The sequence below is a fragment of the Anastrepha obliqua genome, chromosome 1 (genome assembly GCF_027943255.1).
Source record: "Anastrepha obliqua isolate idAnaObli1 chromosome 1, idAnaObli1_1.0, whole genome shotgun sequence".
Taxonomy (NCBI): domain Eukaryota; kingdom Metazoa; phylum Arthropoda; class Insecta; order Diptera; family Tephritidae; genus Anastrepha; species Anastrepha obliqua.
This window is the reverse complement of record NC_072892.1, coordinates 156,523,878-156,668,056: the sequence shown is the minus strand read 5'-3', so window position 1 is coordinate 156,668,056 and position 144,179 is coordinate 156,523,878. Positions and strand designations below refer to the sequence as shown.

At 35.6% G+C, this 144,179-nt stretch overlaps 1 protein-coding gene across 1 annotated transcript; it reads left to right on the top strand.

The window, feature by feature from the left end:
- Nucleotides 1–25,406: 25,406 nt before the first annotated feature.
- Nucleotides 25,407–133,512, top strand: LOC129239731 (protein kibra). Its single transcript, XM_054875504.1, has 10 exons — nt 25,407–25,740; nt 26,884–28,248; nt 125,804–126,105; nt 126,197–127,919; nt 127,983–128,163; nt 128,245–128,680; nt 128,743–129,078; nt 129,153–129,273; nt 129,350–129,559; nt 132,262–133,512. Exons 2-10 carry the CDS (start codon nt 27,776–27,778, stop codon nt 132,719–132,721), a joined length of 4,242 nt encoding a protein of 1,413 aa, XP_054731479.1. The 5' UTR covers nt 25,407–25,740; nt 26,884–27,775; the 3' UTR covers nt 132,722–133,512.
- The last annotated feature ends 10,667 nt before the right edge of the window (nt 133,513–144,179 follow it).

The following is a 144,179-nucleotide window of genomic DNA, read 5'->3' as shown; positions in this document are numbered from 1 at the left end:
ACTTCGTGAATGGTTGGAACTCCTCGTCAACAAACTGATTTCGTCTTATCAGTGTGGTTTCAGGCCTGGCTAATCTACCATCGACCAGATATTCGCAATACGCCAAATCCTGGAGAAGACCAAAGAGGAGCAGATCGACACCCACCACCATTTCGCCGATTACTAAGCTGAAGGCTGCGCTCGACAGTACGATAAGGGATCACCTGTATGTCGCCATGTCTGAATTAGGCATTCCTGCAAAACTCATCTGGCTTTTGTTTATCATATGACTTTTTCAATTTGATGATGGAGAAAATTATTTGCACCGCCAACATCGACATCTCCGGTTTTCTATAAAAGTGCCATGCAGCTCGCTTACGCTGATGATATCGACATCGTTGACATTAGTCAGTGGGTAGGTAGGGGAAATGTTTGAAGGGCCGGTCTGGCACTCCTCAAGTAGCACTAAAGCGCCGTTTTGATACCATTGCGAGACCTCCAAAAGGCAGATATCTACAGCCAGCCAGAGCTGTTGTTGTAGCAGAGAAGATTGATGGGGCTTAGGTTGGCGAACTGCCCTAGGCTGTCGAAGAAGAAGCGCCCAGTGACCTTAGTCGTCTAGCTGCCAAACACGCACATTTACAGAAAAAATGCTCTACAGTCTTCTTCTCTGAAAGGTCCCCACAGCTTCCGCAATGGAGGTTAAATGGTAACCCTAGCTTTTCAGCGTGTATGCCGATCGTCCAGTGACCGCTAAGAGTTTGGAAATTGAATGGTAAGGAGTCTAAAGGACTTTCCGAGTCCTTTGTATATCGTATTGCGGCCAAAGTGTTTTCGAAATAGCACATAAAGAAATGGAGCTCCATCTTTTCCGCGCTTTCCTGAGAAATAATTTGTGCAGTTCGCCTTTAACAACTGTCAGCGGGATGCCGATGACCGGGTAGGAGGTCTCCGAGGCCAATTCAGTCCCAATTCAGCCAATTCATCAGCAATTTCATTTCTCTCTATGTTCCTATATCCTGGAACCCAGATCAGAGAAATGTTACCTGCACATCCAAGAGATTTAATCTCCTCTTTACAGGAGTCTACTAATTTCCTTCTGCACCATGGCGTCGTCAGAGCTTTAATCGCGGCCTTACTTTCGGAGAAAATGTTAATATCTCCCTCGCTCCCGCCTGCAGTATCGCAAAGACTTCTGCTTGAAAAAACACTAGCAGTGCTCGGCAGTTTAAAGGAGATAGGATAAATACGGTAAGACTTATAGGCCTAAAGTCCTGGGCCGAGTCGTGACCCCTCCTCCCTGCCTTGGGTATGAAAAGAACCATCGTTTTCTTCCAGTTCGCGGAAACGTGATTAAGAGGGATACATGCCAAGTAGATATAATATCTTGCACCGAGTTACTTGTTTTCTGAAGCATCACAAGCAATATATCGTCAGAACCAGGAGATTTAAAAGGAGAAAAACTATTTATTGCCCAAGTGATTCTGTCAACTGCCAGGACAGATTCCAGGGAAGCATCGAGTAATCCTACCTATCGACTCGTGTCGACAATGCCACGTGGGGTAATAGAATATTCCGGAAAGTTATTATTCACCAGGATAGTCAAAGATTCTTCTGCCGATTCAGCGAACTCCCTGTCCTCCCTTTTTACAAGAGTTCTGCAGGAGTGGTCTCTCGAAAGAATCTTGCTTAGTATTGCAGAATCCTTCACGGATTCAATGGACTCGGTGTACTCCTTCCAGGATTTGGGCTTCGCATATTTAATGGCTTTTTTGTATTCATTCAAAATTACATGGTAATTTTTAAAGTTTTTAGTTTGGTAGCATTCGTTGAAAACCCTCCTAACCTTCTTTTTCAAGTCGGTCAGCGTCTTGCTCCACCAGGGAGGAAAGTCTTTCTTGCTAAAAGATACTGGACAAGCCACTTTGAAGACCGTCAGTGGGTCGTCAGTGCAACTTTCTCTGGTCTTGAAAAAGAATCCCGTCAAGTGGGTCTTGCGGTAAATGAAAGCAAAACAAAGTACCTTGCGTCAACAATCAAAACTTCTACGAGTATTGGACGACAGGTTGCGATTTACAATTACGAGTTTGGCATAGTCATGGACTTTGTCTACCTGTGAACTAGCATTAATACCAACAACAACATCAGCCAAGAGATCCAGCCAAGAGGAACTCTTGCCTGGGTAGGCAATTGAAAAGCAGAGTCCTCTCTCAACGCACGAAAAAAACGGTCTATCAGTCACTCATCCTCGCGGTCTTACTGTAAGGCGCTGAGTCATGTACATTGACCAACATCGTTATTACGAGATTTAGAGAAAAAAATGCTTCGCCAAATCTATTGTCCGAATTGCGTGAATGGGGAATATCGAAATGAAACCACGAGCTGTACGCCAACATCGACGTAGTGAAGCGCATTCAAATTCAGCGGCTGCGCTGGCTAGGTCACGTTGAGCGAATGGACACTAACGCTCTAGCAGAGAAGAAGCTCTTTTCGAAAAGTACTGGTGGAATACACGAGTCCACGACGACCTGAGCGCACTTGGTGTTTCTAACTGGCATCAACGCGCGCAATGCAGAGGCGATTGGCGCGATATTCTGCTAGCACCCAAGACCGACCATCGGTTGTAGTTGCAAGTTAATTAAAAAAAATATACCTAAAAAAAGTAATCAATATGCCCAAACAACTATTCCACAACAATCTGGCCACACAATTTCCACTGCGCATCTGCAATAGTTGCCAGTGTTGTTTTCGCCATTCGCCACCTGCGATGGCCAGTCTTATTCCCATTTTACAGTTACGTTTAGTTATTTGAAAGTGTTAGAACAAATCACCTTTGTTTTAAAAAGTGTTCATACACATTAAAGTGCGGAATTTCACATGCAAATAATTTAAAAAAATATATCGATTCAATTATTGCCAACTGTTGATACCAAAAAAAAATACTAAAACTTCTTTGTGAAAGTTGAGAATCGATTTCGGGTCAACTACGGTTAAATGTAGTGAAAAAGTGAAACCGTATAACTGTTGATTTGGGTGGCAATGGCAAAAAGCGGCGTAAGGAATGCTGAATAGTTAAATTATGATCTAAATTCACTTAGCTTCGATGATTTTTGTACAAAATGAAATTGAAAAAGTTAAATGCACAAATTTCACCTGATTTATGTGCTGCTATTTAGGGATTTCGAGAGAATAAAAAATATACCCGTAAAATAGTCAGATCTAACATTTGTACGATTTTTCAGTTCTTCAAAAATGCAAATTTGTTTCTTCAGAAGATTTTATTTGCTTGATAAATGAAGAAGCTCTTATTCAAAAAGGCATTATTGGCATTAAAGGCAAATTGATTTTTTTTTTATAAGCTTAAAAAATTCTTTGAACCTTTTAAAATACAGAACAAAAAGTTTTATACGTTACCGAAGTCTATTTCATAAATATTTTAAGCTTTTAACCAAGCGTTAGTGACTGCTACCTAACGACTTCTCCAAATTTCCAAACTTTAAACGCGTTTTCTCAAAACACGTTTTCTGAAATTGGCACGCAGCATAACTCAAACAATTTTAAATATTTTTAATCAGGTTTTTCACTACGTCTGTATAATAACCTTCTTAAGAGAAGAGCGTAGGGGATTTTCGATAGATTAATTTAAACGATTGTTATAATTATTTAAGTGCCGTTTTTTTAGTCCAAAATAGAGTTTTTTCCTTAAATCCCCTACGTGTTTCTCTAGCTATTCTTATCTAGATTAAGAAAAAAAATGTTTCTTTGTTCCAGATTAAAATTTGCACCCTCTGTGCTGCGTGCCGCGGAGCTCCTTCAAGAGAAACCACATTACAAAAATGTCTCCAATGCCGCCATTTTGTAAAATTTTTCGATCAAACTTTGTAGTTTTGTATTTTAGTATATAAGTAATAACTTCCCAAATCAGAGTGATTGTTTCCCCTTTTCTTCTATACAAAAAAATTCTTTAAAAATCGTGTTTATTTTACGCGTGTACAGTGGTGTTACTCCTTAAGAGCAAAATTCTAAAAGTTCAGATAAATAAATAAATAAGGCGTTCGCAATTAATGAAATTGCAAATCGTTCCGTCAAATAATGGTTTCTCCTTTAAATAACATTTCGGGCTTAAAAAATTATTCGCTGTTGGCTAATATTCTTTAAATTTTAAATAATCGTAATTGTCAACACTATTTGAAAAAATTGTAAACTGTTCGTATGTACCAACTTCGATTTATTTTAGTTTTTCTCATTAATTGGCTTTTTTTTTTATTTCGTAACTTAAAATGTAGGTTTATAATACGTTCACATATGCATTCTTCTTCTTAATTGGCGCGATAACCGCTTACGCGATTTTGGCCTATCACATATGCATTAATCACCTATAAATCCACCAAATTACTCTACCCGTTCACATGTGGCAGATTACCTGCAAAATTGACAATCAGCTGTCAATTCTGCTTTGGGAGGTTTTTCTTCATAGAAATTATTTTGGTGGAATATTTCGGTGCTTTTGGTTTGTTTAATTATTTTTAACGATATGAAGAAAATACAAGGGGCCTTCCCCTAATTCCTAATTTGATTGCGCAATTGGCTGCTAATAATAAACAGTTGGAGGAAATCCAATGATTCTCAAATTTTCAAGTAGTCGTTGATAAAGAAAATTCTTCAAAGCCCTTTTCTCAGCAAGAATACGAAACTATAATAATTTTTGGTGCAAATGTTCCAGTCGTTGTGCCGGAAGACTCAGCGTTTCGCTTTACAGAGTTTCTAATGAAGCCTTACCCTTACAACTCAACAACCGGATACAGCGAAAATATTTTTAATTACCAACTTTCCAAGTCTAGAAGAGTAGTAGAGAATGATTTCGGTCACTTAAAAGCAAGGTTTAGAAGAATTGGTAAGGGCATTGATAATGCTTTTTAATTACGGATTTTAGGGTAAGCCCGAAAAAGTATATCATCTACTTATATGTGAACATATTATTACACAGCTTGATGGGCATACAGGGTATATGGATAGATAGTCGTTTTAGTTATTACAGCTAAACTCTAGGTTCCTTGTCTAAAAATGAGTCTTCGTGGACTTAAGACCCATTGTGATACCTGCATTTAATTTCCATCCTCTAACTAAGTAACCTAAGCCACTTAGATCTTTTGAAGAAGGTAACGTCCCTCCAGTGAGACATTTTGCAAATTTCCCCGGTCTTCATAAAAATAATCGCCAAGCTTCGCAAAGATTCTTTGAAGTGCAGCACATTCTACTAGCTCGGGTGCCAATAGTGCATTGACCCGTTATAACACCTGTGAGGACACTGGTAGTTTATCTGTTGAATCCAAGCAGACATTTTGTCCTTTTAAGATTCAGTTTAGAGACCCTGCATTTAGTTTGCAGAGATCAACTTCTATTGGTTACCCCGATCACGATCAAGTCAACAGTAGCGTACAGTTCAGTTAGAGCAATGCTTATGTAGTCTACAACTCGCTGAAGGTCAAGCTCAGAGCCTTCTTCCTTGCACACTCGTCCACTCCTTCATTTCCCGCCACTCCAGGGAGGCCGGGGACCCAACAAAGTGTAGTGTTGTATTGTTGGATAAGCGATAGCGGCCACCTGCCTTCTTTAATACATTTGAATTGAAGCGCGCTGAGGCCAGTGCCTTGATCGCTGCTTGACTATCAACAAAAATGGTGAGGTTTGCCGGAGGTCTGTCCATTGGTCTTATGGTTTTTGCTGTTTTTTCTGTAGCTTAGATCTCAGGTTGGAAGGATAATTGCTCCGAGTAAACTCCTGATCGAGTGCCATTATTCATTTTTAAGCCGACAGTATAAATATGGTGACCACTATCATCTGATTTGACTTTGGTTTGCCAATCCTTTCTGTCGGGTATTCGTATTTTATAGTCTTTGCTTTGATCTGTCTTGGGAACCAGATAGTCTGTTTTCAATACGTCTTGCAAGTGTTCCACAGATAAAAGAACTGATGCATGACCGTGCGAGTTTTCTTTTAGAGTGCCTGTTTCTTTAATCCTCGAAGCAGATTTGACATAGCAGTCAATGGGTGGAATATGTAGGATCACTTCCAGCGTCGCCTGGGGTGTTAATCGGAGCGCACCTGATATTCCTACACAAGCTAATCGTTGCACTTTTATAAGATTCTTTAGGTTGGATTGCGTCTGCCAAACAGTAAATAAAAGGATATTTGAATATATTTCAAAGAATTTTCTTTTTATTGAAAAGATTAAATCTTGCTCTTCAAGCATGGGACATAATTTGATTAAAATGACCTCGGTAGCTGGACTTTTATATATAATCGTCCGATTTTAACCCTTAAATATTTTTACGATATTGACTTGTGTGTTGACGAGTTACTATATTTCCACATTGGCTATAAATATGAAACTATGCATGCTAAAAATATTTTAGTTTCAAGTTCAGTTGCATAAAACCTGGGGTATAGACTAGATAGAATGGTTTTTCGTAGAATTAAATACTTTAGGCTTTACACGTAAATACAAATAAAAGTGCGTCTTTGAGACAGTTTTGGGTTGGTAAGGGTTTATTAAACTTCATACAAAAGTGCTTTTCAAGCCGCTGACTACAAATCTGAAATTAGTTTTCCGAAAAATCGCCAATATGGCCATTTTTTAAAATAATTATCCGATTTCAACCAAACTTCGTATAGGCTATTTTTTGAAGTCCCTAATTGCAAATCTGAACTTAGATTTTTAAAATTCAAAATGGCGGATCAATACGACAGACGATTTTTATTAATTTTTTAGGATCACCATTTACGATTTTTTACGTTTTTCAAGTGGATGCTTTCTCTCAAACCCTCTTCACCTACAGATGCTGACAGTGTTTCAGCTTTTCCTCTTAAGATTATTTTTAACAAATCTTTATCTACGGAAACTTTCTTAAATGGATGGAGATTTACAAATCGTAAATATAGGCCGACTTCCACGGTTTTGTAACTGGCCACTCTACAGCTACTGATCTTGCTGTTTTTAGCGAATTCTGTATGTCATCGTTTTCCGAGAGGCTCCAAATTGATTGCATTTACACTGAATTTCGTATTTGACAAAGTGTCGCACGGGATTCTAGTAAGTGGGCTTGCTTGGGCTTTCACTTCACCTTTCTGCAATGGCTTAAGTCATACAAGCTACATCCCTAGCTGATTTCTAGTGAAAGCTTGGTGACATTCGTTTCAGTGGAAGTGAAGTTATTGCGTCTAAAGTGTCAGTACGTGTGTCATCGGTAGAAAAATGAGTTTCGAACAAAGAGTTAATATCAAATTTTGTTTTAAAATCGGTAAAACGTTTACCGAAACATTTGAATTGATGAAAAAACGGCTGAAAATGACGATGATTGTCTATTTTGTGCCAGAGTTCATGAGATGGACATAATGACATAAATGACAATGAACATACGGGCCGCCCAAACTCCATCGAAATTGTTCGTAAATTTATCAAAAATGAACCGAAATCATCGTTGAAATTCATGGAATCGATGTATCGAATATCTCCAAAATATCGACTTATTGCATTTTAACTGATCATTTGGCTTACGCTTATCTCATCGATCCACTCTTGTGACTGAGTTTATGACTAAAAATTGCATTTTATCCACCAATCACTCACCGCATTCGCCTCATATGGCGCTCTGTGACTTCTACCTATTCGGAAAATTGCATTTGACCATGAAAGGAAAACGTTTTGCGTCCGTAGAGGCGATCCAAAAGGCTTGTACCGACATCCTAAAGGACTTTCCGGTCAATGACCTGAAACACTCTTTCGAAAAGCTTTTAGATCACCTAAAGCAGTGTATCGAGGCCGGCCAGAGGGGACTATTTTAAATAAATAAACTCGAAGTTATCAGAATAAAGCTCCTGTCGTTTCTAATTTAGCTCAGTTTTGTTACAGGACCGATGAAGACTGACGAGTTCACTGATAATGACCTAGAGTATGTCTCTCTAATAATTAGTTTAGTCGTGGATAACCAGTAACAGCGGAGGACACTCTGCTATGAATTTCTGCGCAAACTTTCGGAAAAAGCAACAATCGACAACCGACTTGATCATCTAAAAGCAAAATGCAATGATGCGGCAGCGAGCGCCTTGTCTCAGCAGTGTAGGTCTAGAGCTGGCAGCCCAGAACACGTAGGCAGTGCTGATAAGTGTGCTCAAGAAAAGGATGACTATAAAAATCTCAGTTGGTGGGCACGAGATAATGACAAAGGAGACAACAAAATACCTAAGAGTCGTGATCGACATGAGCGGCTGTAACAGGTTCTCTCCCAAATATGCTACCCAATATAAACGATCCGCAAGGGGAAAGGAGGCGATTATCAGCAACAGTTGTGGACAGCAACAGAAAAAGCCATCGAGAGAGAGCGATCTAAAGAGCGATGCATCTCGAAGAAGAAAGTGCGGAACACGTGACTTTTCATAGTGATGGCTTCGCACGATAACGAACCTTCATAACCACTTATGAAAACATCGCATGAAACTATCGCTGGTGTAAAATTTTAGTACGTCCATAAGAGAGGGACCTGGACGCAGATACCTGGTTGTGTTAATAGACATAAACGCGGTTCCACCTTGATGAAATACTTATAGCGGTCCCAGGGTAGAAATCAACCGAGGGTGAGGTTCCACCCACCAGCAGAATCGCTTGACAATTGTGGCCTAGCCTTAATGCTAAACGCACAGAAGCCAAAATATTCATAACTTTAGCACACTGATGTCCGTTAACTGCTTGATAGGTAAGCACGTCCAGAGATACATATCTAAATGAAGAAGAGACGATTTCGCGCTTTCTGTTCCACTGTCCTGCATTATCCACATGGATATTTACTATTTTAGGTACAAAATTTTTTAATGAGTTAGAAAATCTCAGCTCGGTGGAAATCAGGGAGTTTTTAAATTGTCTGAACGCTTCACATTGGCATTAGGAGAAATAAGGACAAGTTCCTCACGCGATATCACCTTGGACTATGCACCATGTGGGGAACTATGGGCTACACTTGAGTGTATCCCATAGAGGACAACCGCTAAAACTAATCTAACCTTATTTGGACCCAGCAGATGACGCTGAAATCGGTATATTTATATAAACCGTATTAATAATTCGAATTATCGGCAACTTTGTTTGTTGACTAATCCATCCAGTGTGAATCAGGTGAAAAATTTAATGGACCGAATTAACATCTGCGATTCTTTGCTAAAACGAAATGAAATCAAACCATGAAGCGAATAGTAACAGAAGACGAAAAGTGGATCAAATACGACAATAATGTGCGATCATGGTGCAAGGGTGGAGGAGTTCAACAAATGGTCGCAAAGCCAGGATTGACGCCTCGAAAGGTTATGCTGTGTGTTTGGTGGGATTGGAAAGGAATCATCCACTACGAGCTGCTCCAGCCTGCTCGAATGATTGATTCTACACTTTACTGTCAACAACTGATGAGATTCAAGCAAGCAATCGAAAAAAAACGGCCAGAACTGATCAGCAGAAAGAGCGTCGTCTTCGATCAGGACAACGCTAGGCCACACACATCTTTGATGACTCGGCAAAAACTGTGAGAGCTTGGCTGAGAAGTTTTGATGCATCCACCATATAGCCCTGACTTTGCACCATCGGACTACCATTTGTTTCGGTCAATGCAGAACTCCCATAATGGAGTAAAGTTGGCTTCAAGAGAAGCCTGTGAAAATTACTTGTCGCAGTTTTTCGCCGAAAAAACACAAAAGTTTTACACTGATGGAATAATGTCTCTAGAAGAAAAATGGCAAAAGATGGTCGACCAAAATGGTACATATTTGGTTGAATAAAGTTCATTATAAATATAAAAAAATGAGATGAAGTTTGATTAGAAATACGAAAAGATTTTCTCGACTACCCAATATTAACGCATTGCTCTATCGTGTAAAATTTTACTTCTGTCTACGTGTCAAATGTCAAAGATGACATAGAAAAGGTACCGTCTAGGAACTATTCACAATTGACATCTAGGGGCTATTTTTGAAATACCCTTTATAATGTGAGAAAAGAAGGGTTAATAATAAATCAGAGCACTGCTGAAGGCGGTTCGTGATATTAACTACACTTGGACGTAACAACTGCATAAAATGACTTTAGGCACTGCCTAATCAGGAAATTATATCTACCGCATAGTTCACTCTGGATTTGCAAGACTCGACTACCCTTTTTTTTAATCCCTTTTTTTAACGAGGAGGAAACATCAAAACCCTGCCTGTACCCCGTCAGTGTAGGTCTTTAACCCAAACTGAACCTCCTACCGTCAATGTACCGATCACCTGCCGGTACAACAGTTAAGTAAATCATCGGGAAGGCGGTTGAACACTAGGATCTACATCAGTTACTCTTCACATGCAGTCCGTCAAAGTTGCATTTACTTTAATCCTCCCCTAGTTTTGTTTATTCCAGAAGGAAACCACCCCAGTTGGGCCTGTCCATCCCCTCCCACCATATTTGTAACACTTCGATTTTAGAGTTCGTTTCTTTATCAAGAATCGTCTGTTTAGCTCACGCTTAATTCGTGTATGTGTGCGCGCTTTAATGCATGTTGGATATAGCTGATTGCCGACGAAATTGTATCCTACGAATACCTTGAAGACATCATGATGTCGACTATATTTCCTGGTACTAACGAATCTTGTGATAGTGCAGCTAACCATGACCTCTGAAGCATTGTGGATTGGATTAACGTATAAGGTGAACCCTTTGTGCGTTCACCATTGCAGCTTTGTCCGAGTTAGTTTTGTATGCGCTTATCATCCTCAGTGCGCAAAGTCTGTACAATGCTTCGTATGGTCTTCTGCAGGTTTTTACCTCTAAGAATTTTACCCATACTGATGCTGCATATAGCAAAGTCCATGTGATGACGCTGGTTACTAGCCTGCGTTTGCTGCTTCGCGGTCCTCCTAAGTTCGAGAGCATTCGAGAAAGTGCACTGAGCGTTCTTGATGGTTTGCGGTCGTCAATTAGGACACACAGATATTTCAGCTGACGAAACGAATTAAATTTATGTGTGCCTATGCTGAAGGAGAACCGACTAATCGCTTCGGTTTTCTCCGCTGCAATGGATAAACCAACACTATCCAGCCAGTTTGTTACTGCTGCAATAGCAGTATTTGCCTTGAACTCAATATCGCTCACCAGTTTGGCTACAATTACCAGAGCTATATCATCCGCAAAGCCAATGATGTGTGCATCTGTGGCGAATGGCAGGCGGAACACTTCATCATACAAGATATCCCATAGCGTGGGGCCTAGCACTGAACCCTGCGGCACATCTGCTGTAACCTGATACTAGATAGTTTCTGATCATTTATAAATATAGGCTGGGATAGCTAGCTTTTTTAGTGCGGTAAGAACTTGTCTCCAGTCTGCTGAGTTGAAGACATTTTTCACATCTAAGGTCACTACTGGAGAGTTATGTTTATCGTTGCCTCTCCAAAGTTTGCCTGCGATCGCATCTGTAATTTTAACTACGCTTTGTATTGCCGCTGTAGTAGGCCTTCGTTTACGGAAACCATACTGCTGGGGCGATAGTCCCGCCTCGCATTTTGTGTACGGTTGTATTCTGTTGTTGATAAGGCGTTCCAAAAGTTTGCCCTACGTGTCGAGGAGGCAAAGAGGACGGTCGGATCCTGGTATACCCGGTGGCTTCTCTGGCTTCCGGAGCCGCACAAATCATTGTCTCTTCCAGATATTTGGGAACATACTTTGCTCAAAGCACAACTTCATTACCCTAGCAAATAACTCCTGTCGCTGCAGACACATACAGGGTTTAATTGAAAAGTAATGAGCCTTATTTTGTATAAGCAGTTTTATTAAACCTTTTGGCTTATACAACTAATATTCTTCAAAATAGGACCCTTGAGCGTCAATACACCGCTGGTAGCGGTCTTTTTACTGTAGGAAACAATTTTTAAACTTATCCGCCGGAATCGCGTTCAATTCGGCTGTCACAGTTTTTTGGAACGCCTCGATGGAGTCGAAACGCCTCCCCTTCAGCTTTCTTTTCAGGCGCGGGAACAAGAAGAAGTCCGGAGGGGATACGTCTGGGCTGTAGGGAGGGTGGGGAAGCACCGGAACCCCCATCTTCCCCCCGGGTTCACATCTTCGCCTGTTTGCGTCGTCGAAGGCCTTACAGATTGCTGTTCGTCTTCGACGTCCTCCCGGCCTTCCTTGAACGACTTGTGCCACCGTTTTAAATGGGCACTGGGCAGAGATTGGTCCCCGTAAACCTTCTTGAGTAGCCCAATGGTTTCGGTACTCGTTTTGTTTAGCTTTACGCAAAATTTGATTGAGTAACGTTGCTCCAACGATCGCTGCATTTTCGCCACTGCAAAATCCTAACACAATTTTAAAACAACTTTCACGCACGGAGCGATGTTGACTCCACCGCTGTTGCCAGCGAACTGGGACCGGTTTCTAGTGGAACGGGAAGGTCCAACGATCATTTTCCCCCACCAGCCGATTCGGTTGATCGCTTGGCAGACGCTCCGCGCGGGAAGGCTCATTACTTTTCAATCAAACCCTGTATGTATAGATCTGTCTCTCCACCTGTTTTTCACAACAAAGTTCATTGCCTCTTGAGCAGCATACACCATCGCTTGAAACACAGATGTACAAGAGCAAAGTGTAGTTTTGTCCCGCTGGATTCGGCGTAGACATCAGAGCTGGAACGGTGCTCGGTTCTGGAGCCATTTTCAGAGTTTGGCCACCGATGAGCCTCTGGCAGCACCAGACTGTATCTCTTTTCAAGTACAACTCCTGATGACATGGAGTCTAGCGGCACGGAGAGAGTCGTTGGGTAGAAAATACTTATGAGTTTCGATTGTATTGGCTGTGAGATCGAAAATATTTGTGAGTTAGTTGGCTATGAGACCTCTCTTATATGCCTCTTATGATTGTAATATGCCTCTGAGCGACTGCTACAATTTTAATAGCCTTGTGTACTAGTGTACTTGGTTTCAAAAATGGTTGCACGGACTTTGGCGGAGCTCTCCCCAACCCTGGTCGCTCTAAAATAAATGTAATGCATTTGCCGGGAATTCATGGAAGGAAACCTTGAAATGTCATACCAATAAAATCCATTTATGCTTTTGCTCGATTGCGCAGTCAAAATAATTTGTATTTCCGAAAAATCAAAAGCCATCAAGAAGCTCGGTGGGTGAGTTCATTACTGCTTAGCAGAAGCAACAAAAGTTTTCCAACGAATTCCTACGAATATAGAGGTTACCGAATGAACCCGTTGGGGTGATTACTTAGAACAGCGGCCGTGGCTATAAAAAAGTATGAACTACTTGAACGATTGACTGTATTATATACACACATACATACATACACACATAAATACATCCATACATACAGACAGACATACACCCAAACATCCATGTCTATGATTGCATACTTTGGGGTTATTAGCCTCCCTCTCTATAAAATCATACTTGCATACGATATATGTGTGTGTGTGTGTAGGTACATACATATGTTTGTATACTTGTGCGAACCCACATACATTCCTTTGATTGTATTTGTGTTTCATGGGCCTAACTGCAAGTTCGTCTTCGAATGAACCGCATTAAATACGATGACTGAGTTGACTGCGTTGACTTCTTCCGGCGCAAATTTGACACAGAGTAGGCAAATATCTGAGCAAGAACGTACGTGTGTGTGTGTGTGTGTGCATATGCATGCAAGCATAGGCGAACGCACGAGTGCATGTGCACGCTCCTACATACCAACATGCTTACAAACATGGATACAAACATGCATATAAGCAGAGGTATGTACATACATACAAACAAACATTCATACATAGCAAATGTGCAGTTGACTTTTTCTCGAGTTTCAATTGCAACATTTCTTATGTAGAATTGCATACAAAAACGCTGCATTGTTCGTGCATATTTGCCAAATGCTGTCCGGTCAGCCAACCAGTCAGACATACGACGAGTACGAACGAGTCCCCTAGTTAGTTGGCTGTGAGACGATGGCGCGACGTGCGCTTACGACAGCTCGCTCGCTCGTTCGCCAAAAAGGCCGCATATTACGTATAAATTTCGAATCAATACTATGAGCGAGCAGCAGCAACAACAGCAACAGCGAAAATATGAAGTAGTCAGCAAGGAAACAACAAAAACGAGAAAAAATAGAAAAGAGCAACAGCAACAGCAACCATCGACGATGATGAAAAATGAAAAAAAAAGCAAAGCAATTCAACTCAGGAATGCGGGGCCACATAAATGTCAGATAAAATGTTGATTGTTTTGTTTACAAAGATACTTTACGCTTCTGTTTACTGCTAAGTGCCTGACAGAGCTACGGCATCTACGCTTGCGGGTACACACTCGCATATACATACATATATGTATGCATGCATGTGTATGTATGTAAGCGCTCGCTCACTCGCAGCTCCACTGCAGCAATTGAGTACGAGTTAAATAAGAATATTGCCTGATTAAGTCGACCAGCAAGAGGTGTATTAAATAAATGAGCGCGCACACACACAGCTGCCGATACATACACATGTATGTATGTATGTATGTATGTACAGCCATACAAGTACGCCCAACAAAAACAGCAAGATAACTATGTACGAGAAATAAGTAGAAAAAAAAACCAGAGTAAAAATATTTTCTACAGCTACAAATACTGCCAACCTCACCATACACACACACACGCACGCATACACACAAACATCCATCACTGCGGGTTGCAAAGCCTGTGCACTTATTTTTGTTGTTGGAGATTGGAATGTGGCCGCACACACAAGCACACGCACACTTACAGCAGGCAACAACAACAACACCTACCACAAGAAGTTGAACAAAAATATTACAGCTATACACAGCGGCATGGAACAGCAACGCAAACGACAGTAGCGACAGCAACAGTCATCGTCACTCACAGTGGGTCGCTCATTTGGCGCACACCTGCGCCCTACGTCCGTACCACTTCTCAATCGTCTCATAATCATAATACCAGCAGCAGCAAGTGAGCGCAGTGACTGCGATCCGTAACGATTCGCCTCTCACAGCACCAATACCACAGAGTCCGCATCGTTTTGTGACGAACATTCACACAAACATACACATTTGATGTAGATGTGCTCATAGATCCTCTCATAGCAAATATACCCTCTAGGAAATACGGCTGGTCAAGTGCTATTAAACTGCTAGCGTTGTCGGTGCTGGTTCTGCTTTCAGAAGCAGAAATGAAGTTCCATATATCATCCTGTATAGCTAAAGTTCATAAGGTAACCAACATTTAATAAATACTTGGCGCGGATTTATTTAAAATATTTATAGAAAATGCATGAGAGTTGCCTTCTACATTTTGCGCGCTATAATTAAAACATATTAAATAATAATGAAAATGGCTTTATTATTTGTCAAATTATTCTCCTTGGAAGCCAATAAACTTCTGCATTCGCTTGAATCAATTGGCAAATTGCCACTCAGAAGTGGATATCTCCAAAATGTGCCGCTTAAAGGCTTCAACAGCTTCTTCAAGCGTTGAAAAACGTTAACCTCCCATTTTATTTTTGATGTTCTGAAACAAAACGAAATTATTAGGTGCCAAATAAAAAAATGTTCCTCATAAAAAATATCTGCAGTTGAAGTAGGCTTAAAGCTGTGGGTCCCTATATTTGTGAAACAAGTCTTAATGGAGAAAGAGCTCAGCCAAATACCTAACAGAAGTGTACGCGCCAATTATTTATTTTTTATTTTAGGTGCCGAATATAGCTGCAGTAAGGCAGTTGACCCTTTAGCATTTGCCGACGTTCCCATGACAGTCGGTTCTACGCTACCGAGCGACTCGGATTTACATACTTACCATCCAGCTAAGGGCTGTCACTCTGGCAGTATTCCCTGTACATGTATAGGGAATCTTTATGCTCCAGCAACAACTCTTTAATTCGATCTTTTTATTGCTTAAAAATTCTCTTGAGTGAGCCAAAACGAGAGAGCTCACATAGTCTTGGTGAATGATGATTCACCTTTGGCGGTTGGTTTTTCTTAGTTCTTCGAAAACTTCTGGCCAAAAAGTTAGTTATGCACCCTTAAAATTGTTTATTTCAAGTTTTTCTAATGGCGCAATAGCAGCATGACCAGATTTCCTGAAAAAACAGGCCACCATTTGCTTTGAGGTGCTGCTTCTGCGAATAATTTTTGTTGGATTGAGCTCGATTTGGAACACCCATATTGTCCATTGCTCTTTTACTTCCGGTTCATATGAATATATCCAAGATTCGAAACTTGGTATGATATCATTGATGTACTTTCAACCACCGAGATGGATTTCTTCAACATTTCTTTACTCTAATCGGCACAAGACCGTTTTGGGCAATTGGCGAATTATGCGATAGAAGAAGAGGTCGGCTGAGAAAAAGATGAAGTGATAATATGGAAAAATATATTATGGAGTGATATAGAAGTATACGCCGCCTTAGCCGAATGGATTGGTGCGTGACTACCATTCGCAATTCACAGAGAGAACGTCGGTTCGAATCTCGGTGAAACACCAAAATTAAGAAAAACATTTTTCTAATAGCGTTCGCCCCTCTGTATTTCTGCCATGAAAAAGCTCCTTATAAAAATATCTGCCGTTCGGAGTCGGCTTAAAACTGTAAGTCCCTCCATTATGTGGTTCCACAAATAGGAGGAGGAGCTCGGCCAAACACCCAAAAAGGGTGTACGCGCCAATTATACATATATAGAAGAATACAAGCTGTGGGCATATCTGATGTTGAAAGAAAAGCTGAAGACCGAATGACGTGGAGACGAATTGTAACGGAAGCAATGGTCGACCACGAACTGTGATGCTATGAAAACGATGATGATATTAAATTATGCGGTATCCAACGAGAACAAATCTTCGCGATGACCAAATGTGCATCAAAAATTAAATTTATGCTGGAATAGCTGGTCCTTTTTAGGCCCAAGAATTGTTTCTGACACAAAAACGGTTTTTGAACAGCCTTTACGCAACTCATCCTGCAAGGATCGACGGCACGTTGGAACTTGTTGTACCAGTGCTTCATAGTGACTAAGTGTAGTGCTTTAACGCCAGAAGTCGAAGTAAGTTGATCAATGCACTCCTGTCTCGATAGTCTACGTCGAAAATCGTAATAAATCATCGCATGAAGATGTTCACGAGTTAATTCTATCTTTTGGACGAGATGAATTTTTCCACTCTCTGAAAAAATGTACAAATAAAGCTCTTAAGTAAAAACGTTGTTTATAAGTTTATGCTAAAAAATACCAAACTTTTCGATAAAAATAGTGAATTGCAGATCATCATACGTAGTGTTGCAAAGGGTCGAAGTAGAAAAGGCAACTCTCGTACAAAATAAATCTAAAGCAGAATATTTTAATGTTGTATAAATGTATTACTTTCACTATTGAAAAATACGATTTCAAATCGTACAAATTACTTTCATTAAAAATATTGAATATCCTACGATTTGCAAAATAAGTATTCTATATAGATATTCTGAATATTAACCTCATTGTAGTATGATGGAACCAGTTTCGCCAAAAACATTTCTTTTCAGGCACTTACGATATATTCAGAGTATGACATAAATCAGAGCATAAATTAAATTTTTCGGAATATTTTCAATCCTGCACTATCTAGAGGTACCAATTACAACTTACAGGTTAACCCGCAACTGGAAAACAATCAAATTTCATTCAAATTAAAATTTGCTTTCCGAATGTTTTCATTGAAATTGAAATTAAAGAAAGTCATTACGTATACGAGTATATCGCTTTGTGCCCAGATTTTCTGAAATGGCATAACCTACAACAATGAGTTTTTTTTACATAGGTACGTAACTATAAGGGCAAGCGGGTTAGCCAAAATAGTGATAGCTTCAAAGAAGACTGAAAATTTAGTATTTTCAAAACAACAAATTTTATTTTGTTATAATACTCGTAAGAATATAATTTACTAATATATTTTTGTAACGATATTGAAGGGGCTATATACAGTTAGAATAAAAAAAAATCGATTTTTTTTTTTCTTAATGTACATAGTGATTAATCGAAGATTTTTTTTCACCGACTAATATTGTTTTTTATAAACAATTTAATGCCGAATTTTTGGTCAAAAATCGATTTTTTGTTTTGAGAAATCGCCATTGGCCAAAAAATTTTATTTAGCTTATTCCCTCGATTATTTACTAGATTTTATATTACTTTTATGAAATATGTTTGGTTTTTTTAATTTTAGAGTGTCCAGTTCAGGGATATAGTGGTCACCGCAAAACGTCTTTTTTGAGAGGAGCTGCCGGAGATCACCTGTAGCTCATTTCCAAATAAATATTTTTACTAATACTAAGTTTTAAAATACAGCTAAAAGATAACATGATATGCTTAAAAAATTTTATAGCAATAAATTGAAAAGTTTTCTTAGAAAAATCCTGGAAAATTCGCTTTTTTCGGCCTCCTAACTGTATATAAACCCTTAAGGTATTTAAGACGACAGGATCACAGCCAACGGTTTAAATGCGCAATTAAAACTTTAAATTCGTTCATCTCGAAACTACTTATTGCTAAAAGGCGAATACAAATACAGCTTTTTATATGAATCATCACAACTTTTAATATACCATAAATAATATGTTATTCAAACCACCACGTACTATGGCCGGCAAAGCTAAAAATTTTATATTTTTTCGTTAAAAATAGAAAATATTTTGTTTACGTGTTCAAAGTTCGACCATTACTGCATATAAAAATGTTTTTTTCAAATAAGTGCAAGAGCCAGAGTCTTATAATTTAAAAAAAAAAAAATTTATGCAACATTTTTGTACGCTCCTTAAGTACTATAATATTCTTATAAAGCTTAAAATTTTTTGTTAATTTCCCCTTCAAAAAAAATCTCAAAACATTCCTCAACTTGCTCTTCAACTGTCTATGTAATTACTTTTCAAGATATTCCTACAGGGCCTCCGTGCATAGTCCCACATAGATACACCGGTCAGGCCAATAAATTGTATCTCATAGATACGTTAATTCTTGCAAACGACAACAACTATTAAATGCTTGCATGACAGCAGGCGCTCTCTGCCTCTCTCTCTCTCTCTCTCTACCCTTCGCTCTTTCCGGCTCAGCTCCGGTGCGACCGCAGCGCCACCAAGTGGTGCCTATGCACACTAAGATCGGAATGCAGAAATGAGTAAATAAATTGATTGTATTATCGTCATTCAACGACTGAAATGGGCTAATTGTATTTCTGTAATCGCTAGCCCCTGTTGTTTTAAACGCGTCAGTACTCGCATTGACGAAAGCCAAGGGATACATTTCAATTGGCGTCAAATGTATCCGATTGCTTTCTGTTTAAATCATCGACAATCCGTTGTGCAAATTTTGCAAGTCCAGCGGTAATGGGACTCAAATATGCATACAAACATACAAAACTATGTAATTTGTTTGTCTGTTGAATAAGGTTAAAAATGTTGGTGCACACTCTTTTGCACTCATTTATTGTTTTTGCTACAATTTGAGAGAGCGGTGTTGTGAGTGTGAGTGCAGAAAAAATCGCTTGAAGATGTTGCCATATGAAAGAAATATTTTTGATTGGTTTAGGAAGCAGGATTTAGTATTTAAATTTTTTGAGGTTGGTAAAAAAGTGTTACTTTGGATGAAAGAGGCACATCTCATGCGGGATCCTTCATAACATAACTAATGGCGCTTCCATAAAGATTATTTGACAAATTCAAAATAGCTTTTAAAAGTTTCTGAAACTCTGTTCTAACCTTTAGCCGTGCGGTAAAACTTATATATTCGCTACCAGAATATCACCTTTGCCATATAACCACCGAAATCCTAATTGAGAAAATGATAAGCAATGAAGAAATGTGGAAAAATATTTGCAGATTCGTGGAAAGCATTCTTCGAAAGAAAAATCAAAACCAGAATGCAGGTGTACAGGAGGTATCTATATATATACATAATTGGCGCGTACACCCTTTTTGGGTGTTTGGCCGAGCTTCTCCTCATATTTGTGGTGTGCGCCTTGATGAGGAGCTATTAGAAAAATGTTTTTATTAATTTTTGTTTCACCGAGATTCGAACCAACGTTCTATCTGTGAATTCCGAATGGTAGTCGTGTGCCAACGCATTTAGCTACGGCTGCCGAATATAGATGGTATAGATAAATATGGAATGCAACTCTGAAGAATGAAATGTGAAAGCGGTTCCAAGGACAGTTCGAACCGAGGGGAAGTTTTTTAGTCCACTGCGACGGCGTCTTTGAATATGCATAAATTACTTTAAACCCCTCATCCGCAAAAAACAAAAATGCTACCATTGTAAAGGATCCTAATTTAATTTACTGGAGCCCATAAAGCTCCCCTAAATTGAATTTTACGTTCATCCATTTAGATGAGCAGTAGGCAAAGTTGAGGCAAAGTTTATGAGTTATCCAAGAAAGTTCAGAATCCATCCAATAATTGATCGTCCTGTGAGATTTTTGATCAATATATATTTTCCCGTAGTTTCTAGGTGGCACTCAAGGGCCTCAATAAACAAATTATAATTGGTAATAATGGTTTATTTTGCGCTTAGAACTTAGTTTGGCTCCATTTTACTTTCTTCGCTCCTGGTTCAACTTATCGTCGCCACTTGAAGACTGACCTCCCGCGACTCCGACTTCCTTAAGGTTTTCAGACTAGCGCCACTCTTCTGATGTTAGTCTACGCAACGTAAGCTCTATCCATTTCCACTTACGACACTGGATTTTTATGGTCCTTCGTGCCTGCTTAGTCGCATCCCACAGATCAACATTGCTTATAACTGCGCACCAGAATATTCGCATAATCTTACGAAGACAACGGTTACGGAAAGATTGCAACGTTTGTAGTGTGCAGGCTGTTATATTCCATTTTTCGCACTCGTATAAGACTGCTGACTTCTCGTTATCATTGAATATCCTTCGCTTTGTGCGCCTCGAAATATGAGTCGCTCGATATACCTTGTCTAGCATACCAAACGCAGCCGGTCCTCTAGATATTTCGGTGCACTTGTCCGCTGCCGACCCGCCAGTCTTTAAAATAATGTTCCCGAGGTAACAAAATTTGTCCATTACTTCTAATTGAGTCCGAGCAATCTGGAGAGCCTGCTTCGTGTTTAAAAGTGTCGATCGTTTTTTTTCAAGATCTATAAAGTAGATGCAGAGCGACGTACGCCCCTCAACCGATTGCTCCCCTGGCCCCTCAAAGTTTTTATATAGGCGACGCATGAGCAACACGGGTGGAAGCTAGATTCTCGCAACACCTGTTTCAGCGAATTGGACAACCGTTTGTGAAAGATGTGTGCTTTGATTTTATTTGCCAAGATTAGTAACGTAATTCCTCTAAACATTTTGCTCGCGGTTAGGTTACTCTTCTTCGGGGAAGACCTTTTAGAACTCTTAATGACCCCCTTTTTCGAACCCAGTTGATATTCTTTCTGAGTTCCAAATGTTTTTTAGTAAGGGTTGAAGAATCCGAGCGCTTAATTTCAGGTCAGTTTTGAATAGTTCCAGGTTGATGTTGCCGGGCCCGAGAGCTTTGTTGTGTTTTAGTGAGATCAATTGCTAATGAAAAATTAAATGTTATTTTAGAAAAGAAAAAACCCACGCACACACTGTATGTAGGTTACCTGTTCGAATCTATTCATAGAAATACTCTCATACCACCAGTCACCAATTTTCACATCTTCCTCTGAAACCCATGAATGATAGAATACAAGACTATGCAAATTGAGGTGGAATTTTTAAAAGTAATTTGTTATAATGTTCTATTGAAGAAGCTTTGAGAGAAAATCATGTGCATTCTCTCCTCCTAGATACAGAATCCCACGCTGGAAAGCATACAGAGGTGGCAACACACGCGAACCGTTAACCTGCTCTCAGTGACTTTGACAGAACCAGCTGATTGGCTGGCGCAATAATAAAACAAATACTTATATTCATTTTATTGTTGTGTTATTTTTCATTCATCGGCCGCCGTAGCCGAATGGTTTGGTGAGTGATTACCATTCGGAAGTGCCCGAGTATGAAGCACCGAATGATAAAAAAAGTTCTTTCTAACACCAGTCGCCTATTGGCAGACAATAGCAAACCTCCAGTGTATTTTTCCATAAAAAGGTTCATTATGAAAAAAAAAAACTATCATTCGGAGACGGCGAACAAGTGTAGGTCCTTCCATTTATGGAAAATATCATCATCTATTTGCGCCCTGAAGAGATCAAAAAAATTTCAGGAAACCCATACAAACACTTTTTTTTCTAGAAGTTGATTTCTTAATTTCAAACGTTTAAGGCATTTTTTATACCGATAAAAAAAGTGCGCAATTTCAAGCAAAATTTATTTCATTTCTAGTAAAATCAAAATAAAGAGATGCCCTCCACAAAACTGACAAGTCCGGAAAGGAGAGCCGAGGAGAAGATGTTCGTGTGTGAGTTTAGTATGACCGGGTCTCAGACGTATGAAAGTTGTGATCTGGTGTTTGGAAAGGGATGTTGGGAATAAGGATTTTTTACCATTAGGATTTATAAGGGTATATGGATGATTAAATGGACACCATCCAACCTTTTTTAAGTGGGAAGAATGGAGGTTGTTAGTTTTAAGGATGTCATTCGAGGAGGAAAAGTTCGAAAGTGATGGAGGATTTGGAATATGTATTTATGGCTGTTGCATCAGCTTTTACATTTCCATTGATGCCTATGTGGCTAGGTATCCGTATAATCTTTATTTTGTTAGGATTTATTCCTGATACGACAAACGATCGGATTATCATTAAAGATATTTTTTATCGCTAGACAGACTGACAAGCTGTCTGTACACATAAGAATTTTCCCTTATTATTTGTTGCATACTCTGACGCTTGAAGGATAGCCAATGCCTTGGCAGAATAAATTAATCTATTCGGAGTCAGCCAACCATTGGATAGTAAGCTTCCGTCATTCTCTACCGCAGCAAAAATAGTATGTACTATGTTCAGTACGTGAACCATCTGTGAAAATCGTTACCCAACCCTTTAAGGACTACGAATGAATCATTTCCATAAAACGTGGAATAAAAACTACCGCATTTGTGTTAAGTTTACTGAAAGCATGAAGGTCGACATTTATTGATGCGGGAAGGAGTTTCCAGGGACACTGACTACTAATTTTCGAGCAAGATGCCGGTGAAGATATACCTACTTTGTTGCAGTTGTAGATATATGCAACGACGGATGACCGACCAAATTTTAAAAGAGCGATTATGCCGAGAAGTGGTCTGAAAAGAAATTTATTTGTAGTGCTTGAAAATTTGGTTATAAGTTTAAGAGTAGTTAATTGACATCTTTCAGTGTTAGATGGCAGATCAGCTTCAGTGAAAACACACTTAATAGGAGACGTTGTAAAGGCGTTAAGGCTACGCCTGACCGCTGAATGATAAGGGGCATTGAGTAGGTTTAGATGCTGCTTGGCCATAAATGGGTAGACAAAAACCTCAAATACTTGAGAAAGTCGGAATTTCATACAGCAAATTTGTTTTTTAGGGAATATTTTAAGGCTCAAAGCATTTTAAAACAATAAACAATTTTTTTTTTTGGAAAGTTCCACAGCTGTTTTACACCTTAAAGCGTTAAAAAAGAAAATGAAAACCCCAATGGTATTTTTAAGTAAAATCATCAATGTCTGAGTTTCACACAAGAGAGTTTTTTTTTCATTTTCTATTCTATTTTCTTTTTCGTAAAAATGTTTTTCTTAAATTACATAAATAAAAAATTCATCTTAAATATTACAAAAAAATTAGAAAAACTGTACATAGGTTACTATTTCTAAGAAAAATCATAAATGCTTGCGCGAATCAGAAGTTCATAAAATGACGTAGTTTTTTACGAAATTCCGTTCATGAATTCATTTCTATTTTAAGGTTCAAAGCATTTTTAAACCAGTCAAAAAAAAATAAATAATTGTTTTTTTTTTAAATAAATAAAATAATAGAATTTTTTTCTTTATTTATTAATAGAATTTTTTTATTTATTTAGTTTTTATTTTATTTATTTCTTTTTTTACCACAGCTATTTTACTCCTTAAAGGTTTATTAAAATGAAAAACCAAAAATTATTTTCAAGTAAAATCATTACTGTCAGAGTTTCATACAAAAAGTTTTTTTTTCCAAAGTATGTTTTTAGTAAAAAACCAAAAATCAAACCAAAAATTATTTTCAAGTAAAATCATTTCAGTCAGAGTTTCATACAAAAAGTTTTTTTTCCAAAATATGTTTTTAGTATTTTTTTTTTTATTTTAAATGTTAAAAAAAAAATTAAAAAAAAAACTTATTAATTTATTATTTCTCAAGAAAATCAAATGCTGGCGCCAAATCGGAATTTCATACAACAAATTTTTTATTCAGCGATTGCCTTCTATTTTAAGGTGTAAAGCATTTTTAAAGCAATCAAACAATTTTTTTTTAATTTTTATTATTTTTGAATTTCGTTTTATTTTTTATTTAGTAATATTTGTTTTTTTTTTTTTGAAAGCTCGCTGTTTCGCTTTGGCAGCTGTTTTATAGCTTAATAGAGATGAAAATCCGAAAATTATTTCAAGTGAAATCTTCAATACCGCCGGAGTTACATTTTTAACACTACTGGGTTGAAGAAACTTCGAATTTCTTGCCTAAATTGTTGACATACTCATAATAGAAATAGAAATAACTACTACGAGTACGCGTTATTCTCTTTTTACACGATGTGGTAGATACGTTGTGTAAAAAAAAAAATTTTGTAACAAAAAATGCATGTAAAAAGAGAATTAGGTAAACACAATATTAAAAAAATAGTTTTAGTGCTCATTTAAGAATTTATTTCGTGCTTACTCATTTTAATTCATTAAATATATTAAAATAAATAAATTACTAAACGGCGAGACGATAATCTACCGAGTCTCAGAGACTTTTCCTTTTCCTTATTTGAAAAACCAAAACAATCGCAGAAAAATTATCTTTCGTTTACCCTTTGTTGCCATTTCCATATTTCGGTAATACAAAATCTTTACTGAATTACCTAATTATTTTCTTTGTTATTTTCTCCATATTTCGGTAATCACAAATTTTTATTGAATTACTTAATTATTTTCTTTGTTCTTTTCTCCACATTTTGGTAATGAAAAATCTTTACTGAATTGCCTAATTATTTTCGTTGTATACCTCCTTCAGTTCAATGCCCAATTTCTGCACATTTTGGTTTATATATTTAGCTGGCAACGCCATCGACCGCTCTTCATCCAAATCTCAACTACTACGTGAGAAGTCAACTCACTAATACACTCGAAGCCTATCTAGCTCCAGCAAAACGCCACGGAATCCGTTGCCTCCAAAGCAAATGGGCACGATCAATGCGATCATACCGTGTTCGTAGCTCACAACATTAACGACTTGTTGTTCGAATGGTAGCTCGTTGCGGAAAGTGCTCGCGGGCTAAGCAAAATATACCCATAATAAGATTCATTTACAATGAACACCAACAAAACGCAGGGAGATATGTGAAAAGAAAGTGAATAAAAAATTTCAAATAGAGTTTGGTATAGAAATCGAACCAGCTAGTGAACGAAAAGAAAAATCAAGCAAAAATAAATAGGAAATAAAAAAAAAACATTTATACACAACGAAAGATGTACACAAATTGAAGCTAAACTGAGTACTAAGTAAAAGAAATAATCTAACTGAATTAGTGCATTGCAAACGAAACAAATTGGGTAATCAAAGTAAAAATAAAATTTTCAGAAATCATACAAAAAAGTTCATACAAATCACAGAAAGCAAATAATATTTAATTGTTCAAGAAAAATACCAGAGCAAAAGTAATTTTCCCTCGAAACAAATATACAGCGCGTGAAAACGAACTAAACAGCACACAAATGAATATGCATACAAACATACATACAAACACATATTTAAAATGAAAAAATAATAAATAATTTATTTTTTATGGAATGGAATGCAGCAAAAGAGATAGCGCTAGCGGGCCGACGTTTGGGGGCCATGCGCGTAAATGAGATGCCGACAAGTTGGAGCGCACGAATTCAATTTTGAAACGATTCAACGAGCGAACGTCAAACGACCAGCAAGCAATAGCAGCCAACGTACGCTCGCGCGCGCAGTGGGGGAGATAGAAGTGTGGTGTTGTTGATGGTTTGTTTGTTTGTGAGAGAGACTCAATGTGAGTGTGCAAGTGCGCGGTAAAGTGTTGAGAAGTCGTCGATGCGATCAGCATAGAGCGCGACTGACTACATACATGCACACATACATGCATACATACATGCTACTCTACTCTCAGTGCCTGACTAACTGACTGCATGTGTGCTGTTGAGCGAGGCAAAATAACGCGCAGAGACTATCAACGTCACAGTCGTCGCCGTCGTCGTCGTCGCCCACTTTTTGCCAACTCTATTGGCACCAAACAGCAGGCAGTAGCCATCGCGGCTAAACTACATACCAGTCAGTCAATTTGCTAGCCAGCCAGCCAGTCAGCCAGTTAGCTAGCAAGCTAGCGCTAACGCCCGCAAACGATCGAATTGATTGTATTATAGTCGCGCGAACGCGCGTTTACTCTTATTAGTGGCATTTGGAACGAGCGCGTCGGGTCCAAGACAAGGAATTTTTGAATTTTTGTGCGCGACTCACGTACTGAAACAAATTGGGTATCTAGTTTGCAGAGTATGCGCACTCACATGCATACACATACATACCCGTGTGTATATATATATGGCTAGATATATATGTAGCGCTGTGTTTTTTAATGGATAAATGGATTTGCACGTGTGTTGAGTGAACGATTTATATATATATTTGTATAATTATAATTTTTTTTTTTACATTACATACATACAACCCAAAAGCGGTAATTTACTGGTGAATTTGATGCACAAAAATCCACTTATAAAAAATTTGAAATAATTTGAAATCAACTCTGTTGAATATTAAGCAGCGTTGTGGTAGTGGCAAAGTGAAAATCGTTGCTTGTGAAAATAACAAAAAAATATATATATATACAAAGCGAGCAATTAATAAAAATGCGTGTATGCAACTAAAACAAAACCAAATAAAAAAAAAAGAGCAAAATATGAAAATTAATTAAAAGTTAAAAAGTGTTAAAGCGGTCGAATTGTCTAAATCGCATGCTGCTGCCGCCCCACAGCAACACCCAACTAAGCTAATTGGCGCGCTGATTACAGCCTGCAAATCCGCATAGCAGTAGCGCATCAATAACGCCCAGCAGCGCAAGTGCTGCAATCGCGTCGTTTCGTGCCGCGCCTCACATATAAAATTTTTCGTACATTTAACCAATTCAAGCGCCGCCCCAACGCGTACGCGCCTCGTCACATCTTAGTGTTGCATAGTTGAGTGCTAGTGAGTGCCGCCAAGTTTATGCGCCTGGCAAAAGATGAAAAGATAACAAAGCCAGCAACAGCAAGTGCAACAAATTACAAAAAAAAAAAAAAAATTAAAAAAGAAAAACAACAACAGCGTACGTATTTAGCGCGTCGAATATGTTGTGGCCTGCGCCATCAGCGTTACCGTTATCGTCAACATAAACGCTGTTGTCGTAGTCTTTACTTGGCGTAAAACGTTTGCATTTGACAATATTTTTTGCTAGCAATAACAACGATAGCAACAACATTCAGCAGCAACCGTACACTTTCAACGGCAACAACTTTAGCGCGCAATTATTGCCTTTATGGACGTCAGTTTTTGCATTTTCGCGCTGGTTTTACTTTTCGTAAGCCATTTATGATTTTTATCGCAACATTTACATGTAAGTTGTTGTTGCTGTCTCACATACTTTTCCACGTTCACATCGCAAGTGTATACGCCTTTAGTGCTAAGCACGCCAGCGCCGTCGCCATCGCCATCGCCGTCACTATAGCGACCACAACAGCCGCTTTAATCGCTTTTGCAGGCGTCGCCGTCGCCGTCGCCGTCGCCGCCGTTTTCCCTGGCAATCATAAAAATTTTCTCGTCGACAACGTGCAGGAATTTCAATTTGAAATTATGCCAAAACTACAACATCAGCCACACCACCAGCCACAACACCAACACCAACAACAACAGCAGCAGCAGCAGCAACACCATCACCACACATCCACACATCATGGCGAATATCCATTGCCAAATGGCTGGGATATCGCCACCGATTTCGATGGAAAAACCTACTACATCGATCATAATACGAAGAAGACAACGTGGCTGGATCCGCGCGATCGGTATGTAGCCAAATTGACACCAAAACTAAATATGCACACATCCATACATTCACGTGTATGCATGTATGAGTGTGTGCAAATACATACATATTCACATGTGTATGGTTGCATAAAATCACACATTCATACTCGTGTGTCGGGATTTATTTACCTTCTTCGTACATCAGAAAATATTTATTTAGCACAGATTTTCAATTTTATAAGATTTTCGTTTACAGTTAGGTATTTGGGTCTTTTATGGTTTCTCAAAAGAAGCACTAAATATTTTTTTTTGGCATATTTATGTTGCAGAGATTTGTATAGTTTGCGTTCGTATGTCCAGTCTGTGTTTATGATTTGCTTATGGATTTTCGCTCTACAGAATCTGCCATGAAATGAATAGGTTCCGATGATGGGTTCTGGTAGAGGGAGTATGGTTGGTTGGTTGGTTTAAGTGGTGATTCTTCCAGAATCCAACTAGCGCGAACGGACCATTTTGTTGCCACATCCTCGTTACCAACTTGTTTGCCAGTTATTTACAGCATGACACAAACCGAAAGCCAGTTATGAGTGCCGTTAGTCTCCAGGCGTCCCGTCGCTTCATGTTTACCAATGTCGACGTACGCTTGAGGTTGTAGGCGGGCCATAACGTTCTGCTTATATTGCATTTCGTATGATCTCTCCATGTACAATCTGCGATTCGGAGGTATTCTAGGGAAATTGCACATTTGACTGCACCTAATAGTGAGTATACCGATTCTCCAAGAGCGTTATTCATGACAGATCTCCTTCTTGCCAGTTCATCTGCTTTTTCATTACCTTCAGTGCTCCAATGTCCCAGGACCCAGATTAAGGCAACTTTATGGTTTTCACTCAAGGTGGTAAGGCTAGTCCTGCTGCGTTGCACTAGCTTAGAGGTTGTTGTCGCCGAATCTAGTGCCTGTATTGCAGCATGGTTATCCCAAAGAATAGCGGGAGTATACTTTTATTAATTTTTTTTGGGGTGTCCAAAGTTTCCTTCCAATTCGGGAGCCTCATGGAGATATTGCAAAAACAGCCTTAGACTGGTGTCCACAAGGAAATTGCAGGCGCGGAGTCCATCCAACACATGGAGACGATTAGTCGATACAGAAGCGCTTCAAGCAGGCCACTCATGGCGGCCAATCATGCTTCTTGCATTGAATAAACCTAACATTAAATTTCTTGTTGAGACCCTATGTTCCTGCTAGGGATCACAGGAAAAGATATACGAGTCTATAAAGTTTCCGCCTTTTGCACATCTTTGAGATAAATCGGCATTTTAGCTATGTGGTGCATGCAACAGTTCTATGTCAATAATAAAGAGCAACATTTTAGTGGAACATTTGAACCCTCCAACTCGTGATTGGATCGACCTTTTGTGTGTCTATTATGGGAAAGGGCCAAAATACTCGTAACAGAGTTGAAATGTACCTCATAAATATTTGCTATAAAATTTATTTATTTTTAACCTTCTAATACACAGGACACGCCTTTTGCCGAGATCAAAACAATTTTCTCTAAAAATTACAAAAATAAAAAAATATAAAAATGAATTAAAAAACCAGAAATAAAACGAAACCGAAAATATTTAAGGATTACTTTCGTTAGTGGACATGAGGGATATCAATCTCCAATATCTCTGAGATACCTGAATATGTTTGCAAGTTTTTCTTTATAATATTAGTTTGAGAAAAAAGAAATCCATTATTTTTGGGTAAAATTTAAAAATTTATTTAAAATGTTTCGGATTGCCCGGTTGGGCTCAAATGTGCACCGTTTTGTTGTATAACTTGTTGCCATTTTGAAGGTAGCTACGTAATACCTCTGGCATGCCTCAATGTTTTGGTACTTATTGGCGAATAACTCTAATAATCGATTTTCAAAATCTTCTCTTGATACAAATTTCTTATCACTGAGGAAGTTTTGCAATGAGAGAAAAAGGTGGCAATCGCTTGATGCCATGTGCGGTGGTGGCATTAAAACTTCCCCACCAATCTCCCGCAGTTTTTGGCGAGTCACCACAGTCGTGTGGGGCCTTGCGTTGTCCTGATGGAACGTAACACCTCTTCTGTTGGCCATTTCTGGTCATTCGCTAGCTTCAAACGGTCCAGCTGTTGATAGTAGAGATCTGAAATTAGTGTTTGGCCATACGGAAGCAACTCATAATAAATGATTCCTTTCAATTCCCACAAAATACACAGTAGATCCTTTGTAGCTGTTAGTCCTGGTTTGGCCACCGTTTTAGCTGCTTCAACTCGCTTAGACCACGAATTTGAATAGTAAAAAAAATGTAAATATTGGTAAAACATCAATATATATACATATATATATATGTAAGATACCGTTATCATTTTCCATTTTGACTTACATATGGCTGTTAGGGCTTAAGGTAGAAAATTAAAAAAAATTGCAATAAACAAAAAAAGTTATACGCTTACAGAGAAAAAATGCGAGAAACAGTCATCGGTCATAATTTCATAGTCAGAGACAGAGTGAAGATTTTTTTAATCACAGTTTAGGCAAACTATTTTGAGGCAACATTTTAAGTTATGTGCATGTATACATACATACATACATATACATATGTTCATATCCATCTATATATTCTTAAAATTTGAAAAAATATGTTTGCTCATACCTCATAAATTTACTTACATACAAACAGGCATCTCAAATTTCTGCAAAAAATATGCGAAATCTCTGCTAGAAAAATGTATGGGGGGAAAAAATTTGAACTAAAAAATTCGGAAGCAGTTTTATCGCACGCACACACACACACACATCAGCATAAGCAATTAACATTATTTATGTTAGAGTTGCACGTTGAAGAAGAAAAAACGAAATCAATTATGTTTGTGCGTACATTTTCAAAAGCTCACGCATAGCATAAACATTCGCAATTGTTTATAATTAACACACACAAACGCACGTATTGCACTCGCGCTTATTGCAAGTAGCCAAGTGAGTGGGGAAGCAGCCGCGCATAGTTGTTGCTAAATGCGAGCGTTCGGGAGTTCGTTTGTATGTGCGTTTACGTACTACCAGCACTTCACGTTCCCCAAATGCAAAATGCGAACATTAAATTGAGAAAATACTGAAAATTCGAAAATGAAAAAGTGGGTATAAAAAATTTGAAAAAATCTGCTTCGCACCGATCGCTCCTAGGAACGCTTGAATCGTGTGCCACTACACGCGCCTAGCGTTGCCCCTGCTACCGTTGTTACTGCTACATATACTTGGCACATTCGCACACACCTATGCACATACATATGGATGTGTGTACATGCGGATATACATACAAACACAGCAACAAACAAGTGAATGCCTACATTTGCAAGCTGTGTTTTTCAATTTGAGTTTTCTCGGTTTTGTTTCTTTGCAATTTGTTTTTTTTTTAATTTTATTTTGTTACTGTTGCTGTTTATAGTAGTGTGTGTGTGTGTGTGTAGATATTGCCGCCGCGTGAATTCATTGCCTGCAACAACTGCTCGCGCAACTACTTGTATGTGTTGCTGTTGCTGTTGCTTGTTGTTGTAGGTGTTTTTGTTGTAAATGTGTCCACACACACGATTCCACATTTGAGTTCAACTATACTTGGACTCTTAATCATCACATTGGAATGTTTTGTTTAATGTTTTTTTATTTTTTTGCTTAATTATTTTGTTTTTTCTTCTTCGTTTCATTTTCATTTATTTCAATTTTTCCGAAGCGTTGGCCGTTGTGTGCACATAAAAGCTTGTAATAAACGCGCGTGTATACAATTTGAAGGTATACAAATATGCTCGCGTACGTACAAACTAACATATGCCATTTTATATGGCGCATACATAAATACACACACACACATACTCATATATACACACACATACATATATTGTACATGTACAAAAAAAAAACAAAAATGTATGCAAGTGAGTATGAAATTTATAACGCCATATGAGTTTGTGCATTCCATAACCAACACTCACTCAATTGCAACACACGCACATACACACACACACTCACACTCTCATACACATGCCGCCCCACTGTAGCACGCTGCTTGCCCGCGCTTCTGATCGCCTAACAGCCTCGACGCCTCAACGCCTCAACGCCTAACCGCCTAACCGCTTAGCTGGCTTGTTTGTTGTTGGCTGTCAAAGAGCCTGTGAGTTTTCCTCCGCAAACGAGTTGATTTTGCTGGCTGTCTTGCCTTGTCTCTTGTGCAGCGCTCTCTTATCGTGTGCATGTGTATGTGTGTGTATGCTGTTTTGTTCATGGCAGTACTAGTAAATAGATTGGAATGTGCACTCATGCATTGGAAAATTTTAGTTTTTGGAATTGAAATTTTTTTCTCCACCAGCTGCTTGTTCTTGCTGTACTTTGAAGTTGAGTTCAAAGGGGGTTATTTTATGGGAAACATTATTATGAAAGTGAATGCGTACACACACACACACATATGTACATGTCCTGTTTTAGATTATTCCGCGTTGGTGGGATATTTTCAACTTACAATGCATTTTTATGGGTGTGTGCGTGTGTGTATGTTTAGTGCATTTACTTGTGCATATATAAGCAGGTGTATTTCTTAATTTAATTAAAAACTAAGTAGCTGCAATAAAAATTAATTTTGTAAAATATTAATAATTACACTTTCCTGCTGCGACGGCTGCTAGAGTCGCGTGTATGTGAGTGTGATCCCTATTAGTGCACCAGTGCATCCCTGTCTGCGCGCTAGAATTTTCATCAGTTGCTTGCATTTTTGTCAATGGCGTGAGTTGCCATAAATTGCCTACTCAGTTCCAAAAATCCTTCGGTTCTTTGATAGCAAATTTTTTTTAGTAGCAGTCGATCTTCAGCAGGCTTTTTCAAAGTACCGAGTGCTTTTTTGCCTAGAAAACGACGCATAAAGGAAAGCATAATTTCGTTTTGCGGCCACTTAAAATCTCAAGGCGCTGTACGCATGGCGTTGAATATAACTCGAAAAGCTATTTGAATGCCACTTTGAAACATTCAGTAACTACTGAGCATATTTTCAGATCTTAATAAGCAAATAAAGCAACGATTTGAGCGAGGTGGTTTCCAAATTTGCAAAAAACAAAACTTTTAACAAAAAGTTGAAAAAAAAGGTTTTTATGAGAAAACTAAAAATTGAGAGGGATGGCTTGCAAAAAGTACAAAAGAAAAATTCAATAAAAATGTTGAACAAAAAATGAAAATGTTGAAAAACAAAATCAATAAAAAGATTGAAAAAACTAAAAATTGAGAGGGGTAGCTTGGAAAAAATACAAAAAAAAAATTAATATAAATTTGCAACAAAATTTTTTTTTTATTTAATAAAAATTTAATATAAATGTTGAACAAAAAAACATTTTTTATTTAATAAAAATTTAATAAATATAATGAACAAAGACAATTAAATTTTATTTAATAAAAATTTAATATAAATGTTAAACAAAAAAAGTTTTTTTTATTTAATAAAAATTTAATGTAAATGTTGAACAAAATCAATTTCTTTTATTTAATAAAAATTTAATATAAATGTTGAAAACAATCGACTTTTTTTATTTAAAAAAAATTTTATGTAAATGTTGAACGAATTTTTTTTTTATTTAATAAAAATATAATATAAATAATAAGCAAAGACAATTATTTTTTATTCAATAAAAATTAAATAAAAATGTTAAACAATAAAAGTTTTTTATTTAATACAAATTTTATATAAATGTTGAACAAAAAAAAAAATTTATTTAATAAAAATTTAATATATGTAATGTTTTACAAAATCAATTTTTTTTATTTAATATAATTCTTGAAAAAAATGTTGTTTTTTCAATAAAAAGATTGTAAGCACTATTTTATCATGAAAAATTAACAAACAAAAAATTATAAAATGTTGAAAAGAATCGAAAATATTTCACTTGAAAGGAGTCTATAACAAAAATTTCTTTTAATAAATCCTAAAATTATTAAATTATTTTAAAAATTTCTTCAGTTTACTTTTTTATTATATTCAAATGAACAAATAAACCAGTTCTAAAAAAAATTTACCAAAAATTAAAAAAAAGAAAAGAAAAAGTTTCAGAGAAAAACATTTTTTATGTTTTTTTTTTAATTATATAAATAAAAACCTTTTTTTTATGTTTTTTTTTTATTTTTTTTTTGTCATAAAAAATTAACAAAAAAAAGTACAGAAATGTTGAAAATAATCGAAGATATTGATATTGAAAATCTAAACCAATCTGCATAGAGTGAATCTCAAAATTTCTTGAACAAAAAATTCAAAATTTGACAAATACTTTTCAAAGAAAAAAAATAAACGCTACATTTTTATATATTTTTTTTAACTATATTTTATCATAAAAAACGTTAACAAAAAAAGTATAAAAATGTTAAAAAGAATCGAATATATTTCACTTGAAAAAAGTCTGTACCAAAATTTTCTGCATAGAGTAAATCTTAAAAATTCTTCAGTTTACTTTTTATTATACTTTTATTATCAATTTTAGAAAAATAAATACAATTTTTTTACATACATTTTTTTAAACTGTATATAATCACGAAAAATTTACAAACAAATAATTTAAAAATGTTAAGAAGCATCGAAGATATTTCACTTGAAAAAAGTCTATACAAAAATTTTGACCATTAAATGAATCTCAAAATTATTAAATTCAAAACTTTTCAAAATTTAGTCAGTTTACTTCTTATTTTATTCAAGCCTACAAGTAAAACAGTTTTCAAAAACATCTAACAAATATTTTGAATTTTTGAACAAAAAATTTGTTTACTCTAGCCTACAAGTATGCAAATTTTTGGAAAAAAAATAGCTAAAATACACCCGGAGGTTGTCTGGTTGGGGTTTTCTGCCAAAACTGGGCATATACAAATTGGACTGGAAGAGGTTTCGGGGACTATTATGAAGCAGTTCATCAACAGGTATAAAATTGGTGCCTGCTCTTTTAAGTTCATTACAAGATATAAAGTGGATACCAGGATAACAGATGTAAAGCAGAGGCTGAGCAGTTCATTAACAGATTCAAAACAAAAGCTGAGCAGGTCATTAACAGATGTAAAGCTGATACGTAGGCTGGCAATTAACATTTCGTAAGACATCGTCATGTTAAAAACAGTTAGTCAACTGTTAGTATTAAAGAAATATTTATAAAGCATTAACTAAACTATTTCAGCTGCAAAGCGAACTGGTAACAAGGCAGTTCAGAACTGGCAGGTTTGGCTGCAGAGTCTTCAAATGTAATCTTAACTGCTCTTATTTTTGTGTAAACAGCTGTGTGTAAGGTATGTACATACATACACACATACATACGTACATATTAATATGTCAACTGAAAACTGGCAGAGGAAAGTGAAATTGATAAGCTCACACTTTCTGTTTCTTTCCGCTGAAAATTAGCTTCAGTAAATAATTTCACACTTCCCGCACGCTCATAGCCACACACGCACGCACAAGCGCACACACATTCTAGCCATAAATATTGTGGGCTTAACTTTTGTCAAAATACATTTATTATATTTTCAATAAATTTCGCCCTAAAATTTAGCAGAAAATAAAACAAAACTATTGCTGCGGCTTAATCGATCAATAATAAAAGCGATTTTTTTTTTCAAAAGACAAAAAGTCATAAAAGCGGAAATGAAGAAGAAGGCAACATCTGTTAACTTTTTATTTATTTATTGCGTGTATTTCTTCATGTTAATTGACATTTGAAGCATCACCAATCTGCGGCCATAGGTAGACTAACAAAAGCAAGAAGAAGAATTTATTGAAAGGAAAAACAAAAAAAAAAAAATCTACTCAGCCGTATTAACAGCCAATGTGCGCTCATAGTCTGGATGAAAAATAATATAACTGTAAATCAGCCATTAACGGTATCAGTTCATTTTAACCCTTTTGTACCGAGCGGTACATATTTCGAAAAGCTTTAAATGATCTTAGCAGCAGTAAAATTATACCGCATGGTAACCCTGATTCCAGCAGCTGAAAGCTTAAACAACTAGTGAAACTTTCACAGTGAGCTTTTTTCCCTTTCGAACAGGAGAAAGCTCTTGGGTTCAGCATTGTATACTGCAGAGCCTTGCAGAGAGGGTACCAAAGGAAGACAATGTAGCCGCAGTGAGCGTAAGAGGAATTTCAGATAAGAGCAAAAACCATCTGCGAAGAGTGTAAAGAGCCTTTGGGTAAAGATTGTTTTAAGTTATAAAAAGTATTGACCCAAAATATGTCGTGAGCAATAAGAAACATATTAATACGCTTTGCATTTGTCGTTGTTGTTGTTGTAGTACTACTTTAATAGGTCCTGCCAGTGCGGTGTAGTCACCAACCGTCATCGTCTAACTCTTTTGGTGGTAGGCCCAGGAAACATGCTGCTACGACAGGTTGGGTTCAGAGGGAGAGGGGTTCAAGAAGGCATGTGCATAGGTGTTTATTATATAATTGGCGCCCACACCCTTTTTGGGTATTTGGCCGAGCTCCTCCTCACATTTGAGGCGTGCGTCTTGATGCTGTTTCACATAATGGAAGGATCTACAGTTTTTAGCCGACTCCGAACGACAAATGTTTTTTATAAGGAGGTTTGCCATTGCCTGCCGAGGAGCGCTCGTTATTAGAAAAAACTTTGATTGTTTTTCTATCGCCCATCCAGCTACAGTGGCCGCCTTCACGTGCCGTTCTTACATTGAGAATGTCGGGCCGCTAAGTAGGAGTGTAACCTGGTAGAATATCCAGATCGTAATTGAGTCAAAGTTATGCGGGTGTCGCGAGGTAGCTAACGCTCTTCGTCTTCAATAGCTGGTGGTTGAGGGTCGTGAGTTTAGGAAGATGGTAAGAGTCTCCCGATGTATGTCGTTTAACATCTGTCTTTATACTGTGTGGCCCTGTAGTTGCAGTTTTGTTTTGTCCGGGATCTCGTTACTGTAGTTCAAAAGATGCCTACTGGCAAGACTGGGAGGTGGCTCATGTGCTAGTCTGTGCGGATGATACCGTCTGAAGCACCAAAGTACAGATTGCTTGCTAAGCATTTTGTTGTGCTCCGTCAGGGGGAGGCTGGAAGCTTCATTGCGAAGATGTTGCAACGCGTGGCTTTCCTGATTGCAGTATTTTGACAGATCTGAAGCTTTGTGCACTGCGTATCACTAATGACAGGCGACCAGATGGGCACAGCATAATTCAAAACCAGCTGATAAATCGCTTTAAATGTCCTCAGCAACATTTCTTTGTCTTTTCTTCCAAGTGCTACCGGCCAGCGATTTGCGGACGTTGTTGCGGTTTTACACCTTCGTGACAAATGCGGCTGTATGCGCTGAAAAGGAGAGCAAACTGAGCAAGGAGACACCCAAGATTTTGGGGTTGTTAACGGTTTTTATTGATATGTTAAGGACTTGCACCTTTAGCTTGTTTGAGCTCTTTCGTCAGGTGGTAAAGAGGATTACCGTGGGTTTAGTGGGGGAAAGTTTCTCACAAGGAAAAGATTCCTCGCAATGAAAAAGCGGGACAAGCAGCTTTCGCATGATTTGCTTGTGGGTTCGTACCTACCTATACAACCTCTCGCTTCACTATAATCCTCCGAAACGCATTTTCTTTCTCTTCTTTCATCGGAAATGCTATATTTTAGCTGGAAATAGTTACCCTTCACCGCACAGAATTCTGCTTCAGCTATGAAAGGGTTAATATACGACTTTGTACACAAATGATTAAACAAATGGAAAAGGTATTTATATACACCAACAACACCAACAACAACAACACCAACAATAGAATCCCATACATTATCACTCATGCACGGCAATCAACTATGCGAAATCGTATGTTTTGTCGGCGGCTGACGACTATCGGCTGTTTGTTGATGATAACTGCTGCTGCCGCCTCTGTTGTTGCCAATTGCCATTTGTTCAATGCCTCAACGCCTGAACGGTTTATTGAGCTTTGAAAATGTCATAAAAATTCCTTAGCCGTTTTTAATGATGACGAATGTGCGCTTTTGCAATCGAAAACGAAGTACAAAAAATAAGAATTCAATTAAATTATTTCGAGCTTATCACAAGTGATTATTTTTTATTATTATTTTTTTTTGTACAAAAGTATTTATTTGTATGCACTGTAACTTGAATACACATTGCAGTTGCTGCCTGTTGGCTGGCGATCGTCGCTGCGTATGAGGAGGAGTTCGTTATTGAAGGCAGATCGCTTCATTTTTTTCATGGTCGTCGCATTTAAGTACTCAATTGTTTGTATACTCACTTTTTAGTCTACAAATATACTTGCATTTATATGTTCAGCTTTTTCTGCTTTTGTTTGCAGTTTTCGGCATTTTTTAATACAGTTCCGTATTTATTTATTTCGCATATTTCATTTCACTTTGCATTCATTTTGCACGCTTTTTAATTTTCACTTTTTTTTTCTTTAACAAAATCATACGTTTATTTATGTGTATACAAAATAAAAATAAAAAAACGCAAAAAAAAATAAATATATAAAATTATAATCTCGGGCGCGCATTCAAATTGAATTCGAGCAGCCGCTTCAAATGCAATGACATCTCAACTTACGCTGACTCTGTGCATTTTTATTTTTGCGCATTTGTTGTTTCGAAGCACAAAGAAAGGCAGGCTGTAAAACCTGCTTGAGAGCGACTTCTTTCAAGCCGCCAAGAAGTGGCGTATTTTACTTCCCGAAAAATGTAACAAATCCATATTTAGCATTTGGCAAACTTCAAAAGTGGTTTCGGTTGATTCACCTGACAAACGAACAGATGGAAATCTGCGCTTTTCAGTCAACTAATAGCCGCATATTCTCAAGTCGATTTGTTGCAATATTCATTTGCTGATGGCTACTACTAGGCTAATTCAACTGTTTTAGAAATATGCGCGCTCACTAAGTATGGATTCTAGCAGCGCTCAGCACAAAACTTATGCTCTCCCAATAGCGATTTATGCTCCGCATCGTAAAGCTTGTTGTTGGGTCTTTGTATGGGCGTGCACGCATCCTTGATGGTTCAATAAATATGATAGTTATGGCGTGCTGGATATAGCACGTATTTCATTGCGCTTATATTTCTTGCACTTTGCTGCAAGCAAGAAAAACAGTCTACGGCATCCTTCGCTAAGAGAAATATTCCCTTTCTTTATCAGTTCTTTCCTTATTATACTTTTTTGTTACCGCCTCATTTTGGGCGCTATCGCGGGTGATGAGACTTCTGACTCTTTAGCCAGGATGGGCTCTGAGGCCAACTTCCGTTTTTGACACTCCTTTCTACAGCCTTCAAAACCGCGGTTACTTCAACCCAAAAAATTATAATAAAAAATAATCACTTGTGATAAGCTCGAAATAATTTAATTGAATGCTTATTTTTTGTACTTTTTTTTTTTGCTTCGTTTTCGATTGCAAAAGCGCACATTCGTCATCATTAAAAACGGTTACTTCAACCCGCGGGGTTACTTCAACCCACAAGCGAGCTTGTCAGGCTGAGAGAGGCGGCAGATAGACAAGACTGATGCTACCTGACATGAACGACCGACTGTCGCAGTTCCTCCGGTCATTAAGCCGAGGGGACTGTAGCAGCTGGTTGGACTGATGACGAGCCATTTTCTATGGAGAAAGCTCATGGAAAATGTAGGCAACTCAGACACTGCACTCTGCCCAGCATGTGGAGAGAAGGATGAGACGGCGGATCACTTCCTGTGCGTCTGCCCGGCTCGCGCTCGAATCAGGATTGCGGTCTTTGGCACTGATGTGTTAAAAAGTGACCAGCTTAGCTCCTTGGCACCACAAGATCTGCTCAGATTTCTTCGGAGATCGGGTTGTTTTAAAGAGAATTTCAAAGGGAGCCCGATTACAGTACAATGGACATATTTTGTCTGAGTGCTGTGCTTGCTAGTTGTCCCGACAAAATACAAAAAAGGCTCTTTAGTCCTAATACAACATTGACTCCGGTCACTTTGCTTGCATCGAATTTCTGATCCCAAATGGTTGGCATTCATCTTCTGAGCACATTTACTGCCCCGATTTTGAAATAATTCTTGGATTATTTTTTCTCAGCATCGATCTATAAACATGCTTTTTCAAGAATACCTTGAAGACCTCTATCTAGACCTTGCATTCAGTCACTTTCTGTCAACGAAAGGCATTCACATACCTGGTTTTTAGTTGGTATTCAAAGCCCAAAACTCTCAGTTGAATGATAACCATTTCACATGCCTCGAAAGCGGCATGAAAGAGCCGTAACTGATGTAAACTCGTACTTTCTTCCCTCTGTCATCCATAATAAACCTGTTTCTGACCACTTGAAATTTATAGTGCCTCGAATCTCATTAATCCTTGACTAATATTTATCAATTCTTATGTGGTAGAAACCTCTCTTGAGCACATTGCTTCAGCAGGCAAAGCCGCAAACCAATCATCGAGCCATTTTTTGGCTTCTTCGTGAGAATTGAAGCGCTGCTCGGAAAGTGCGTGGCCCATCGATGCAAACAAATGATAATCGGAAGGCGCCAAGTCTGGTGAGTAAGCCGCATGCACCAGCGGTTCCCAATCGTGCGTCTCCACCAATTCCCGGGTCGCTCTTGTTCGATGTGGCGGTGTATTGTCATCAAGCAAAATTACTTTGCCACGCCGATCGACATATTCTGGGCGTTTTCGGTGTATAGCGCTGTTCAAATCGGCCGATTGTCGTTGGTAGCGTGCACCGTCAACTGTTTCGCCTGGTTTTAATAGCTCGTCCCAAATCATACCACGCTGATCCCAGAAAATACACAGCATTGCCTTGCGGCCGAAGCGATTTGGTTTGGCCGTTGTTTTTGGCTTGTGGCCGGGCGGTTTTACGCTTGGGATTGGAGAAATACACCCATTTTTTATCACCCATAACGATACGATGCAAAAAAGACTTCCTTTTGAACCGGTAGAGCAGCATTTCACAAGTGGTTTTTCGGTTCTCAACGATGTCCACAAATCGTAGTTTGAAGGCACGAAACTCGACATATTTAAGAGCGACAAAAATGCATTGTTGTATGAAACGTAATAAACAATGAACTGAATATTGTTGACAGATGACTGAAGAAAAAAACAAGGCATTTGGGAAGGTTTAATAATACTCTAAGCGACATCTATCGATTAATAACTGAAAGTCTTATTTCATAGGTACATATATATCTATTTAACTCAATGACAGAATTTTAGACTAGCGAATCGACCGTGAGCTACCGATGGCAATCAACAACTGACTGTCCTTAGCTCGCACTCTCTACCTCGATCGGCCGTCATCCCCTGCTGGGATTGCCAACTGTAGTTGACCGATTTGTGCTTTCGAAATCCGACGCATGAAACATCAAATGATGGAAAAAATATAAAAAAAGTTTCTTTTCTAAAAGCGGTCGCTCCTCGGCTGGCAATGACTAACCTCTGAGTTCATTTCGGCCATGAAAAAATTCTGCATAGAAAAACTCTTCGGAGATGTGACTATACTATATGTGACTATGGCATACAACTGTAGGTTTCTTCATTTGCGGAAGAACGTCAAGACGCACACCACAAATAGGAGGAGAAGGAGCTACGCCCGAAACCCATTAAAGGGCGCTGGGATAAAAAAATTTACGAATTGTGCCTCGTACGCCTTAGTCTATCATTTTTTTTCATGGAACAAACTTTGAAAATAAATGTAAACATTTTTTTTCCACTATTTGTGTATTTATTTGTGTAAGTATTTAAGTGATTAGTGCTCTACCCTTTCCAACCACTTGCGGCTCAGTATTTTCATTGCAATTTACTTGCTGTATGCGCTTCTGTTTTTGTGGTCTGTTATTTGCCGTCATTGGCGCAAACTATTTTTTCGCTCTGTCAGCGAAAACATTTTGCGTAACGACAAATATTTGCATACAGAATATTTCTGAAGCAATTGAAATAATTTTTTTTTTTTTTATTCAAAACAGAAAATTGTTTGTGCTAATCAACGCATATTTCGCATTGAGTTGTGGTTGCTAATAAATGCGCCTGCTTTTAGAATAATCGCGAATAATCAAAGTAATTATTTCTAGTGTCAATAGTTGAATTTACAATGCCACGTGAGGCTACTCGAAGCTGTATGCAAGCATATTTACACACACATAAATAATGTGAGTATTTATTCCATACTATTAAATGAAAGCCACTTGTTGCCAATATTTATAGTCAGCGCTCATTAAATGCCGGCTGTGAATATTTTGTGAGTGATTTATTTTTGCACCTTCATTTTTGTAACACCTTTTTGCGACATTTATTTCCTATTAATTAAAATTATGATATAACATCTGTCAAATATTTGCCTACATCTATGTGTGTGTGTGTGTGTTTGTATGCATGTTTAGCTCTAATATGCAGCCCGGCAGGTATACTTGCATGTATGCATGGGTGTGCGCGTGTGTGTGTGCGCGCAAATATTTTAAGTGTCTCGTCAGCCGCTTGACGTCCAATTATCTGCTGCTTTTGCTTTTGCTTATGCCTCGCATTTATAGTCATTTCTCTTTTGTATTGTATTTTCATTGTATTTGCATTATTATTTGTTGGCATTCCTGCGGCGAAAAGGTGGCAAAATATTTGCACGAATTTCTGCTGTACCTACACAGGTACATAGTTTTTAGTTTCAAGTATAATTTGCAAGCGTTGACGTCATAGAGCAGATATACGTCTACATGTATGTGTGCATATGGAAAACAAGGTGGCGCAAAATTAATCACTCAATTTGATTTTTTAATAATCTTTTCATTATAAGTTGAAGTCCAAAATAAAACAAGACTGAGCTAAAATAGAAAATACAGGAGCTTTGTTCTGATAACTTCGAGTTTATTTATTCAAAATAGTCCCCTCTGGCCTCGATACTCTGTTTTGCGCGATCTAAAAGCTTTTCGAAAGAGTGTTTGAGGTCATTGACCGGAATCCGGATGTCGGTGCAAGCCTTTTGGATGGCCTCTACGGACGCAAAACGTTTTCCTTCCATGGCCAAGTGGAATTATCCGTATAGATAGAAGTCACAGAGAGCCATATCAGGCAAATACGGAGAGTGACTGATGGTTAAAACGCGATTTCAAGTCAAAAAATCAGTCACAAGAGTGGATCAGTGAGATGGTGAACTATCGCCAGCTTCCTTGCTCGCGGTATTCAGATCGCATTCGACGAATACGAACCAACAAACACTTCAAAACGCGAAGATAGAAAATAGCATTCACGGTTTGCCCTGTTGGCACGAACTCTTTGAGGACTATTCACTTGGAATCGGAAAAACAAATGAGCATCGACTTGATTTTTGAACTTCTCCAAACGCGATTTTTTGGGTGATGACTCGTCTGGAGCCTTCCTTGTCATTTATGTCCTCTCAACCAACTCTGAAACGTGTAAACCACTCATGAACTCTGACTCGAGATAGGCAATCGTCTTTTTTCATCAATTGAATTGTTTCGGTAAACGTTTTACCGATTTTAAAACAAAATTTGATATTAGCTCTTTGTTCGAAACTCATTTTTGAACCGATGACACAAACATACTGACACTTTAGACGCAATAACTTCGCTTCCGCTGTACCGAATGTCACCAAGTTTTCACTGGAAGTCAGCTAGGGATGCAACTTCCAACGCACTAACGCCCAAAAAGATGGCGCCATCAAAAACATTTTTATGACGCCAGTCTTGTTTATTTTGGACTTCATCTTAATGTCAATTTCATTTATTTGAAACTAGAAACTTTATTTGCCTCCACGAATAGCCTGCTTCTGTGCTCCTGCATATATCTGTGGTCTTCACGTGTTCGATGGTTTCGCGCGTCTGCGACTCCCTTGGGGTTCTAATCCATGGTAGCCTTTGTGATGTTGTTCAGGGGTTTACGCAATGTATGGCCGATCCACTTCCATTTGCGACATCGTACTTCGAGGAGGATGGGTATTTGTTTAGTAATAGCGCGTAGGTCAGTGTTACTTATGGTTATAGGCCAGAATATTCGCATGACTCTGCGTAGACAACGATTAAAAAAGGATCAAAACGTTTGTAAGTTGCACGTGTTCAGGTTCGACGTCTTATCATCATATAGTACCAGCGATTTTACGTTACGCAACTTTATACGCCTAGATATGTGTGCCGATCTCCAGACTTTAGCCGGCATACCAAAGGCAGAACATCCTTTTGAAATGCGATTGTGAATATTTGCTTCTGATCCGCCATTTTTTGTGATAATGTTGCCGAGATAGCAGAATTCATTTACTACTTCTAAGGAGGTGCCTGTGATCTGAATAGTTTGCGTTTCTCAATGTTGACTTTTAGTCCTGTTTGAGCTGCAAAAACGCTTACCGCATGCAACTTTGAGGATTTATGCGAGTGTTTGTGCGCCATCAGGCAAATATCATTGGCCTATTCTAGGTCTTCTGGATGCCCGTACAGACCCTAGGCTATGCCTCTATTCTTCGCCCAAGCTTCTCGCATAACTCAATCCAAGACTAAATTGACTGTCTGTCCCTGGATTGCACTTCAATACTGACACTCAAAGCAATTTCATGATTATGATGGCAACAAGCGCCCGTGTACAAATCCATTACAAAGCCGATTATTTTTTCGGGCAAATATAGAGCAGAGCGCCACTCCATCGACTGCTCAACAATCACTCTTAGGCTGTTTACGCGATCGACTTATGAGCGTCCACCGGCTCTTTCATTGCGTTAATTCTGCACCAGCGAGATGGACAGCCTTTTGTAAATTATATGGGCTATAATTGGGTTTATTATGCTCAGCAAAGTTATCCCTCTCCAATTTTTGCACTCGGATAAATTTCGCTTTTTTTTAGCTCCGATGGTATCTTTCTTTCCGGAGGACCTCTCTCTAATTAATGGCACTAGCATCCGCGCGCTTATCGGAGGATCTGCTTCGAGTAGTTCTGTGCTGATGTTATCTGATCCGGGAGCGTTGTTATTACTATTCTTTATATGGTATACCTCATCCTATTTATGGTGCGCGTCTTAATATTCCTCCAAAAATGACGGGTCTCACAATTTTATGCCGTCTCCGAACGGCAGTTAGTTTCTTATGAAGAACTTTTTAATGGCAGGTATACAATCAATGGTTTGCCATTGCCTGTCGAGGAGTGACCGCTATTAGAAAGAACCTCTTCTATCATTTAGGTTCTACCGCATGGCAGTCACGCATCAATCCATTCTGTTACGTCGGTCACATATACATACATCCAAAAGCATTGGGTATAAGAATAAGTATCCGTTCTTTCTTAGTCACAGCTCCGAATTATTAGAGTTCTTGCGACTTGGTCCATTCATTGAGCCAGTTTGCGATGCTCCCGTAAGAAGTGAACCCCTTTCCGACAAGGGCTGACTGCATTTATGGGAACAGATAGTAATCCGGAGGTGCAATGTCTGAAAAATACGGCAGGTGGGGCAAGATTTCCCAATTTAGACCCTGCAAATATTTCTGGACCGATTTGGCAATATGTGGCCTGGCGTTGTCATGTAGCAAAATCAGTTTGTCATGGGTACCGTCCTAATCCGGCAGCTTTTCTTTGAGAGCTCGATACACACGCATTAGCTGCAGTCGATAACGATCAGCAGTGATGGTTTCAGATGGTTTAAGGAGTTCATAATCGGTGACACCCTACTGATACAGAGGGATCCTTCAATTGATGAGGCACCCAGTTACTTGCCAAAATCCAACCCTTTAGACATATCAGGACATGCGTTTTCATCCAATAATTGTTGTAGTTGAGTATCTTCTATCTTCAGTGTCCCTTCGCGATCTTTATTACTTGGGTCGAATTAGTCACTTGGGAAGCGTTGAAACCACTCTTTAAAAGTTGTATTTGATGAAGCGCGATAACCGTAAATATTCGTCAATGTACGACACGTTTCAGTTGCACTTTTCTTTAAAAGGTAATAATGAAGCAGGATTTAAAGCAAATACCGTTTTTTTTCGGAACGAGCGTAGACATTTTTGAAGTCAGATAAAAAGGGATCTTTACGCTTCAAACGAGTGTCAACTACTGCGATCGCGGCCTCACATATACGTCTTTAAGTCACCAGTATAAGCATTACTAGAGCGAACATTAAAATAGTATCAGCAGCGACCCCTCATTTACGAGTGCGGAAACTTATTCCCAAGCCCAATATGTAATAAATATTTGCCATATGAAATCTTAATCAATAAGCATTCGCCATACAAAACGCACAAAATCAAAGCCGAAGCTGAAACTGCAAATTTTAAACGCATCACAGCAGCCAACTTCTATGGCTAACAAATCTCCGGCAAACCAATTGCAACAAGCAGGAATAGTAACCTGAACGTAATTGCTGAACATTCGAGTCTGCTATATAAACTTTCACAAGCATACATACAAACATACACATACGTATATACATACATACATGTATACATACATGAATACATACATCCATATGTAGCTGTATAAAAATCTATATGCGCATACACACATACATACAAACCCACATGCGCATATTCTTTCGAATTCATTTATCTAACCCCGTACCCATACTCGTACTGGCATATCAACGCCGAGCGGATGCATTGCTCCCGCCGCGACGATAGTGATTGCAATCCAACGAAACAGTTGCACAGTTGCATAGTCGCGTAGTTGATATTGGCAAGTTCTTATTACTTACTACTTATTCGCTAGCTGTTGTTGCGCCATTTTATCGTTGCTCCATTTCTTATCCATGTTGCTATTGCGGCTGCCATTGCTGTTGCTGTTGCTGTTCCCATTGATGTTGCGTTTTTCCTCATTGCGAGCATAGAACATAGCGCAAAATGTAATGACAAAATGACCTAAAGTGCAATTGAAATTGTAATTCTCAAGCTGCATATATGATAGTAAATGTGTATGTGTATGTGTACGTGTATGTATATGTGCATATGTATATGTGCATATGTATATGTGCATATACAAACAGATAGAGCGAGCAAAAAAGGAAATGCAAGCCAGCGAAAAAGGAAAATAAAAGCGAAATAAAGAGCAACAGCAGTGCTTCAATTAAACGAACCTGCATTCATCCAAGTCTAAAATTGCAGCGTCGAGACAACGCCACACATACCGCTGGATGCATGAGTTATACTACACACATTCATACTTACATGTGATAGGGGATATAGAAGTGCATACGGCTGTATACTTGTATGTGTGCGCATGATATATTTTCATAAATACAGGGCCCGGCACTCGAAGTGTAACCCATTAAAAAGGCCATAAATTTAGATAGTTTGGAAAATTACTTTTATTCAATTCAAAGTAAAAAATGTGTGCCTCGACTATGGCTTGCCTCGACTATGGCCTTGAGGTGGACTTGCAGGTATTTTGGCCCACTCGCGGGCACTGAGAGAATAATCCATCGGATTCGCGTCTGGTGAATTTGAGAGCCATTGTGTGGACGTTATGAAGTTTGGGACGTTGTTTTTCAGACATTCTTGGTTCACTCGAGCTTTGTGAGACTGTGTCGAGTCCTGTTGAAACGTCTATTGTCTGCCACCGAAATGTGTGTCTGCCCACGGCTTCAGAGCAAACTCCAGAATACTTCCCCGATAATATTTCACATTTACCTTGACGCCAGGCTCGATGGAAACGATTGGATAGCGCCCATCTGCAGTTAAAGCGGCCCAAACCATTACCTGTGGCGAGTGCTGCCTCCTGGTGGCCAATCGATCACTCAAATTCTCATACGAATGGTCACTTTCTATCGTTGACCCCAAAATAGGAACCTGCGTCCAGGCTCTCTGCCTGGGACGTATGGAGGTAATACGTCAAAGATAGTCCTCAACCGCTTCGACTGTAGATGGGATCAAAAGGAACGTTGAAACTGGATAATGTGATAACTAATACCGGCTTGTCACTGCGCAATTTAGTCACGAGTAATCAGACTCAGTCATCTGTAATTGTCGTCAGTTCCTCTCTATTCGATCTTCTTCTAAATGAATACAGGCTCAGGCGTTATAGCTATCCGCCTTTATCTGCTGCTGTTGAAACAGCTCCATTCTTCGCTTTTCTTCATCGAACTTACCCAGCGACCGCATCGTCAGCTTTGCAAACTTGCACGTTGTTTATTTAGGTCAGACACACTCGGTTATATGCCAGACGTGAGAGTTAACTCCTCGCGCCTTCTAGGGAAAAGCCAACCTCTCAAAATCTCAAATCTACGGCGCAACCATGTCTCGAAGTTCGAAATGAGCTCGTGTGTCCAGCGACCAGTGGAGGATGAGTCCCATCTTCGTTGCCATTCACGTTGCCAGATCACGCGGCAGGTCTGTCAAATAGGTGATGTGATTGGCGTGCACTTATGTCCATACGAATTTTCCTGGCAATAACACAGATTGCATCTTCGGTTACTGTCATATAGGCACAAGCTACTCGCAGCGTGCTAGTGGCATGTCGCACGGGAGAATAACAGAGAATATATCTAACAGACTTCCTCCTCTTCATTCTTGCAGCTTCTGCAATAGTTGAAATGAGCTACGATCATTTTTGAGCATCTGTCTACTTAGGAGACAGCGACCTGCGATCTATGCAACTAACATTGAGATGTTTTCCTTGACCGATTAAGTGGCACCTTTGAGTGCATTATGTCTCATTTTGGCTAAATTCTTTTTGTAGCATTACATGCCAGCCTATCAAATGTTGGTCGCAACTGCGCCGTAATTCGGCCATCCATAAACACTAATTTGAATGACTCGCTGAAGGACTTCGGTTGGTATCTCGTGAATACCTTTAGTAATATTGGCTTTCAATGCCTCAATCAAAGCTGGTTTATCCACAAAGTATTAGGACTTTACATTCCTCTGAAAAATAAAAGGCGAAAGGTCCGGGACGAGAGATAAATTGCTCACCGAAACGACGGCGCAGTAAATCCACTGTTTCGCGGGCTCTGTGACAAGTAACGCCGTTCTGTTGGAACCAAATGTTGGGAGACCAAGGGCTTCAATTTCCGATATCGAAAATCCGTTTATCATGAAGCGATAGCCAAAAATGGTTCTCATCGCTGAACTCCATAACTTGGCCCGAGAGCGCGATGAACACATTTTTCGCAGAGCGTCGATTTTCTAATGGAATTGTACGAATTGTAAACGATGTTGAGGCTTTAGCCATTCAATGATGAAACGTCAATGGATACCGAAGAAAATTATGTATTTAGTAGTCCTGCGTGATCTGTCAAAAAAAACCCCTATTGGAAAAATAACCTTCAATCTGATCGACCTTTATAATGAAGTGCAAGTGCCGTTAATTTTTATGAAAAAACATAGTTCATATAATTAATGCAATTTCCCAAGTCTACCACAAAAAAAGTATGAGTACTTCAGAAAAAAAAAATTTTTGATACTTATTTATATAAATTTTATTTAAATTTTTTTTATAGATTTTTTTTTATATTTTTTTTTTATAGATTTTTTTTATAGATTGTTTTTATATTTATTTTTTAGTACAGTTTAAAAATTTTGAAAATTGTGATACTTATTTTTATAAATTTTATTAATATTTTTTATAGATTTTTTTTAGTTTTTTTTACTGTTTAAAATGCTTTTTTTTTTTTGATACTTATTTTTATAAATTTTATTTATATTTTTTTTATAGTAAAAAACTGGAAAATTTTGTTACTTGTTTTTATAAATTTTATTAATAGTTTTTTTACAGTTTTTTTTTAAATCCTTTTTTCTACAGTTTAAAAAACTTGAAAATTTTGATACAGTTTTTTATAAATTTTATTTATATTTTTATTATAATGTTTTTATATTTAATTTTTTTGTACAGTTTAAAAAACCTGAAAATTTTGATACTTATTTTTATAAATTTTATTTATATTTTTTTTTATAATTTTTTTTGTATAGTTTATTTATTTACAAATTTTTTAATATTTTATTTTATGTACAAATAGTTTAAAAAACTTGAAAATTTTCATACTTATTTTTATAAATTTTAGTTATATTTTTCTTATAATTTTTTTATATTTTATTTTTTTGTACAGTTTAAAAAACCTGAATATTTTGATACTTATTTTTATAAATTTTATTTATGTTTTTTTTTTTATAGTTTTTTATATTTTTTTTGCACAGTTTAAAAAACTTGAAAATTTTGATACTTATTTTTATAAATTTTATTTATATTTTTCCTATAATCTTTTTATATTGTTTTTTTTTGTACAGCTTAAAAAACCTGAATATTTTGATACTTATTTTTATATATTTTATTTATATTTTTTTTTATAGTTTTTTCTATTTTTTTGGCACAGTTTAAAAAACTTGAAAATTTTGATACTTATTTTTATAAATTTTATTTATATTTTTCCTATAATTTTTTTATATTTTTTTTTTTTGTACAGCTTAAAAAACCTGAATATTTTGATACTTATTTTTATAAATTTTATTAATATTGAAAACAAAATTTTTTTTTTATTTTTTTTTTGTACAGTTTAAAAAACTTGATAATTTATATACTTATTTTTATAAATTTTATTTGTTTTTATTTTAATTTTTTTTTTTTTGTATATTTTTTGTTTATTTACAATTTGTTTAATATTTTATTCATACAGAAGACTTGCTCACAAGGTGCCTCTAACTGACCTAAGTGCACCTAGGCACAGCCACTTCACCTAACCTAACAAGATTTAAGTATATAACAGCCTCTGATTTACGCTCATACAGATATTTTTCAAAACTATTTGTTTTAAGAATTCAAAAAAAAAAAAATTAATTCCCCATTCTCCCACCATCACTATTTATAGAGTGCACAAATTTCTAACCCAAATGTGAATGTGTATGTATGTATGCACAAGTGAGGCAAAAATGCTTGCAATTTTCCAACAAAACAGCGAACATGCTTTCATAAATGTTGCCACATAGAAAAATGTGCATGTGCGCATACATACATACATACATACATACATGCATCCATCTGTGATGAAATCTGCTTGTATGCGCACGCTCGCCTGTATTCGTTTTCCATTTTCTTCTCAAAGCTGCAAAAACTTGGCGGTGGTGATTTTCATTCGTGGCATGTTTGGTTGATGCTGCTCCATGGCAAAAGCAAACTGCTCGTAGATGCATATGTATGGATATATGTGCATATGTATGTATGTGTATATGCTTATATAAAATTGTATTTGCACAAACATGCAACTCTGTATACTCATGCACACTTTCCTGTTAGCTTACGTATAGTGTGACTAGCTGGTTAGTGGGAAGACCCAGCAGGAAATGTTCTAATTGCGGGTTTAAGCGGAAAAAAGGCGGCACCGGCACCGTTTAGCCAAGGCGAAGGCAATTAATTGAGCTACTTCTGAGAAATTATGGCGAATGCAGGAGATATTTATGTATATGTGCATGTGTATGCCTGTGTGCCTTGAGCGTAGGCGGTGGTGGTGGGGTGCCTTGCAGGTAGTTGAAGTTGCTACAATTTTTCGCAGAGAAAATCGGAACTTTTATTGAACTTAAATGAAGCGGAAATATGGGAATTTAAGTGATTTGCTTTGAGCATATATATGGTACGTGTGTATATGTATGTATATGTGTACATGTATGTGTGCACATCTATATGCATTTGCATGTATTTCGATAAAAATTCTGAGTTCACTCAAGATTACTTTTTTTTGTAAATAAAATTACGCTGATATGTTCTTAGGTCCTTCTACATGCAAACATTCATACATGCATCCATACATACACATATACCCTCATACATACATACATATCCACATGTTTTTATCTCATCACTGGCTTTTCAAGTTTTGAGTTGCGGAAAAATCTTCACGTGGCATTCGCGCTAAGTGTCGCGCTCTGATGCTGGCTAGATTTTCTGAGTGAAGATAAAAATGATCCGCACACATTCACACCAAAATGAGTAAATATGTGCACACATATCTATGTATGTATATATGCATGTATGTATGTATTAGTACTTGCATTTTTGTTCAAAGCGTCGACAGTCGGCCAGTGAGTGGCACTTGTGACTCAAATGCGTGTTGATTTGAAAGCTCGTAGGCACGCGAATATACCTACATATATATGCATGTATGTAAATATGTATGAATCGCTCTTATACATAAATGAGCAAAAATTCAATCAATCATATGGAAAACATGCACACACTCAACGGCACATGCATATTTCATATATTTGTACAACTTTGCATTCTGTTCAGTGTTGCATAGAAAGCACTTGCGTTTATTTCCTCTATACGTTTGTGTTTGTATGAGTGTGCATAAATCTATATACATACATACATCTGGAGATGCATATAAATGCATGTGTGTTAGTACGTGCAAAAAAAGTTGCTGGCGAAAACCTGTAATCTGAAATTTTTATGCGAAAATTTTCTGACTTTTCTTTGCTCGTTCAGTCTCTCCGCTTTTCTTTCGCTCTCGCTCTCCCTTCCTCAGTGGAACTGACTGGCTGTCGCCGCCCAAATGCTGGGCAAAATATTTAAATCGTATTTATTTGAATGTATAGATACATAGTTTATATGTTCAGATGCATTTTGGTGGTTGTATGTTTGTATGTAAGTACATAAGTGCTTACCTCAGCTGTCATAATAATTGACTCGCCTAGCCTATGCAACACTTGTTCGCTCGTGCAGTGAAGTGCGTCCCGATAAGCAGGACAGAAAAATGTGCAATTTTCCAAATTTGGGGTTTTTTTTATAACTGAAAGAATGGAAAACATTTATTTCCAAAATTATCAAATTTAACTGTCTTTATGTAGTGCACGGCAATGTTTTTTAAATATTTTCTCCAAATAAAAAAATAAAAGTAAAAAAAATTATTTTCTTCAAATTTATCAAATTTAAGTCTAAGTGGCATCGTTGTCTCGATGCGGCTGCCAAACCTAACACTAACCTAACTTTCTTTATGTAGAGAAATATCTGTAGAAGGTAGCGCAAAATTTATCATCCAATTTTTTAAAACGTATTCTCCCAATAAAAAAAATTGAAATAAAAAAAAAAAAATAAAAAAAAAATTATTTTGTTAAAATTTATCAAATTGAACTGTCCGTATGTAGAGAATGGTATGTGGAAGGTGACGTATGTATGTACAAAGTGGCGCGAAATTAATCACCATTTGTTTTGAACTTTTACTAAATAAAAAAAATTTTTGAGTGACAGAAATCGTTATTTTGATCTTTATGCGCCTTATTACTGTGTAGCCTCTTCTAACGGATACTGTAATACAATATTAACCGAACTCCCTCCCTGAACGGCAATATTTTTCTATACCAAATCTTTTTTATCGGAAGGAGTTACCCTCTTTTAAGTGGATACCTCACTTAGACGGACGAAAGCTGACCTGCGGTGAGTGCCCGCCGAAGAGAGGGTTCACTGTATTTGTCTGTTTTTATTAGTTTGGAACAACATATGTAAATCCATAATTTTTGCATAAAATTTTTGCGCAAATGGTTTATAATTGTTTAGGACTACTAACATGCCGGTCACCTTTGATTACTTCTGTGATTTTATCGACATATTCGACATTTGCAAAAATTATAAATATTCTTATAGGGTGATTAATTTTGCGCCAGCTTGTAATATAAATATAAATATTCTAACTAACTTTGTTACATTTTGGAGCTAATTTGAGTGTTTTGTATATTTTTTTACTGACTTGGCAACCCTACTCAAATTCATAATATAAATTTACATATGTTTAAATGAATTTTTACGTCGAGTAATCCCTCAGCACTTAAAAGCCTTTAATTTTCAAACTTTTTATATTAATTTTTTTTCTTGTCTATTAAAATGACATGGCAACCCTTACCGAAAGTATATCGCAATATAATAAGTTATAGATATTTATATTAATTAAATTTTTGGCGCAAAATACTGTATGCAAATAATGACTCATAGCAAGTTTTAATAACTAGTTTATTTTAAGTTTTCGAAAAACTAGTCGAATTTAATAAAACAAAAAAAAATTCACTTTGAGTTTCGCTCTTTCTTAGGAAAAAATGTGTGTGCACATTTGACTTTATAACTATTATTGCAAGAGATTTTAATCAAAACAATGGCAACCCTGTTCAAATGAAAAAAATAGTTCAAGGCAATGGCAACCCTGTTAAACTGGAAAAAATCATTTACAAACTTTAACTGGAAATATGTTACAAAATATGCCTAAATAAATTTTGCCAATGCAATAGCAACCCTGTGCAAAATAAAGCCAAAAAAATTCTTTTGGCAACTCTAACTAAAAATCAAAATATGTTACGAATTATGCCTAAATAAATTTTGCCAATGCAAAGGCAACCCTGCGAAAAATTAAGCAGAAAAAACGTCATTTGGCAACTTTAACTGGAAATATGTAGCAAAATATGCTTAAATTAAATTGAAAACAAAAATTTATTTGGCAACTCTTACTAAAAATATGTTACAAATTATGCTTAAATAAGTTTGTGCAATTATCTGATAGACTCTATTTTCTTGAAATATGCGCCAATTTGCATGCTCGCAATGGCTATCTAAGCCGGGAAAAACAGCAGAACAGTCAACCCACAAACCCATTCAGAATCCAATTACTCATTCGAGTCAACTAAAGCAACGGTTGGTGTTATGCGTGGGCATGGTTGGTTAACAGCAACTGCTTTCTATATTAGCCGTTCTTTTGATACCAGATTATTGTCGAAGGTAGAATAGCATTGCCATTGAAGATTATGAGGCCTTGGTTGATTACGTCCTTCACCATTAAAATCTAGAGTCGTTTAAGAATTTTATAATAAATCACGGAATTTGTGCCTCGGATAAACAAGAAACATCTAAACTTGAAAAATCTATCTCCCATCACCCAATCGATTTGCGCTCGAACAAATTTTCAGTTAACAGCGCGCCACGCCAGGCCAAAACGAGTAGCCAGCATACGCCCCTAGTATATAACAAATTATTGCCAATTTCAAGTTCTTAGAGTTGAAACTTATATGGGATTTGTGGTGCAATCTAGTCACATACATATGTATGTATGTATATGTATATGTACATAGTATGTATGTATGTGCTTAGATATTCAGCTACTCTAGCAGTTTTATTGAATACTAAAAAATCCCCATAATAAAATTCCAATAAAGCCTTTTCGTAGCTTAAATAAACAAAGGAGTTTAGATAGAAAAAAGAAAGCAGCCAACTACTCATACATACATACATATGTAGATGCACATACATACCAACTTGAAAATGTAGAAAAAATGCCAGGAAATACAAAGCGCACATAAAACTAAAAAAGCAAAGAAACAGAATTAATTTTAATTCCTCAGGAATGCAATAAATCGACTTGAATTTCTATACATTTTTTTATCTTTACTTTTTTATTGAACTTTTTCCATATTCTCGTATTCAAATGCTTTTTAATCTTTATAGGTATCTTATCACTTAATTGTGTATGAAGTTTTATGTATACAGCATACATACATACGCACATATGCGCAATACTTAATTACATATGAATGCGTACAAGGAAATTCCAGAGAACCAATAATGGGTATCAAAGAAAATCCACTATTTAAAACCATGAAGAATTTCGGGCAATAAAATAAAATTTCTGTACGTACAAACATGCATACATGCACACATACATACTACATGCCCACACACATACCTTCACACACGCATAAGTAAGTTAAGCAAGCAGCTGGACGCTATCAAGCAACGAAATTCCAAAGTTTATTTTTTCTTGAAAATTTTCTTCCTTTGCTTTTGCCACTCGCACCACTCGTAAAGTGTTATTCATCAATTCATTGTAATGCATTAAGAAGAAGCAGCAGCAGCAGAAGAAGAAGAGGCAACAGCATACATAATTCTGAAAACATATGGTAATAAATTAACGAAAAGAATGTGTCTGCTACCGATTGCTGCAGCGGGACTGCTGTCATTTAAAATACATCTGTAAATAAATATATGCAGCTACAGACCTATATGAATGTAGGCATGTGTGTGTGTGTGTGTGTGTACAGCAAGACTTGACTGTAGACAAGATGCTCAAGCGCAAGGCAAAAAACGAAAACTAGGCGGCAGCAGTACGACCTGCCAGACAGACAGACTGCGAAAAGGGACGCTTGAGAGCGGGTGTGTGTGTGTGTGTGCCCCACTATATGACACATGTATGCACATATGATGAGCGTACACACCTACAGCTACATGTGTGTATGCTGAGAAGCTTAAAAAATTACTACTTTCCTGCTACTGCAGCTCTGTGTTTTTGCATTTTTTTTTTTTTTTATATATTTTTTTTTGTATTTTTATTTTTATTTTATCTTTTTTTTCATTAAAGCCAAAGCTGCGCATATTCCAGCAAAAAATAATTGCATGCAAAAATCATTAAAACAATGAAAACAATGAAATTCTACCCAAAGAAAAAAGCAACTGTGCGCATCAGAGTAAGGCAAAATAAATTTTTAGCGAAAATTAAGGCAACAGACAACACTCACTCACCACTCATTTTACATTACAACGAAATTGCAGCAGGCCAACGTGTTGCAAGTCGCCATTTCGATGTGTTTTGATTGCAGCTGCCTCTGTGATGGTAACAATCAACGAAGCAACGAAACCAAACGGCAACAAAAACAACAATAGCATATGACAAAGCGCTGTGGCATGCAGCAGAGTGGCGATTGCCTTGGTCTTTTATTATTTTGTTGTTTTCTTTTTTTTTTGGTTTGGTGTTTTTTATTTTTCTTATTAAATTTTTATTTATGTTATTTTTTATTTTTTTTCTCTTTTGTTGACTTTTCGTTGCTGGCATTTTTACGGCATGATGTTGCCGCTGTGGAATGCAGCCGCAAGAGAAAAGCGATGCGAAACGGCAATAAAATAAAAACTAAATTAGTTGAACGAAAAAAAATATCGAAAAATAAAAAAAAAAACTCGAGACAGAGGAAAAAAATTTCGAGCATTTTTTCGTGCAGCGTTGTTTAATGTGGGCTGCCGCGTTGTTTACGTAGCAAAATTTTTGTGCCATGAGTTATTATAAATTTTTATTTTAGTTCAGCGAAAATATTTTTGTGTTTGCTGGAAGAGTGACTTAAGCGAAAATGAAAAAAATGAAAACATTGAGTAAATCAACTTGAAGACTTTCAATTTACTATTAAATAAAAAATATCGAAAAAATGTCTCCTAAAGAAATCGAAATGAATCGGACGACGCTATAAATGGCAAAAAATCGGCTTATATCTGCATAAAAATAAATAAAAAATTTATTTTTGCATACTTACCTTAAAAATTATTTTATTTATAAATTAAAAATTGTACTAATCTTGCAGCACATGCCTTTTATTATTTGATTTGTATGAAATTTTTTATGCACACGATGGCGCAAAATTAATCATCTATTAAAAAAAAAAATTTTAATTTTTTTCTCTTTGTTGGCTATTTGTTGCTAGCATTTTTACGGTATGATGTTGCCGTATTTTCTTTTTTTTAATATCTTTTTCACTAAATACAAAAAAATGAAATGGTTTGATAAACATCTTTTTTCGAACTTTACGCGCCCAATCAACCGCCTGTCTGTTTATATACTGCAGCTGTTTAGTTCTTCTCTTCTTCTTAATTGGCTCGATAACCGCTTACGCGATTTTGGTCGAGTTTAACAAAGCGCGCCACACACCAAGTGAAGCCAAGTCCTTCTCCGCCTGATTTTTCCAACGCAGAGGATGCCTTCCTCTTCCTCTACTACCACCAGCTGGTACTGCATCAAATACTTTCAAAGCCGGAGCGTTTGTATCCATTCAGACGACATGACCCAGCCAGCGTAGCCGCTGGATCTTTATTCGCTGCGCTATGTCTATGTCGTGGTAAAGCTCATACAGCTTATCAATCCATCGCCTGCGATATTCGCCATTGCCAATGTGCAAAGGTCCAAAAATCTTGCGCAGAATCTTTATCTCAAACACTCCAAGCGTCGCTTCATCGGATGTTGTCATCGTCCAAGCTTCTGTGCCATACGTTAGGACGGGCATGATGAGAACCTTGTAGATAGTTAGTTTTGTTCGTCGAGAAATGACTTTACTACTCAGTTGCCTACTTAGTCCAAAGTAGCACTTGTTGGCGAGAGAAATTCTTCATTGGATTTCCAGGCTGACATTGTTAGCGGTGTTAATGCTGGTTCCGAAGTCTGTTTAGTTCACAAGTGTCAAATATGATTGATGTACGGCGATATTTGCAAAAATTATATATCTTACCATAGGGTGATTCATTTTGCGCAACTTCTACATACATGCCGCAACAAAAGAATAGCACATTTGTTTTTCATGTTTTAGGCTATTTTTTATTTTTTAACTTTTTTTATAAAACACAAATGACACAGTATATAAATCCAATTTTAAAATTTTGTACAAAAATTAAAAGCATTTGTCAAACTTTCAAACATATCTCACGGTTTTTAATTGGAATTCATGTTTTAATTACTTCCACGGTTTTTAATTGAAATTTCTACAACGACTTTTAGTATTAGTTTTATAGCTTATTAAATTCTGTTATAACAAAGTGCAGGTTTCAAGTTGCTAGAAAAGCCCCTTGAATTTTTATAATTTTTTTCTTTGCCTGTATTGCGTATTTTCTCCATATAAGAAAAGTGTTGTGCGCTGTGTATGAATAAAACGCCGCGAGCTGTATGCACTTATGAGTAGACAATGCATGCGAACAAAAGCAAAACTAACGGAACTTTTTCTGCGAATGTGAAGTTTATCACAGAATTTGTGGCAAGTCTGTGTACTTTGAGAGCCACCTGGAAATGGCCAATATTTGGACTACATTAACTTGCACCTTTCAAATTGTGGCCATAACTTCGGCTCACAAAGACCAGCCAGTCGATTCAATTTCCACCTTTTAAAATTCTCGCTAATAAGCGCTAAATTTTAGCGCCCAAGTCTTCAATCGTTGCTAGTTTATCAGCATTGATCCAGTGGCATGAAAAGTAGCCCGAAGGAGTCAAATAACATAACCAAGGAGGGCAATCGGTATTTTAAGCAAATTTCTCCAGATGATTCTGTCACAAATAATTTCTATTCATAAAGCGATGGTTTCTAGCTCCGAATAGCATGAATCACTATTTTGGCAGAAACGTTAACGCTTCAATGATTGGCATGAATCTGGGTAGCCACAAAATTACGCGTAATAAAGTGTGACGCTCACCATCGTATCACTTTTCGAGTTAATGCCTCTTTCATTCGAAAGTTTTTCGAATTCACGTAACCTTTAAGATAACCATAGGAATGTGCTTTATCGCCATACAGAATTCAATCAACTGATTTTTTTTTTTTTTGCTGACTTGACTAACTGATTTTGGAAATAAGTTTCCACACAGGTGTAGTTAAAGTCTAGTGAAAAGTGGCTGATGATTGAGAAACAGTGAATATTTATTTCAGTGTTTCATAAATGTACGAATCAAGGGGCATTCATTACAGGTGGTGGCACTAGAATAACAGCAATATTTTGTAGGTTTGATTGTCAAAGCAAAGTATAGGGAAACTAGAAAAAAAATAATGAATTCGCCTTGTTTCATTCTCAGTTGACAGACACATGGACACGGCGAAAGAAAAAAGAAACAAATCAGCTGTTTTACCAACACCACCTTTAATAGGTCTGTCACAAAAAAGTATTGCCAGAATACTGAGAATACCTTAGTTACAACATTATAAACTTTTTCCGCGCATGTTTGCGACCGGTCAACTGAAAAGTAGGTAACCGATTGAGGTCAAACTCACAGAATAAGTTTGTCTTTGAGTCAATTAGAAGAAAGTTGTTGAATTTTCCGTAATTCCTCTCAAATTCGAAATATGTCTTAGCTACAGGAAGGTTCTCCTGTTCTCCTTCACTCCAAAATTGCTTTGATAGGCGGCGCTGTGCTCGGGATGTCTCTAAAAATCGTATTTAAGGTGCGATTCGGCCCAAATTCAAATATGGCTTAGCTACAGGAAAGAGACTTTCTTCTTCCAAAATTGCTTGTATAGGAGGAGCTGTGGTCGGGATATCTCTAAAAATTGGAGTTATGGTCCGACATGGCTCAAACTTAAAAAATTAATTTAGTATATAGCGCATGTTGACAAGAGAGCTTTTTCTTAGATTTGAAGGCTGGCAATCCACTAGTTTTACAATAAAAGCTATTTTTTATGAAAGACGTTTCATTGTATTGGATTGCACTCGACAAGAGGCCAAGTAAATAGAAGATAAGGTCGAACTTAGTGCTCAATATTCGTTTTTGTTTTTACTACAGTCCCTGATCGAAAGCTGCAACGTAAGCCTATTGCTTTTATTTTGTTTTGAATAAAATATTATTTTTAAAAAACAAATAAAAATTATTATATTTTATTAAAATTTTAGTACCAAGTATTCGCTTCCATGACAGTCGGCAGTCTACGTGAATTGAGCAACCCGGATTTACATATATTCGGCTAAGGACTGTTACAACAGTAGCACTCCCCATGGAGACTATATTATAATCTTACAACCAAAGCAATAAAAATAAGATTCAATTTAATGACATGTTTTCTTAAGGAAGTTATGAACTGGATTGCTTTTATTTACTTTTTTTTTTGTACTCTTACTTTTCTATAATTTGTTTCATAGCAGATTGAGTCACAGCGAAGGATGGACGGATTTGGAATGCTTTTATTTAATTTTTTTTGGATTGACTTTTCCAGAAAATATTTCATATCAGATAGAGCCAAAGCGAAGCGCGGATGGATTTGTTCCTATAAATATAAGAAAAAATATGTTATTCGTTTCATCAGATTCTTCAAATTCAGCGCCTGGTGCTATTTTTTTTTTTTTTTGGGTTTTTTTTTCTTTAAACCTCAAGTGCGTTTCAGCCTTGCATTAGCACGATATCAATTTCATTAAAAATACATACTAGAACTAAGTTTATAAATTCTTCTTAAAAGTGGGTGGTGCAAACGGGAACTTAGAATGCCTTTGCATAGAAAAATCTTAGCGAAAGAAATATGCAAGGCGAATTTATTAAAGGTGGTAAATCAGCTGATTTGTTTTTTGTTCTTTCGCCGTGTAAATGTATTCACTCTTTGTTTTCTACTTTCCCAAGACTTTACTTTGACACTCAAACGTACAAAACATTGTTGTTGGTCTACTGTCACCACCTTTAATAAATGCGCCTTGGAAATATGTATGTGACTAAAAGTATATCATATGACAACATTAAGTAACAGTAGTTTGGTGCGAAAATCATCAAAAGTATGACAAGTGACAACATTAAATAGCAATCAATTCATGCAAAAATAAGTGAGTGACAAGAAATATATGAGGAATATGACAATTGACGATATTAAATAGCAATAGTGTGATCTGCAAATAAATAAGTGACTGAAAGTATGACCAGAATATGACAAATGACAACATTGAATTAGAACAGTTTCGTACGAAAATATGTATGTATGTGACTTAAAATATGACAAATGACAACATTGCATAGGCCTAGTTTTTCTTCAACTCCACTCGCCAAATAATTTGTAAATCAAACTTCAATGATGACTTCTCGATTTCATTGCAAACTGAGTCACGCAACTGCATTTTCATTATTTATTTACGCAGAAATGATTAACCACCACTTTGGCTGCTGTTTATTGCTGACATGACAGGCATGCGACCAAAGCATTTGGCAATCAGCAGCATAAATATTTTTCAATAACAGCAACAACAACAACAACAACTTTCAAAATACCTAAGCATGCATAAGCCCGTGCATAACATAGACAGTTTCTCAAGCAGCTACAAGTACATACCGACAAAAGAGTACGCTGAGTGCGAATTTATGCATACATACATGCACACATATAAATGTATGTACATGTAATAATTCACTATATGCAATATACATATGTAGCTTTTCTCGAATATCCAATTATGTGGTATGCGGCGCCATCACCTACATAGCTAAGCTCCGCACAATGCGCTCTGCTGACCGCCGCTCAAGCTATGTCACACAGCAAAGCTTATGGATCAGGAATCGATCATGAGCCGCTTCGACCGCTACCAATCGCCTGCTATTACTTGTGGACTGCTCAAGCACTGGTCACAAATCTTACGCGAACGTGCACTTATGCAGAGAGCCCTGGCCGAGAATGTGAATGACTCGATTATTCAATGTATGTGCGTGTGTGTGTATATATTCGTGTGTGTGTGTGTATGTGTAAATGAAGCTACATAAATTACTTGTACAAAGTATGTTTGCAATACCAGCTACTACAGCGCATGCTTACATATACTCACACACACACACACATACATGCATTTGCAGTATATATGAACATGCATGCATTTAAAGTGCTTACAAGCATTAATGATGCACTTAAGTAAAAAGGTATGCAGGTTCTAGAGCTAGACTGCTGCTTGGCTGACTGGCTGGCGGTTGTTGGTGGTAGTGGTGGTGTGGACAATGGGCAATTGCCCACAAGCGCGCAACGACTTGGAAAAATTAGTTTCATTCTTTTAGCTGTTGCTTGTTTTATTTTATTTTATTTTTTTTTTGTTATTTTTTCTTATTTACTTTTTTTTTTTTTTGTTATTTTTTATTTATTTATTTTTTTTCTCATTTTCATAAAACTCAATTTTTTGCTCACGTTTGCAGGAAAAAATGCCAAAAGTATGACAGCAGAATTATTATAAATCGATACTTGAGACAGCCGCTATTTTTCATGCGCTGTGCGCTCGCCGATTATGTTGCGTAGTCGCTTATGCATGTGTGCGTGTGTGTGTTATGGGCTTTGTGCAGTGTATATTTTTGTGTACTTGAGTACCATAAAATGCTTGGGCAATTTGTGCTTTCCAAAGAGGCTCAAGTGGCAATGTAATATGACAATTTCTGAGCTGAATTTATGAATATTTCAAAATCGGATTCTAAGCATTTTTGTGTTTGTGAAATGTTGTTTAGTCCCTTTTGTTTGACATTAGCTGTATCTAATGAAATTTATATAAGGCTGACAAAATTATAAAATAAAATTTAAAAAATATTTAAACGAAGCATTATAATTGTAAAAAAGTGCTCGAAAATTAGATTCATCGGATGCAATGCTGCTATAAGAATCTTGCAGGTCATTTGTTTGACTTTAAAGTCAAAACTTGCTTGCATTGGCTGTAGTTTACATTGAATATCCAGAACATTTACAATTTCTTTACAGTTTTAATATAAATTTTTCTTTTTTCAAAAGTCTGCTCATTGTTTAATGAAAAACCCTGCATATCCATCTAATATTCAGTCACCCTGTATGCACTGTTATACGACAGAGACTCCCAACGACCACTCGCTCCAATCAAAATGACATTAAGCAAACCCACACGCTGGAAGCGCAGCGCTCGCAGTGAACTCATGGAATAGCAATAAGTGCAACAACAGCAACTAGCAAATACTTTGCCAATCGGACAGGCAACTATGACAGCAATGCCTGCCAGGTTACAGAAGACAAATAAAAAAACAAAAAGAATAGGCAAAACAAGACAGAACAAAGAGTAAGCAAAGAAAAGAAAATAAAAAAAAAAAACAGAACAAAACGAGAAATAGCAAAAACCAACCTCAGCCAACATAGAATCGGCAATGACAAACTAAACAAGCAACATTCGATGATATCGAATCGCAAATAACTTGCCATGCAATGCATCGCAACTGTAAAATAAATAAAAAAATACAAAAACAACTATAGCAGTGCTATGCAATGAGAGTCAAATAGATTGCAAACTCTTCTGTTTTCAAGTTCTGCTGTTGCTATTGCTGTTGTTGCTGTTATTGTTGGAGGTGTTGTTGTTTTTGTTGTAAAATGTGACAACAACGCAGCCAAACCGGCTTCTGCACAAGTTTACAGGCAGATAAAGGCGCATTACCAGCAGCATTAAGACAGCACAACAACAACAAACAACAAAAACCAACAGACAATCAACAACAACAAAAAACAACAACTACAACAAGATCAACAAAAACAATAATAACAACAACAGCAACAATACAACAACTAAAACAAATGTAGCAACAACAAAAACAGCAACAACAACACTGATAGTGCGCAATAATAAGCACAACTAAACGCATTGCAGAAGTAATGTATGCAATTACAAAAACAATAGAAAAGAGATAGTACTCGTAAGCGAAACAACAGCAGCAAACCACCAAAAACAAAACCAAAAACAACATAAACGCAAGTACGACTCCACAAATCAAAGCAAGGCAAAATAATAGAATGCAAGTTGCTGGTGCCCGCACCAGTAAAGGTAACAGTGGTACATGCCAAGCGTACACACATACATATATACTAGTACATCTACACATACATGCATACGCACATCCCATTTACTAATTCTGCATGTATAAAAAAGCCAGCATTCATGAAAGTTTAAGAAAGAAAAGGCGCAGGGTAAAATAGATGTTTGATAAAAAAAATTTTATAAAAATTAATGAAAAATTACAAAAATGCAAAGCCACGCATACAATTACACATACGACAAATCGAGCCAATGCAGCAGCCATGCGAAAGCGGAAAATGTTAAAAAAGAAAAACGAAAACCAAATAAACACAAAAGAAAATTACATTAATTCCAATAATAACAAAAACAAAAAACAATGCACTGCAGAAGATCACATCATGAGAGGAGGAACAAGAAAACACACAGCAACACACACCCATAAATACCTAGAATCACATAAGAAGTTCAATTGCATGACAATTGCAGCAGCCCACTTTAAATTGTGCGATTCATCGGAAGCCTCTGCGGCATTTGATCGGCTCGCACTCACACACACACAGATACATCCATACACAAACTTTCATGTATGCACAACGCGTCATCGCACTTTTGCGGTTATCCAGGCAATTGTTGGTGCCTAGAATGTTGCAATAACAACAAGTTGGCATACCTAGCTGGCAATTTAATGAAGAATGCCAATTGGCACAACAACAGGCACACTCACACACGTATATATGTGCACTCACACACTTACATGTGGACATGAAACCCCACAGCAGCTAAGGAAGTTAAGGAGTCGATAGTAATGGCAACTATTCTTCCCTTCTATGTATTTGTGTTGGCTGCAAGAAAAGTTGAGAATTCCGTTGTTGAAGAAAATAAAATAAGCAAAAAAAAAACTTCGGTGGATATAGCGAACTTATGCATGAGCATAAATGTTAGTGCACTTTTTTTTACACTGCACACATGTGTAGTTACAGCTCTGCGTGCATAAAAAAATCCATGGCAGAATGGCAGAATTGTTAGATCACGCTAAATGAGCGCATGCAATTGAGTGCAGCTCACATAAACACATAGAAGTACATACTACGTTATATATGCATACATACACACATACATATATTACATACATTAAGATTGGCTTGAAAACAGCATAAATTTTACGAGTATGTATGGGTATGCATGTGTGATCAGTTGAATCTGAAAGCATCCATTCACTTTTCGACATTTTACAAAACTTATTTATAAAAGTGTTTTTGATTAAAAATTTTATTATATTTTATTGGTGAAGGGGATCATGGAAAACATTATATGTATATTTATTTTTAAGCAAAACAAAAAAAACGGTGGTTCTGATGAGAATATTTCTACTGAAAAATATGAAAAATAATAAATATGAAATATAAAAATAAAAAATAAAAGAAAATTAAAAAATAATTAATATACAATATATGAAAAAACTTATAAAAATGTAAGCTATAATAGAAAGAGAAACAAAATAAAAATAAAAAAAGATAAAAAAATAAATTTAAATAATAAATGAAGGAATAAGTATCTTGGCCATTCGGCCATACTGAACAGGAACACTGTTATCTCTTCCGACATAGACTATCATGTAAGTCTTCCATCACCACCCTTGCTATTCTCCTGTTCACTCCCAACTAGGGAAGAATGGAAGACAAATCTTACCGAAATCGATGGCCCTCTGATATATATACAGATGGTTCAAAACAAGACGGCAAAGTGGGATTTGGAATCTTTTCCAATCTTTTCCTTAGTAACTTACCCACAATCCACATTCCGCTCTCAACATGTAAAATGATCATTGATCGAGAATTTCACAGCATTGCTGATCGGAGGTGGCGAGTGGAAACTACTTGCGTTACGACCAGACAAATCTGGCCATCCTACAATCTGAAACAGACAAAAACCCTTATAAGTCTTTCGAAACACGAACTAAGGCATATAATATCTCTTATCACCGGCCACTGCCTTTTGAATACTCACGCACGTCGGCTCGAGGTTCCACAAAACGACCTTGCTGTGCAGTTGTCTCTCCAACAATTGACAATCTTTCAGTACTCTCGAACCTGAAAATCGAATCTCTCATCAAATTCTCGAAACGAATTAATATCTTTGACCAAAATCTATAATAAAAATCTCGGTTAGGTGGGGAAATCATATAACATAATGAGCTCTAGGGCAACACAATGGACCCAACTTGCGGTCTATGTGGCACTCCAATGCGGGGCCACCCTTAAACCAACCAATAATAAATGAGGAAAAATAATCAAAAGCAAAAAAAAAAAATAAAATAAAAAAAAAAATAAAAAAAAGGGAATAAAAATCAATCCCCTTTAATAAAAAAGATTATATACTTACTTTTATGCAAACAAATCTGGCTCTAACTAGAACTTTTTTTCTGATCTATATATATAAAAAATACAAAATATGAAATATAAAATATAAAAAATAATAATATAGTAAGAAATAAAAAATATTAAAAGAAAAAACAATATATAATAAAAAAAATAAATGAAACTAATAAACAAATGAAAAATTGTAAAAAAGAAATAAAAATATTAAAATGTAATAAAAAAATAACAATTAATAAAAAGATAAAAAAATTCAAAAATAAATAATAAAGAATTAAAAATATGAATAAAATTAAAAAAAAAACTTGAAAAATAAATAGCAAACAAAAAACCCCAAAGAAACAAAAAAAAAATTATAAAATTTATATAAATTTATAGCTAATAAAAAAATGGAAACCAATATATAAATAAAAAAACAATTTAGATTTAAGAACCATAATATAAAAATATTAAATATATGAAAAATAATAAAAAATAAACCAAAACATAACAAAAATAAAAATATAAAAAAGAAAGAAAATAAAAATTAATAAAAAGATAAAAAAATAAAAAATTAAAAAAATATTAAAAACAAAAATAAAATTTTAATGAAAAACATTTTATATTTATTTTTAAGCCAAAACAGCTTGCTCAGACTAGGACTTTTTTCTGAAAAATATGCGAGGAACTAAATATGAAATATAAAAAATAATAAAAAAGAAATAAAAATAATGAGAAAACAACGAATTAACAAAAAAATAAAAATTAAATAAATAAAAGAGGAAATAAAAAGTATTAACAAAATAATTACAAAAATAAAAACTAATACAAAAAATTTAATTAAAAATAAATAATAAAAACGTCATAAATATATGAAAAAAACAAAGATACAATAAAAAAATATAAAAAAATGAAAATAATAAAAACAAATTTAAGATAAAATTTTAATTTAAAAAATAAATAATAAAAACGTAATAAATATATGAAAAATAAAAAAGACAAAGAAACAATAAAGAAATAATAAATAAAAAAAATGAAAAATACTAAATATGAAATATAAAATATAAAAAAATGAAAACAATAAAAAAAATCGAAGAAAAAATAAAAATATATAATAAAAAAAATAAAAAAAAAATATTATTACTAAAAAAATAGGAATAAAAAATTAAGTAAAAAAATAAAATAAATAAAAAAGAAATATAAAATCAATAAACCGCGTCTGAATAAAAACATTTACAATATTAGGTGGACTATATCCCTATAGAGATGGCTACGCAGTCTGCAGTGAGCTGTAAGAATTCCTGTGAGTATTCTCAGTTTGTTCTTGGAATACTTATGTGAAAAAATAGGGATAAAAAATTAAGTAAAAAAATAAAATAAATAAAAAAGGAATAAAAAATGAATAAAAACATTTACAATAGTAGGTGGACTATATCCCTATAGAGATGGCTACGCAGTCTGCAGTGAGCTGTAAGAATTCCTGTGAGTATTCTCAGTTTGTTCTTGGAAACCTAAATCTATGTGAAACCTAAATCTATTTTGAGTAAATCCTCCCAAAAAGGCGGGAGTCTTAGTAGTCTTTGTAGTCTTAGCTCTTCACTTCTAAGCTCCTCCTTGATGGTATGCTCTCGCACGACAAGGAAAGCCTCGTGTTCCTTATAATATCTTATCTGTAATATCTGTTCCTTATATTATCTTATCTATAATCACAATTAGTAAAACATTTTTTTGCATTCAAAATTTTATATTTTTTCTCCTTCCAACATTTCCCAAGCTATTATTGAAAAAGCCACTGCAACACCCTATAAACTGCCTTGCATTTGCACATTCTTTTTACTATATATTATAGAGCGCCCATTTCTACACACATACATGCGCACACATACCGAAATTCATGCACGATCTCGCGCATTGATCGCCAGCAAACAAACTAGTAAGGAAAATGGCTAGCAACGTTCAACTCCAAATGCTACATATGTAGATATGTACTCGTATGAAAATATTTCTGGCTTCTTTCTATCAAATTCTTTTCATTTTTTTATTTTTTACACAATAAATAAATATTTGTTGTTATTACTGCCGCTGCACCCAATGTTGGCTACTTAGTGCGAGTAGTCTTTGTAGTAGTCAATCGCCTGTAGTATTGGTAGTATTTGGCCAGCCTCCAACTTAGTTATGCAGCAAATGTATAGGTGTGTGTGTGTGTGACTCGTAAGTATATATATAAGTGTATCGGCCTATGTACGAGTGTTTGTGTGCTGCGCATTCGCCTATTTTCAATTCGTTTACCTCTTTCAGCGGAAGGTGCGTGCAGCTGCATACATTTATTGCATTTACTAGCCAGTAACTACATACACACACTCACATATTAGCCCACACACACACGCACACTAGTCTATCATTGCATTGCCATTCTGCCTTCTTATTCGTTTCGTAGCGGCACTCAGACAGCCAGGCAAAGAGTTGTTGGCCTGTACAATTTAGTAGAACTTGTCAAAACCGCATTCCATTGACGCAGTCGGCGTTGTTGCCAACAACGTCGTCGTTGTAATCGACTTCACAACGTTGCAGTTGACGTTGGTGTAATTGCTAACGTTGGCGTTGGAAATTGTGGCGCGATTTGATTTGTTGCTGTGTTTACTCTAACACACTCAAGTATACGTACAGTGGCGGGGAAAAAACATATGGAACTAAGTATTCTTGTGAACTTATTTCAACGCATATTTCTTGAAAACTTTCCCATAAAATCTATATATATATTATAAAAATGAAATGATGTTCGTTTGTACGCATTTTTTTGGGCCGATACGAGGCCAATTTTGTTCGTTCTTTTTTCATAGTATAAGGATCCACTAGGGGAAGGTTTTTAGCAAAAAAAATTTTTTTTTTATATTTTCTTCATATAAAAAAAAGAAAAAATAAAAATATTGTACAAATTGTGTTTTTAGTGAAAATTCATTTTCTGTGTACAACTTTTTTTGAATAAATATACGAATTTTTCGTTATTGTGAAACGATTTGTGTCGTGTTGCTAAGTTGCAAATATTTTTCGACGGAGAGTAAACATAAACACAGAGGTTTGTACGCTCTTTATGAAGAGAAATGCTTCAGTACACATACACGAACGCCGAACTACTGATTTGTGTTTTGTGCGCAGTTCATTTGTGAGAGCAACAAGTGTGTTGACCAAGGATAATAGATTTACCAAGGTTTGCCAGACAAGAAAACAGTTATTCGCCTCTCAGAGATTTGACAGAAGTTGTTTTTGGGCTTACGTCAAACGAGATATACATTTTGTAAGAACAAAGGAAATGTTCAAACGGTTTGTTTACGAATACCGCACACCAGAGCACACCACTTTATACCTTTCCCCATGTGATGTGGCAGAAAAAATTTGTTTTTTCAGTTTTCTTTGGGTATTCACATCGATAAAATTACAATAGAATACATTGTTCCCGGATTGATACGAATTGAAAAAAATAACATTACATTTTCGGAACGGCAGATTTAAATAAAGTTGTGGATTTATTTACCGAAGAGGATGAACACATGAATACACAAAATTCAGATAACTCCAACGATATGAGCGTGTTTGAAGACATGGGAATTCAGATCGATGAGGACAATCTGATTGTGGTTTCAGACGAAAATTCAACGAATAACGAGTTAAAGACGGAAATTGTTCATCACGATTCGATCAGATAATAACGTTGCATTGGCACTCGCTTCTTCCGAAATCGCGGCTATATTATTGGGAGGCGGTCGCACAGCACATTCTGCATTAAAGTTGCCTTTGAATATGCAGGTAAATGAAACACCAACATGTAATATTTCGAAAACATCTGGAATGGCAAAAGTTCTTAAAGTATGTAAGCTCATCGTATGGGACGAGTGTACTATGGCACACAAGAAACCATTGGAAGCACTTGATAGAACTTTGAAAAATCTACGAGGAAGCCAAACAGTCTTTGGAGGTGCCGTGATTTTATTGGATGGAGACTTCAGGCAAACATTACCTGTGATCCCAAAATCTACGGCTGCAGATGAAATCAATGCATTCTTAAAATCATCGTATTTATGGAGACATGTAAACACGCTTACACTTGCTACAAACGTACATGTTCAACTACAGAACGATCCGTCAGCAGCTGAATTTTCACACCAATTACTGAAAATCGGAAATAGCCAAATGTCTGTCGATCCAACAGGAATGATTAGACCAGACCTACCACCTCATAATTTACGATTAAAAATTGGAGCACTGATTATTATGCTGCGCAACATTAATGTGCAACGACTTTGCAACGGTACCAGACTCGCTGTGAAGAAGCTAATGGATAACGTTATCGAAGCAAGAATTTTGAAAGGGAAGAACAAAGGAGAAGACGTTTTGATACCCAGAATTCCACTGATTCCGACGGATTTACCATTCGATTTCAAACATTTGCAGTTCCCTATTCGCCTTGCCTTCGCTATGACAATTAATAAGGCGCAAGGACAGTATCTACAAATGTGTGACATTCATTTAGAATACCCAATTTTTTCTCATGGACAATTGTATGTAGCTTGCTCACGAGTAGGCAAACCATCGTCATTATTCATTTACGCGAAAGATGAAAAAACCAAAAACGTTGTCTACCAAAAAGTGTTACAATAAAGTTCGAATGAAATTGTATCAAAGAATTTGCTTTGTTTCGCAGCAAATCATTGAATTTATCGCCTAGCGAAGCGGGCGAGGGTACGCTAGTATTAAATAAAATAAAAAAAATAAAATAAAATAAAAAAAAAAAAAAAAATAAAATAAAATATAAAAAAATAAAATAAGGTAAAATACAAAAAAAAATATAAAAAAAAAAATATAATAATATAAATTAAAATGAAATAAAATAATAAAATATTAAAATAATATTCAGTAAAATTAAATCAAATAAAATGAAATAAAACATAATAAAAAAATGAAATAAATTCTACAATTGTTGATGTTTTCTTGAAATAACTATTTTTTTTTTATTTTTAAATAATTGTATTACATTCAAAATAATATTTGTTAGTTCTTCGCTTGCGCTGTCAATAATAGTCACCAGTCCTATATATTTTGTGCGCCACTGTACTTTAAACTGCATTCAACTCTGTAGGTGTTGCAAAATTTTATTTGAACTCAAGTATGCGGGTGTCTCTTACGTGCATGTTTTCTTACATAGGTATGTATGTATGCATGTATGTATGTATGTATGTGTGTATGCCCGTATATTTATTCGTTCAGCCTGTTATGCATTGGCGTTGGTGTATTAGTGCATGGCTGGCATTTTTAATTGCAAATGGGCGGATTTACAAGTTCAATAATGCATTTACGTTGAAAAATGTTCGCAATTTTCGAGGTGAATAACCAATTTTGCAATTTGAATTATGTATAATTTGAACGCATTGAGATTGAGTGATGGCAATAAGCATGGAATTCAATGGAGGCGAGTGAATAATGTGAGTCCAGTATTTTCGTTTTTCTGCTTTTTGTTTGGTTTTTGGGTAAGAGTAGTAAGCTGGTGTGACGGATATGAGGAATGCGGAAGAAGAAAGAGAAGAGGGTTTGAGTGGGATGCAACTATAATAATTCGAAGTAGACGTTTCTGGTGAAGACGTGACTTCGATTTTTTGTTTTTGTTGAAAGAAAGGGGCCCAAATTGTCAAATTGGTACGAGTATAAGTCAGTATTTGAAAGTCCATAAAACGAATGAAATTAATTATATGAATTAAGTGAAATAAACCAAAAATAAATAAAATAAAATCATAATACAAAAAAATAAAATTTAACCCTATAAAATGAAATAAAAAAAATTAAACGAAATCTAATAAAAAACACAAAAATTAAGTAAAATACAAATATAATATAGAATAAAATAAAATCGAATAAAATAAAATTGAAAATAAAAAATTAAAGGAAATAATATACAAAAATAAAATTAAAAACAAAAACAAATGCAAAAATAAAATAAAATATATTTAAGGACTATAGCCTAAATCAAACACAGAAATATATTAAAATAGTATTAAATTAAATTAAATAAATAAAAATAAAATAAAAAAAAGATTTTAAAAATAAACTTAAAATTATTAAATTAAAATAGAAAACAAATATAAAATGAAATAAAATATGTATAATCAAATAAAATACTCTAATAAAAAAATACAAAAATAAAATGAAATACATTAGATCCAAAACTAAATAAAATAATGTAAAATGCAATCAAATGATATACAATAACAACAAAAATTTAAAAATTAAATTTAATAACATTAAACAAATAAATTAAAATACGTAAAAAATGAAGTAAGAACATATTAAAATAAAGTGCAATAAACCAAAAGGAAACATAAAACGAGGTAAAAATAAATGTGAAAATAAAAATAAAAAAGGAAATATAAATTAAAACGAAAACGAAAACGAAAAGGAAGCTTAAAAATAATACCTAGAAATAAAAGAAAGTAAAATAAAGTATAATAAAAAAAAACAGAGCAAAACAAAAAACATATAATATAATATAATAAAATAAAATCTTTTAAAACTTGAAATGCATTAAGATTAAATAAAAAAAAAAATAGATATTATAAATAAAAAAATTATGTCATATAAAGTAAAGTATAATAAAAAGAGTACAATAAAAAATTTTAATTAAGTGCAAAAAAAATAAATATAATAAATAAAATAAGATTTCGTAAAAAAAAAAATTTTAATAAAAATAAATAAATATAATAAATAAATAATTTATGTGATATAAAGTATAATAGAAAGGATAGAATAAAAAATAAAATCAAATAAAATTTAGTATAAAATTTAAAACTAAAAAAAAAAATTAAAAAATTTAATTTAAAAAAAATAAATACAATATAATAAATCAAAAAATTATGTGATGTAAATTAATTATAATAAAAAGAGTAAAACAAAATAATAAAATAAAATAAAATTTAGTGCAAAAGAAAACAAATTTAATTAAAAATAAAAATAGATATAAAAAATAAAAGAATTACGTGATTTAAAATAGAATATAATAAAAAGAGTAAAATAAAAAAATAAAATAAAATTTAGTACAAAAAATAAAAAAATTGAGTACAAAAGTTGATAAAAAAAAAAAAAATTTAATTAAAAATAAAAGTAGATATAATAAATAAAAAAATATGTAATATAAAACAAAGTACAATAAAAAGAGTAAAAAAACATTAAAGGAAATTAAATTAAATTGAACAAAGAATGAAATATATATTAACAAATTTAGATTGTGATTATATTCAATTAATTCAAAAAATAAAATAAAATTACCCGAATTAAAAAAATAAAATTTAATTAAATAAAATTAAATAAAAGTTTCTTAAATAGAAGAGATTTACAAGTTTGTAACCAAAAAATCTGATTGCCTTCTTCACTGGAATGCATAGCTCAAAACCGTGTCCCTCAGCGGAAAGGCGTAGTTGACGCTCTATGCTCCAATGGTTAAGGAGTTACAGGAAAAATATAAATATTTCTACATTTCATTTTTTGTTATTTTGCTAAAACTTATACGCTACCAGCTCATTATTTAGGATCAAACAAAGTGCTATGATTACCCAATAATGAAAAAATTTTAGTTTTATATTTTTTTCCTATTTTTATATGAATAAAGGTCACTTGAACAAGGTTATTTTGCCAATCGTTTATTGTTTATAGGCTCTCAGAACGCCAGGAAATCATAAGTTGTTTTTTCAAAAATCTTTTGAATAAATCCATACATTTTACTTCGTTTACTAGCTTCGAATTGTGATATTTATTGATATTTACTTGACGTAAACACTATTTAGTATTTATTTAAATGATCGCTAATAGGCAATAATGGGCTCGGGTTTTTCTTATTGGAGGAACTTGTAAATACGCGTTTTTTTATTTTTTTTATTAACACTTAGCAGTGATTATCCAGTTAAACAAGTTAAATAGTAAAATATTTGTATATTTAATAATTTATTTTTTTTGATTTTATTAGTCATGGAATAAAAAAATTTGCAATGGGCAAATGCGTTGTTGTTACTTACTGAATTGGATAGAATTGTGTTCTGTATTACTGCGATTTGTAAATACTTCTTTTCGTGTACAATATAAAGGGTGGTTAAGTTCCAAGGGCCAGTGTTGATTTTGAATAAAATTCCATTTTTTTTTAGGAAATTATTGTCATTTCTCTTTACTATGGTAATATTCGTATGGCTCAATTACGTGTAGAATAAAATATTGGCCAAATAGCCGCCACCTCGGCGGCACACCTCCATCCGATGGTCCAAATTTTCGATGACCCTGAGGCATAATTGAGGTTCTATGCCGTTAAGGTGCCGAATTATCTCATCTTTTAGCTCTTGAATTGTTGCTGGCTTATCGACGTACACCTTTTCTTTCAAATATCCCCAAAGAAAGATGTCCAACGGTGTCGTTGACGTTTAGGTGTGGTTCACATGCAACATCGGCCCTTGAAATTTAACCACCCTTTATATTTTGTGATCTTTTAACTCCTATTTGGAGCATAGGGCGTCTATCATGTACAAGGTGGCGCAAAATAAATTATCCAATTTTGTTTTTGAATAACTTTTCTATTAATTAAAATCTAATTTTGGGATGAAAATCTTTACTTTGATCTTTACGCGTTCCAAAATAGAGCCGCCACACCTTTACAAAAGCCCAAAAATTACTCCCATGTAGTCGATTTCCTGAAATTCTAGAAATTACATTTAGTTTTTAAATATAGTTTAATTTATTTAATTCAATATCTAATTATATCAACATTTTTTATAATCAAAATTAGACGACGTAAAAATCATTTTTTCTTTCCTTTAATTTTTGTATTTCAACTCCAAAAAGTACTGGAAAAAAACACTCACTTATCCATATCAAAAATCTTAACTCACTTCAAATACCTCAAGCGCGCATATTTTTACGTACACATTTCATGAAAAGCATAAAGTACATGCGACTGTAAGTTAGCAAACCGCTTCGCTATCATTCACTGGCCACAGATCACATTGAAGTCGATAATCTAATTTTTTCCGCTTTTTTCAAACTGAAGTGAATTTTCGTTGAAAGCAAAATATTATTAAGCTGTTGTTTTTTTTTTTTTCTTTGTTATATTCGTCATTGTCACTCTGGTATTTTTGTTGTTTTTGTGTATTTGTTTGTCGCATAAATGCAATTATTCCATTATTCACCATCCACTCCTTAGTTATTATCAATGTTTGCCATTAAGCGAAACCTCTACATTTTTGATGTACGTATGTATGTGTGCATGTGTTGATGTTATGCAAAAGGCATGCATAATTTTAGCTACAAGTATGATAATACGCGCACATGCACATAAATGTTTATAAAATATTTACTTTTATACTTCAGTTATGCTATGCGAACATACATGCATACATACACACATACATTTATATATATCTATAGAGTGTGTATTGAAGTGTAGCGTCGAAGCTTCAGTTGGCGAGTTATCGAAACGAATTCACTTCGTTGCGGTGTGCCCCAACAATATACCATATAATGTAATGTATGTACATACTAAAGCAACAACTACCACAATCGCACGCCAAACATCAACAGTCACAGCCAACAGCCAATAGCCGTGTCTGTCTGCTCTGGTATGTGAAGGTCGCAACAGTTGTTTTGTTAATGACAGCCCCTCGCATATAAATAACACCAACAACAAGAACATCATAAAACAACATTGGCTTAAAAACAATCGCAATATCAGCAGCAGCAACAACAACAATAATGACAGTGATAGCACTAAATACTCTTCAATTCGGCTTTACTCTGAAGTGGTAGTGCTAAATAGCTGAAAGCTGAAATTCGTAGAGTACTCAGAACAGGAAAACAAAAAAAATATTACAAAAACAAAAACATGATTTACATTAACGGCTCGCCACTGAAGTGTCTACTCAATCTGCCAGCTGTTGAAAGTAAGCAGCAGTGCAGAAAATAAAAATATTCTGGCTGCAAATATTTTGTAAAATTTATTTTTTGAAGATTTTGTATTAGATATGAGAAATGAATGCAATATTGAAATGTGTAATGAAAACTGGAGAGTGGAACTAAATAGCTTATATTTTGAAGAAAAAATAATAAAATTTCACGAATGTCATAGACAATATTGACTTATTATATATTTAAAAAATCATTCCAAAAAGTTTCCACTAGCTGCAATAACCTCCTCGATACAAGTCCGGAAACGATTGAATGCTTGAATCAGATTTAGATTTATTTGAGGTTTGCACTTCGATTTCATGATCTTTTGTGCCAGTACCACATCTAGATCCAGTTCCCTTATTAAACTTAAGATAGAGCTGGGTTAGACTGAGCGTATGTGCCTTTCTTCTGGCCGTAAGTAGTCGAGATGTCTCAACCTTCTCAGCGCTGCATTATGCCCGAATCAATCGCTCCTTAAACCTCCAGAGAAGAAATGATGTTACGGCATATCATATGCTATGTTATGTTATTTTATGTTATGTTATATTATGTTATGTTACGTTATTTGATGTTATATTATGTTATGTTATGTTATTTTATGTTATGTTATGTTATGTTATGTTATGTTATGTTATGTTATGTTATATTATGTTATGTTATGTTATATTATGTTATGTTATATTATGTTGTGCTATGTTATGTTATGTTATGTTATGTTATGTTATGTTATGTTATGTTATGTTATGTTATGTTATGTTATGTTATGTTATGTCTCGCTTAACTTCGCCGCATACATAGTAATCCAGGGCATCAAGGTCTGAGGATTTAGGCGGCCATGAGTTCACTATTATGTGGTCATGGAAATTTTCAGCCATCCAATCTTGTGTCGCCATTACATTATGTGAAGGAGCAGAGTTCTGCTGAATGGTCGTTTGAGCTGTCACTGCGTACACTATCAATCCAGGGCTTTACTACTGTCTCTAGAACCCCAAAATATGCAGCGGAATTCAATCGAAATCCTTGAGTAAGAGCGTAGTGACATCGCATATCCATTGTTGTTTACAACATCTAAAACCGTGGCTGGAAACTTCGTTTCAATGACAACAGGAACCGCTGTAGGATACTGGAACATAGAAATCTCTCATTCCGGTAATATCTGCGGTTGGTTGTTGTTGTTATAGCAGCATAAACATTCCCCATACTTTTTTCGTGAGAAGAAAAACCCATAACATCTCAGACGCTTTAGGGTGTTTAGTATTATTTAGAGGGCGCTTTGATCGGTTAACTCGTTGTTCTCCTGTCTTCTGCGCCACTGACTTTGTTGCTGGCCAGGAGTCGCCTGCAGCCCTGCAAGCGCCTTACAAATTAGTAGAACTAGTAGAAATTCATTTTTATATATCATCATCAATATGAAAAACGCCCCAAACAAAATAAGCCACTAATCGCCTAGAGAAAAAAATTAAGCTCCTAAAAGCCACTTTACCGAAAACATTATCCCAAAATGTTAACATATCTCAAAATCTCCACCAAAACCATTTCGAAACAAATTTTAATATTTCGCAGCTTCCGCTATTATTGCATACATATTTATATATCCATGTTTTTTTTTTGTTCTCACACAAATTTCTCAAGCTAATTCGATTAGTCGCTAAATATTTAATTTTTTTTTGCATTCTTTTATACAATTTTTTTCGTTTTTTCTTATTTTTTCATATTCTCATTTATACTTGTTTTTTGTATTTTTCTAATTTTTTTTTTGTATCTTTTCAATTTTTATTTCATTTTTTTCTTTTTAATTTAAATTTTTTTTCATAACTTTTAAATTTCTGCGAATAGTTCTTCAGTTGTCTCTCTGCTCTGGCAGACTGGCAGCCGCACAGGTGGACAATTTTATGGATTTCATTTTTCACAACATAATTTGTTAGTGTTGCTTTTGCGCACATGTCATTGTTGAATGCGCGGAATGTGGCAAGGTTTCAATGCGCGTCGTTCACGTTGCTCCTTGTGACGTTTGTTGTTGCTTGCAGGTATTTTTATTCATACTATTTTAGGGTCTTACGTCGGTTGTTGAAATATTTGCGAAAATATGTATGAATTTTTTGTAGGTCTATACCCATACATTCATACATAAACGTGTGTGTGTGTGTGTGTGTATACATGCACATACAATAGGTGCTTATGCGAGAAAAAAGTAAAAATAAATATAGTATATTTTTAATATTAATGCGAGAAATATTATTATTGCTGCTGAAGTGATTTCTGGTTTTTGCGAAAATATTTAAACCTACAAAGAATTTCAAGTGGGCGGCACGCCAAGCAGCATAAAGCGGGTCAGCCGCGCCACTTGGCTGGCAGGCATACACAACACACACTCACATGCACAAACACACACGTATATATTTGTCTACAATTGCTACAAAAGAAAGCAAAAAAAACATTAGCAAAATGAAAAGAATTGAAGTGAAAATAAAATTAAAAATATGGCACATTAAAATACCAGAAATTCTTGTAAAAATTATTAAAAATTTATTTTCGCCTTACGAATTCTTTTAGAGCGTGCAAAGCCAATATTCGTATTAACGAAAATCTTTGGCAGGCGGGTTGAAATAATATTTTTCGTATAGGAATTTTTAGCTTGACTTTCGCTTACGTCTGTTGTGTGTGAATGCATATAAAGCAAATTCAGTCATATTTTCCAATTTAATATGAATAGGCCATATCGCCTACATGCAGATACGATTTTCATTAAGTTTTTAGCGTTTTATTTGTGCTTTTATTTGAACAGATAATTATGAAGATTTTTCTTACGTATTTTTAATACTTGAATTCACATTTTCATTGACATACTCACAAGGCCACCGCTGCCTCCCACGTGCATCGCGTACTACGAAATTCGTAGCCTTCCTTTGCTCTACGTGCGTACAGACATACAATTACGCGCATACATATGTACATAAATGCATATATAGTGTATTACTTACATCGATTTCGGTTTTCTAATGCACATAGAGATAAGAAAAAACACATACACACATGCGCTTGTGTTCATGAGAGCAGCAGTGAGACTTATTTGAAAGTTTTGACTATTTATTTATTTCGTAATCTAACTTAATTTTTTTTCTTATAGAGTTCATATTGCAACAGAAAACATATAACTCGGAGTTTGAAACTTTGTATAAAATTTAAGAAAATCAACAAATTTTATAAAAATTTTTGACTTTTTGGTTAGGGTTTTCAAAAAATTTAACTTAACTTAATTTGCTTCCTTTATTTTCTTACTTAAATATAGTTTATTTTACAAAAAAACATGCAACTCAAAGTTTAAAATTCTGTAGAAAATTAAAAAAAAAATTCAACCAATTTTTGTCAAAATTTTACACTGTGTGGTTGAAATTTTCAGGAAAGTTTAATTTAACTTAATTAATTTTTTTTTTATTTTCTTACATAAATATAGTTTATTTTACAGCAAAAAACATATGACTCGAAGTTTGAAACTTTTTACAAAATTTAAGAAAAATAAACCAATTTTTATAAAAATTTCAGACTTTTTGATTAGAGTTTTCAAAAAAATTCAATTTAACTTAATTTGCTTTTTTTATTTTCTTAAAATAGTTTATACTACAACAAAAAATATTTTTTTTATTTAGAATTTTTAGAAAAATTAAATTAATTTTTTTTATTTTCTTACAAAAATTTAGTTCATATTACAATTACAAATTGTAAACGTATTAGAAAATTAAAAAAGAATAAAAAAATTTTTATCAGAATTTCAAACTTTTTAGTTAGAATTTTTAGAAAAATTCTTAGTATGCAATTTTTACACTTTCAATTCTGGTATATAAAAAGTCCATAAATCGAAGTTTCAAACTTTATGCAAATAAAATAAAAATTAACAATTTTTATTAAAATTTAAAAAATTTTAAATTGAATTTTCACCAAAATTCTGGGTATGCAGTTATAAAGCTTATTGAATTTTGCTATAATAAAGAGTAAATTTTAAATGGTGCAAAATACGCATTGATTTTTGACAATTTTTTTTGGCAACGATGTTATGCCTTTTTGCCATATAAGTCTCAGAATGCTCGACATTTTTTTTATATGGAGGAAAAATTTTTCAAAAATCAACACGGGTTTTGAGCTGCTTAAAACTTACGCTTTACTCGTATTACAACAAAATATAATAAGCTATAAAACTGCATACCTAAAATTTTGATTGAAATTCTGTTTAAAATTTTTTTAAATTTTAATAAAAATTTGTTGAATTTTTTTTTAATTTGCATAAAACATATGTAAGATTTTTATAGTAGAACGAATCATATTTAAAAAAAAAATAATAATAATAAAAAATAAAAAATTAAAAAAATAAATAAAAATAATAATAATTCGTCGAAGCTTCACAACATGCCGCGCTGCTATTATTATGCCCGCAGGTGTATTGGTACATAAATCACGCAAGTACTTCTTCTTCTTCCTTACCTTCATAATCACTATATGTGCGTGTGTCTGTGTGCCGATGCGTACATACGAACCTAAAAAAATATTGCACAAGTGCGTCCTCAAAGATGAATTTCAATTTATTCAATGCTAAACAGCCTATGGGGTACACACGTTCATACATACATACACGTATACATACATATATACACATTTACATACATACATACATACATATATGGGTCGCATATTTATTTGAAAAACAAGAAAAACTGTTAAGCCGAAAAATGCGTGTGCAAATAATTACATACAATTTCTCGCCTTCAAAAAGACTATTCCGGTTGGCTCCTGCAGACGAAATAACTGAAATCTGAAAACGGCAATTCGCCAAAAACGCTCAATAGCGCACACATTTTGCATACAAATAGCTACGGTGCGTGCAAAATAAACTAAAAATCAAACACATTTTAAATTAATATTTAATGTAAATTAACTGGAAAAAAATCGTGTACTACAAATGATCGACATATCCTTCAACTTACCAAATAATTCACATGCTAGCTGAAGTACAGTGGTGTGCGCTGAAACGGAGCACAAATTTTAGTTCCAATAGGTTTCAAAAGGTTTCACAGAACTCTTAAATTTGTATGTGTTTAGAATGGTTATTTTTATATTTTGCTAATTTTTTTGAAAATTTTGCATAATGAATGTGGTCTAGCTTCAACAAAAAAAATTTAATTCTTCGTTCTTAAATTTTACTTCTGAGAACTTAAAAAAAATGCAAAGATTCAATTCATTAGCGTTTCCCCTCTCTTTTTTAAAAAAGTCATTTGGTTGCATTCAAAATAATTATACATTGCACAGTTGAAAACCTCCTTTACCAAATAAAAAAGAATGATTTTGACTGATGAAATCTTTATTTTGAACTTTACTGCAGCTGTCGAGTTCATTACTATAAGGATCGTCTATAGCATTACAGCCCGATGAGGGCCTTAATTGCCTCAGCTATCTTCTTCCATTCAAGACAATTCAGCGCTTGAGATTTCCAGTTTTTGATAGACCTCACTGACGTTAGGCAGCCAAGTTGTTTTTGTTCTGCCACGGGGTCTTGTGCATAAAGGATTTTAGTCTAGTAGAAATGTTTTTGGCCTACCGATATCCATGCGGATGATATGAACTGCTCATCTGATGCATTGCGACTTGATAAATCTTACAAAATTTTCGTCAATGTAGAGACTTAACAGCTCTTTATTTGTACATTTATTGTGCCTGATTCGCATATTGGGCCAAATACTTTACGCAATACTTATCGCTCAAATGTTCTCAGGCGCTCCTTGTATGCTCCAAATTTTTGCGCCTTAGGTCAATACGAGTCGATTGAGCGATTTATAAAAAGCGAGTTTGCACCTACGTGTGAGAGATCTTGATTTCAGAAGGTTCGCCGTCATTATTCTGTCTGCTAGACAGTCCTGTCTATGTTTCTGTCTGATATACAATCCTGTATATGTAAATTTGAACTCGCTCTCAAAACTGAAAGCTTCGATGTCAATAACGCCAGACGCTTTCCTTTTCACTTGTGAGACCCCTCCTATATTTGGTTTTGTTTATGTTTATCGCCAGTTTTACCAATCTCGCATTCTTTTCTAACGCTAGGAAGGTGTCGTCGAGGCAGCCTCTGCTACGCCGACATGTCCGTGTATGCTATAATCAGAGTAGTGGTTACATCGTCCGTGTCTGCTGTAGTCAGAGCGAGCCTGGAAAATAGATGTGCCGATCTCGTGAAGTCTTTAATAGCAAAATCCAAAACTGGATTGAAGATGGCGGTTGAAAGGGCATCGCCTTGGTTTACACCGCAGTTGATATTAAAAGAGCTCATCATATATTTTGTTGTATAGAAAGTCTAGTTCACAAGTGTCAAATTTGATTGACGTGCGATACCTTTCGGAAAAATTATAACTATTCCGATTTGCGCCGTCATCACGCCAAAGATGTGACCTTATTTTCAACTAACTGAAGGGTTTTCCAATAACAAGTGTTACCTATTGCTATCGAGAGATGATTAACGACTTTTTATGGCCGGAATTCGATGGAATTGATCTGGACAACGTTTATTTTCAACGAGACGGCGCCACGTACCACACAAGCAACGAAACCATTGATCTTTTAGGGGAAAAGTTGCCGGACCGTGTTATCTCTCGAAGAGGTGATCGCAATTGGCCACTGAGATCTTGTGATTGAACACCTTTTGACTTTTTTCTTTGGAGTCACGCGAAAGAGAAGGTCTACGCCAACAGCCCAGGGTCGATTCAAAATGTCAAAGACGGAATTCGTGAGGCTATCGAGGACATAGGGTAGCCACACTTATATGCTATGGTTTCAAAGGGGAGTTGTAAAGTTTGAACAATTTTTTATGTTGAATTTTTTTATATTGACTGCATTTATATTTTTTTATTTTTTATATTTATTTATTTTTTTTTATATTTTTATAACATTCCACTATGTATTCCACCACAAAAACCATGTAACTGAGAACTGTGAACTTTGTGAAAAACTCACAAAAATTTAGTAAATGATGCTATTCACAAAATATTAATTCATTTGATAGACAATTCAAGTGCTCTTAAATCCACGAGTAGTAAATCCAGCAGAAGGAAATGTTAAACGCAGAATGGAGATAACAATGCAAAATGCAATGACGATTGTAATGACAGCTGAAATAGTAATTGATGATAAGCAAAGCGTTATTAATGACCAGCATAAGATAACTTCAACAGTAAATTTACCAAAAAAAAATACATCAAATTTTATTTAAATAATTTTTTAATTGAATTTTTTTTTTAATTTTTTTTTTAATTTTTTTTTTAATTTTTTTTCAGAATTTTTGTAAGGTTATTTTACCTTTATATAACACATCCGGGAACAAAGGAAACGCACGTTTAAACTGCTCGGTTGCTTTATTTCAACTAACTGTACATATTAAAACTAAGAATAACGGCTGAACCAAAATGTACACAGCCAACTATGATTCTTACAAATCATGGCTTGCTACGATTCTTACAATCATTGTTTGCTGTGATTCTTACAATCATGGGTTGCTATGATTCTTACAATTCTCCCTCTCAACCCAGTTATATTATAAATTACATTTTTCAAAATTTTCCGTATTTTAATATTTTCATTACGACAAAACTGTAATAATAATATTGCTACTTTTGAGTACATTTTAATTACATTGTAAGCTTTAGCAATTTACATCCATTTTTATGTTTCAGTTTCTTTTTTAGTCATTATATCTGCTGCATTTGCATCAGAATTTACAAAATGTACCTGGATTTCGCCCTTTTCAAACAACTCACGGACGTAATGAAATCTTAAATCTATGTGTTTACTGCGCTTGTGCACCATCGGGTTCTTCAGCAAAAATTGTGCACTTTGATTATCGCAATGCATGTTCGTAGGTTCATTTACGTATCCGTCATACCCCATTTCACGCAACAACGCTCGAAGAAAAACAACATCTCTTGCGCCTTGACATAGAGCTATATATTCTGCCTCCATTGTACTGAGGGCAATGATAGACTGCTTTTTTGATTCCCAAGAAACCAGACCATCAGACATGAATACTACGTAACCGCTGTATGGTTTGCGATCAGATACGTCACCAGCCCAGTCGGAATCTGTGTAGCACACCAAATTTTCGCCTGTAGATGAATAAGTAATTTTCGCTGCTGAACTCTGCTTCAAATATCGTAACACGTGCTTCGCGGCTTTAAAATGTTCTTCATGTGGATGATTATTATATTGTGATAATTTAGATACAACATGGGCGATATCTGGCCTAGATATTACCGCCAGGTACATCAACCCTCCGATTAAACTTTGGTACCGCATCGCGTCAATATCGTTACACTGCTTCTCACACTTCTTGAGCACCGTGCCATCAACCCAAGGTGTAGTTGCCGACTTGCATGAGTCCATTCCCCATGTTTTAAGAAGTTGATTCACATAATGTTCTTGATGAATTGATATTGTGCCAGTAGATGCATCTCTCTCTATTTCCATACCTAAATAAAACGATACCGGCCCTTTATCTACAGCTTCAACAAACTCATTTAGCTGCTTTAAAATAATTTTCGTCTGCCCTGCATTAGAGCAAGCTAACAGCATATCATCCACGTACAAACCAATAAGACACATGGAACTATACTCTCTCTTAAAATATACACAACTATCCGCTTGACATCTTTTGAAGCCCATAATCGTGAGGATTTCGGAGATCTTTTTGTTCCACTCGCGGCCTGCCTGTTTAAGACCGTAGATGGGTTTAATTAATTTGCACACCTTATTGGGGTATCTTGAACTTTCAAACGCTATTGGTTGTACCATGAAGACGTCTTCGTTTAAATCACCATTTAAATAAGCTGATACTACATCGACATGATTAACCACCAGTTGGTACTTCGCTGCTAAAGCCAACAACAATCGAATGGCCGAATGTCGTACAACAGGTGCGTAAGTCTCGGTGTAATCAATATTGCGCCTTTGGGAGCACCCCTGAGCTACCAATCTTGCTTTGTACTTTTCGATACGACCACATGGTTTTCGCTTCTTGGTGAACACCCACCTACAACCAATGACGTTTTTATGTTTTGGTCGGTCCACCAACACCCACGTATTATTTTTAATAAGCGAATCGAACTCTATTTGCATAGCTTCCTCCCAATATTCACGTTCTGGCGAAGACAAAGCTTCTTCTACAGTTTCAGGACTCTCAGCAATGTAATTTAAAACCTCTACCTCATTATACCGTCTTTTTGGTCTACCAACAGTACCTGTTCGTAATAATTTTGGTCTTCCTCGACCTCTTTTTCGCGTAACTACCGGGTCGTTTTCTTCATCTAAAGAATACCCCTCATCATCATCATTGCCATTGTCTTCGAGTTGCTCTTCAACAACACTTTCATTCTGAATTTCACCGCACTTGCCATCATCCGATGGAGATGACTCTTTTATTTCATGGTAGAAAGGTACTTCTTCACTAACGTCTTCTTGTATTAAAATTGGTTCAAAAGACGTTTCAAAAAATATACAATCACGAGCTATAACAATACTTCGCTTGTTTTGATTATAAAGTCTATAGCCTTTAGCACTTCCGGCATAGCCAACGAATTTTAGTTTAGTGCCTTTTGTATCGAATTTGCCACCCTTATATGGCCCTTTCTTTAAAGCCACCACGTCACAGCCAAAAATTTTAAAATGTGACACCGAAGGTTTCCTTTTATACCACACTTGATAAGGAGTTAAGTTTTTCAACACTTTAGTTATTGTTCTATTTCTCAAGTACACCGATGTATTAATGGCTTCTCCCCACAAATATTGAGGCAATGTCGAACTTTCGAGTAAACAACGCGCCATTTCCACTAATGTTCTGTTTGCTCTCTCAGCCACGCCATTTTGTTGAGGCGAATAGCTAACTGAAGTTTGGTGAACAATACCCCTTTCACTAAAATACCGCTTAAACATCATATTGGCAAACTCTTTACCATTATCACTTCTCACAGTTTTTATTTTCCGTCCTATCTGTGTCTCCGAAGTCATAGCAAAATGTTTAAATGCATCAAAAGCATCAGATTTATTTTTCAAAAAATACACTGTCATATAACGGGAGAAATCATCAATAAATGTAATGAAATATGACGCTCCCCCCAACGATTTAACCCGCATGGGACCACAAAGATCTGTATGAATCAAGTCCAGCACGTTTTCCGATAATACCCTACCATATGCACTGTAAGGTAGGCTACGAATTTTGCAAACAGCACAAGTTACACACTGATAATTATGAACGCCACTTATACTCAAACCTCGTACCAGATTTTTGTTTGACAGAATTCGCAAATCGTTTATATTTACATGTCCGAATCTTTTATGCCACTTTTCTAACATTTTGTTTTTAATTAAGGCATTTAACTTTTCAACCGGTTTTCTAATTGTCATTTTAACAACAAATACACCACCGACTAACTTTACTTTTAACATGCTTTCTCCTTCTTTTGTTTCCATTAATGCGTAATTTTCCGAAAATTTTATTGAATGACCGTATTCTATGGCTTTGCCAATTGAGAAAAAATTTGATTTTAGTTCAGGAACATACCACACATTATGTAAAATTATGTTCATAAATTCCGTTTTTAAGCTCACCGTACCTATACCTTCCGCATAAATTGTTTTTCCCGTTGCAAGCACTATTTCTTGCCTTCTGGGCTCAATTGAGTTGAAAAAACTTTGTTTCATACACATGTGCGAACTAGCACCACTGTCTAAAATCCACATGTCACTATCATTTTTTCGCTCTTCAAACAAACAACATGCCTTTTCATTTCTTTTTTCTTTAGGCATTGGCACTTTACATTGGGCACGTATATGTCCCTTTTTGCCACATTTAAAACACACAATTTTTTGTCGACTTTTGGACTTGGCCAAAAACACCTTTTCATCAGGAGTTGAACACTTTCCATTTTGGCGTATTTCGCTTTCCAAAATTTTTGACACCAACGCATCGAATTTCGGCAAGGTATCCCGGCTTTCAATAGCCACTACAAAACTTTCCATCTCATCAGGGAGACTACAGAGAAGCAAAATTGAGATGAAATCGTCTGGCACCACAATTCCTATTTCTCTAAGATCCTCAACAATTGAACGAAACTCATTTACACGCGCTGCGAACTTGTCTTGCATGGAAATTTTGAAGTGTATTAACTTTTTAAATAGAGCAACCTTACGCGCGGCACTATCTGTGCAATAAATTGAATTTAGGACCCGCCACGCTTCCTTTGAAGTTGCACAACTTTTTACGTGTATTAATTCGCTAGATTTTACGCACAATGTAATTGTTGCCAATGCTTTCTGGTCACTTTTTACCCAGAGAGCCCTTGCAATCTCTTCGTCCGGCTTTTCGCCAACCACATATTCCCACAAATCTAATGTTACTAACAGGCTTTTTACCTGTACCGACCACGTCGCGTAATTGTCCTGGGAAAGTTTTTCAATATTTGCGATTGCACTCATTTTTCCGTATCAACGCGATACCCAAAAACGAAACAAAATCAATTGCCCACGTGATCTGGGCCCATAACCAATGTAAGGTTATTTTACCTTTATATAACACATCCGGGAACAAAGGAAACGCACGTTTAAACTGCTCGGTTGCTTTATTTCAACTAACTGTACATATTAAAACTAAGAATAACGGCTGAACCAAAATGTACACAGCCAACTATGATTCTTACAAATCATGGCTTGCTACGATTCTTACAATCATTGTTTGCTGTGATTCTTACAATCATGGGTTGCTATGATTCTTACAATTTTTAAAAAATTTCTGTGTATGCAGTTTTAGCGAAAAATGAATGAGATTTCAAAAAAAAAAAATAATAAAAAATATATACATATATCAAATTAGTTCAATTTTTTTTCAGAGTCTTTAGAAAAATTCTGGGTATGCAGTTTTGTAGCCCATTTAATTCTAGTCTAACGAAGTGCAAGTTTCAAGTAGCTCAAAATCCTTGATGATTTTCAACAATTTTTTTTCGCTGAAGTGCCAAGCATTTTCTTCCACACAAAATACTTACGCGCTCCTATTATTTTGAATACAGTTGTAAAAGCGTATGTGTTACTGTGGGTGTTACAATAAAATAAAAAAAATATATATTCCATTCGCCTATAATAAACATGTCTGCCTTCATTCCTTGAAATAAAATACCTAATTGCCATATACTCGCATCGCTGAAAGATAAAAGTAAGATAAAATTGAAATAAAAAAAGCGAGTGAAATCATTTCGCAGTGCTTACCAGCAGGCTAGAGTTATATCATCAACTAAGAAGTTCTAATCTATTTCTAGATTATCTTTCATGTAACAACATACCTGCGTATATACGTGAAAACTGACAAGAGTTATAATCTTATCTTTAGTAAGATATCAGTGAGAAAATGACGTAATAGAAAAGTTCTAAAAACCTGCCTACTTTGGCGCTTACTATGGGTGACTATCGGGTTTTCTCTCGTATTCAGAGTCTATTAGGTTTACAGCGATCTTTGATTAGGAAATACAAAATTATTAATTAATTAATTAATACAAAATTTGTTTCTCGATTATCTTTCATACCCAATTGGGTTACGTTCGTTCTCGAGATACGCGAATTTACCCAAGGGTGGATATTTAGCCAAAAACGGGTACTTATTTTCATGGATCCTTTATTTGTACAAAATTTAATTAATTTTTCTGCGTTCATGAAAGAGATGTCGTATTTTCTTAATTTTTGAAAATTCACATTATTTGGAAAATGGGCTTAATTATTGCCCGATCACGCCCATTTTCAACACCAACCTACTTTGGAAAAAGAGACATATTTCTGCTTGATAGGTGAAATGGTTGAAGTGCAAGTTTGGCACTTCGCAAGTGGCACTGAAGCGCCGTTTTGATGCCATTATGAGACGTTCAACAGGCAGTTATCTACAGCCAGCCAGAGGTGTTGATATAATGGAGGAGATTGATTGGATTTAGGTTGGCGCACTGCGCCAGGCTGTCGAAGAAAGGAGCAGCCAGTGACCTTAGTCGCCTAGCGGCCAAACCCGGAAAAAATACTCTACAGTCTCCTTCTCTGAAAGGTCCCAACAGCTACTGCAATACGAGTTAAACGGTAATCCTAGCGTTTTCGCGAGTGTGCCGATCATCCAGTGACCGGTAAACACAGCTACGAGTTTGGAAATTGAATGGCGCGGAGTACAAAGGACTTTCTGAGTCGAGTCCTTCGTATATCGTATTGGGGCAAAAAGGTTTCGAAATGGCACATGAAGAAATGGAGCTCACTCTTTTCTACGCTTTCCTGAAAAATAATTTGTGCAGTTCCCATTTAACAACTGTCAGAGGGATGCCAATGACCGGCAAGGCCGATTTCTGAGGCCAATTCAGTCCCCTTCTTGGCAAGCTCATCAGCACATTTCATTTCTCTCTATGTTCCTATGTCCTAATCTCTTTCAAATGTTGGCCGAAACTGGACCGAAATCGTCTTTCAATGCCTCAATCGAAGCTGGTTTAACCACAAAGCATTTAGATTTTATGTACCTCCACAAATGAAAGTCCAAAGCTGTGACATCACACGATCTTGGTGGCCAATCCACTGGTCCGAGACGAGAGATAGATCCATTGTTGCATAGTCTGGATGAGTTACTGTGACGCAGCGCAAACCTCCGCAAAATCTACTTTTAATCCAAAAACTGCGCGAGTATAAAAAATATGAAATAAAGAAATTCCAGTGGCTAAAAACAAGATTTTCTTACTTAACCTGCATTTTGTATGTTATGGCAACACTCTTCCTGTTTGGCATATTTAGACAATTAAAATGGGCTATTAAGCGAGCCGCGTGCATACATACATACATATGTACATATCTACGTATATGCATTCTTAATTATTGTTGTTGCAGCTGCTAATCGCGAACAGGCGTTTTGCATTTTTACGATTTATTTTTGTTTTTTTTTTCTTAATTTTGCATTTCAATATTTTTTCAGATTTGCGCCAAATGTGCGCACAACTGCTCGCACATTTCTATCTGCTTATGCATGGCTGCTGGTAAAATTAAAATCATGTTTTTGCGCTTACTTTTATTGTTTTTATAAATTTTTGTTTGCATAATTTTTTTTTTTTTTTCAATTTTTTTGTGAATTTTTTTCTTGTGATTTTTTTTTTTTTTTAATTTTTTTTTTGGAAATTTAAAAAATTTTTTTTTTTTAATTTTTTTTTTTAATTTGTTTTTGTTTTTGTGTGTTTTCTGATTATTTGGGATTTTTTTTTTTTTCTTGTTTTTTGATCGCTTGTGATTTTTGAAATTTTCTTCCTTTTTGGTCAACATTAACGTCTGTGCGCGCATAGCCAAATGACGCTTTTGCTTAAAATTATATTTAATTGGACGTTTGTTCCGTTTGCGCGGTGCCGGCATCTGCCAGCCGCCAAATGCACACACACATAAATGCATATTTAGCAATTTATTTATTTTTGCATATCATTTGCGTATGTTCAGTTGGGTGAAATAAAACTTGTATGCTAATTTTGAGGATACAACTAATTCTCTTTGCTAGTCGAAATGGCTAAAGTCATTTGTATTTCTTTGTGTTTGTTTGCATGTTTTTCTTTTCATTTATTTGAAATTATTTTTTGAGCGTTGACACCTTTCTTCTACTATTGTCTACATAGTGGCTTGTTTTCGGCACTACACTCACGTATGTATGTATGTGTGTGTGTGTGCATACAGCCAACTAACAGACAACTAACTAGTTTGGTTCAGATTAAAGCTTGGTTAGATGGCTGTCTGGCTGGCTGAGTGGCTGAATGGTTGACTGCTTGACAATCGCATAAAGATATGCATTCATACCACTTATGTATATGTGTGTATGTGTGTAGTTTTTTTCTTGATTTACATACATATATACATACATATGTACGCTATTTATATCCGTTCATCGAGTTGATTGTAAATTTGTTATTTTTCAAAAAGGAATAAAGAAATGTTGAAAAAATACCAACCATTATTTGAACATTAAGCATTTTTATGCAAACTAAACACAGAAAAGGCAAAATGAAATTAAAGAAAACAAAAAAAGAAAGAAGAAAACAAAAAATAATGTCAAAGAAATTAACATTTTTTCCTCTACTCCTCTGCTCCTCATATGTAAATGCGAGTGGGAATGTGTATATGAGTGTGTGTGTGTGTGTGTGTGTGGTAGGCCGCCGAGGTCTTGTGTATTGTCATTTTGTGTGATTATGACAATGGCAACATCACCACCAACACCGGCAACACCGATCAATGACCACAACTGATAGTTTGGCAGTCAGGCAGTGAAGCAGTCGGGCCGTCAGGTAGTCAGCTGGGCAGCTAAACAGCTAACAGCAACGCGCCAAATAGTCAAAACGACAGCCACTCAATTAGGCAGCCAACTTGTTATTTGTTATTTTATAGGCTAACCATTAGTTGGATATGTATGTACATAAGTATGCCTGCATTTAAGTATGTATGTGTGCATTAGTGTATATGGACACCTCTGTAAATATGCAGAATTTTTTGTCGGGAATTTTGCCCAAATGCCAACATTCATACCTATTCTGGCGTTTATACATACACTCATTCATACATACATCGATAGATATGTATGTGTGTGTGTGTAAATATTTCATAGATTGGCAACATTAATCGCTTGAAATTTGTGGAATTTTTCAAAGACAAATTGTTTTTGACAGTATGTCAACAGCGTGTTATGCACACTTACATACATACATACATACATATACACATACACATGCATACATATATATATATACATATGTATGCATGTACAAGGGTATATTTTCGCACTCGAAAATGTGTTCGGTTTTGTGTGTGCGCAAACGAATTAATGTTCGCTTAATGTAGCATCAAGTGACGTTGCTTCAACGGCGGTTGAATAAATTTGAAGGTGACAGTTCCCGGAAAGGCCATGTACGAAGGCGAAATATTATGTTTTAAATAGTCGAATTTATTTTGATGATTCTATTTAAATAACATACGTCAAAATAGAGCAAACAAAGCAGCTGGTTGGTTGCTTTGAAAATTTTGAAAGGAAGGCAAATTTTTGGGATTTTTACAAGCAAATTCATAAAACATTAAAAGGAAAAAAATTAAAATATTTTGAAAATAGAAAAGTAAATGGAAATTTCATTTTAAAATGACTTGAAAAGGTAAATATTGCATAAATTTTAAATTATGTTCATGAAAATTTTGAAACGAATGCAACTTTTTGAGATTTTTACAAGCAAATTCATAGAAAATTGAAAAGAAAAAAAATTTAATATTTTGAAAATAGTAAAATAGAAAGTAAATGGAAATATCATTTAAAATGACTTGAGAAAGTAAATATTTTATAAATCAAATCATCAATCAAATAAACCAAAAATTTAAATATTTTGAAAAAAAGTATTTTATCAATTTTAGATTATTTTCATGTAATTTTTTTTAGTTCTTGTAAGAAATGCAAATGTAAAATTTTACAAAAAAATTCAAATAAACAAAAAATTTAAATATTTTGAAAATAAAAAAAGTATCATTGAACAAATAAATATTTCATCAATTTTAGATTATTTTCATGAAAATGTTGAAAATTTTGAAAAGAATGCGAATTCTTATAAATTTTTACAAAGAAATGCATAAAAAATTAAAAATCAAAAACATCAAAAAATCAAAAAAATCAAAAGAAAAAGAAAAAAATTAAAATATTTTGAAAATATTTTTCACGTAGAAACATGATTTTAAAAGTATTAGAAAGAAAACTTTTTTATGAATACGAAAATATTTTCATTAAAATTTTGAAATGTTTGAATGGCAGACAAATTTCATAGATTTTTGCGCCAATTCATAAACAAATTAAAATACTTAGAAAATATTTTTCATGTAGAAGCACGATTTTAAAAGAATGTGGAAGAAAATATTTTTTTATGAATATGAAAATATTTTCATAAAAATTTTGAAAATTTTGAATCGCAGACAAATTTCATAGATTTTTGCCTAAATTCATAAAAAAATAAAAAACAAAAAAAAAAAATTAAGATATTTTTCATGTAGAAACATAATTTTAAAAGTATGAGAAAAAAAAAACTTTTTTATGAATATGCAAATATTTTCACGAAAATTTTGAAATTTTTGAATGGAAGGCAAATTTCTTAGATTTTTGCGCAAATTCATAAAAAATTAAAAAGAAAAATTAAAGTACTTTGAAAATACTTCTCATGTAGAAACATGATTTTAAAGGAATTGGAAAAAACCTTAAAACAATATTTTTTATGAATCTGAAAATACTTTCATGAAAATTTTAAAATTTTAGAATGGAAGATAAATTTTTGAAATTCATAAAAAATTAATAAGAAAACAATTCGAAAACTTGAAAATATTTAAACGTTCAAAAAGGTACGTGGAAAAAAAAATATTTCTGCTAATCTGGAGATTCTAAGTTTGTTGGCTTCGTTCTAGCCAAATAGATATCTGCCGAGGCGTGTTAAGCTCAAAGCTTTTCTACATGATGCCGGTCAATTCACAGCCTCCACCTCACTAGGGCATGCGACTTCATGATTGGTGCCAATCTCACTGACAGTAGCCGGTTGTCCGTTGCCAGGGTTTGATTGACTACTCACCGGTGATCGTGGAATGAGGGCACTTTTACTAAAAAGGCTCGCGAAAACCAACGGGGATGGGGCCAATTGGCGATGTTTCTGTGCATGCCCTATCGTCATACTGTTCATGGCGCGGATCGTATAAAAACTCACCTCATCGAGTGAGAGGTTCGTAATCTCACTAACACTACCTGTATCACTTCACCTCACAGCCGATCAAGTTTGTTACTTGTGAGATACCGAAAAGTTTTCTAAAGGAATATTTGAACAAACTCCGTTTTATTAGTATTTACTAACTTCTAAAAACTACTGCAGATAGCAATTGCATGGCACCACGGGAGTATGGTGTATTAAGCCAGTTACATTATACGAGGACGATAGAACACCAGGTTTGGCCATCCCAAGAAAGATAGATTACCAGGTTTGTTATTTAGCCATGGTGAAAAAAAAATTGAGAGGGAACTTTGGCTGCGACGCCACTTTGGGATTTGGCAGCCGAATTCTGCACGATCATTTTACACACTCGGTCAATCAGTCGTTGTTCACACGGCAACGAAATATCATTGGTTGATTTTTCTCGTATACCACCAATACAATCTTAGTTTTTTTAAACACAACTCAAATGACGTCATCACATCAGCTGGTTCTGTTAAATTCGCTCAGAGTCGAAAAACGGTCTCTTAAAGAGCTCAGCTTTGATACCTTTTCACCCTAACCTTTGAAATTCCCAGTAAGCCTGATGATGCATTAAATGTGGTAAAGTGCGTCAAGAAAGCATTTAAGTGATAGTCAACGCTTTGCCTGGTTTTTTGGGTGACAAAGTCTGGCTTTACTCAATTTTCTAGGTATTATGCCATATAAAATATTTGCAGGCAGGAAGAGCCTAATCGAAATATCAAGCCGAGTAAGTAATATACCTTGGACATAAATAAGTATTTGCTGAATGTTAAGAACTCAGTACAGCACTACCCCTAACAGCAAATTTTCTTTGAACCGCAAATTGGGGAGAAGCTGAGTCATAAACCTAATAAAGGATGTATGATATGTATGCGGCCATTACTTATATACTGTAGATTCTGTTTTCATTCGGTTTTTTTTTTATGCGGTTTTGAAATAGTGCGGTTTAAAAAAAAAAATGCATGTCGACCTATCGGGAATTGTACATATAAACAAGATTCTAAACCAGCTAAGCAAAAACTCATCACAGATTACATAAAAAATGCTAACCCTAAAAGTATGGAACCGCCTGCATCACCATCCAGATCAGACGTGTACATTTCCTCAAGTGACGAAAGTGATTTTACGCCAAATCCTAAACGAATGCGCAACATGCGGGTATTGTCTGATTCTATTTCTGACGATGTAAATTTATTTTTCGATTCTAACGTTTCTTAAATAAAGATATTATAATTTTCAAAAATAAAATTTTTTGTTTATGCGATTTTATTTAATTATTTCAGATTCATGCGGTCTATGGAACGTATCTATAGTTATAATATGGGTATAGATCCTTTTTTATGCGATTTTATTACATTATTTCAGATTTATGCGGTTCTTAGCACTTTTAAAAAGTATCTAAAGTTTTACTATAGAACTGTTTTTTATGCTGTTTCTTGTGGAACGTATATACTGCATAAAAACAGAATCTACTGTATATATTTTATTAATATTTATATTACTCTCTACTAACTGTTAAAGCTAATCAAGAAAGTCTTTACAGAAAGGCCTCCAGTCAGCGTCAAAATAAAGTGTACAGCACAAACTCGTCATACTCGCAAGCAGAAAACCCACCCACGGGCTATAAAACTGCGTGCACAAAATTTTTTTTAGAAATTCTGACAAAAGAGTTTGGAGCTTTTATGAAAATTTGCCGCATTTTTTTAAGTTTTATACAAAGTTTGAAATTTTGCAATGCTTGGGTTTTGTTGTAGTAGGAATTATTTTTCTATAGAATACAAAAAAAAAAAAAAACAAAATTAAAAAAAAATATCAAAAAAACAATTAAAACAAAAAAAAAATTAAAAAAACAATTCAAACAAATTTTTTTTAAATAAAAAAATAGTTAAAAATCGTCAAAAAATGGTAATGTTCACGCTGATAATTTGTGTATATGTATGTATTGGAATTTCACCATTACTGCATATGTATGCATGTAACACAGTGCATATATAAACTTTGAAGGCAACCATTTAAGTTTTCTCTATATTTGGTTAAAAAAAAATTGGTTAAAAAATTTAGCTTCATTTAACATAAAATCAAAATCTTTCACCAACAGTAACGCCCACTTACGAAACGGAGCCACACTCTGATTCACAACAACACACAAGTATTTGATATTTTATAGATATATATGTGTATGTATGTGTGCATACTTATACATATTTATATGTATGCCTTTAAGCATTTCATTATGAAAGAATTTTATGAGGGTCTCCTTTGTTTTCGAATTTCTACGCCCACCATTAAAAAAACACCAAATTAGGCTATAGTCCATGGCGAACTTAATTGATATGAAATATCAGAGCTAATGGTGAAATGCCTAAATATTTCAAGAAAGAAAAAAAAAATAACTCAAGATTAGCGACAACAATAAAAAAGTAGGCGAGTTACAATCATAGAAAAAAAGAGAAAAATGTAGTTGAAGCGATAGAAATTAAGGCAAGAAAAGAATTTACTTATCTTAAAATGCTTTTATGGGTGACTTGACGCGTATTTTGTTGTGTTTGTATGTGTGTAAATTTGTCCATACATACATGCATATATATGTATGTGTGTATATACCGATATTCTTATGCGCATATTAAAGTGCATTTTGGTTCAATGACACTTTCCAGTGAAGAAAAGTGAAATAAAAAATTGAAGCAATAAGCGAACAAAAAAAAAACAAAAAAAGGAAACAAATTGTATAAATTTTAATTTTAGCTAAAAAGCAATGAACTGGGCCAACGGGAAATTGAAATAAATGCTAGAAAAGTGATGTGTAATAAAATTCCAATCAAAAATTTATATATTCAAGCATTTGCTGGAATTTCGTTGAATGTCTTCTGGTTTTTTGTGAATATTTTAAATTGAAAACTGTGAGTTGCCTACTTATGACCAGCAGAGGAAGCATTTCCGTTTTCACAGATTTACATACAGCTATGACCCATACATACATACACACATATGTATGCATGTATGCATGTGTGAACCCCACAGTTAAACCAACTATTGCTGAATTACATTACTACCAATTTGGTTTGCAGCGCCTCCTTTATTTCCCCAATGATAGCAGTGCTGCTATTTTTAACAGTGTGATGTGCTCAGAAATGTTAGTTGACAGTCTCTGTAGCAGTTGACTTACTAGTTCGTAATTGGGGAAAGAGAAAACAGTTGACTGAGCGCATTAACATTTATAATCGTCTAATTCTCATTGCATGAATTCATAATGTTTCAGGAATGCTTATTTATAGTTTGCAGGAGAAGTAGATTGCATATACTTATAGGTGCATAAATACCTCTAATTGGTCATTTTGCAACTGGTGTATTTCTAGTCACTCTCGTACTAGTACGACTTCTTCTATGCTAGTTCATGAACTAGAATTTTTACTGAGTTATTTGACTTTTCATGTACGTATGAATGTATGTTCGTCTTTTTCTCGAAGTTTTTGTGGTAAATTTATGCAAACTAATACGCGTTTATGTTATATGTTTGAAGATATGTGTGCGTAGCTTTCCTGTAGCGCATAGCTTTGTCTAAATTAAATGGCTTACGTGGGTTACTATGTATTGTATATGTATGTGTATCTGTATATGTATGTACTTGTAGGTGCTTTGAAGGAACGTACGAAACTCAGAATTTAACTTTTTTCTATACATTTATTGCTTTTCGCATTAAAAAAGATATAATTAATGGTAGTGTTGACAAATAAACTGTAATTTGTGGAAAAAAATTATGAGCAAAAGTGTCGTAAACTGATAGGTTCCTATACATTTACAGAGTATATAAAAATACCTTTTGTATGAATAAGTACAAATATCGGGTGTTTTTTTATGAGCTTGAGAACTTAAAATGATAATAGAATTTTTTTTTTGGATTAAAATTGAAATTAAAAAAAATTTCTTTTTTTTTTAATTAATTTTTTTATTTTTTATTATAATTTGGCAGATAATTTCATGGCATGTTTTTTTCTATTCGATCAGCGTCAATGGTGGCTTGAATATTGCAATAAACCGAATGATTAGTGCGCTGTATGGCAAATTGTTCCATTTTGTTGGAACAAAATGTAATTGATTATAATTTTTCTTCTTCTTCTTCCTCTTCTTCTTCTTCCTCTTCTTCTTCTTCCTCTTTTTCTTCTTCCTCTTTTTCTTCTTCCTCTTCTTCTTCTTCCTATTCTTCTTCTTCCTATTCTTCTTCTTCTTCTTGATTGGCGCGATAACCGCTTACCCGATTTTGGCCGAGTTTAACGCCAGTTTTTTCTTTCTCGTGCTAACCGGCGCTAGTTGGACACACCAAGTTAAGTCAAGTCCTTCTCCACTTGATCTTTTCAACGCAGAGAAGGCCTTGCTCTTCCTCTGCTACGAGCGGCTGGTACCGCATTGAATACTTTCAAAGCCGGTGTGTTTTATAATTTTTGTTAACAAAAATTTAGTAAGCATTGCTCGATAGCGTTCGTCGTTCACCGTAACGGCAGCTCCTTTCTCATTTCGAGAGAAGTAAGGACAAATGAAGGAAGGACCGGCTGTGACCTATGAACTTTGCGAACAAATTTATTTTAAATATTTTTCAATGTAAATTTCCACAATTTGGAAGCGTTGTTCTGGCGCTAAACGATTCATGATTACTTACCGAACCTTATTAAATAAAAATGACAACAAAGTTAGTCATTCTCCATAGTTATAAAAATCCATAGTTCACATGCATCTAAAAAAAGGCCCGATACATAGGTATGCGCGTGCGTTTGGGCAGGAAGAGAGTGGCCATAAAAAGTGCGTTCGCACTTTAATAATTTCCTCTCAACTTAGCTACTACTTATAATAATATTATGGCAAGCATGCATTGTTTTAGTAATCTATGAATTTTCGACGATTTTATTTATTTTTAATTTTTTTAAGATAGCATTCGTAAAAGCTTCTTAGCTATTTACTCCTAAAATGTGATAAGATTAACTGCGTAAATTATCACGCTATACGGTTGTCATATACTACGCACCTTTCCACCCTCCCTCAAATAACTTTAAACACACGCATCAACCAGTCAGTTATTTGATTTAAAAGAAATTTCAAAATGTGCTCTTGGGTTGTTGTTACTCTGCATGAGTTAGCTAAGCAAGATGGCGCTTCTCAGCAGATAATGGTAGATTTTTGCGAGTGCATGTGTTGTATTTTCTTTTTAGAAATGCTCTTAGATATGTACTTACTATATATGTTTGTGGGTTGTAAATATGATAGTAGGGTACATGAAACCGGAATTTTTTAATATAACAGAATTCATGTTTATTATCAATAAAGCATGGCAATTCGCTATACTAAAATTCAGCCACACCAAAATTAACTAATATTTCCTTCTTTATTTTTATTAAGTTACGACTCTTGTTACCTCCTGTACAAATTTTTACATTTGTATGACGACAGAATGTTAATGAAATGAGAAGCCTAGAGATGCTTTTAAAACTCAACTCCACTATCAAATGTTACTGTGCCTCCTCTCATTTTGCTACCGCCAGAGAATGTTAATGGACCATAATGGTCCGTTAATGGTCCATTAACATTCTTTGCCAACACTCTCTGATACACACACACACTGTTAACATAACATTCTCTGTTGAATTCTCTGTTCTGTTCAGTAAAGTGCGTCGACTCAGTTCTAAAAGTGATAACACAACAACAATTGCATGGCAATTTGTGCATTTTAATACGATGCTTAACTGAAGTTAAGGCTCAGAAGAAATGAAATTTCCTTCATTTCATTCATCATTCAAAAATACTACCATTCGATGTTATACTGCAACAGTTTCCTTCAGCTGCTACAGAAGCAAGCAAACGAATGCTGTTTTTTGAAGGCACAAAACTCGGTAAAGCTAAAAGCGCAAAATTAATCATCCAATTTTGTTTTTGAATCACTTTTTTACTAAATAAAAACAAAAATGATGTTTAGTGAAAGAAATCATGCTAAATCATTCAGTCCTTCTTTGCATTTTCTAACGATTTTTGAATTGATTGTAGGTGGCTTTCAATCTGAGATAGCTGCTTGACTATCTAAAAACAATACATTTAATACTTCCGATAGTTGTTGTGAATAGTTTCAAATTATTCTGCACGCTTCCCTTATCCCGACAACTTCTGCTTGAAAAATTCTATTCCAATTCCCCAGGTGAAAAGACTTGGAAGTTTCGAGGCCTTTTGAATACACACCGGCGCCGACGCCGCAATTCATCTTGAAAACGTCAGTGTAAAGTAAAGTTGGTATCAAACTTTTTAAGAATGTTGACTTGGTTTGCTGAAATCAAAAATCTTCATATAAAAGCGTCCGAAAAAATTACTTTATATAGAAGAAAATTCTTCTTCTTCAATATCGCATGCGAAAAAAAATTCTTCAAAATCAACGCGATTCTTGAACGACCTCAAACTTACACTTTATTATACTAAAATTGAATGGGCTATAAAACTGTATATTTTTGTCAAATTTTTTTCTAAAGATTTTAATTAAAAATTTTGATCAAAATTTATTTTTTTTTAATTCGTGCAAAGTTTAAAAATTTGATTTATAAGACTTTTGTTACAAATGAACTACGTATTTATAAAAAATTAATGCAACAAATCTAGCATGAAAAATATTGCGAATATTGTAGAAGGAGAAAGTGACTAATTACGTGAGCACAAGGGTAATAGAATACAAGGTTGCGTCTACCGAATTCGCTCCATGCATAAACAAACAAAAGAAATGGGAATCACTTGTTTGTGAAGAGGAAAAGTAGGTGAAAGGAATAGAATCCACCAAATACAAGAAATTATACACACGAATACTTTCAGCGCCATTCTCATAAAAAAAGCAGAAAAACTGCCTTCTAAGATTTTTTTATAATTCGTGCTTTCACAATTTAATATGCGGCACTTCGTTGTCATTCGTTTTTTTTTTTAGTTTAAAAGTCACAAATCACAATACTACCAAGCCATTCACTGAATTTTTTCAAACATACAATATAATTTCTCATTCTTCATTTATTTTGCATTGTAATGGAGGAGTCTGACGTCAGGCTCGCCAAAATCGCGCAAAATAAAGTAACTGTTTTGGGAAGATGTCACCTTCGGTATTCAATTCGCCTTGACCTGAGCATACTTGTGTATGTAAAGGGTAGTTACGTTTCAAGGGTCGGTGTTGATTTTGAATAAAATACAATTTTTTTAGAAAGTTATTGTCATTTCTCTGTATTATGATAATATTGGTATGGCTCAATTACGTATGGAATAAAATATTGGCCAAATGGCCGCCGCGGTCTCGGCGGCACACCTCCATCCGATGGTCCAAATTTTTGATGACGCTGAGGCATAATTGAGGTTCTATGCCGTAGATGTGCCTAATTATCTAATTTTTTAGCTCTTGAATGAACCCCAAAGAAAGAAGTCCAACGGTGTCGTGGACGTTTAGGTGTGGTTCACATTCAACATCGGCCCTTGAAATTTAACCACCCTTTATAAGTACGTGGGCGAAAAATTCTATCTACTAAAAATGTTCTACATTGGTTGCATTGATTGCTCAGGAGAGAAAGAAGTTCTTGTTCTTTAAGTTGAGTGATAGTTTTTATATCATAAATTTATTTATTTGCCATATCCAGAAATGTCGCTCATTAGCTTTTATGTTGTGTAATAATTTTTTTTTAATTTTTTATTTTTTTTTTAACCCTTTCTCAATATAAAAGAGATATACTTTAACGTTTTTTGTTTTTACTGAGTGAGAATTTAATTTTATATCAAAAAATTTTAAAGCCGGTTTAGCCGATATTTTTTAAATTTTTAAATTCTTTATTTTTTGTTTTTGTATAAGACGTTCTTCTAGCAAACACACGTGAGATATATATATATATATACTCATATATATTTGTTACATGGCAAGCCATGGTTTCTGGTCAATGGTGTGTTCTCTAATGTTTTCCTATACATTTAGGACCGCACAAATTTCGGTTGTATACGAATGGCAGATAGGTTTTTCCATGCTGAAGGGCAGCAGCTATGAGAATAATTAAGGAAATAATGATTTGTGATTTGACTAGCTGATGACTCTAAGCATAAACTTGCCCTAATTACCATTAGCAGTTCGGTACCTATTTACTATTTTGTGTATTCATAGCAAAAGTATCAAGAACTTGTAAAGTGAGGAGCTCACATGTGTATGTGTGTATCTGCCAAGGTTACACTACGCTACAAATTCCTAGCAATTCATTAGCCAACAGAATTATCAAACAAAATATAAGCATTATTTCATTGCCACCAAAAACCAAACAAAAAATATGTAGCACACAAAATATTCTAAACAAACTCGTCTTTCAATAGCTTTGGGTTTCCAAATCTCATATAAGTAGGTGTATGGGGGTATATGTATATGTGTACACACATACCATACATGAAAATGCAAATAAAAAAATGTAAATCTAGAAGATATGGACAATATGTAACTATACATTTTTTTCGGTTACAAGACTTATATTTATACAACAACAACAAAAAATGTTTAGATTTGCGTAAATTCCTATGTTCCAATTACTGATTTCGTTTTGGTTTTTTTTGTAATTTTTTCTAAGTTTACACGTTACCTAAGGGTATTTGTGGGGCGCTTAAGGTGTGAGGCTGTCTAAATTTATATCAGTTGGTGCGTCATAGTAAACACTGTTTGCAAAAGTTATTTCGTGTTGAAGACTACGACCACGGAATGGTGTTAGGCACAATTTTCTCAATGCCATTCAAGGGAGTTGGCAGCCGAAGAATATTACAATTTAATTAGGCGATGGAAAAGATAAACGATCAAGTTGAGGTAAATCGAAACAGCTCGAAATGATTTGTCTCAAAATGGGAAAAGATAGCCAATCAAGTTGGGAAAACTCGATACAACTACGAAATGATTTTTCTCAAAATTTGAATCGAATCGCGCATTTACTTCAAGAATGTCAAAAATGTCAAAAAAAATTATTATTATTATAATTAAATATGCACAACTGACCACAGATTCTTATTTGGCACTATGCAAAAATTTCATGGCCTCGCCCCTGACAGTAATTCCTTGGATAAAAACATGTCGCATAGCACATCTGCTGTAATTTGCTTTTACCTCAATATTAATTGATTTAACGAAAAGCCTTGAGAAGTTTTCAAGAGCAATTGGAAAATTTTTAACCAAAAGCTGGATACGCCTTTCCGGTGATTTTTGCTCTCAGTGCCAAAGATCTCAAACCTGATTCCAGCGAACGCGAAGCAGACGCACAGGAAGTGGCCCGCCGTTTCATCCTACTCTTCACAAGCTGGGTAGAGTACACTGTCTGAGATGCCCACCCTTTCCCTGTGCTTCGCCCACCGAAAGTGATCCGTCATCGGTCCAACTAGCCGTCTGCACTCCCTTCTGCTTGATGACAGGAGGATCTGTGACAGTCGGCGGATATGACAGGTAACATCAGTTTTTTCCATCTGCAGCCTCTCTAAGCCTGCCAAGTACGCTTGTGGGTTGTAGTAACCCATTTGCTAACCGTGGCTTTGATGGCCGCAGAAGGGAGTGGCCGAAAAGTCTCAGTAAAGACTGTAAACAGAAGATAACTCCAAGCCAAAAAATTTTTTTCTTATGAAAATAGGCTTAAAATAGGAAAAGTTGTACTTTGAGATACAATTACATAACCTCAAATATAAGCAAATACTTTTTTTTTTAATTTCTCACCTTTTTTGCTTATGACGTTTTTTTGTTTTTTTTTGTTTTGTGGTGCTCCCTTTTCGTGGAGGTTCTCTCACTTGAAGTGGTTTGAGCTTTTGAGCTCTTGCCAGAATACCGATGCACACCTGCGAAGTGATTGGAATATATGTATACATGAATACCTATTGTACCACGGAGGGGCATAGGGCCACAAGCAGATTCCTCCATTTGTTTCTGTCAAGCGCCAACATCCTTATTTCGCCCTAGCTGTTGCCTGTTCTGTTATTGTTGTTGTAGCAGCGGAAACATTCCTCATACTCGTAGGGGAAATGTTGCTGGAATAACAGTCCTTGGCCGGATACAAATCCGGGTCGTTCCGGTAACGTAGAAGGGAGCCGTAAGTTATGTTTGGCTTCTTCTCCGGGTTTGCGCTGGTGTGCCCCTTCGTCGACTTCTTTGCGGATTCGAATCGATTGCGCGGCGAGTAATGTGATTTGTTGGTCTTCTCATACCATGGCCTCAAGCAGGCCTTAAGATCTTAATCTTACCTCATCTACCTTAAGCGTAATAACCAAATAGACCTGAATTTAATTAGGTTATCCTTTGATTATTTTTAAACCTTGTTGTCAAGGGATTGCCCAATTATTCCCGATACGAAATAAGTAGTACGGGTATATGACCCTACGGGGAAGAAAATTCGCAACATGGCATGCAAAAAAAAGAAAAAAAAATCGTCAAAAATCAGCGCGATTTTTAATCGACTTTAAATTCTCATTTTATTAAACTAAATTGAATGGGCTTTGAAACTGCATACCCAAAAGTTTTCTAAAAATTATGAAGAAACAGTGGAAAATTTTGTTGATAATTTTTAGTTTTGTATAAAATTTGGAACTTTGATTTTTCAGATTTTTGTGATAAAATGTACTATATTTTTAAAAAAATTAACGAAAAAAATTTGTACGTAAAATATTTTGTGAAAAGATAGTTTGACTTAATTATATGGGCACAAGTGTAGGAATGTGTAAGAATATGTACAACGTATATCACATAAATATGAGATAAATATTTACAGCTCAGCTTCCAAAGTAAGAGATCAAAACTAAAGCAAAAAAAAAAAAATATTTAGCGAGAAAACACCAAATAACTTTTGATCAAGAAATAAACTTTATGACTTTATGAGCACACGTGCCAAAGCCATTGCAGAGAAAAACAAAAATTCCTTTCAAATATACAGACAAACACACATGCATATGTACATTCTTACTTACACACGTAATAAATTAAAAAATATATAAAAATTCCACAAAACTTGCATATAAACAATTGGTCAAAAGCAACACACACACACACACATATGGGCAAGAACTGAGCAAACAAACGCACACACTTACTGGCAGGCAGAAAAAATATGCGCAAATATGGCCAAATACCGTAAAGAATATGTCTGCGATTATGAGGAAAGACGTTTTATAAAAGCAGATAGACTCGGAAAGAGACAGTTTGAAGACTAGAGGAATGAGTAGAAAAAAAAAAAATTACTGTGAAGCAGTTGGTAGATTAACAAAAAAAGTCGTTAGAAATAAATCTAAATATGATACAAGTATGTATGTATGCATGTTTGTATGCATTAGGGCGGTGCGATTTGTGGATTGCCTGAGCAGAAATGTACAGGAAAGGTATATAAATGTAATGGATGTACTATACAGTGACTCACAGCTTATTTGATGCAGGTAATACTTTTTTAGAAAACAGAAAATAACTCGATGTTTATTAAATTTAATAAAAAAATGTATTCGACTTGTAATGAGATATATATGCACTGTTTACCACTGCAGATAGAACAATAACAAAAACAAAGCTCACTGAAAAAATATAGAAACAAATAGTTTTCTCATCAAAATATGCTCACAGCTTAAATGATGCAGTGTATTTTATATTTTCTCTGAGAATGCAATAACGGTGAAATGTATTTTTTTCTGTTTAGCTTAGCGTCTTAGGTCATTCTCAAAAAAAAATTTTTTCAAGAAAAATGGGTAAACGGACCTCACTTGAAAAATGGGAAGACATTATTCGTCAATATAAAGAGGGCAAAAGCCAACGAAAAATTGCAGAAATTGTTGCTATTAGTTCCTTAACTGTCCAGTACATTATAGAAAGGTTTCGCCACCAAAACAGGATAGAAGATAAGGGCCGATCTGCGCCAATTAAAATATTTAATGATGCAGATAAGGGGTGGATTGCTCGCAAAGTTAAAGAAAAACCCGATTTAAGCGCTTCAAAATTAGCGAACGAAGTCAAAAAATACTTAGGCAAAATCTATAACCCTGAAACTGTTCGTACAGCTCTGTGTGAAGAAAATTTTCATGGACTGACTGCCCGAAATAAGCCGTTGATTAATGCTCGTAAGTGGTAGGTGAAATGGTTGAAGTGCCGGTCTGGCACTCCTCAAGTAACACTAGAGCGCCGTTTTGATAATAGAATATGATAGAAAACAAAGAATAGAGTTTTGCAGACAACATTTGAATAAAGACATTTCGTTCTGGAAGTCCATTGTTTTTGCGGATGAAAGCAAATTTAACCTTTCCAGGTCTGATGGGAAGTCCTGCGTTTGAAGAAAACCAAGGTAATTTGCGCTCTACAGTTAAACACGGCGGGAGCAGTGTGATGATATGGGGCTGCATGTCCTATTCAGTCGTCAGAAATTTAACATTTATCGAAGGAAACATGATTAGAGAGATGTATCTGGATCTGCTAAAAAATAATTTAGTACAAAGTGGCGGATAAAATGGGGATTACGGATTCCTTTAGGTTCTACCAAGACAACGATCCCAAGCTTACGTCCGATATTGTAAAAACTTGGCTTATCTGGAACTGTCTACATGTAGTACAGACACCTGCACAGAGTCCAGGTCTCAACGTTATTGAGAATTTTTGGTTAGTGCTGGAAAATAAAATAAGAAAACACAATATTTCTAATGCTTCTGATCTGAAACGGGCACTACCGGAAGAATGGGATGAAATTAGTTGCGATTATACAGCAAAACTTGAAGAATCTATGAATTCCCAATTAAAAGCTGTTCTGAATCAAAAGGTATACCCCACTAAGTGTTAGACGAAATTATGAAATGAAATATTAATGGCGCTCCAAGCAGTAAGATGGCGTTGTTCCTAAGTTTAGAAGCGGCAGGCTAATCACTTACCCTCTCAGCCATCAAAGCCATCAAAAAAAGGACTTAAATTTTCGCCATGAGAAAGTCCTTTATAATCACGCGATAGCGTTCGCCATTCACTGTTACATTGTCGCCAGTCGCGTCTTTGGATAAATATGAGCCTATGATACTTCCAGCCTATAGGCCGCACCAAATGGTTGTTTTCAATCGCTCTTTCAGTCGCTCCTCAGCTCAAATATGAGAATTTTGCATATTGATGTCATAGCTATTAAGCCAAAAAGGGGTCTGATCACTGACCATCATCAGTTGGCCGGAGAGGGCGATAAACACTTTTCACAAAGCTTCGATTTTCGTGATACAATTTTACGATTTGTAAACGTTGTTGAGGTGTTAGACTTTCCATGATGAAATGCTACTGAATACTGAAACCAAGTACGAATTTAATTCACGCATGATCTGCGAGGTTGTAAAAGACTTCGTATACTTAGGAACCAGCATCAACACCGATAACAATGCGTAGAATCTCTCTTGCCAACAAGTGCTACTTTGGACTAAGTAGGCAAATGAGTAGTAAAGTCCTCTCTCGACGAACAAAACTAACACTCTACAAGACTCTCATCATGCCCGTCCTAACGTATGGCACAGAAGCTTGGACGATGACAACATCCGATGAAGCGACGCTTGGAGTGTTCGAGAGAAAGATTCTGCGTAAGATTTTTGGACCTTTGCACATTGGCATCGGCGAATATCGCAGACGATGGAACGATGAGCTGTATGAGCTTTACGACGACATAGACATAGCGCAACGAATAAAGATCCAGCGGCTACGTTGGCTGGGTCATGTTGTCCGAAAGGATACAAACGCTCCGGCTCTGAAAGTATTCGATGCGGTACCAGCTGTTGGTAGTAGAGGAAGAGGAAGGCCTCCTCTGCGTTGGAAAGAACAGGTGGAGGAGGACTTGACTTCACGTGGTGTATCCAATTGGCGCCGGTTAGCACGAGAAAGAAACGACTGGCGCGCTTTGTTAAAATCGGCCAAAATCGCGTAAGCGGTTATCGCTCCAATTAAGAAGAAGAATGATCTGTCAAAAAACCCCTATCTGGAAAGATATCTCCAACTTGTTCGCCCTTTACATTTAATGAAATTCTTAATTGAATGAAGTTAATTAATTTGGATTATCGCAATAACTGCCCACATATCTCAATCTCCGAAAGAAAGCTGAAAAGATCTTAACCATCTAATCAAAACTTTTGACAAATCGCCGAAAACCCTAATCAACTGCAACTCTTCTCCGCATGTTTTCAAGCATTGATTTCACCTTTTAAATTTGCAAAATATGAGTAATTTTATGCCACTTCTTCCGCTAAGCAAATCGACCCACCTTAATGTATATACGAGTACATACCTACATTTGCGCGATCTCATGTGTTTACTAACGCTTTGGAATTTGTGTGCCGAGCACCATTGTGTGCCAATGTGATTTTTGTATTTATTATGCTGCGCGGTGGCGTGATTTCAATTTCCAGCACTGACGGCTATTGAAGAGTTTTTAACGGTGCGTAAGTGTGCATAAACTCTGGTATGTATGTATGTTTGTGTGTGTGGAAATATAAAGAAATATGTACAAGTATTTCTGCATATTATTTTAAGACGTGATTAGAATCGGCGAATCAAGTAGACTGACTAGACAACAATGGCAGGGTTTATGTTTTTCGAGCTCGCTTTTATTTACATGCCATTTATACATAGATACGAGTACATATGTGTTGTTTTTATAATTTTTTTTAATATTTTTTATAATTTTTGTTTTTATTTTTCTTGTGTTTACGCTTATTGTTATTATTGACTTAGGCAACTGGTATTTGCGCTTGACTGCGATAACCTTAAGAGGCGAAGAATTAAGATAATTTTTTTCGTTTAATAATAATTTTTATACTCCTGTGCATGTGTATGTGCATATTTATGTATGTGTGGGTGTACATATGAAGTATTCCCAAAAAAATTTAATTAAATCAATTTTAAGTGCCATAAGTTCGTGTGACGTTCATTGGCGGCGTCAAGTTTAATGCGAAATTCCTGCGTAAAACTGTGTAAATAATTATTGAGAAAGTCAAGAAAAATAATGGAAGTACAAGTGAACTTGTATGCGTACATATGCGTTAATAAGTGTATATATGTATGTATGTATGTATATGTGCGCATGTGTGTTTATTAGGAAGGTCGTTAAAGGTTTCATTATTTGTTAGGCGCAAATAATTGCGTGCATATGTTTGTATGTATGTATGTATATTTGCATATTCAAGCGCCGCTGTATGCTATGCTAAGGAATTTCACGCCTTGACAATAACACCAAATACGGCATATTATTAAGTAAAACAATGTCAAAAGCATAGCATTGAAGGTGTGACATTATAATGCACGTGTGTAGGCACATACATACATATGTATGTATATGTATATATACAAGGTGGCGCAAAAATCATCATCAGCAATTCCTTTTGTACCGAATGGAACATAGGCTCTCTGAGGCTCCAGTTGTAGAACTATTTTCATATAAACACAAATTCTGCACCTCCAAATCCGACGTGTCTGTTGCCGTAGCAGGCGGATTTTCCACACTTCTATGTGTACCACTTGGCGACTGTATTTCTCCCGGGCTTAAATTTATTTTTATATATCTTTAGCTCGAAAAACGTGGCGTACATCCATCAGTCACAAGCCTAAGAAAGATCAGGTGAGCTTCACGGGTAAGATGCCCAGATTTTGAGCGCGAGATATTGCATAGCGTGAGGCCGCTTGTAACCTGAAGAACAGACGCCTTTTGTAGGCGTTCGCTCTGAGGTGGACACTGCGAACTTTGGGATACCATTCAATTGTATATCCTATGATCAGAAAGTACCGGCGATTTTAAACTTAAATGAACCGAAGGCGTAGTGCACCATGAGTACCTTCCATCGGGACAGACAATCAATAAAAAATATGATGTATCCGTTTTGAAGCGTTTGAGAGATGCTGTGCTGGATTATTTGACCAAACACCAAGTAAATCCCATTGCGCAAGCATCGTTTTCACCTGAAGTTGAAGTTACTACTTCGTGGAAGGAGATTTCAGTCGACAGAGGAGATCAAAGAGAATGCGACGAAGGAGCCATCCCTTCGTCGGCCTACCAGGGGTGCATGGAGGACTGGCTTAAACGTTGGATACCGGATACCTTCTGATTACAGGATATGTCAAAGTAGTAGCCCCAAAGCTTCGTCTCTAGTTAGCCCTGATCAGGTATCTGCGGATTGGATACCTCGTTGTTGTTGTTGTACCTGCATACATATTTCCCATAGGTAGGTAGGTTTGGCAGCCGCATCGCACACAGGAAGAGCGCTGCCACTTAAACCACGAAATAGGTCCGTTGTGAGATGCAGGGGCTGTACTACATTTCCTCTTCCAGTTTGAAGCATTCTGAGCTTTGGATAAAGCGCAAACGGGTGTTGATACCTAACGTGTACTGATCATCCATATTCATAGATCTTAAATAGGTTTCTGCTTCTCGCTAGAGCCGGTCATGAGCAAAAAAAGTGTTGCATTGCTTCCAACTCCTCCTCAACCTCCTGCAACTATGACAGAAATAATGCCTGTAAACGCCTAATCAATCAATCTCCTTGTGTGATTTCCTATCAGACAATGTCCTCTGAGGGCCCCTACCAAAGTCCTAATTTCAAGTCTTTCGCAATTTTTTTAATATTCTCGGATAGACCTATAATATTATTGCATAGAATACAGCTAAGTTTTTCAAGCAATTTCACAAGTATTGGCACTAATCCATCTTTTATTTACAGAATTGATTAGTGTGTTCATATATTTTTTTTTGTTCAGACAGACTGGCAAGTACAACACTCAGATACAGTTAAGTCCATTGTACTGCACTCGGATTCCCTTTTTAATTTTTTTTAAATCTACTCGACCTCCGAACAAATCTGAGTTGATCTTGTGGTGCCAAAGAGCCAAGGTGGTCGCTTCTTAACACATCAGTGCCAAAGACCTCAAACCTGATTCGAGCGAAGGCGGGGTAGACGCACAGGAAGTGGTCCGCCGTCTTATCCTCCTCTCCACATGCTGGACAGAGTGCAGTCTCTGAGATGCCTACCTTTTTATATGCTTTGCCCATAGAAAGTGGCTCGTCATCAGACCAACCAACCTCCAACCTCTGCTTAATGACAGGAGGAACTGCGACAGTCGACCCGACATGACAAGTAACATCAGTTATGTCCATCTGCAGCCTCTCTCAGCTTGCCAAGTAACCCGTTTGCTAAGCGTGACTTTGATGGCTGCAGAAGGGAGTGGCATAACGGACTTTGGGCCAAGAAAGTTGGCCTCAGAGCCCATTCTGACTAAAGAGTCAGAGATCTCGTTAGCCGGGACCCATGTTAGCATCAGGATATTACGTCTACCGACATAGGTCAGCCTGGATTTACAATGCGTCCATAATAAGAAGCTTACAAGTTGCGAGAGGTACCTTCTCTTGCAAGTTGGTCAGCTCTGCAGTTCCCTGGTATATCTCTGCGGCTTGGAACCCAGTATAAGATAATATGATACTGTTTAGCCATTCCATACATATCAGTTGGATGCTGCTGGAGTGACAGTCTTCGGTTGGATACCAATTCGTATCGTTCCGGTATCGTAGAACCGACTGTAGTGGGAATGTTCGATAACTCTTCTTCAGTTATGGTTGCTCGTAACAGGTATACCACGTGTAGGAATTTAAGTTATAGAGTACTAATAGCTGCTTGCTCAGACTTCTAAAACCACCTCATTAAAATCACCCGCAAAAATATTCATCTAATTTTTTTTTTTTAGCTATTTTAATATTGTAAATCAAAAATAGTGATTTGGAGTGATGGACATTTTTATTTTGACCTTCACACGCTCCATTGCTAGTCTATTTATCTACCGCAGCTGTCTAGTTCACGGGGGTCAAATACCGTCCAGTTCACTTGCCATTTGCCAAAATTTTAAAAAATCTCCGATAGGGTGATTAATTTTGCGCCACATTTTATATGAATTTATGTCTGCATGTATATATGTATGCATGTTTATAAATACTTATTTTATTAAAAAGGCAATGTACCTATAAGCTGCTATTATTAAGACCCCCTTATACGCGGTGTCAAGTGCTTAAATGGACTTACCTAAAAAAAAACAAATAAGACATAATTTTTGATAAGCAAAATTCCATTTGCGCAAATTACAAAACAAAAAAGTATTTTATGGCATTTTACGGTAGCAATCGCTTACGTTAGTCAGTCAAGTATGCGCCTAGCCACACAAATTAGTGCTTACATACTTACAATTTTTTATACCCGCTCAAAAGTGGTAACTACACCAGACTACAGTACATATGTATGCATGTATGTGTGATAGAAATTTATTACCACAAAATTAGCATAAAATATTAGCGGCGTCAAAATGGCAACATCAACGGCTAATAGCAAACTACAATATATTTTTTTAACAACAACAACAATAACTTTCTTCAACGCCAATGTGAACCTCAACAACGCTACCAGTTGAATAATAGACGTCCACATTTGCGTTAATAATCTGAACAATGATAATCCGTGCTGTCAACTGGCGCGTAAGTTTTGCATATCAACTGATATACATACACACATACATACATACATTTACAGTGACTTACCGTGTATCAAAGTCACAGATGTGTGTCCATTTGCAAACATTCACACATCCATACATTTGCACTGCATACTCATTGTCGGATTTGTAGAAAATATTTGTTCACTTGTATGTGTCCGGAATTTGTAAAACTTGTTTTTGTTTGTTTATTTCCTTTTTCGAATATTTTGTGTGTGACTTAATTACAAACACAAGCTGCGATTTTTGCCGCTACACAAAATCTGCATTTTTATTGTTTGCTGTCGATTTTTTAAATTTTTCTTTAATTCTTTTTGTTAATATTATAATTTTTAGTCATTTGTGGTGTTCTAATTGGTATTTTTAGGATGGGCGCTAGGTAATAAAAAACTAAAATCACATTTAAGCTTCAAGAATGTTTGACATTCAAATTTAATTCCTGGCCTGAGAGAGGCATCTAATTGGAAGAAAACAAAAATGACTTTTTTTAATTTGTTTTTATGAATTTTTTTGATTGATTATTAGTAAATTAACAAGTATGTATTAAATTAATAATTAAATAAAATAAACCAGTAAATAAATAAATAAATAAATAAATAAATATGAAGTGAGTAGCAAAAAAAAGTATCTGAAGTATTAGTAAATTCTTCAAATTATGCAAATATCGGGATCCCCATTGATTTTTTTTAGTACTCTAGTACATAAAATTATATATTATATATTATTTATTATTTTATTTTTTTTACTTTTTTGATTTTTTTCATTATTTATTTTTCATTTTATTATTATATTTGTTTTTTTCTGCAAAAAAAAAAACGATTAAATTTAATTGAATTATTATTAAATATTTTTAATAGAGTATGTACGTGAATAGAATGAAACGAAAAACAAATTCAATTCACTTCAAATTCAATAAGAACGAAAACAAAAGAAAAAAAATTTAACAAAAATCATTGTATCTACCAACTGGGACGCTACTAAACCATAATGTCATGAGGTCACAACTGTAGAAATTTCAAAAAAATTAATTGTTTTTTGCCTTAAAAGCTTTTTAAAACTCTAAAACTGGCATACCCGTGAAATTCAGGTGGGAAAAAACCTCTAAATACCACTTTTTTATGCTTCAAAGGGACTTATTTTTTTTTTGCCTAAAAGTGTCTTAATATGTAGGCCATTTACTTTAAATACTTTAAATATACCTACTGGGAAAGGTGGGAAAAACCTTAAAAAATACTTCTTTTTTATACTTTAAAAAACTAGTTTTTGTCACCTACAAATAATATGACCTACTCGTGGGGTTAAGGTGGACAAAATCTTAAAAAAATACTTATTTTTTATGCTTCGAAAAAATTATTATTTTGACTTAAAAGATGTCTTAATACTTTAAAAATGATGTTCCCTTGCGATCAAGGTGAGGTAAATCTCTAAAAACTTCTTTTTTATACTTCAAAAAAAAAATGATTTTTTCCCCTAAATACATACTCTCTTTTTTGTCTCTTTTTTGTCTCTTTTTTATACTTCCAAAAAATATAAATTTTTTTTTTTTGCCTAAAAACTGTCTTAATACTTTAAATGACATACATACCCGTGGGATCAAGGTGGGATAAATCTCTAAATACTTCTTTTTCTATACTCCCAAACAATAATTTTTTTGTTTTGCCTAAAAAGTGCCTTAATACTTCAGTAATAAATTGAGTAGCAAAAAATATTTAAATACTCGTTCTTATTTTCTATACTTGGCGCTGCCTCTCTAAAACCTATTGAACAAATTCCAACAATGTTTAGATAAAAAATTTCCAAAACATCTTTATTTTGCCAAGGTTTAATATTTTATGGTATTTGAATTTTGAGAGTTTTTTTAACCTTTAAACTCTAAAGTATGCACCCTTTTTTAATTTAAATAAATTTTATATAAAGACATTTATTTAGTAACTCTATTCAGTTTTTTCTAAGGATTTTCTAATATTCTTCTTTGATACAAATTTGTTTTTATAGAAATTCAAATCGTGTGGCAACACTGTTTATAAAAATTTAGAGACATTTCTTTAATAACTCTTTTCAGTGTTTTTTCTAAGGAATGTGTAATAGGTATTCTTCTTTAATAAAAACTTGATTTTAAAGAAATTTAAGTCATGTGGCGGCAAAACTGTTTATAAAAATTTAAAGACCATTTAGTAACTCTATTCAGTTTATTTTTCAAAGGAATTTCTTATATTTTGCTTTGCTAAAAAATTTTATTTTAATGAAATTCAAATCATGTGGCAACACTGTTTATAGAAGTTTATAGAAAATTATGTGTCACCTCTACTCATTTTTTATTCTAGTTCATGTGCCAATTCTGTAATAATACACAGATAATTCATTGGCAACTCTATTCAATTTTTGTTTTCCAAAAAAAAACTCCAACATTCCTCTTTGCAAAAAAAATGCTTTTATAGAAATTCAAATGCTGTGCCACCAACTCTGTTTATAGAAGTTTTTTCTAAAAGCAGTGGCCCCTCGGCAGGCAAGGGCAAACCGCCGAGTGTATTTTTGCTTGGAAGCAAGTGAAAAAGCTCCTCATTAAAATCATCTGCCGCTCGAAGGCGGAAAAAATATCAACACATTGGAGATGGAAAACATCAAGACGCACACAACAAATAGTAGGTGGAACTAGGCCCTTAGCGTTAGTGTCTAATAGTCACTTCTATTGCGCTGTGGCTGCTGCCTGAATACCAGCATTAATTTCTTATGTGTGGTTGTATGTATGTGGATATCACTCCATATCACCGTCGTTATCAAATTGGAAACCAACAAAAATGCGCACTGCTGTTGAAAATTCTTAGTGTTCCATGCTAATTTCTGCTAGTTTCAGAATTTTCGCTGACAATAGCCCTATTAGCTCAATTTACTATTGAGGATAACCTCCAAACACAATTACAAAGCCAAAAAAGGGGAAACAACAACTAAATGAAATTTGCACTTATTTTCAATTCTAAACGACTGCACTATATTAATTCACGCAAGCCAATTTGAATGAAAAAAAAAATAAAAAAATAAATTAAAAAAAAGCGCTGAAGTGACATTTTAATTTGTAAGAGGATTGCTGACAATTTGACTGATTACTACTAATTAACTGCCATTCAAGTTAAATTTGCGCAAACATTCAAACAGCTACTCGTGAATAGTGAGCATAAAAGAGGCTCATACAAGCGCTTGACAAGAAATGAGGAAGAGGAAAATCAATAAGAATTAATTTAAGTTTGAGTGCAACGCTACTTAAGGAAGCCTTACGACTATTGTGGCAAAAAAGAAAACCAAAAACAAATATAAATTCAAAAATGAAAAAAAAGCTACAAATGTTAGTCAACCAGCGTAGCGCAATCGTATGCAGTTTTTCATGTCTGTAAATTACTTGTGTGTGTGTGTGTGTGTATGTGTGCGGGCGTGAATGTGTGCGCTACGCCTTTTACAGAAGCTATTACATATTTATTTGCCTAAGCATTTTTGTATGCCACAAGTGGCTGGAGTTCAGGTGTCTGGAGCGTCTACTATGCAAATATACATATATACAGGCATACATATGCATATGTGTATGAATGTATGTGTGTTTATACCTTCTGTAATATGAAGAGGTCTCAAGTAGTTGCGGGAGCGGGGCTTTCACACCTATTCATACATGCATTGGTGCATAAGTAACTGTCATTGTGTACTTACGATTTATTTGCATGGACAACTATACATACACACACACACATGTGCATATGTATAATATATGGCTATGGCTAAATATCGTAGTAAACGAGTATATCAAATTACTGCACTTTTTCAAGCAGAACTTCAAGCATTGGTCTGCATGCACAGTTGAATCGGATCTCAAAAGCTTGTTGAAAATTAGTTACATATGCACATATGTATGTGTGTGGATAGCTGCCAATTGGACTGTTAATGAGAAGCAATAAAAAAATTTATTAAATTTGGAATTTCATTGCACAATTGAAAAATCAGTTCTAAATCTGCATGTATGCATGGCTTTTATATGGCTCAGTATACGAGCAGTGCGTTGTGCAATTGCTTTTCATAGACCAGACCCATTTACTATATGGTATGTGTAGGCACATAAATATGTATTTATGTGCATAGCGAATTTAATTTTTTATTTTCTGATGTTTCAATGGAATAAGGATTTTTCTGATTTTGATCCCTTAAAAAACTGTTATTAAAAAACACAAGCTGCGATCAAGGCCCTGTCGTCGCCGTATTACAGCTCACTTCTGGTGAACTCCTGTAAGGAGGAACTCAAACATCTCGATCGAGCAGAAAACATCTCCCTTATCTGGGTTCCTGGGCACAAGAATATAGAGGGAAATGAACCGGTTGCAGCTGTCCCCCACTCAGACATCGGCGTCCCTTCGTCCGTTGTTAAAGGAAAACTACACAATTTCTTTCTAAAAAAAGCGCAAGACAGATGGAGGTCTGTCTCATCGTGCGCTATTTCGAAAACACTATGGCTCCAATACGACAGAAACAGAACGCTTAAGGTGATGGAAATCCTCCGCCATTCAATTTCCAAACTCATTGCGGTGTTCACTGGTCACTGGGTGATCGATACTCATGCGGAAATGCTTGGAATTCCGTACAACCCCTATTGCAGAAGCTGTGGGGATCCTGCAGAGAAAGAGACTGTTGCCAGAGAATTTTAATTTTTATAAATTTTTTTTTTTTTCAAGGCGGACATTAGAAATTTCTTAGAAAAAAATGTGATAGGGTTGCCACAGCATTTTCAATCAACTTTTAAAAAGAAGCAACATAATTTTCTATAATTTCTATAAACAGTGTTGCCACAGGATTTGAATTTCTATAAAATCAATTTCAAAGACGAATATTCGAATTTGCTTACGAGAAAACTGAATTGAGTTTCCACAAAATGTCTCATAAATTTTTATTCATACAGTGGCAACTGAAACTTAAATTTTCATAAAATTTATTTATTTCTTTTTTCAAGATACACATTAGAAATTTCTTAAAAAAAATTGTAATAGGGTTGTCCCAGCATTTTCAATAATTTTTTGAAAACAAGGCTACCATAGGATTTGAATTTCAATAAAATCTATCTTTTTTTGAAAGACAAGTGTTCAGAATTGCTTAGAAAACAAACTGAATAGAGTTGACATAACGTTTGAATTTCTATAAAATAAAATTTGTTTCTAAGGGGAGTGCACGCATTCGCTCAGGGAAAAAATAAAATAGAGTTGCCATACACTTTTTTGTAAATTTTTTAAACAGGCTTGCCAGAGTATTTTCTGTAAATTTTAAAGTTAATTAAATTTTCTGAAAATAAATTTTTAAGTTTTAAATTTTCTCAAAATAAATTTTTACAATTTTAAACTTTATTCTATTTAAAATTTCTTTGTTATTAAACGTACACTCTAACGGTACTAATATCAAAGTTTTTTCATATAGCAAAAAAGATACTAAAAACACACACTGTACTTGTAAATATTTACACTGTTAATTGTGGCACTTGACATATTTCGCCATTTAAAAAAGTATTTGAATATGACAAATAACTGGCTAAAAATGTAACTATCCACATACTTCGTAAACATATTTGGTTCATTTCAAATTGCTAAAAAAAGTTGTAAGTCACGCGTTGTTTCCTGTTCTATTTTATTTTTAATTTTATTTATTTTTTGTTCATTTCGCTTGCTTTGAAATTTTTTATCCCCATGCCACATGCTAAGAGGCCAACAATGTTTATTTTTCTCGCTTGATATTCGTTAAGAAAACAAAAGACCCAAAGAACAGAAATTCAACAAGCCAAAAATGGCGAAAATGCCAGCCTAAAAAATTAATAAACACACGAAAACAAACAAATAAAAGCCAGAGGAATGCGGTGTAGGTATTTAAGATACCTACTTCGCAGAAATGCTTTATCTCTATTCCTATTTCTAGACGTAAAAATACACAAATGCATACGACATACAAATCCGCCTATGTGCATATGTACCTATACAAGTGCACGATTGTATGTGTGCGTGCATGTGTGCATGTGTTTTTATTGATGTCTGATGAAGCAAGAATGTCGGTTATAAATATACGCTATGATCATGCACATACATACATACATGCGGGCATAACACATTTTTGATCGCTAACAGCTGCCAGGCATTAAAACTATTTTTCACTCGAAACATTTGGCACAAATAAAATCACCAGCTTAATAGCTGATATAGATTGAAAGTGGTGCGATGGGTTTAGGTGGCCAGCGAAACGAAAGGGCGGCGCATTGCAGTACACACAAAGCGGGCACACATACATGCATACACTCATACATATTTTGATAACGCGACGACCGTGCAGCCAATTGATTGACTAGCCGTAGCGGCTGCCAGCCAAAAACGCTCGCTAGCACATAGGCAGCTAGCAGACGACCCGCATTTTCACACTCGTCGCGTTCGTCGCCTAGCACTGTCACACACACACACACACACACACACACGCGCACACAATGACCATTGACAACGAACGCGGAGACTTAGTGGCTGCACCAAAATCAATTAATCTTTAGCATTTTTGCAATGCGCGATCTAACCGCCATTTGCCGCGCCTCCGCGTGCCTACGCTACGATTCTGGCTTCCCACAACTCGTGCGAACAGGCAAACCACATTATTGCGGTGCCGCGCGGCGAACGTGCCCGCTAACATGGCAACCACCATCAGCGCGACACGCTGCACTTAACGCTTATGCAATGACGTAAATAATTGTGTTGATTGGTTGAGATGGCAAAACGACCAAAAAAATTGAAAAGTCAAAGTGCTAAAAAGCAAAAAAAAAAATAGAAAAAAAAAATAGAAAAATAAAATTAACGTGAAATTCGCGATAAAATAAGCAATTAAATTTAAACGCGTTGATGGGACATTAAAAAGCATTCGTTTAAGAAAAAAATCACATTCAGGTATGCAAAGATTAGCGTTTAAGTTTATCTAAAGCGCTGGTCATGTGTGTGTGGGTATGGGCAGATAAGTGTGTGTGTATATGAATGTATGTATGTAGTAGCGTGACGTATGTGCATATGCGCGCTGCCATCTGCGGCACTTGCGACATTTGCGACAGCTAATCAATCACTTAGTCATTCATTCAAAATATCGGTACAATTATCTGTTTTTATAACCCAATGCGCGCTTCTGCGTATTGCGTTTGTGGCTCATGAACAGTTTGCAGTATTTATTTTGCTGATGTTTCTGCTTTTTCTGCTTCTTCATTTTCTGCTGCTTCTAGTAAACACTTAAAATTCCTAGAATTTTATGGCATAATTAGCGCAAATTTTATTTGTCAATTAAATTGCAACAAACTATTGAGTAATCCCATGCAATGCGCAGATTTTAATGGTAAAAGCAGAAGCAAAAAAATAAAAAAAAAACCAGTAATAAAAAAATATAAAAAAAACAGTAATAAAAATAAAATAAATAAAAACACAAAGTCTTCTAACGATAATTCGCTCGAAGGCAAACAATATAAAATTCTCAGAAATTTAGCCAAAAAATTGCTGACCAATATATTTTGCTACTCGCCAAATTCTAGTTCATTGACGACGCGACGCGCCTTGCTGGTGTTATGTAAACTGTCAAAATGGCAACAGGTTTGTGCAGCTTTAAGAAGTGCAGTCACACTCGCACAAAGAGTTATATACGGCCTGTAGGGAAATCGAAATCGGTAAAAAAATTTATTTTAATACCAACTGGAGCAAGGAAAAGAGGGCGCCCACGAAAGAGATAGTTAGATGACGTCGAATGAGATCTTAAGGGAGTGAACGTGCACAACTAGAGAGATGAAGCCATGGATAGAATAAAGTGGAGAAAAATTGTTGATGAAGCTATGCTCCACCACGGATTGTGAAGCTAAGAAGAAGAAAAATAAGAAGGCGCAAACCAGGCTAGTGACATACATTTTTGTGAACTTTTTCGGCACTACTGCTATGAGTAGCGACAGCTGTTCTCAGAGTTTAGTAGTGAGGAAGCGAAAACGTATACGAAAACCATCACCCTTTTCATGGCAATGACCAAAAATAATAGATTGCAAGATTATGCAGATTGAAGTGGAAAGTAATTGAAGACAAGATGTGTGAGAGAACTCACAAGATTTTGTCAAAATGGTCAGTGAACGTAAACGAAAATGAAAAGTTAGGTCCTCTTAGGTGCTCTTCTCGGCAAGTGCTTCTATTGGATAGGAAAGATAATATAAATGAAAATAAAATGAGAGTCAAAGAAACTCTTCTCAACAGCTGATTCTGTTGGATAGGAAGGAAATAGAAATGAAGATAAAATGAGAGCAAAAGAAACTCTTCTGTTGAATAGGAAAAATAATAGAAATGAAGTTAAATGAGAGTGAAAGAAGCTCTTCTCAACAGATGATTATGTTGGATAGGAAAGATAATAGAAATAAAGTTAACAGAGAGTAAAAAAGGCTCTTCTCAACAGCTGATTCTGTTGGACAGGAAAGGTAATATAAACAAAGATAAAATGAGAGTCAAAGAAGATCCTCTCACAGCTGGTTCTGTTTTATACAAATGATAATAGAAATGAACATAAAGTCAGAGTAAAAAAAAGTTCTTCTCAACAGCTGATTCTGTCAAATTCATTTTCATCTCGCTAAACCCACTGTAAGTGAAGCAGTTCAGTACTAATAGAATTCCTAACAGGGCGCACTCACACAAATTAAAAATAAATAAACAAATGAGCACTGGAACATAGAACAGGCACACACAAGCACACATTCAGGTACAGAATTATGAATCTGTGCACGTAATTATATTCTGTTAAATGGACTTTTGCTTTTAACTGACAAACTCATTTGTTTTGAATTTTGTAATTTTTATTTTTCTATATTTTTTTTTTAATTTTAAATTTGTTTATTTCTTTTATCTTCTGTTGTCTTATATGAAATTTGTAATATTTTTTAATTCTTATTTGTTAATTGCGTTCCGCATTAGTAAGCATTTTGACAGCTCGTTCCAAACAATGGACTTTAGGGTGCCTCAAGCTGTTGCTACGGGCATTTTGAAAGAATAAATAAATATTTAAAGTAGTATTGAATATATGTACGTATGTATATGCACACAATTCTATATATTTGAACACTATTCTGCGCAAGCTTAACCTGCCACTGAGTGACAGTCAGTCAGTCATAAAACTGTCAGCATATCAAATTTTAAATTTTTGACATAATTAAGCAATGCGAGTAATTTTTCATGACGAATTGAAAGCCGAGTCAATATGTACATGTGTGTGTGCGTGCTTTTAACTTGAAAATTAAATAGAATTAAGGAAACACATAAATATTTCTTCAGCATATCTCCATATGAGTCACATCGCTGAGTGATAAATATGCAATAAATAAAATATCAAATAAAATTTATATAAAATACAAATATTTATGATAGAGTGATACCACTTTGCCAATGCACTAAATTTGGAAGGCAAATATTTGCTCTTGAAAATTATTTATATTATAATTATAAAATAATATCGAATCTTTTAAGGGTACCTTACACGCTCAAAAGTTGTAAAAAAGAAAATTACAAAAAAAAAAAATAAATATTTAAAAAATTAAAAATTTAAAATAAAAAAAATTAAAACTAAAAAAAAAAAATTTAAATTAAAACAAAATTTAATTTAGAAAAAAATTGAATATTAAGAAATAAAATTTAATTAAAAACGACTTTCAACTAAACTTTGAACTAAAAACAGTAATTAAAAGTCAAAAAATTTAAAATTAAGTGAAAATTAAAAAAAAATATTAAAAACTATAAATTAATAAAAGATCTTTAATTAAAAAATTCAAAAAAGAAAAAAAATATTAATAGGTAAACAACAAAATATAAGAAAAATTAAATAAAATTAAAAAAATTTTAATTGGAAATTTAAACAAATGAATGAAAAAATATTGAAAAACAAACTTTTTAACAATTATTAAAAATAATATTTATTAACAATTTGAACAAAAAACGGAAATATAAACACTTTACTTTTTAATTTAAGTAAAAAGTAAAAAAAAAAAATTTAAATTAAAAATTAAAAAAAAAAACTAAAATTCATAAATTTGAAATTAAAAAAATCTAAATTTAGAAGAAAAAATAAATATTAAGAAATAAAATGTAATTAAAAATAAAAAAAGAAATTAAAAGTCAAACAATTTAAAATTAATTGAAAATTCAAAAAACAAAATTAACAAAAACTTTAAATTAATAAAAGATGTATTACTGGGTAAACAGCAAAGTGTGAAATTAAAGAAAAATATTTTAAAAAGTAAAAAATTAGAAAATTAAAAAACTTTAAAATTAGAAATTTAAACAAATGAAGAAAAATTAAAAAAAACATTAATTAACAATTGTTAAAAAAACTGTTTATTAATAATTTGGAAAAAAGCCTAAAACCCTTTAATAAAAATGTAAAAACACAAAAAAAAAAATTTTTTTAAATTAACAGAAACTTTAATTTAAAAAAAGGACTATAAATAAAAAATAAAATGTACTTGAAAAAAGAAAACCAAATTTAATATTAAAAAAAATATTAAAAAGTACAAAAAAACCTAAAAATTTAGGAAGATTTTAATTGAAGATTAAAAAATTTTAATGTAAAAAAAATTTAAATAAGAAATTTAAACAAATGAATGAAAAACATAATTATTAACAAATATTATTAACAATTATTAAAAAAATGTTTATTAACAATTTGAAAAAAACCTAAAAACTTTAAATTAAAAAGTAAAATAAAAACGAAAGTAAAAGTAAACCTTACATAAAAAATTACATTAAAAAACGAAAAAAAACGAATTAACAAAAACTTTAAGTTTAAAAAAATGTACTTGAAAGGTGGAAAACCAAATTTAATATTAAAAACAAAAAAAGGTACAAAAAAACTGAAAATGTAAATAGATTTTAACTGAAGATTAAAAAAAAATTAAAATTAAAATAAAAAATTAAGTAAGAAATGTGAGCAAATTAATGAACAATTATTAATGCAAATATTATTAACAGTTATTAAAAAAAATTTTATTGACAATTTGAAAAAAAAAAACTTAAAAATTAAAAAAAAACTTAAATTAAAAAGTAAAAAAAATTAAATATTATATTGCAAAAAGAATACCAAAAATTGAACAAAAACTAAAAATTAAAGAAGAACTTTAAATTAAAAACTAAAAAGAATCAATTTTTCGCTAAAAAGAATTTTAAATTAAAACTTAAAAAATTAAATTTCACTTATTGTATGGGAACCACCACCAAAACCATTTTTTTTTAAATCTACGCTATTTTTTGGCAGCTTGAAGCTTGCACTTTTTGTACCCAATGATTGAATGACTGAATATTCATTAAACTATGAACTTGCATACTCGAAATTTTTCTACAAATTTAAATGAAAATTTTTTTGAAATGTTCTAATTTAGACGAAGATTTTTTGAAATTTTGCATTGTGGTTAGTTTATATGGTTTTGGCTAAAGAATGAACAAAATATTAAAAAAAAAATTCAAAATAAAATTTTAACTTGAAAAACTTTGTTAATATTAAATAGATCACCAGTGAATTCACTTCATTGATTATAACTTTGTGATTGTTGGGCTGATTTTGTGCCGCGAGAGCTTAAAACCTGCACAAATATTTAATTTATATTTAAATTAATTTTTGTGATTTTTTTTTAATTTTTGTGATTTTTTTTTTTAATTTGTAACAAACAAATTTGCAAATCGCTCAAGTAGGTACTGCCTATTGCACTTGAACTATCGATTTATGGAAAAGTGTCGTATGAAGCGAAGTCTATTTTTCATTTTAATTTTTTTTTTATTTATTTCTTTTAATGCTTATTTTTTTATTATTATATTTTTACGATTTTAGTTACTTATTTAAATTTTTTTAAGTTTTTTTAATTTGATAAATTTTTTTTTATTTTCTTATAACTGTTTTTTGCCTCTTTATTAATTTTTTTGTTTTGTTTCTGTAATTTTGTTGCTTAGTGTTATCAATCCATTATTTGTGTGCATTGTAAACGCCAAAAGGCGGTGGTTGTAGCGGCGTTGTCGCTGTTCTTCAAAAATATTAATCTTACAAAAAATGTTGAAAGCAAATATTTAAAAAGCCAACTGCAGGTGTGCCTTATTAGCTATTAGACGATGTTGTCTTATGAAAATAGCATAACATTTTTTTCTCAAAACAAATATTGACTTCCACACTTAGATTTTCAGGTGTGTGCACTTGTGGCCTGCATGAATTTGCATGATTAAGTAGTTAGAAGCAATCGTCCGGCCAATCGGCCAAGCAAATGCCATTTTGTTAATTAGTTAGTATCGCCATTTGTATGTAAAAATGTGTGCACTGGAAACAGCGTGGGAAATGGGTGATTAGTTATGAGTCAAGCGCCAATGGAAACTTGTTTCCCCACGCGCAACTGCGCCGTCGCCTAATACTCGTAGCTAATCAAGTATGCTAGCGGACGAATAGCCACTTAACGGACTGGTTGCTTGGTTGCTTGGCTACTTGTCTGAAGTTTGTCGCAGCAGAAAAGTATTTCCGAAGACCATCATCACACATACTCATCGGTGTGGCGCGCATTGAGCCGGAAGTCGCTGTTTATATCAGATTGTAGGCCATAGATTAGACTAGAAATGTATTTACATACCAAGCGTACAGACATACTTACGCATAAATTAACATATGTATCCTAAATAAACACCCCTTTTTAACGCACTCACTAAGTATTTCCGTTTTCTCTCATTTCCAGTTATACCAAACCACAGTCATTCGAAGATTGTGTCGGCGATGAGCTGCCGCATGGCTGGGAGGAAGCGTACGATCCGCACATCGGACGCTATTATATCAATCACATTGAACAGACCACGCAGTTGGAGGATCCGCGCCAAGAATGGAAGAGCGTGCAAGAACAAATGTTGCGCGACTATCTGTCAGCGGCCCAAGATCAATTAGAAAATAAGCGTGAGATGTATGATATTAAGCAGCAGCGCCTGCAAATAGCGCAGGAAGAATACAATAATCTGAATAAATTGGCGGCCAGCAGGAGTAGTTGTAAGTGCAATTTTTTGTTTTATTTTCTTTTTAAATACCTACATAATTGTTTTGTCAAAAACCAAACTAACTCACGGCCTCTCCATTTCAGTGTGTTCCTCTTCGAGCTCAATGAGTCGCCACGATCCCGAGTTGTTGCGCGCCGATCTGGCTATGGCTAAGGAGCGCGTGCGTCTGCTAAAGCAGGAACTCAAGCACATCACACACGACATCACTTTTACGCAACGTGGCATGAATACGCTGCACTCGGTGGGCGAGAAGATCAATGCACGCCAAAATGGCTGTTACGATATTGCCGAAGTGCAGGCCATACGCGAGGAAATGCTCAAGGTGCACAAGTCGTTGGTGTCGGGTGAGAAGGTGCGCGAAGAGCTGATGCGTAGCCTAGTGCAAATCAAGAATGAGCTCAGCCGTCAACAAATCAACGACGAAAATGCTGAGCTGATGAATGCTGCATCGCCATTCGATCGCGTTTGTGTTGCTTCGCAGACAGATTTGTGTGGTGCTGGCGATATGAATAGTGGCGCACGTTTCGCAGAGATGGCAAAAACGAAATTGCAATACTCGGAATGGCGTAAACATATCAAAAAACTACAACAACAGTTGGCCGATCATGTGGAACGCATCGATCCGGGTCAATTGGAGTCGGACAAGGATCGCATTTTGTTGATACAGGAGAAGGAGAAATTCCTCAACGATTTGAATAGCATTTCGATGGAGTCGCGCACACCCGAGGAGGTGCGTGTTATACAGCAAACACGTCGCAAGCTGGAAGAGGATCTGAACGAGGCGTATGAGGCTACAAATCAGTGCATAGCGAAGCGTCTGCGCTTCCACGAGGAGAAACAGCTGCTGGTGGGTGAGTTGCAGGAAGCGCTTAAGTCCACGAAAAAACTGGAGGAACGCCTTAAGTCATTCTCGTCGGAGAGCACATTCTCCATTAGTAGCGGTTCTAGTCTGGGTTCGCTGTCGACGGCGAGTAGCAAGAGCGCGCTCAGCTTCACCGACATCTACATCGACCCATTCGCTGTCGATTCACAAATTGATGTGATCGATTTGCAACGCCGCTCACAACGTTTCTATCAGCAACAACAGCTGCAAGTCGCACAAACGCAATTGCAGCTGCAACAGCAACAGCAACAACAGCAGCAGCTACAGTCACAAACGCATTCAGTTACGCACACGCATCCACAGCTGCAACAACAACCCTCATCGGAGTTGTCGCTTTCGCCGCGTAGCAGTCTATCAATGGAAACACCACCCGCCTCGCCCATGAAATACAATGCCAGTCCCGATCAGGTGACGGCGTCCACAAACCAGCGGCTCAAGGAAGAGCCCACGTATGCCAATACATCGTCTGGCGCTGGTTTGCCACCACTCTACCAGCCAAGTCCAGCGTTGGCGGCAGCCATGGCACGCACACACGCGCATGACTTAGACTCGACACTACTGGACTGTATGGTGCTGGAGGCTAAGCTGCAGAAGCTGAACTTAGCCGCACCAATTAACCTGCCCGCTGCGCCGCTGTCACCGATTTCCGAGAAGCCATCTTTATTAGATCTGCCGCAAGAGATGCTCAGCCGTTCATCTTCCTCGTCGAACACACGCTCCGTATCCGCGGCGGTGAGCAATGAGTCGGTCGCCGGTGACTCGGGCGTTTTCGAGGCATCACGCGCACATCTGCCACGCAAGGAATTGGCACAAGTGCAGATTGGGTTGAAGTATCTGAAGGAGAAGGGTGTACTAGTCGTCTCGCTGGAACGTGCGAACAATCTCTCAGCGCTATGGACTGCGACCGCAGACAATTCACAAGTGTAAGTTAATGCCACTTATTCCATAGATTAACTCATTTTTCATGCGTTTATTCGCCACTACAGTTATCTGCGCGCCGCTTTGCTACCCAATTCGCTCACATCGATTCGCACGAAAGCCATGTCGGACTTCCAGAAACCCGTTTTCAGCGACACTTTTGCCGTGCCCATATCGCTTAGTAAACTGCAGACGAAGAGCTTGCAGGTCACAGTGGTCAGCATGACCGGCCAGAAGGAGGAGATAATCGTAAGTTAAAGCTCACGCCACATTCAAAAGCAGGTTGTGTAAAGATTTCTCTTCCACTCTGTTTTACTACGTCTTCCACAGGGCACTGTGCAGATAAGCATGGCCGAATTCAACCCCGATGATTCGACACTCAAGTGGTACAATGTGCTCAGCTCTAAATTCATGCCGACCTTCGAGCCACTGGACATGCCATCAACGAGTGCCGCTGCTGCTGCCAAAGCTGCATCTGCGGCGGCGGCTGTCGTTGCCAATTCGGCTGCAACGCCTCATTTGTCCACATCAACAGCTGGCACCAATGTTCCGAATGTTGCCAAGGAAGAGTCGTCCGATGAATCGACCATCACCTCATCACAAACATCAACGCTGACACGCAATCAAGTGCCGCCCTTCGAGATGCAAGCGCAAATCACCGAAGAAATGCAAGAACAATTGAGCGTAAACGACGAAGACGAGGAGGATGAGGAGGACGATGATGAAGATGACGACGATGATGATGAGCTAGAGGGACTGACAGATGGTAAGCGCCTGGATATGCAAACAAAATTAAAATTTTCTATAAATTCTTCTCAATCGTTGCAGCTGACTTTACAAAGAAAATGCTCGAAGCATACAACTGCATCGATCTGATCAAGCAGGAATATGCGGACAAGGAAACCAATACCGAGTGCGCATTCCAGCCGGAAAAATCGCGTGCATCCCAACAGCAACAGCAAATGGCCGACGATAGGCCGGTAAAACGTTCGCAGACGTTCACACCGTCGGCGGCAGTAAATAAAAACCGTTACATCTGTCGGTTGAATCGTTCCGACTCGGATTCGGCTATGCATTTCGGCGTCACGCCACATCCCTTCCATCGTGGCGCTGTGGAGCGACGATCGTTACGCTTCCACACCAAAGTACCCAAACAAGTCACAAGTAAGTGACGCTTAGAGCGAAAAGCCTTTATGAACGCCACTGAATTATTATTAAATTACGAATTTCCTTTACAGAACTTCGTCATACCCATATACCCAGAACTAGTTTGGATCTGGAACTGGATTTGCAGGCGCAGCATAGTAAATTGGATTTCCTTAATGATCAAATAGCCAAGTTGCAGAACTTGAAGGATGTGTAAGTGAAAGCAAGCACAATTTTTCTAAACTATTTTGCTAAAAGCAATTTTTTTTTTTGGCTCACTTTATTTTAGGCTTGAGAAGGGCCGTGATAATCGCGATCCCTTAATTGCCGCCTGGGCTATTGAGAATGAGGAGTTCCAGCGCTTAGTCGAACGTGCCGATCCGGCCAAATGCCCGGAAGAGAAACAATTGCATAAGCTTTTGATGAAAACTGCCAAAGAAATTTATAAGCTGCGTAAAACCAAGGTGCCGAAAGGATCACCCGATTTACTGTCATTCAAGTAAGTAGGAAGATGTTTTTTTTTTCTATGGTGCGGGTGTTTTTTTTTTTTTGCTTGTCTTAAGTCAAAAAGGTGAGAAAAGTTAAAATATGCAGGCAGGGTAGATAGGTAGGTAGGTAGGTGAAATGGTTCAAGTGCCGGTCTGTCACTCCTCAAGTAACACTAAACCGCCGTTTTGATACCATTATGAGACCTCCAACAGGCAGTTATCTACAGCCAGCCAGAGCTGTTGTTGTAGCAGAGAAGATTCATGGGAATTAGGTGGGCACACTGCCCTATCTATCGAAGAAAGAAGCACCCAATGACCTTAGTCGTCTAGCTGCCAAACCCGGACATTTACAGAGAAACTGCTTTACAGTCTCCTTCTCTGAAAGGTCCCCACAGCTTCTGCAATAGGGGTTAAACGGTCGTCCAGTGACCGGTAAACACAGCTACGAGTTTGGAAATTGAATGGCGATGAGTTCAAAAGACTTTCTGAGTCCTTCGTATATCGTATTGGGGCCAAAGGGTTTTCGAAATAGCACATGAAGAAATGGAGCTCCATCTTTTCTGAAAAATAATTTGTGCAATTCCCCTTTAACAACTGTCAGGGAGATGGCGATGACCGGGTAGGAGGTCTCTGAGGCCAACTCAATCCCCTTCCTGGCAAGGTCATAAGCAATTTGATTTCCCTCTATGTTCCTATGTCTTGAAACCCAGATCAGAGAAATGTTATCTGCACACCCAAGAGATTTGATCTGCTCCTTACAGGAGTTTACTAATTTCGTTCTGCACCATGGCGTCGTCAGTGCCTTAATCGCGGTTTGACTATCGGAGTAAATGTTAGGGAATCGCGATGAAATCTACTCGCAAATGAATTACAGAACCCGACCTATTAAGGTTTCATTAATCATAAGAAAAATGCAAAAAAATATTTCATTACGAGACCGATTAGCTTTGCCGGTTTTTTCTTGGTAATACTTCCTCTACTCTGAAAATTATTAGATAATTTTTCTGGCCAAGAGAAGAAAGCACTGACAGCCTATTTTTATCATTGCGGCAAACTGATTTTAATTGATTTAGTTGAGCGAAACTTAACGCATGATTTCTAAAAATAAAAATTAATTTGAAGAGGAACGAATAAATAATTAGCTTCAAGCAATTATTAGGGTGAGAAAACATCAGATAAGTGAAGATCGTTTATTTACACGAAAATAGAATACTCAGCAAACGGCAAGTGAAGATGATATGAGCACGCCAATAAGATTCAGATAAGATATGATATGATAATTTTTCGCTGTTGGCACTTTTGTTTGCATTATTAAATGATCTCACAACTTTTATTAGATTAAAAGGCTCCACGCTTATAATTTTCTAACGAACAATCAATTTCTTGAATTCGAGCAGAATTCACCCAGCCGCAGCTGAGCGGATTGGAGTGTGGCTACCATACGGAAGCGCACAGGTTCAAAATAAACGAACGAAACCCCTATTGAAAACTTTCTTCACTCCACGAGCGGGCAAACAGCAAAATCGATTGATCTGTTTCTTATGTTTCATTTCATTTATTTATGCCATTAAGGAACTGGGATTTGTTTTCTTTTGCTTGGAGAAGATGATTGAAAACACCAAAAGATTGGGATGGTTTAAGGCTCTTAAGAAAAATACTTGAGCATCTTCTCTTGGGCTGGTATCAAGTTTATTTTCATTCTATTCTCTGACCCAGCACAATCTAAAACCCTCTCAAATATCTCGAAGGTGGAGAGTTCAGTTTCAGACTGTTCAGAGAGATCGATAAAGTAACAACACGAAACTAACTTTAGGTTATGTTAGGTTAGGTATATCTGGCTGATCTCACATAGATCTCACATAGACCACAAGGGTCCGCAGTGTCACCCAAGTTTTTGGAGTCGTGTTAAACATAGTTTGTGATATCTGTTTTGGCGAGTTTTAATAAACAGTTTAAACTTTTGTCAGCAAATTCCTCAGCGATGAAAAGTATACCGAACCCAGGCAGCTGTAACGAGTTCTAGTTAGAGCAGGACAGTGGCAAAGGAGGTGTTCTAACGTATTCCTTTCTTCTTTCACGCATCTTTCCGTGGACCAATCCCATTTTAGCTGCGTGATATGTAGTGAGAAGATGTCCCGTCAGTACTCCAACCAATATTTTACATTTCTTCCTTAAGAGTGATAGAAGTATAAAGTTGGTCGTTTTCTTGTTTCAAGTTCGTAGCATTATTTTGGTAATCCTGTGCGAAATGGAGGCTTCTCCATATAAGAAGACTGTGCACCCAGAGTTAGTTCTTCGTCTAGTTCCGTCTTCAAAATTGAGAGTGAGAGGATATAAGTTCAACGTACTCATCCTAGGCAAGCGGGTGCCCGCCTTATAGTGCTCACACTCCCCAACATAAACGTATGCTCATACGCCCCTATCAAATGAAGCAACGATCTACAATACTACGGAACGGAACGGTGGTGAGAATTTATTTACATGGGACTCTCATTAGTTTATTCGAGGCAGCTGATACCGGCGTACATTTACGTTGGTGAGTGTGACCACCATCAGCAAGCTCCTGAACTCTCTTATTTCACTCTCTTCTATACACAAAACTAACTTTGAATAGACTGAAAATAAAGACCCAGCCAATTTAATTATTTAGCTTTCCTTTCATGGCAACTTTTCTAATCTTCACTCTCTCTCTCCATTTGCTTCATTCTTTTAGGGAGAAAATGACCTTCTTCACACGCAAAGGCTTTCCAGTGCCCGAATTGCCAGATCGTGCCGATTATGTGCTGCCCGATGCCAATCTCATCGAAGAGGAGGATGAGGAGGAGGAGGACGAGGAAGACGATGAGGAGGACAAGGCACGCGAAACAGCGATCGCTATCAATACGGCGCTCGTCGCTAGCAACAATAGAAATAAGAATCTCAATGAGAATCATATAGGCGGAGCGGTCAGTCGAAGAGAATTGAATGCAGCCAAGAGCACAGCAGCAGCTGCAGCAGCAGCAGCGGCCGCAGCCAACGCGGCAGCGACAACAACAAATATAGCGCCAACACCTAGCACAAGCGCGGCAGCAGCAGCCACAGCGGCGACAGTGCAGAACAACAGCGCCAATGGCGATCAGAAGGATCAGCGATTTGAATATGTGGTCGATCGCACCTATGGCGTTGAAGTGTGAAACTGCCAAGCAAGGCTTGGAATTTTTTTTTGTTTTTTTTTGACGTAGTATATATAAAAATATTTATATAACGTAAGTAACCGCTTGAGACTAGCGGAAAACTCAAGAAACAAAACAATTGTGCCTTACTCGTAGTTTTATAAAGTAGAAGAGTGGAATTGAAGGGAAGTAAACAAAAAAAATACTAAGTAGAACTTTAAATAAATTTAGTAGCTATGTAAGTAGTTTTGCTGTACAAAACTGACTATTTGTTGGAAAGTAAAAAAAAAATGTATATTACAAGAATATAATTTTTCTAGAAGGCGAAATTTTGCAAAACCTTTTCGCTTTTTGTTTTGTAAAACTGTAAAAAATTGTTTTTTTAAACGAAATTTGGACCTGAACGCGATATTTCTTACCCAAGACTAGTATCAGCTGTACTTTGATGTCATTGTATTTTAGCTGTTATAAATTTTATGCAAACTATCGAAAGCAAAATCATAAAGAACACACACACACACACACATTAGACTCTACATTTCGTAGTGGTTGATTATTTTTTTTTTGTGCATTTCTTTTACAAACATAACAGAAAGAAATTTAGTTAGGCTCCTCTTTAGTTGTAAAAGTTTTTCTAAGCGAATTATAGGAATATCGCATGCGCTTTTTTGCTTGGCGCGTTGCTAAAATGTAAAATTCTAATTTATTTAATTTTTTTTATACAAACATACTTATTATATTTTAATATATTGGAAGGCTTGCGTTTTTGTTGAGCTCGATTTATAATGTTTTGTTGTAATTTATATTGAATGATGGCAATCCACATGATTATTATTATTATTATTATTATTATTAGTAGAACTATGAAAGTAATAAATATTCGCGTATATGTAAAATATTTAATACACAGAAAAGTTTGTGAGTTTATTTAATTAACTACAATTTTTGTTTTTGTTTTGCGAAACTAACTCTTTGTATAAACAATATTTTTAATACAAAATTTACAAAAAAGCAAACAAATCCAAATTTCTATGAAAATATTAGAAGTACATAATTTGTATTTAAATGCGACACAGGTAGTAGCAAGCAATTAAGCAAAATATTATAAAAAAATTTCAAATTAAAAAATTTGTTTAAAACACAAAATTGTGAGCTAAAAAAATGTTTAGTTAGTAGTTTTAGTAAAACAAACTGTTTGTTAAAAAAAATTTGAGTTAAAAAAATTTGAGTTAAAAAATTTTTTTAATTAAAAATGTGTGTTTTAAAAATTAAAAAAAATAGTTACTCTCAAAAATTCGAAAAATTTTTCAAAACAGAAATTGTTGTTTTTTTAATGTTTTGAAAAACGTATTTAAAGAATTTTAAACGAAAAAAAATTTTGTTACAAAAACTTTTATTTAGTTAAAAACAATTTTTGCTAAAAAATTTTATTAAAAAAGTGTGTTTTAAAAATTAAAAAAATTGTTTACTCTCAAAAATTCGAAAAGTTTTTCAAAATCAGATTTTTTTTTAATTTTTTAAAAAACGTAATTAAAGAATTTTAAACGAAAAAATTTTTTTTTGTTGGTTTTTTAAATAATTCAAATGTTTTAAAAACAAAATTTCTTTTGACGAATTTTTTTTGGAATTTAAAACAAACAAAATTAAAGTTAAAAAAAATTTAGTTAAAAAAATATTTTAGTTAAAAACAAATAGTTAAAACTAAAAAACAGTTAGTATTTTAAATAATTCAAATGTTTTAGAAAACCAAAATTCTTTTAACGAATTTTTTCTGTAATTTAAAAAACAAATTTAAGGTAAAAAAAAATTTTGTTTAAAACAATTTTAGTTAAAAAAATTTTAGTTGAAAAAAAGGAGGAGCCAAAAAAAAAATTTAGTTAAAGAAAAAATTTTATTAAAACAATGTGTTTTAAAAATTGGAAACAAAATTATTCACTCTCAAAAATTCGAAAAGTTTTTGAAAATCGGAAAGTTTTTTTATTAAAAATTTTTAAAACAAAAAAAATTGTTTTCTTTGTTTTTTAAAAATGATAAGAAAATAATGTTTAGAATTCTTTTAACAAAATTTTTTTTTTTAATTTTTAAATTTTTTGAAGTCGGCCGAGAGTTGTTTTTTGTAATACTCGCCCATAGGTGAAATTCTAAAAAGTTTATAAGGATGAAATCTTAAAGTAAATATTTAAACTGCTTTATTTAGATATGAATTGAATGTATTTACATGATTTTTAATTTTATATGATCAACAAACCTGGGATGTTCAAAGTTGCAATATTTGTTAAAGAAAACTACAGCGATGATAAATAAATGAAATGAAAACTGAATTCGTTTCATGTCACCGATTTGGGGCTTTTCGTTTTCTAACACATAAGTACTATGTCCCCGTAGCGGGGCCTTTCGGCCGTTAAGGGTGAAAAAACAATACTTTTTTTAAACAAATTTTAACAAAATTTTGTTTAACAATTTTTTTTTTAAACAAAATTTTTTTTAACACATTTTTTTTAGTTTTTTGTTTTGAAAATTTTTTGTTATAACAACGCCTTTCGGCCGTTAAGGGTTAAAAAATACAATTTTTTAAAACAAATTGTAACAAAATTTTTTTTAACACATTTTTTTTTAGTTTTTTGTTTTGAAAATTTTTTGTTATAACAAAGCCTTTCGGCCGTTAAGGGTTAAAAAATAAAATTTTTTTAAATAAATTTTAACAAAATTTTTTTTTAACACATTTTTTTTAACAACAAATTTTTAACATTTTTATTTTTAATTTTCAAAATTTTTTGTTTTAAAAAATTTTTTAATTTGAAATTTTTTTTTGCTTTTCTTTTAGTAAATTTTTATAACAAATATGAAAGTGTGAGAAAAATGTGTTTGTAAATATATATAAAATAAGTATCCCCACATTTGTATGTAAAAGCAACTAGAATTGTGGCGAAATAAGCTGCAACACATACATATGTACATAAATGTAGCTGATAAAAATTAGTTTAGTAATGCAACTCCATAATAATCAAATTTTAATTGATTTAACAATTTTTTCTCGTATTTAAATGATTTTGTTGCTCAGCTAAATTGTTGTGTTTTTTTTTCCTCCTGTCTGATTTGAATTTGCGTATTTATACGATTGTAAATCTAGTGTTAAGAGCTATCTATGTACATGTATGCATATGCATATATATGTATATGTGAATATATATGTGTATATAATATTTTTGGTGGTCCTTGTGTATGTTTTGATGAATAAAAATATTTTGCTTGATTTAAGTTTGAAATAATTTAAGCGAGGATAAATGTTTTAAGGCGAAAATGTGAGTGTATGTACATATGTATGTATGTAATTTAGCAAAAAACAAACAAAAAAAAAATACTGTATATGTGACTAATATGAAATGGGAGCGCTCGGCAATGCGTTAGCGCTCCATATATATAAATTTAATTTAATTTTAACTTATAATTATAACTAATTCTGTTAAACTCTCTCCTTTATTAGATTAACTACCCACAAATTACTACTCAAATAATTAAACAAAATAAACAAATTTTAGCAATGTACATTATATTTGTGCAATAAACAAAAATGAAATTGAAAAAAAAAAAAAATAAAATAAAAATAAAAAATAAGTTTTTTCTTTCTCCGTTGTCGCGACATACCAAATTAACTCCGACCCACAGCTCGACTCAGTGGTTGATGAGCTGACTTCAGCATTTCAACAAGCTGCGAAAGCAGCATGTCCTCAGAGAACGAGAAGAGGGAAACCGAAACCTCCATGGTGGTCCACTGATATAGCAAACCTTAGAAGGGAATACAGAACTATGTAAAGGGTTTTTCAATAAGGGCGGGTAGATGTTGAAATGGAATAAAACAAGCTGTTTGTGAATTATTGACAAAATTATTTTTTTATTTGAAAGGCGCATATATGCCATTAAGTGTGGAATATGACATCATTCAAATGCCCGCCTCGGCTTCTTACGGTGGAACGAATCCGTGTGGTCCAATTTTCAATGACTCTTCCGCATAGATCCGGCTGAATTTGAGCGATGGCCTGTGTTATGCTCACCTTTAGAGCATCGGTCGATTGTGGTTTATTTGCATAGACCTGAGACTTCAAGAAACCCCACAGGAAAAAGTCTAGCGGGGTCAAATCGCATGACCTTAGTGGCCAATTCACATCACCCCTGCGAGAGATAACCTTATCCTCAAATCGTTCATGCAGAATGTCAATAGTGGCGCTGGCTGTGTGGCACGTAGCGCCGTCCTGCTGGAACCACATGTCGTCTAGGTCCATATGATTCAATATGGGCCATAAAAAATTGGTTATCATCATTGTGTAGCCCTCGCTGTTGACGGTTACCGCCTCACCAACGTCGTTTTCAAAAAAGTACGGACCAATGACGCCGCCGGCCCAAAATCCACACCAAACGGTAACTTTTTGAGGATGCATTATCACCTGGTGAACCTCGTGTGGATTGGTGTCGTTCTATATACGGGAATTTTGTTTGTTAACACAGCCATTCATCCAGAAATGCGTCTCGTCACTAAAGATGATTTTTCGCCCAAAACTGGGGTTCTCTTCCAAACGATTCGAAGCCCAGTCAGCGAACAAACGGCGTTATCTATGGTCATCAACTTTGAGCTCCTGGGTCAGTTGGACCTTGTACGGGTGTAGACCCAAGTCCCGACGCAAAAATCGCCAAGTTGAAGTCTGCGAAAGGCCAAGTTCTTGTGCACGGCGAGGAATAGACTGCCTCGGGTTCTGCTGTACACTTTCACGGACCGCGGCAATGTTCTCGGCTGATCTTGCGTTCCTTGAACGTACGGGTGTTGGCTGATTGTTTACTGACCCGGTCGTCTCAAATTTGGCCACCAAACGTTGAAGAGTCGACTTTGAAGGGCCACCACGTCTACCGAAAAATGGGCGCAATGCGCGCAACGTTTGCGTTAATGAACACTCATTTTGGTAATAAAGTTTTATCATTTGAACGTGTTGTTCAATCGTGTAACTTGCCATGATGATTTGGCATAACCAACTGAATAATAAACAAAAGATTTGACAGATGTCACCAAAACAAAATGGCTGCCACAGGGCGCCAAAATCGACCCGCGCCAATTGAAAAACCCTTTATAACGAAGCGAGGAGAACCAACTCGTGGGACAGATACAAAGAATGCCAGCATAGATTTCAGTATGCCATAAGGGCAGCAAAAACGGCGTCTTGGAGAGACTTTTGTCAAAAGATAGAAAGTGTTTCGGAGACCAGTGGACTCCGGAAAGTAGTATTAACAAGTCGGCAAATGAAGCATTATCGGTTGAAGATGGCTCTGATGATATTCCCAATGTAGAAAATAAAAACTTTTCACTGTGTAAAGAAAATTTTAAATCTGGGGAAGGAGTGAGAAGAGTATGTTCTAAAAAACAATCCTCTAAGGGATTGAACAGAAATGTTCAAAAGAAATCTAGAAAACAATTTTACTGCCAACTAGTAAATCTATAAAGATTTACGAAATAAGACTTAAAAATATATATTTTTGAAAACCAGTAATCGCTGAAAAGGATCAATCTGATAGTGGATTAAGCTCTGGACGCCCATGAGCAAAACGTTTCAAACACATTCAAATTATAATAAGTGATCCTGAGGAGGAAGATTTGTAGAAGGTGGTGATTCAAATTTTAGTTTAATTCATTGTTCAGTAGATTTGAAATTCTGTTTTAAATTTTTTTTTTTCCAGATTTTGGTTAAGAACTGGATTTTTGTATGGAGTAAAAGTGTCCTACAAAGAAATTTTCTACAACGCGGATTATTTCAGTAACCTATTGACCACGTTGTAGGAGGGTTACCTGTAATTTAAAGTTATTAACTGCAAATGTAAAAAGACTTACCTTGGGTTTAAAGGGTATGATGTTTTTGCTTTTTATTTTTGGGTTATTTTTAGAGGGAATAACTTTATTTTCTACTATTGGCTTATTATTACTACTCAAATGAAACCACAGCTTGAAAGTAAACCATGAAAATATACTTATTTTTTTAAGCAACATATTCCATTTTCTCTAGATTAGTAGATGTCAAAACCCTTTCTTGACAAACTGTATGTAACTACAACGCTTACTAATTTTCTTTCATGCGAAAATGTTCATGTAAAGTCTCTCCAATTCGTTCTACGCTAATCCGAAGTTCCACTGATTTCTACCACAATTAAATTCTTCGCTATATTGAATATTTTCTACAATTCCTACCATTATTGGTAGGAATGCCCCATAAAATTTAGCAAAAAAACTCACCCTCCTTGGTGGAGCAGTGAGCTCTTAAAACTAAGGGAAAAATCTAGATAAACGTTTAACCTCAGCTACTCGACGGGAAATTGGGAATTGTACAGAGAAAGTCGGAGACAGTACAAGCAGGCAATCAGGGCCGCCAAAAAAGAGAGCTGGAGGGAATTTTGTTCGTCAATCGAATCCACTAGGGATTCTGCTAGGCTTAGCCGGGTTCTTTCCAATGACCACTCTATGGCTTCTTGGGTCAAGAAACCTGATGGAACTTGGACTGCTACAGCAGAAGAATCGCTAGAGCTTCTGCTAAACACGCATTTTCCGGGATGCAGCGCTTACGAAAGTGAGAGGGGAAACATTAGGCGAAGCCAATATAATCCACAGCATCTTGCCAATGAAATAATTACCAAAGAAAAAGTTGCATGGGCAATCAAATTTTTTTCACCCTTTAAATCTCCGGGGCCAGATGGGATCATTCCAAAGATGTTACAGGAAACCTTGGACTGTATCCTACCATGGCTAGAGGAAATTTTTAAAGCGTGTTTAAACTTAGGCCATATTCCAGATAGCTGGAAACTAGTCAAGGTCGTCTTCATACCAAAAGTAGGTAGAAGAGGACATGAATCAGTGAAGGGCTTCAGGCCAATCAGTCTTTCGTCTTTCCTGTTAAAAACTTTTCAAAGACTTTTGGATACGCATCTCAGAAGCTCTTTGGAGAGCTCTGGTATATCAACTGCACAACACGCATACCTTAAAGGCAAATCTACGGAGACAGCGCTTCACGAGGTAATCGGAGCAATAGAGGGCTCTCTAGAGAGCAAACATTATACCATGGCGGCATTCTTGGATATCGAAGGCGCCTTTAACAATGTTAGCACAGATGCCATCCAACGGGCGTTGATAGACCTGGAGGTGGACATTTGCATCAGTAACTGGGTCATCTCCATGCTAGAAACCAGGATCATCAAAGCTAATATGGGTAATATCAACATAACCAAGAAGGTCCACGGGGGCACTCCACAAGGAGGAGTATTATCTCCACTTCTTTGGCTATATGTGATCAGCAAAATCTTAACAAATCTTGACGGAGGTGGGGTAAAAGTGGTGGCGTACGCTGATGATGTGGTGTTAATGATGTCAGGACTGTGTCCAAATACGATCAGTGGGATCATCCAAAGGGCGTTAGGCGAGCTTAACTCTTGGGCCACAGGATGTGGGCTAAGTTTAAACCCGCGTAAAACAGAACTTATGCTTTTCACCACCAGATACAAGGTACCAACTTTTAGCCTACCAAACATCAACGGACAAACTCTGTCTTTATCAACCAGTGCAAAGTACTTAGGGGTACTTTTGGACTCCAAACTTAGCTGGAAGTTAAACGTCGAAGAACGGGTAAGGAAAGCAAAAATTGCTTTATATGCCTGCAAACGTATGCTTGGAAGAAGATGGGGTCTTCAACCTAAGCATACATTATGGCGGTTATACGACCTATTTTATCGTATGGTTCGGTAGTTTGGTGGAAAGCTCTAGGGAGAGAGTACAATACCATTACTCGGCAGAATACAAAGATCAGCCTGTGCAATAACGGTCGGTGCAATCAGATCATGTCCTAGAGAGGCTCTCAATGCACTGACACACGTTATTCCAATAGACCTACATATAAAGAAGACGGCAACCATGAGTGCATTTAGGTTAAATGAAGCGGGTCGCTGGAAAGGAAAAACTTATGGTCACGCTAGTCTATTATTGCGACAAACTCAGTTAACCTCGGTGAGGACTGACTACATTGTCCCGATGGTAACGTTCAATAGGAATTTCGCCATCTAAAAAAGAATGGAATAAGGGATTCTCTCTTAGCAACTTCGATACCACAGTCTATACAGATGGCAGTAAAATGGACTGTGGTGTTGGAGCTGGTATATATTCTCATAGACTTGGAATTGAAAAATCTGTGCGTCTCCCTAATACCAGCGGAAGTATTAGCAATTGGGGAAGCCTCTAGGTTACTAATGTCAGATTTCTCTTTTAAGGGCAATATCGCTATTCTTTCGGATAGCCAAGCCGCAATCCAGGCGCTGGACGCGACTATAACAACCTCTAAAGTGGTGGATCAAAGTAGGAATAGCCTCACCAACTTGAGTGAAAACCATAGAGTAACCTTAATTTGGGTCCCGGGACACCGGAACATAGAAGGTAACGAAAAAGCTGATGAACTGGCAAGAGGGGGATCTGCCATGAATAACGCTCTTGTAGTACCAGTATTCACTCCACTAGGTGCGGTCAAGAATGCAATTTCCCTAAAATACCTTCGAATTGCGGATTGTAGATGGAGAGACCAGACGAAATGCGAAATCAGCAGAACGTTATGACCCTCCTACAACCTCAAGCAATCGTTGACATTAATAAACATGAAACGACGGGACACCTGTAGACTTACGGCAGTCATAACTGGCTTCTGGTCTATCGGAGAACAAATAGCCAAAATGAGCATCCCTCACAACACATACTGTCATAGTTGTAAACAACCGGAGGAAAAAGAAACAATCGTCCATTTCCTCTGTGAATGCCCTGCCCTATGGAAGGACAGAATGTTAACCCTGGGCAAACCGCTGTTCGAGAGTCTCGAGCAACTGTCTGGCTTAGACGTCAACAACCTAATAAGGTTCCTAAACCACACAGACTGGATGTAGTCCTGCTGCAAATAACTGTTAAACAATTTGGTAACGAGGATGTGGCAACAAAATGGTGCGGAAGCGCTAGTTGGATTCTGGATGAATTACCACTCTAACCAACCAACCAACCAACCACCATTATTGGGACGTCTTAAATAAAAAATAAAAAAAATGTTGAGTGATTGAAATCTTTAATTTTAACTTCTGGCGCTCCATGGCTTGTACGTTCGCATACTGCAGCCGTTTAGTTCGCAAGTGCCAAATATGATTTGCAAGAATTGTAAATCTTCCACAAGGTTGAATAATTTTGCGCCAGTTTGAATATGAAACCGCAGGAACCGACAAAATTTGTTTCCGCGTTTTTTCATTTGTAACAAGAAATTCAATCCGTTGGATAGGGATGTCATCTATACGGAGTGATTATTTTTTATTTATTAGGTAAGTGTTACTTATTTATAGTTTTTATACATTTTAATTAGGTGATGCCTCATCATTAAGCACCTCAGCTTGTAGTATTATCAGTCGCCCCTTGTAATACCAAATTTTAGCTTTCGCAATTTGTATACAGCACCACAGTCGTCCACATCAATTAACACGCCGTTGAAGAGAGCTAAGCAGCCGTGCGCCGGAAAGTAGGCAACATGCCTGGTGGATGTACGTCACATGCAATGCAAGCAATACAAATTGTACAATAATATTGAAGCCACAGGGTGAGTGGAATTTTTGATAGAATTTATGACAATATCCAAAATACTTGGATTACTTGAAATGGAATTTCTTAAATCCTTTATATGCCTCTGCATACTTACACTCTTGTACTGACTATATAAACGCTGTTAGTACTATCATCTCACAATGCGCAGAGTTCAGAGCTGACCCTAATTTGTTGCTCATCGATTTTCAAGAAGCTTTTGACAGCGTACACAAAAACTTACCCTTCGCTGTCGAGGCGTTCCCGAAAAAATCATTTCAACAATTAAAACAACTTATTGTACAATGGCGCTAGATGCCGATGCGACGGAGTTCACCAGGGAGGTATTCTATCGCGCTTGTTATTCCTCTTGGTAATAGGAGACGGCTTCAAAGCAGCCTTAAGCCCTTTTCACAACTACGGCCTTAAATGGACAATGACTAGAGCACATCGATTATGCTGACAACATATGCCTCCTGGCACATCGCCTAACCGAACTTAAGGAAATCGGTTCCGCGCTAGGAAGCTAAGTCTGTCGGCCTTAAAATCAAGTCAATCAAGTCACGACAAGTCGAAGATGATGAGTCTAGCAAATAAGATGTGTGGGCGTGTGGAGATTGCAGATAACCCTATCGAAACAATGGAGGAACTTACTTACCTCGGCAGTAAAGTTGCCCCGTGCGGTGGCACGGATGTAGACGTACGCTCAGGAATGGAAAAATCCAGACGAGCATTTGGGGTGTTGTACTCAGTATGGCGAAACAACAACCTGAGCTCCAGTTTACAGGTTAGGCTCTTCAAGTCGGATGTACTGTCAGTACTGCTTTACAGTAGCTCTACCTGGAAAATCACCACCGCCATAACCCGTTGCTACCAGTTCTTGTTAACCGCTGTCTGAGAAGTATATTCTCGAATTTGCTGGCCAAAAATAATGCCAAACAAGGAACTGCTCGAAAAAGCAAAAATGCAGCCGCTAGACATTTGGATTAGAAGACAGAAATGGAAATAGCGAAGAAGGCAGTGGAATGGCACCCACGCACAGCGAGAGGAAGAACGACTTGCAGGTCGAAAGAAACCTGGAAAGGAACTGTGGGTCGCGAGACGCCTAAGCTTGGGTTAAGCTGGAAGCAGGTGAAGAATGTTTTATCTAGTAATCGAGAGAGATGGCGCGCAGCATTCAAGGAAGCAATGATGATACTTACCTATCGTCGTTTATGGGGTTAGGGGGGGTCAGAATTTTCAAAAAATTGGATTTTGTTTTTGCATTTTCCTAAGCATAATATCAGGTCAGTCCATAAGTTCGTCCGCATTTTACCCATAATTTTACTTTTGTACGATTTTTGCATACAAAAAATTATTCGCGGAATATAACGGAGCTATTTATATTTTCTTTAACTCCGACGCCTTGCACGAACTCGTGGAAGCTGAGCCAAATTTGACAGTCGATATGATAGCTCAGAGGTTAAATGCATCGCATGAAACAGTTCACAGGCACCTGGTTCAGTTGGAAAAGGTTTGAAAGTTAGGAAAATGGGCTCCGCATAGACTTTCCGTCGCCAACCTTCAGCAGAGAGGCCCTAGATGGCCTTCACTCCAAGAAGATTCTCCTGTATATTTGGTGGGATATGGCCGGTATTGTTTATTATGAACTTCTGGAATCAAACCAGACGATAACTGCTGATTATTATTCCCATCAGCTATCAAACCTGAATGAGACACTTAACAAAAATCGACCGTCTTTAGTGAATAGACGCAAAGTTTTGTTTCACCACGACAACGCAAGGCCGCATAGCGCAAGGCAAACAGTAGGCAAGCTGAACGAGCTTGAATTGGAGCTAATGCGGCATCCACCATACT

What these genes read in the sequence shown, in the direction of transcription:
- LOC129239731 (XM_054875504.1), top strand. Translation starts at nt 27,776, where the DNA reads ATGATTTTTATCGCAACATTTACATGTAAGTTGTTGTTGCTGTCTCAC. An exon ending in GGCGGCCAGCAGGAGTAGTT is followed by an intron (nt 126,106 to 126,196) that starts GTAAGTGCAATT and finishes TCTCCATTTCAG; the next exon opens with TGTGTTCCTCTTCGAGCTCA. An exon ending in ACCGCAGACAATTCACAAGT is followed by an intron (nt 127,920 to 127,982) that starts GTAAGTTAATGC and finishes TCGCCACTACAG; the next exon opens with TTATCTGCGCGCCGCTTTGC.